General features: G+C 40.2%; 8 protein-coding genes and 1 long non-coding RNA gene across 15 annotated transcripts; 7 read left to right on the forward strand and 2 right to left on the reverse strand.

Moving 5' to 3' along the window:
• The first annotated feature begins 23,796 nt into the window (after window positions 1-23,796).
• On the forward strand, window positions 23,797-28,938 carry LOC112165993 (primase homolog protein). The gene is made up of 13 exons (XM_024302731.2): window positions 23,797-24,170; window positions 24,251-24,375; window positions 24,520-24,575; window positions 24,668-24,719; window positions 24,829-24,936; window positions 25,498-25,593; window positions 26,311-26,391; window positions 26,507-26,572; window positions 26,659-26,772; window positions 27,681-27,728; window positions 27,798-27,883; window positions 28,355-28,415; window positions 28,675-28,938. The coding sequence occupies exons 1-13, from the start codon at window positions 24,011-24,013 to the stop codon at window positions 28,765-28,767; spliced, it is 1,146 nt and encodes a 381-aa protein (XP_024158499.1). The 5' UTR covers window positions 23,797-24,010; the 3' UTR covers window positions 28,768-28,938.
• A 287-nt stretch (window positions 28,939-29,225) lies between these two features.
• Window positions 29,226-29,774, reverse strand: LOC112203184. The gene is made up of 2 exons (XM_024344184.1): window positions 29,568-29,774; window positions 29,226-29,477 (listed from the first exon to the last, which is right to left on the reverse strand). The coding sequence occupies exons 1-2, from the start codon at window positions 29,772-29,774 to the stop codon at window positions 29,226-29,228; spliced, it is 459 nt and encodes a 152-aa protein (XP_024199952.1).
• An 850-nt stretch (window positions 29,775-30,624) lies between these two features.
• LOC112201464 (disease resistance protein RPM1) lies at window positions 30,625-35,500 on the reverse strand. 5 transcript variants are annotated; one of them, XM_024342339.2, is made up of 3 exons: window positions 35,246-35,500; window positions 32,345-35,070; window positions 30,625-31,190 (listed from the first exon to the last, which is right to left on the reverse strand). In XM_024342339.2, the coding sequence occupies exons 2-3, from the start codon at window positions 35,036-35,038 to the stop codon at window positions 31,137-31,139; spliced, it is 2,748 nt and encodes a 915-aa protein (XP_024198107.1). In that variant the 5' UTR covers window positions 35,039-35,070; window positions 35,246-35,500; the 3' UTR covers window positions 30,625-31,136. The 5 variants fall into 5 exon arrangements, with proteins under 5 accessions (XP_024198107.1, XP_024198105.1, XP_024198108.1 ...); XM_024342337.2 differs by having other exon boundaries at window positions 32,254-35,070; XM_024342340.2 differs by lacking the exon at window positions 30,625-31,190 and adding an exon at window positions 31,250-32,120.
• Window positions 35,501-48,969: 13,469 nt separating this feature from the next.
• LOC112166800 (ATP-dependent Clp protease proteolytic subunit 4, chloroplastic) lies at window positions 48,970-51,263 on the forward strand. Its single transcript, XM_024303708.2, has 2 exons — window positions 48,970-49,464; window positions 50,542-51,263. The coding sequence occupies exons 1-2, from the start codon at window positions 49,058-49,060 to the stop codon at window positions 51,023-51,025; spliced, it is 891 nt and encodes a 296-aa protein (XP_024159476.1). The 5' UTR covers window positions 48,970-49,057; the 3' UTR covers window positions 51,026-51,263.
• Window positions 51,264-52,282: 1,019 nt separating this feature from the next.
• LOC112168017 (twinkle homolog protein, chloroplastic/mitochondrial) lies at window positions 52,283-64,355 on the forward strand. Of its 3 annotated transcripts, none has more exons than XM_040506859.1 (21): window positions 52,283-52,872; window positions 52,968-53,086; window positions 53,782-53,837; window positions 53,932-53,989; window positions 54,100-54,210; window positions 54,339-54,428; window positions 55,264-55,344; window positions 55,669-55,734; window positions 55,824-55,946; window positions 56,572-56,619; window positions 56,709-56,794; window positions 56,887-56,950; window positions 57,923-58,105; window positions 59,101-59,232; window positions 59,688-59,749; window positions 60,659-60,742; window positions 62,104-62,235; window positions 62,730-62,745; window positions 62,902-63,036; window positions 63,232-63,299; window positions 63,957-64,355. In XM_040506859.1, the coding sequence occupies exons 1-21, from the start codon at window positions 52,605-52,607 to the stop codon at window positions 64,003-64,005; spliced, it is 2,031 nt and encodes a 676-aa protein (XP_040362793.1). In that variant the 5' UTR covers window positions 52,283-52,604; the 3' UTR covers window positions 64,006-64,355. The 3 variants fall into 3 exon arrangements, with proteins under 3 accessions (XP_040362793.1, XP_024160898.1, XP_040362794.1); XM_024305130.2 differs by having other exon boundaries at window positions 52,286-52,872; window positions 62,730-62,826; XM_040506860.1 differs by lacking the exon at window positions 52,283-52,872 and having other exon boundaries at window positions 53,001-53,086; window positions 53,932-53,978; window positions 62,730-62,826.
• A 1,205-nt stretch (window positions 64,356-65,560) lies between these two features.
• Window positions 65,561-67,933, forward strand: LOC112168369 (patellin-4). Its single transcript, XM_024305493.2, has 4 exons — window positions 65,561-66,856; window positions 66,948-67,072; window positions 67,173-67,320; window positions 67,411-67,933. The coding sequence occupies exons 1-4, from the start codon at window positions 65,681-65,683 to the stop codon at window positions 67,663-67,665; spliced, it is 1,704 nt and encodes a 567-aa protein (XP_024161261.1). The 5' UTR covers window positions 65,561-65,680; the 3' UTR covers window positions 67,666-67,933.
• Window positions 67,934-73,693: 5,760 nt separating this feature from the next.
• On the forward strand, window positions 73,694-80,867 carry LOC112165940 (berberine bridge enzyme-like 8). The gene is made up of 2 exons (XM_040519428.1): window positions 73,694-75,162; window positions 80,476-80,867. The coding sequence occupies exons 1-2, from the start codon at window positions 73,734-73,736 to the stop codon at window positions 80,658-80,660; spliced, it is 1,614 nt and encodes a 537-aa protein (XP_040375362.1). The 5' UTR covers window positions 73,694-73,733; the 3' UTR covers window positions 80,661-80,867.
• A 3,866-nt stretch (window positions 80,868-84,733) lies between these two features.
• Window positions 84,734-85,827, forward strand: LOC121053071. Its single transcript, XR_005810643.1, has 3 exons — window positions 84,734-84,927; window positions 85,116-85,262; window positions 85,353-85,827. It is a non-coding gene; the product is annotated as an uncharacterized LOC121053071 (long non-coding RNA).
• A 48,770-nt stretch (window positions 85,828-134,597) lies between these two features.
• On the forward strand, window positions 134,598-136,793 carry LOC112165941 (berberine bridge enzyme-like 8). The gene has a single exon (XM_024302655.2). The coding sequence runs from the start codon at window positions 134,648-134,650 to the stop codon at window positions 136,328-136,330; it is 1,683 nt and encodes a 560-aa protein (XP_024158423.1). The 5' UTR covers window positions 134,598-134,647; the 3' UTR covers window positions 136,331-136,793.
• The last annotated feature ends 7,386 nt before the right edge of the window (window positions 136,794-144,179 follow it).

Here is a 144,179-nt window from a genome sequence, read left to right on the forward strand (position 1 = left end):
TTAAAGCAAAGGTCGTAGCACGTACAAATGCAATAAAGAAACTTGTTGAACAAAATTCAGAAAATATGAGAGAGAGAGAGAGAGAGAGAGAGAGCTTCATACCTAGTGAGAGTGACAGTGATGAGACGAAGAGGAATCTGATTTCATTACTACAGAATTTCCCCTTTTATAGGAAAATAGGAACATTGAGGTTGGTAATAGCTAGCTAGCTGGAAATAACAAACTGACAAAATTGATAAGGACCGACTGTCCATTCGTTACATTCTTGCTGCGTCTGCCTTTGTACCTTTTGTTTTTATGTGTGATGGTCTATTTCACCGAGCCTCTAGTGCTTCCGGGATCGTTAAGCCTTTCGTGCGTGCTGTAATTTATTAGGCATGTAATTTCGTTACTACTTTAGGACTTTTAAGTTACGGATGCCATTTATCGGGACTTCGGTTGCCGACTCTGTAATTAAGAAATTGTAAACTTGTTCCCCAAGTCTTAATCTTCTGCTAAAATACGTGATGAAAAATTACATGCAGTGCTGCATATGATTAAGACAGCAGCCAGCTTAATTGTTCATCAGTATTGTTTAATCTATTCATTAATGTAATTAACTTATTAAGCTAGCTAGGATGCTAATTATTCGTACTCGCATCTCGCTAAGCATTTTTTTTTCCCCAACAAAGCAATTTTTCGTCATTGAGTAGGGACAAGAAAACGGTTATAAATTGTTTTAGATATTTTCAATAAGGGCATTACAAGTGGCACGGCTGCCCACTTAACTAACATAAAACTCATGATGCTTGGTGGTTCAAGTGGTAAGGAGCTTGTTCCCCTTAAGCAAGGTCTCGAGTTTGAGCCTTGTGAATGGAGCAGCCAGTATTGGGAGAGCTTCCCCCCTAAATGGGGTCCGACCCGGCTCGAGAGGGATTAGTCTTTACCTACGGGTGGGGGATACCTTGGTTTAACCAAAAAAAAAAATAATCAATTGAAAATGTGTTTTTGTTTTCCGTATTTAATATTTCAATTCGAACCATCTTGACTATTCGATATACTATGATTTCAAATCGATGAATTTTATTTTGTTGGAAAAAAAAAAAATGTCACTAGATAATCACAATTACAAGCTTAAACTTCCATTTTTTTAGTTAAATTATAATAATTTGGGTTAAATTTATTTTGTGATCATTCAATTTATCTTTGATCTTTTAATTCTATCGATCACATATAATCTTATACTTTTCAGTTTTAATCAAACCAAGCCAATTATCAGTACGTCAAATGACTGTTATAGTGGCAAGCCAAGTAAGACTAGTTTTCAAATGGGTGTTCTACACCTAGTGTAATTGACGTCGTTACCCTCAACAGATTTCTAGACAGTTTTTTGTCTTTTGCAAATTAATAGCACAAAGTTAATGAAGGCCAATTTATCATGCACTTAATTAGCAATAAATTGATGAAAGGCATATTTGGATTTATATTTAGAGGAGGATGGAAACATTATTTCTGTTGGATAACTGCAAAGCCTTCTCTCTGAAATTAGAATAGGGACAAAACAAACGGGTACAGATATTTTTCAGGTGGTTACTGGGTCTAGTGATGGAGAGAGTGTACCTAGGCTGTGCAGGTCATTTAGCATTCTTGGAATGCTGGGTGATTGTATCCCTCCTTGTAGCTCCCTCTAGTTGGTTCTACATTCTTCTTTTTAGGGAAATAGACCGACGGCTGAGCTGGCCTATTATTGGACCATCAAAAGCTGGGTCCGGCACAATATTGGTTCGGGCTGAGCAGGGGCGGACCAGTGCTACGGCTTCAAAGGGTCCGGTGTATGATTAACATATGGAGTGTTTAATTCAATTGTTTGAACCACCGTTCCCTCCAACCCAATTGTACTAAACTAATTTAACTTTGGCCCACATGAGATGTAGTATACAAATAACATACAGATAAAATAGCAAACTGTTTTTAACAAATTACATGTAAATGTCATTTTGAGATTTTAATTAGTCATAAAGCCATCTAAATTTTTTTGTACATATAAGGTCATTTTAGAGCTCAAAACCATAAGTTTCTTTTTGTGCTATTCCTATTTTGCACTTAACCCCCTCTCTCTCTTCTTCGATTTGAAACAGATTGAATTCCTCTCTCTCTCTCTCTCTCTCTCTCTCTCTCTCTCTCTCTCTCTCTCTCTCTCTCTCTCTCTCTCTCTCTCTCTCTCCTTCACAAACTGACATGACGACTTTGCAATCCTCAAGATCTTGCTGGCGAAGTACCTGATCAAATAACGGCAAGTAGATTTCGAGCTTGACCCGAAGCATCGGGTTAACCTTTGGGTCTAGGATAGTGGTGTCACAATTTGAGCTCGGGAGATCCGTCGGCACATCGATCGGTGACGCTTCTCCTTCAAATTGTTCTCCGTCGGTGACCTCCAACTCTAGTTATCCTCATCTTCCTCTAGAACGTCGTCCAAAATATGCCGGCTTGTGGTCGACTTCTCCGGTGGGGTCAGACTCTAGGAGGCGAAGGCCGGCAGCCGCGACCGGAGGAGGATGTCGTCGACGCGTGTGGAGTCGTCCTCCAAATTAATCATGTAGCTGATGCCGCCGTCCTCCAATTCTGAAAGAGATTCCGACACCGGTCCCAGATTTTGCAGAATCCCCACTGCTTTTCTACTTTCCGAACCTTCAACACCGAATTTCAGCAATTACTGCTACTTTTACTGGCTTCGCTTCGTCACCGACCTTAGCCCCTAGAAAGTTGTCTTCAATGGTATGGTTTTGTTGACTTTTCAATCATTTTGAAACCTGTTTTTCTAATACAAGTTTTTTTGTTTCAATTTGAAGGGTTGGAGATTTGGAAATTGATCGTTCTATGTTTTTGTTTTGCTGAGATTTTGATTTTTGTATAGATTTGAGGCTTGAATTATGCATTGTTACTGTTTTTGGAAAAGGTAGAAACTCATTTGTTGAAATTTGTCATGCAGTTTGATAGCCTTGGTTTGATTTTAGTAATTCCTATGGATTTTACAGCTTACTCTAGTGAATGATGCTCATGGATACAAGTTATGTTGATGGATTATGATATGTGCAATACATTCAAATTGAGTTTTTCTATTGGAACCTCCAAATTTACTCACTTGACCTCCTTGCTTTTTACATCTCCTATTAAATTTTCAAATACTAAATTTACTCACTACACCTCACTCAAGTTCCTGAAATAACCTCACTCGTATAATTTGCAAACAAACTATTAATTACATATTCATTCCTTAACCAGATTACATAAATCTCTTATCTAATAAAAAAGAAACTCAAACACAAGGTATTGAGCTTTAAAAATTAATTTCTAATAAAAAAGAATTGTTTTTTTTTCTTGTAGATGTGCAAAAAAAAATGAAGAGTAATTTTTCTTAATGTTTAATTATTTTCTCTATTTTATGTACCTCATGATTAATTATTTAATAGTTTTTTTTTAGATTTTTTTTACTACTAGCTCTTTTTTTTTTTTTTGTAATTATATTGAATAGACTGGGATTTAGGTCATAAAATGATTTCTTTTGTTATCCCTCACCAATATGCGTTCAACATATATGATGATAGGAATTTTTATGTCACATGATCTTGATTATAGTTTTAATTCTTATTAAATATATATAAATGCTTTAATGAGTATGTAGTGAAATTGAAAAATGAAAATAGATAAGGAAAATAATAAATAATGCAATATAATATTATTGAATTGGAAAGTCTAGTGAAATGAAATATAATAATTTTTGGGGTATAATTATTGTCCTTAATAGTCATTTTATAAGAGGTTATATATGTCATTTAATAATTCATAATAGAGTGAGGTCAACTGAGTAGATTTGGAGGTCCCAATAGAAACACTCATTCAAATTTGAGCAGTGCAAGGCTATATTTATAGTTGTTTTGATTTTTCATTGTGGATTTTGTGTTGGTTGGTAATAGCTTTCTCAGTCGGTGATAGTAGTTTTGTTAGGTGGGATGGCGTGCCTCACCCTCGTCGGCGGCTAGGTGGGATGATGGACCACACCTTCGCCGCAGGCGGTGGTGGGATGGCTTGCCTCACCCCTCGCTGCGGGCGGAGGTGGGATGATGGACCACACCCTCACTGCAGGCGGGGGTAGGATGGCGTGATGGATTTTAAACTTGCACGATGTAGAGGTTATGCAATTGGTACTGCATCCGACCCCCACCGGGAATGGGGGCCATCCCATCCCCAGAAGATGTTAAGAAGCAGTGCGCGGAGTGGCAGAGGGCAAACCTTCCAATACGGTTTGGTTTCAAATCCTCTAATGTATCATTTTGTTTGAAAGGCTCTGTGCCTCGAATATTCTACCTTTGTTTTGTTTTTCTTTCTGGGCGTCTGCGAGCACAGACAAGAAAAACAAGGGGGCAATATAGGAATGGAATACACATCTAAGCCATGGAAATGCTGGTGACGGTCATTGCGACAGTAGTTGTCATCATCTAGGCTCACGTCGAGGTAGATGCTGAGATTATTGCGAGGACGCCTACGTCGACGACCTCGAGATTGGCACCCTCATCGAGGTCGGCACTGTCGAGGTTGACACCGAAGTCGAGGCACCCTCGTCGAGTTTGACACGGAGGTCGATGTCAGAGCTGAGGTGAGGTTATTGAGAAAAACGCCTACGCCGACGTTGAGGTTGACGCCAAGGGCCAACGACGAGACGCCAACGTCGAGGTCGACACTGAGGTTATTGTGAAAGACGTCACCGACGTCGAGGTTGACGCCGAGGTTATTGAGAAAGACATCACCGACGTCAAGGTCGAGGTCGGCGCTGAGGTGAGGTTATTAAGAAAAACGCCTACGCCGACGACGAGACGCCAATGTCGAGGTCGACACTGAGGTTATTGAGAAAGATGTCATCCATGTCGAGGTTGGCACCGACGTCGAGGTTGACCCGGACGTCGAGGTTATTGAGAAAGAAGTCACCGACGTCGAGGTTGACACTGACGTGGAAGTTAGCGCCGAGGTTATAAAGAACGACATCATCAACGTCGAGCCTGGCATCATAGTTATTGAGAAGGACGTCACTGACATTGAGGCTGGTGTCGAGGTTATTGAGGAAAAGTCAACACCATCGAGGTTGACGCTACAGATATTAGATGTCGAAGTCTTGGTCATTGTGAATGAGACGTCATAACGTCGAGGCTGATGTCGCAGAATGTTAGGTGACTAAGAAGGGAAAAGAGGAAGAGTTTCTCAGCAGGGTACCTCAGGCTCGGAGTCAGGTTTGAGCTACGCTGGGGGCACGGCTTAGGAACTAAGCAGCTCAGCGGGGGCACCGAGCGTAGGTGAGACTAGAAACTATGCTTTGGCGCTGTGGGCGAGGCACCAGAGACACCACAAGTGGACGAGTCCGCGACGCGAAGACCCTACACTAGAATGGCTGCAAGATAAAGGCAGATTTGAGTCCTGATTTGGGCATGTCGGCATCGGCGTCATCGACGTGATGAGATGCCGACTCTAAACAACAAATGAGGATCTTCTTATACGGGCATCTACATTTTCAATACGAGGAAGGCCTAGATGAAAGAGGGGTGCCCATAGAGAAATTTTGAGCTAAATTTTCTCTTGGGATGAATTCCCAAGGAGAAAATTTGGGGGCACTGTGGGGGTGGTCAATTAATTTGACCAAGCAATCAAGGCAATTAAAAGGAAGTAGTGACGACAGTAAATGCGATTATTATTATAACCGTAATGCAAAGATTAATGTGACATTCAGTGTGGCAATTATGGTCACCAATAAGTGGTGCTTATTGCAGGTATGAATATTGCCTTAATGGTGGCTTACCGCTCAAGTCACTGCAAACTTGCTGTGCAAGTTTACTTGCAGCCCACGTCGAAATGCACCTATAAATAGGCGGCTCGACATCGAGGTAATCCATCGAATTCCAATTCTCTCTACTCCACTACTAAGAAACGTACTAACTTAGGCATCGAAGGGTTTTCTGCAGGTACCCCCCCTTCCTCGAACCGACAGTCAAACTTCCAGTCAATGCTCCAAGGAAGCTTTTCGATTGTTCCCGGTCAACTCCCGCTCAAGTCCGCATTCATTGGTGAGTCAAACTCCTCTAAGGAATTTTTTTGCACCAACACCAACTGCTCCGGTTCCAAAAAAACCTTCTATGGTATTCTCCTCCAAAACTTGCTCTATTTCTTCCACCCACACATTGTCAAGCAATCCATCTGTCCCAAGAACTATAACATCTCCTGGGATAACCTCAATTGGTTTTTCTCCACAGCTGATTGGGGACCATCCTTTGTTTTTCTCCCCAGCTGAACAGGACAGTTAAAATGATGTACCTGTATTTCAGACTTATCGATGCACTTCTTGTTTCTAAACAACATGAAACCACTATCCCCAACATTCACAGCATGCAATTTTCTATCTTTGTTATTAAGCGCAACAATACAAGCTGTTGATGACCCATAACATCCTTGGTGTTTGCATAAGCTTCATTCAAGGCCTCTCTCGGATCAACATTATTATCTCTTGATCTTCTATGTAGATTATGTACAGTCGTCACCGCATTGCTCATGAGCTTCCTTGTGTAAACTCCGGAATCAATGCCATTCTTTCGAGTACCACCCACGCCATCCGCCACACAGATAATGTTATCTTATGCACAAATGAAGTGAGCACTGTCGCCCTCTATCAACAGGTCTTTTCGTTCCTTGGACAAATAAAATGACCCACAAACCATTTTCATAATGTTTCTTTCTTTTGATCGAGTAGGATCATTATTACCTAATTCGACACGATTGATGTCCTCAACCATAGGCTTCTTATTTGACAATGATGTATTCAGCTCGTCAGCTTCACAAGGTTGCTTTCCTCCTCCCATTTGTTGCATGTTATTAGTCTTAACCACTCAAGCTCCAAGTCACTTTCGACAAAACTACAGTACACTTCTTAAAGGATATCAATCTTCGTTTGAATCTGAAAGTTAATTCAACTAAAGATTACTGTGATAAGGTACATAAATAAGCGAACTGGAATCCTCTCCCTGGTTAGTAATCATTAGTTTTGTAAGCAGTACTCTTCTACTCTTCTCATGTAATTGGGAAACCATAAGACCGAAACAAATAAGATTTTCCTAATCCGATCCGCGATATATTCAGATTTGAAAACAAAGAGTTGAAAGAATCAAACCAAATTCTTTTTCTAACAGCGTCGAAACCCTGCAAACGAAACATATACTGTGATTCCTAGGTGAAAAAATCGTGTAGAGAAACTGTGGCCTCTTATATAGAATTAGGCATGTAAAATGCGCAGGGCTAGGCCAGTACATCCGTAGCATATGATGGCCCAAGTGCTGCCTGGCCTTGGGCTTATGTGGCCCCAAGTGTTAAAACTTAAATAGGTAGAGGGCAGGGTTGACCCTTTCAAAAATATGTGAAGCCCAGACCCTATCCATGGATTGATAAATTTCAGGCCAACAAAGCCTGCCAACAGCCCGCCTTGTAATTGGCCAATGATTTGTAAAATAATATTAACTTCTATTAAAAATAATTTGATTGAGTTGAAAATCGAACCCAATTTTTCAAATTTTAATCTTTTCAAATCCACCCTGTAAATAAAAACTTATTAATAATAATAATGATGATGATGATGTGTATCGATTGATTAAGAAAATAAAATCTAAAGTTAATATATGTAGTTCAATTGAAATTACGATACATTAATTTATGCAGATGGAAAACCTTCTTTGTATGATATTTTTTCGTAACTTAAATTCAATATCATTGAAGATCCCCTGAGGTCGATCGTTAACAAAAGATCTGAGGTCGATGTCGATCGCTAACAAAAAAGAGCTGGTAGCCTGGTAGATCGATATGCCATTGCCAAGCAAATAGTCCTCACCAGTACTTCAATGTTTGTGTATGGGGCCTTTATTACCAAGCATCAAGGAAACAGTTTTGTTCGTTTTGCGACAAAAGTTTTAAACTTACTATGACAAATATATATATATATATATATATATATATATATATATATATACAGGGGCGGCCCTGAGGGTGTGCAGGTAGTGCCGCTGCACAAGGCCTCCGAAAATTGGAGGCCTCCGACTTTGAGTTTCAAGTATATATAGGTACAAATGAATATAATTAATTTAGTTCCCCATTCATGCATAGAATCTTGTGTAGTCCAGTTGGTAGGCTGGCCAAGGCACGCTTGGTTTTTATATCCTGGTCATGGGTTCAAATCCCAGACTTCCATTTTTAATCTTTATTTCTCGTCCTTTTTTTTTTTTAAACCTTCACTGTCCCTGATTTTTTTCTTTTCTCTTTTTCTTTTTAATCTTCCTTTTTTCTTTTTTTTTCCTTTTTCTTTCACTCTCCATGTCCCTGATTTTCTTTTTCTTCTCTCTTTTTCTTTGTCTTTTTTTACATCTCACATTCCTTTAGGGTTTAGGATTTTCTTTTTCCTTTTGTTAGTAGATTTTTTTTTATATTATTCAATAATTTGTCATAACATTTTTTTTATTGTACCTATTCTTTTTTTTTTTTTTAAATCATTATGCAATGAACATAAGGCCTCTGTCAAATTTTCGCACTAGGTCTCTGAATTCTCAGGACCGGCCCTGTATATATATATATCAGTACTCGACTACGACTTTGGTCTTGGACATGTGATGGGATTAATACGTATCCTTCGGTTCATAATCAATGAATCATGAAGATAGGCAATCTATCATGAACTACCTGTAACCATTTATTTCTATTGTGGTCTTGGTATTACATGTACTCGATCTCCTTCTTCATTGTGAAAGTAATAGTTATGAGGAAATAACGCCGGGACGTTGTTTGTTTTTGCTACATACCATATGTAGTACATGGCACGAACAATGTGTTAAATGTAAGAATTTGTGGACTTATCAATCTCAATTAGGAATGCAATAACTTGCTACTCTACTTGCAGAAAAAGTAATCGGACAGAGTTGTGCTATTCTAGTTTAATTCCTCCTGCATTGAGGATACAAATTTATGTAATGGCCATGCTTTGTATCATTAGTAAACTCTTTTGTATTGGAATCAGGATTGATATCCCTATTGCAATTAGGACTAGTAAACCTTTATGGGAAGGTAGCTAGTTTTGTTTGCGTACTTAAGTACTTGGTCCCTGCTCTAGCTATTATCAAGCATACATTGTTCTCTGCCCATTAGAGACAACCTAAGGGATGGCTCAGAGGAGAAGCACCAAGATTCGACCATATCTACACCAAGTTTGTATTAAGTTCCACAATCTTCATTCCCTATGCATGAGTGAGTTCGTGTTCTTAATCTTGAGCATAACACATATATCCATATATACATCAATATTAATTTACATTAAAATCATATACATGCTCACAACATATACACAAAAAGGATCAAGGCTTACCTTCAGCAATCACTGACATGAATTCCATCTTATGCAGCTGCAAACACGAACACTGAATATGGCCTTCTGTTACTTACCAACTAGCTTCTCAATGGACAGAACTTATGCAATAGTCGTGGTAGTAATCAGGAACCAATTCATCTTATTTATATAGGTGACTTAACCCTCAACAAGCTTCCCATTAAAGCATTACTTATCGGATTAGGTTTCCTATTTAGATTCTTAATGTATCACAATCTTGTAGCCTTTCTTATAGACTAAGCAATGGATTACTATCTTTAATGAATTGATACACTGCTTCATTAAGTTACTAGTATTGATTTACAGTTTGTATCCATGTTAAACTAGGTTTGACATTTAGCCAATCATTAATTACTTTATGATGATATGTGTTAAGTCCATATTTGATCTAACAATCTCCCCCTTGGACTCACACATATCATACTCGATGATTTGCACAAGAGAACATCAAAACCTACTTAACTTACTGAAGTGTGCGCCAGATGACAAACTCAAATCGAAAATCCATTCCAACATGGTCAGATCACAGTCACTTATGCAGAGCAAGAAACAGTATACATTTTAACAAAAATGCAGAGTTTCAAAACCACAAACACAAGCTCCTGCAATCCACATATGTCAAAACCAGAAGTGATACAATATATGTTAATGTGTATCAACAAGTAAACATATATTAGGTCCTACTGCATGTTTCCAAAACCAGAAACTCAAGCAATTTTCCTGAACACTGATGGCTTAAAATTATTGCTTGAACCTTAACATCATGCTATACATGATTTAAGCCATCTGATAGCAAGTATGATATTCAAAACAAGATGATAATTTCCAAAACAAAACAATAAAGCTGCAGCAAAATCATAACTGGAAATACCTCAAAATTTTATTGATAATAAAAATTGTCATTACAAATAAGTTGTGATAAACAAAAAATAAAAGATCACAATTGAAAATACAAGAACTCAAAAAACCTTAGAAATTTAAATTGCTCCAACTGGACTAACTCTATTATGAACCTAAGCATCTAAATTAGCTAAAATTCCAATGCTTGCTGTATGCTTCTGGAATGCAACCACTGACAATGCCTTGGTGAAAGGATCTGCTAGCTATGAATTTGTGTCAATACTCAAAACCGCTATCTCACCATGCTTTACTCTTTCTCTAACACTGTAATACTTTAGATCAATATGCTTGGAATTATTTGACCTCTTACTGTTCTTGCTAAAGAAAACTGCAGCCTCATTGTCACAATAAATCACAAGTGTGCTAGCCACAATGTGACTCAATACTTTGGTCTGCATGAGAAAGTTCCTAATCCGAAGTCCTTCACACACAGTTTCATATACTGCAATAAATTCGGCTTGCATAGTAGAAGTTGAAACAAGAGTTTGCTTCATGGTTTTCCAAGCAATAGCACCTCATGCAAGCATGAACACATATCCACAAGTTGACTTCTTAGAGTCTGGATAATTCCCTGCAAAATCAGAATTGAAAATCCAATGAGTTTCAGATCCTCCACTTGCCTATACACTAGCATATAACCCTTGGTTCTCTACAGGTACCTCAACACTTTCTTCCCAGCTACCCAATGCTCATGGCCTGGATTGGATTGAAATCTTGACAAAATTACTACCGCAAAAGACAAGTCCGGCCTAGTGCAGACTTGTGCATACATGAGACTTCCTACAAGTCTGGCATAAGGCTTTGACTCCATATTTTCCTTTTCAACATCACTATTGGGACTTTGCTTCTTGGTTAACTTATCTCCTTTGGACATGGGAACTTCTCCAGCTGCACACTTCTCCATACCAAATCTCTTTAAAACTTTGGTAATATAATTCTGTTGAGACAAACCAAGTAGTCTATGTGACCTATCTCTTTTAATCTCAATACCTAGTACATAGGATGCTTCTCCTAAGTCTTTCATGTCAAAATTCCTTGACAGAAAAATCTTGGTATCTTTAAGCAATTTAATGTTACTGCTAGCCAAAAGTATATCATCCACATAGAGTACCAGAAAAATAAAATTGTTCCCAACTGTCTTCAAATAAACATACTCATCAACAAGATTTTCTGTAAATCCAAAAGTAGAAATCACATAATCAAATTTCTTGTACCACTGTCTAGAAGCTTGTTTAAGGCCATAAATTGATTTTATTAACTTACACACTAAGTTTTCACTTCCAGTTTGTACAAACCCTTCTGGCTGCCTCATATAAATCACTTCATCTAGTTCACCATTCAAGAAAGCTGTTTTAACATCCATCTGGTGCAGCTCCATATCAAAATGAGCCACTAAAGCCACGATTATCCTAAACGAGTCTTTTGTAGAAATTGGAGAAAAAGTCTCAGTAAAGTCAATGCCCTCCTTCTGTGTAAAACCCTTGACAACTAATCTTGCTTTATGTCTCTCTACATTGCCATTTGCATCTCTTTTGGTTTTGAAAACCCATTTACAACCTATAGGCTTCTGGTTGGGGTCAGGTTCAACTAATTCCCAAACTGCATTTTGACTCATGGAATTAATTTCTGCTTCCATTGCTTGCTGCCATTGATGAGATTCACTACTTTCAATGGCCTGATTAAATGTAGTTGGATCATTGTCCTCTGCACAGTTCATTTCAATTTCTGCTTCTTGCAGATAAACAATGTAGTCACTCTCTTCCCCCCCATAAGTTGGTTTTCTTGCTCTCTGTGATCTTCTAGGCTGAGCCACTGGAGGATTCTGAGGTTCAGTTACGTGGCCAGTTACTTGACCAGGTACAGTTACTTAGTTAGTTACATGGTTAGTGACTTGGTCAGTGACATGGTCAGTTACTCGACCAGGTACAGTTACTTGGTCAGTGACATGGTTAGTTACGTGACCAGTTACTTGATCAGGGACAGGTACTTGGTCAGTTACGTGACCAGTGACATGATCAGTTACATCTTGTTCTAAAGGCAATGCGACACTTATTCTCATCTGACACAATTTCCTCAAAATCTGAGGTTAAATCCTCAAAGTTTGTATTGTGAACTTTTTCACTTAGAAACTTTACTTGATGTGTTTCAAAAATTCTAGGTGAATGATGAGCAGAATATAATTTATAGCCTTTAGATTTATCTGGATAACCTATAAAATAGCAACTAACAGTTTTGGGGTCAAGTTTATTCAAGCTTGGATTATAAATCCTAGCTTCTGCATGACATCCCCAAACATGACAGTGATGAAGACTAGGTTTCCTGCCACACCAAAACTCAAAAGCAGTATTTTCTATGGCTTTGCTAGGTGTCCTGTTGCAAATATAATTTGCAGTTTTTAAAGCCTCACCCCACAGAAATTTAGGCAAACCAGTTGTACACATCATACATCTAACCATGTTCAAAAGAGTCCTATTCTTTCTCTCTGCAACACCATTCTGTTGTGGATTATAGGGTGTTGTGTATTGAGCTTTAATTCAATTGTCTTGCAAAAACAAGGCAAATGGACCCTTTTGTTGGCTGGATTCAGTGTACTTTCCATAGAACTCTCCCCCCTATCTGATCTCACTATTTTGATTTTCTTTTCTAGTTGATTTTCTACCACAGACTTAAAGATTTGAAAGGCTTTCAATGCTTGTGCCTTTTCTGAAAGTAAATAAATATAATTGTATCTAGAAAAGTCATCAATGAATGTGATAAAATACACATTCTCACAGATAGTTTGAGGCCTAAATGGTCCACATGTATCAGTGTGTATGAGTTCTAATAAATTTTGGCTTCTATATGCAGTCTTGTTTCTAGTATTAGTTATTTTTCCCTTAAAGCATTCAACACAGTCTGTGAGATCAGAAAAATCAAGTTCATTTAGGATGTTGTTTTTCACCAAAATTTTCAGTCTCTCTTTTGAAACATGGCCGAGTCTTCTATGCCATAAAAATGCAGACTTTTCATTTAGTTTGGTTCTTTTAACACCTGTTAAAGTGCTAGTACTATTTGTGTTATTTTCAACAAGTAAAAATTCTTGTTGAGCCATTGAACAATTTAACTGTAAATAATCATTCATAATAACACCAGAATCAATTTGAATAGAATTTTTAGAAATAAGAATTCCATTACTATCCATAACAAGTCTACAACCAGATTTTACTAAAAGAGAAACTGAAACCAAATTCCTTCTCATGGAAGGTACATAAAAAACATTGTCCAAAACTAACAGTTTTCCTAATCCTAAATCGAGATTTAAGGTTCCAATAGCCTTGACTGCCACTCTCATGCCATTGCCTACACACAGGTTCACTTCATCAGTTTTTGAGATTCTCCTCCTTATGAATCCCTACAAAGAATTAGTAATATGAATAGGTGAGCCTGAATCTATCCACCAAGATTGTGGTTCAATATTTATAAGATTAATTTCTAAAGAAAAAACTGTATTAGAAAAAATCTTACCCTTTTTGGCTAACCAATTTTTATAGCCAGTGCAGTCCTTTTTCATGTGTCCTACTCTTTTGCAAAAGTAGCACTTGAACCTAAATGGCCTGTTTTCCTTGGCCACTGCAGCTGTTGAACTCTTAGTTATGGCTTTGATAGGCTTGAGCTTATTCTGGGGCTTTTTCCTTTTAGGCTTCTCAATGAGGTTAATGGTTGTAGCAGGTTCCTTTTCTTCCTTGATCCTAGATTCTTCATCCACACAGATGGATATAAGTTCATCTAGAGTCCAGTTTCTCTTTTGAGAGTTGTAACTAGTCCTAAGATGACTAAAACTGTTAGGCAAGGAATGTAGTGCATAATGCACTATCCGCTCATCCCTAACCCCCATCAAGATCTCCCTGAGTCTGCCATTTATATTGATCATCTTCATAATATGCTCTCTAACTCCCCCTGAACCCATGTACTTCAAATCATGAAACTCCTTGGTTAGTCTAGCAGCTTCTGCTTTTTCACTTTCTTTAAACTTAGCACCTATGAGTTCCAGAAAATCTGATGCTAGCTCAGGTTCTTCTATACTTCCCATGATAGTCTTGGACATAGAGGTACGAATGAGGTTCCTAGCCATTCTATTGGATCTATGCCACTTCTTGTAAAGGTCAGTTTCTTTCTTGGTGCTCTTTTCATTCAACTTTTCAGGCTTTTCCTCAGTAAAGCAATAGTCTATATTCTCATGCATTCCCATATAGTTCTCTACATAATCTAGCCAAGCTCTATAGTTGGTTCCAGTTAGCATCAAGACACCTTTCAAGTTCATGTAAGAGTTACCTAAGGAGCAAAACAAAAATTCATGTGAGTTCTCAATTTGTAAAGAAAATAACTTTAAGTTTTCTGTGTTTTATTAAGCTTTAAGCAACCAAAACAAAAACATACAGGAAACCTAAACAATCCATACTTGCATTCATGTCAGTCCATAACAAAAACAATGTTAAGCAACACTTTTGAGCAGAAGCATAACATCCTGGAGTTCTTTATCAATATACCATGTTCAATGAAAACAAGTTATCCAAAGAAATTTATCTACATCTTTAGACAGAAGAAAAATTTCTAAGTATCCATATTTATTTTCATCAAGCATGCATATTGCTGTTTTGCATTCTAAAACTATACTTGACCACTTCTTTGGAAGATAAAACTGAAGCATAGTTTTAAAACACAAAACACAATTTTAGTTTTGTTTCTCGATCAGGTACTTGATCAGTTACCTGACCAGTTACTTGGTCAGTTACTTGACCAGTTACATGGTCAGTTACCTGATCAGTGTTTTCTTCCAACATCAATGAAGAATGCTTTGTGCATCATAATCACTTATGCCAACAGAAAACCACAAATCTCATGAGCTTTTAACTTTATATTCTACCCAGATTCATCATTGTAAGAAAATTAAGCTCTCGTATCTGTCAACTTTAATAATGTGTAAACAATTTCTGGGAGATTTTTGTTCTTCATTCAATTTTACACAATCACAGATACAAGACCATATCATCAATCAATTCATCATGCATATTCAAGCACAATCAAAATTGTTTCGATTCCAAGAAACCACAGAACAATCAAGAAATTGTAAATTTCATCCGGTCACCATCTACTCTAACCTAACGCACACCGGGAATGCAACTAGGATTCTTGAGCACAATCAAAAACTTAATTATCATGCTATGAATAGAAAACAATTTTCACAGAAAAACCTGTTTTTGCTTTTTCCCCAATTTGCTGCTAAAAATCACAGCGGAAGCGTGAATTTGATAATTAACCAGATGCAGCAATCGACTTAAGTAACTTACCTTGATCAAGTACCTGACTAGTTACTTGGTTAGTTACCTGGTCAGTTACTTGACCCGTAAAGCAAAAACCTTCTTTTTTTTTTCTTTTTTGTTTTTGTTTTGCAAAACCCTAAAACGATTTTGATATTTGTGAGCCTATGCTCTGATACCAATTGTTAAAACCATATACATGCTCACAACATATACACAAAAGGGATCAAGGCTTATCTTTAGCAATCACTGGCATGGATTCCATCTTATGCAGCTACAAACACGAACATTGAATATGGCCTTCTGTTATTTATCAACTAGCTTCTCAATGGACAGAACTTATGCAATAGTCATGGTAGTAATCAGGGACCAATTCATCTTATTTATATAGGTGACTTAACCCTCAACAAGCTTCCTATTAAAGCATTACTTATCAGATTAGGTTTCCTAGTTAGATTCTTAATGTATCACAATCTTGTAGACTAAGCAATGGATTACTATCCTTAATGAATTGATACACTGCTTCATTAAGTTACTAGTATTGATTTACAGTTTGTATCCATGTTAAACTAGGTTCGACATATAGCCAATCATCAATTACTTTATGATGATATGTGGTAAGTCCATATTTGATCTAACTATATGTCTGATATCTACTAGCTATTATAAATCAAATCCCTCTTTTGGTGTCATCTATATCTTGCAAAATAAGAAATGAAAACAAATGAGCAACTCATCCATGATCTAATCATTCGGGTGGAAAGTAGGTATTTGAACTCTGAGATCCTCAAGAGTTTACGTCAATTCATCTCATCTACGACAATCTATATAAATTATATAAACATGCCATAATTCTTTTATTTTAATACAAACACATACGTTATGTGGGCCAGTATCTATGAAAACAGATTTTACTCTAATGAATTGTAGAACTTGTCTATTTGTTCCTACCTATAGTGATCAACGTGGATTTTTTGTACCTTAATTAACAAAAATCTAGATTTTAGGAGACTATTATGTCGATAATGCCCCATCTAATGCTAATGACTTACTAACTATAGTGTTTTTGGGCATCAAATAGTGATTAGTCCTTTATCGTTGCCAAAATTTTCTCATAAAAATTACAATAAAAAGACACTATTGTTAAAGGAAAAACATATTGTGTGCCTTCGTCAAAGCGACTGACGGAGAGGGAATCAAGGAATCAGCGATTACCATCAATCAGCAAGGATTACAGATCAATCAGTATTTAATGTAATTGATATTTCCATTGTAATTCTATCCCTATATAAAGGAACTATGAAATGAAATGAGTAGACCAATTCCAATTTCAATTTTACTTTTACATGTTATCAGCACGACCGGGGTGCCCTAGGCGGTAATGCCAAAGCCTGTATGAGTCAGTGTCTCACATTTCATTATTGGTGACAGTATAGGATTCAATGATCCGAATCGTAGTGAGGTACAATCCACTAGATTGACTCATAAGCTTCTCTAAAAGGCGTTTCCTTCCACATTTATTAGAGGTAATATAAAGGTATTCAGTTCTATTCTCACAATGTGTTTTTATATGATAACTGTTGGCACGAATATCTTTGAAACTTAACAAGGTTCGATTAGCTCTTGGTGCATATAGAGCGTCTATGACATTAAATATATCTCATATTCTTTAGAGTATTTCTATTTTAGGTAGAATGATAATCTTTTCATTCAAATAATTTTTTTTTTCTGGATGTATTGCTTTACATCTTTATATTGCTATTTCGAACCATGTAAATATGTGTAGTAAATAAATTTGAATAAATTCAGTGCTTCAGAATAAAATTAGAAATTTATTAATAAGCCAACAATAATCAAATCAAGATCTTGTTCATAAATCTAATTTATCAACTCTTTCCTGTTTGACTGAAGGGTTCATGGGTGTCCTTTGCACCTTGTTTCCATGACCACTAGGGCCAGTAGCACTATCTCTGCGCCATACATTGGGAGGGCCTCCACGGCCCATACCACGGCCCCCACGTCTCTTGCCACATGGGTAGGGATCAGCACGTCCAAACCCCTATGCATTGGGGTTCTTTCCACCTTTCATTTTTCCATAATTAGCCTCGGGAAATTTCTTTGTCCCAGTGGGCCTGACATTGTTGTTCAAGAGAACCTCATTATGCCTCTCAGCCACTTACAGTAGGTTGATCAGCTTATTGAAGGTTGTGATTCTTATGTTGTCATACTCCAACCTACACTGGTTCGCTAGTATAAGTGCTGAAGTGGGAAGAGTGGAAAGAGTCTTCTGGATCATATCATCTTCTGTGAGTTTCTTTCCACAGAAATTTAGACGTGCCTTTAGGCGCAATATGTCCTTGTTGAAGTCATTGACCATTTTGTAGTCAAGCAAGCGGATTTCATTTCACTGAATGGTCAGTTCTGGGAGCAAGGTGTCATGAGTGTTCCTAAAACGTCCCTTAAGGGCATCCCATAGTTCTTTGGGTGTCTTTAACTGAAGGTACTCCCAGCGTAGGCTAGGAACAATATGTCACCTCAGAAACATTAAGGCATTTGCTTTTACCTTATAATTAGACGGTTCATCGTCTTTGGGGTCGGTAATGGTGGCAGTGTAGTATTTTGCTACAAAAGTAGTTTCTACATCGGAAACCCAACGGTAGTACTCAAGTCCTTCTGAGTCCAAAATGTCAAATTTCAGGTCGAGTTGGATCAGCCATCTACATAAACAAGAGGGAAGATATAAATTACACAGTCATACAGATATTCACGTAAATTATTTTCCAAAAATATGAATTAGATTTCAAAATGGTCACATTTTCCAAATATGAATTCGTATTTTCCAAAAATACGAATTAGATTCGTAATGGTCACATTTTTTCGATGCTACGTAAAAATGCTTTATCATGGTAATTATGTATTTATAATGCGCATGAATTTTCATTATCATGGCAAAACACAATTCTTTTTGTATAGCATTCTAAATAAGTTATAATCATAGAATAAAATAAAGAAAACATATTTGATTTCGAGAAAATAAAACAATTCTAGCGCACGCGCGTGTTGATGTAGGAGTGCGTAGCGATATTTTTGGGCTTGAGAAAAACTAGGCCGCTTGCTCTCTTTTCAGCAGTGGGCCTTGTTCTTTTTTTTCTTTTCTTTGTTTTCTGTTTTTTTTTCTCTGGGCCGGATCTTTTCTTTGGGCATTTTTTTCTCTAGGCCTCAGGGACTTTTTTTTTTTTGGGCTGGCTCTTTACTTCGGGCTGAGTCACTTTTTTTTTTTTTTCCTTCTTCGGGCCACCTCTTTTCTTTTCTAGGTCGGGTTACCCTCTTCTTTTTTTCTTGTTGGGCCGGGTCAACCCCCGTTTTTTTTTCTTCTTTTCCTTTCTTTTTTCTTTCTTTCTTTCTTCTTCTTTTCTCTGTTTCGCTGTTCCTTCTGGGCAGAGATGGTGCTATCGATTTGGAAGGGCAGCCGAGCGCTGGGATGCAGGTGCAGGGGCTGGAGGCCTGTGGGCTAGGCTGGGCTGTCGCACGTCGCTGGTGGGCAGGCTGCAATGAGCGGGTGAGCAGGGCAGAGGCTGGGCGAGGTGTGAGCTTATAGAGGCTGCGTTGGGCCAGTGGGTTGTGCCCGCAAAGGGAGGACGCGCAGGCGGGGCTGCGAGGGGATGTTGGGAGCCGGGGATCTATGTGGTTGTGTGGGCAGTAGTGCGGGCTATAGGGTTTGCCAGCAATGAGCTGCTGTGTGTGGGCACGAGGTGAGGATGTGCAAGTAGAAGGCTGGGAGGGGGCCGGTGGGGTTTGCCGGCAGAGAGAGAGAAATAATTTTTTTTTTCAAAGCTAGGGATTTTTCTTTTCTCTTGACTATTTGCTCTGAGCGTGCTGATAACGTGACATGATGATCCGTATTTAAAAGAACTCATATGGTCATCCCTTCTTTCGAGTGAAAAATAAAATGGGATGAAAATCCTTCACACTGTAAGGTGTAGGTCCTAGTACTGCTCAAATGCAGTGATTGCCTTCTGAAGTATCAGAAGCACTACCTCCCTCCCATTATGCCTCATTGATTATTTCAAAGGCACATCACTCGTTTTGCAAAGCCTGCTCTTTAGTAAAAACAGGATCGAGACCTTCCTATGTTAAAGATACAAAACAAAACATTCCATTCTTACAAAGGATACAAGGAGATATCTGTGGACCTATCCATCCAGAATGCGGACCATTCAAATACTTTATGGTTCTGATGGATGCTTCGACACGCTGGTTACATGTCGCTTTATTGTCCACAAGAAATGCTGCATTTGCAAAACTCCTAGCACAGGTTATACGTTTAAGGGCTCACCACCCTGATCACCATATCAAGTCTATAAGGCTCGATAGCGCTGGAGAGTTTACATCAAAAGCATTTGATGATTATTGCAAGTCTATCAGGATCGATGTAGAGCATCCTGTACCCCATGTGCATACACAAAATGGTCTTGCAAAAGCCACCATCAAAAGGCTACAGACGGTGGCCACCATCAAAAGGCTATAGACGGTGGCTAGGGCATTGGTTATGCACACCAACTTGCCTATATCTGCATGAGGTTATGCAATATTGTACGCAGCTTTACTTATTCATTTTAGACCCATAGCTAGCCAACCATTTTCTGTGTACCAGTTGGTAACTGGATATGAGCCTGACATTTCACACTTACGCATATTTGGTTACGCAGTATATGTGCCTATTGCGCCCCCACAACGCATCAAAATGGGTCCTCAAAGACGATTAAGTATTTATGTTAGATATAAATCCCCAACAATTATCCGCTATTTGGAACCTTTGACAGTCGATCTCTTTATCGCTACATTTGTGGATTGTCACTTTGATGAGACAGTCTTCTTGTCATTTGGGGGAGATAGGAAAAAGGATTTTCCAAGAGACTGACAGGAATTGTCGTGGTTTATCCCCACTCTGTCTCATTTTGATCCCCACACTTCACAAAGTGAAAGTGAAGTGAAAAGAATAATTGATCTTCAAAACGTAGCAGATTTGATGCCTAATGTGTTTACTGATATCGTAAAAGTGATGAGATCACATATACCGGCTGCAAATATGCCTGCAAGGTTATAAGTCCCCAACAAGGGGCACGGTGCCACAGATAGAGGCATTGCAAATACACTTAGTAGAGGTGTGGTTGAGGCCATGGCTCCTCAAAGGAAGATGGGGAGACCACTTGGTTCGATTGACACTCACCCAAGGAAGAAGAGGGCGAGTAAGGCACAAACCGATCCATTAATCATAAATGTAGAGAATCCCTCTCATGAGATTGTCTCTGATTACAGTTATGTCCATGAATCAATATTGGACGATGCTCCGATGTTTGAAATGATTCCAGAGAACAAAGAAATCTCAATGGATTATGAGAGTGCCTATGAGTTGATAGAAAGATCTTTCATACACATTGATGATGTATTTGCATACACTGTTGCTCAAGAAATCATAGAGCACGATGATATCGAACCACACTCTGTTGCAGAATGTCAACAAAGAGAAGATTGGCCTAAATAGAAAGAAGCAATCAGGGTAGAACTAGATTCTCTGGCAAAGAGACAAGTATTTGGTAAGGTAGTGCTAACCCCACCAAGTGTAAAGCCTGTAGGACATAAATGGTTTGTCAGAAAGCGTAATGAGAAGAATGAAGTCTTGAGGTACAAGGCTCGCCTTGTGGCGCAAGATTTCTCACAACGCCCTAGAATTGACTATGAGGAGACATACTCTCTCGTAATGGACGTTATAACGTTCCGCTACTTAGTTAGCTTGGTAGCTTCCGAAGGACTGGAAATGCAGTTCATGGATGTGGTTACTGCATATCTCTATGGGGATCTAGATTCAGAGATATATATGAAAGTGCCTGATGGCCTTACATTACCCAAGTCAAGTGACTCTAAACCACGGAGTGCATTTGAAATTAAATTGAAATGCTCACTTTACGTATTAAAACAATCTTGGCGGATGTGGTATACCTGTCTAAGTGACTACTTGATTAGAAAGGGATATAAGAACGATGAATTGTGCCCCTGCATATTCATAAAGAAAACAAGTTTCGGATTTGCAATTGTAACTATATATGTCGATGATATGAACATAATAGGTACTCTTGATGAAATAAGAGAAACCACGAGGTACTTGAAATCCAAATTTGAGATGAAAGATCTTAGGAAAACTTGATTCTGTCTAGGCCTTGAACTAGAACACTAAGTTTGTGGAATACTAATCCACCAGTCTGTGTATGTCCAAAAGATGCTCAGGCGGTTTAACATGGACAAAGCGCATCCTACTAGCACTCCTATGATCGGTCGAATTTTAGATGCAAGGAAAGATCCATTTCGTCTAAAGGAAGATACGAATATGTGTTGGGAGCTGAAATTCCTTATATAAGTGCAATAGACGCATTATTGTACTTCGCCCAATGTATTAGACCAGACATTGCATTCTGAGTGAACTTGTTAGCTAGATTTAGCTCAGCGCCAACGCAACGTCACTCGAATGGTATCAAGAACATTTTCCGATACCTAAAAGGAACTATTGACTTGGGATTGTTCTTTCCCTATATAGAGAGACAAGAGGGACCGTAGATGGAACTGCAATTCTTAAAGAAAATGTTGATGGCGAAAACGCCACTCACTACACTAAAATGCCAAATGATGTTTTGGTCGGTTTTGCTGATGCTGGGTACCTCCTTGACCCACATAAAGGTCGTTCCCAAACTGATTATGTATTTACCATTGGGAACACGACGATAGATTGGAGATCAACTAAGCAAACCCTTGTGACTACCTTCTCGAACCACTCAGAGATCATTGCTCTATATGAGGCGGCTCGTGAGTGTATATGGTTAAGAGCTATCATTACACATATTCGAGGGACTAGTGGTTTGAGTTCTACCACTGAATAGCCTACTTGCATTTATGAAGATAATGCAGCTTGCATCGAACAGATGAAGCTAGGATATATCAAGGGTAATAATACAAAACACATATTGCCAAAGTTTTTCTACAATCAGCAACAACAGACCCTCCTCAAGATTCAAGTGAATCAAGTAAGGTCTGAGGAGAATGTGGCAGATTTGTTTACCAAATCACTGCCTAAGGCCACATTTGAGAAACATGTGAAAAATATAGGAATGCGAAGACTTTCCAAGCTCCCTTGGTTAATGTAAAGATCAGGAGGAGGTGTAAACGTCAGAGGGAGTCTAACACACACATGTCATCCTCAAATGTAAAAGGTGCGTTGTGCTATTTTCCTTCGACCAAGGTGTATTTTTTGTCCCATAGGGTTTTATTGTTACCTGGCAATGTTTTTAGTGAGGCAACAACACATGCACCATTTCGTCTTTGACTTGGCACAAGGGGGAGTGTTAAAGGAAAAACATATTGTGTGCCTTCGTCAAAACGACTGACGGAGAGGGAATCAAGGAATCAGCGATTACTATCAATCAGTAAGGATTACAGATCAATCAGTATTTAATGTAATTGATATTTCCGTTGTAATTATATCCCTATATAAATGGACTATGAAATGAAATGAGTAGACCAATTACAATCTCAATTTTACTTTTACAACACTTATACTGATAAATAATTCATCGAGCAAAACCTCTTATAAAAGAATAAAAAAAGCAATGACTCACTTTTGTGGACGAAGTACCCATCGGCAAAATACTTATTTATCTACTTGTGAAACTTCTTTGCATAAAACGTTTGATCGCTTAAAGCCTAAAGCATCTAAAGCATATTGTGCGACTTAAGTCTCGGTAAAAGTTCTCTTTTGCTAATTTTTCTTTTCTTTCCTATTTAGATAATTACATTTAAAAAAAAAAAAACCCCCAATTAATGTATTTCTTTTCTCGCTGTATGCAAGCTATTTTTCTTTGATCGAAAATAGTCTCATAGTCTCCCTCTTTAATGGACTTCTGCGTCAAAACTCAAAAGACTTCATGGATTCAGGCACAATAGTTAACAGTAGTGATCGTTGCTACTATGTCACTAATCTTTATAGTCTAGTTTTGTAATCAAATCTAATTTCTTATGTTCACTGAATTTTTATTTTTATGTTTTGTAAAAGATAGAGCTGGCTTGACTCTGCAACTTTTGGATAAAAACCCAACTCCTACTAACCAGAAGTGTCCAAATTTTTTCTGAATAAATTCTCTTCCTTCTTATGGCAAACGAAAAAGATAAAAGATTTTAAAAAAAATCTCATCTGGTACACACATGGGGATAGAAACGCTTTGTTTCTTGCAGCTTGAAGCTGGAACCCATAAACCTCCAAAACCCATAACCAGAAACCAATTCTCTTCATTGTTTCAAGAGAAAGAAACAAACCCAGAACCCAACAATGCTCACCAATCTCTCAAGTATCTGCCTTTATCGTCCTCTCCGAACTGCACTCTTCTTCTCCACCCACAACTTGCTAAGCAGTCCCATATCATCCAATACTTCACTCCATATTTGGTCTTGCTCTTCCTCTAGTTCCACCCAAGTCCAAATTGCACCAGGTTCACTTTTGCCCCGGTCACAGCCTCATCTAATGCCTTTTTGTTCCAATATATGACCTGGGCTGTTGTTGTTTTTGAAGCTAATGTGGAGCAGAGCATTGGTGTGCCTAAAGTTGATGTCTTGAAGCAGAAATTGGAGCTTCTTGGGATTATCTGTGATAGTTCTTGTGTGCCTGGACACTATAGTAATCTACTGTGTCCCAAGGTATTGTCTTTTAAGACTCAAGTATGATTATGTTATGTATTTGGATTAGTATTCTGTAATACTGTTAGAAATAATTATGTTGGTTCCATATGGATATTCATACATAATGGCATTTAAATATTTTCCATGGTTTCGCTTCAACAGTGCAATGGTGGGCGGTCACTGGAGAGGAGCTTGTCTCTTTACATTGTCCAAAAAGGGTATAATGGCGATTCTTCTAGCCTTTTTATATCTGATACTATGTAATTCCAACAAGTGGGTTGTAATTGGTTTTGTGATTCTAATGTCGTAGGGATCTAGCAAGGTGGAGATGTTTTCGAACTGATTGTAATTGGGCTGACAAGGTAACACAATATGACTATGTACTTGTGTTTTTATATACCAACCATTTCAAGAATTTAGTAGTCATGACACAGGAGACAAGGTGCTTATACTGACTTACCAATGTTTTAGGTGTTTTTAGAAGGCAAGGCAGGACACAATGAGGTGAAGAAGAAAGAATTCCAGCCATTTAGGCAAATGACAGAGGAAGGCCTCAGGCTAGTACCAATAGGAGAAAAGGTAATTGAACTGACCTAACAATTTGTGTTGATGCGTGTTCATGCTGGCATTTGGAAGATGCATAATTCAATTTGCCTGTTCTGATTTCTTCTGTTCAGATATATATAAGAGTTATTCTGAAGGCTAGTCCTTTTCTGTCATACAATAGTGATTTTGTCGGACTTTTGTGATTAACGAATTAAGGGTTTCATTTGGATAAGACATGTCTAGAGTTTTTAGAATTTTATGCAGTTTGGTCAGCAGACATAGCACAGTATTGTCTTCATCATTGGGTTTCTATGGTTTCCTGCTGTAAACATATGCCTAAACATGGAGTACCATATGATTTTAATTACTTCAAAGACATGCAATGATTCAATGTCCTTGTGTCTAGACAATTGAAGAATTGTCTCAGTCCTAAAGTTTGAGTTGATACACTTTGTGTCCAAATAACAGTTTATAATCTTTTATTTACTTTTCCTCAACAAGTTCTCTCTGCTTCTGTATCTTGCTCAAATTCCATATTTGTATTATCTTTGACATGTTATTTTCTAAGATAAATAAACTCTTTCTTTATTTCAGGTAACGGCTTATTTCAATGAGAGGAAGATATCTGAGGAAACTCTGCGGAGAAATGCTGTAATGCAACTCTCTAATGATGTGCAACGCTCTAAGGAGGTACCCTGAACTTATCAATTGCTGGAATTACTATATCACTTTTGATGAGCGACTCTGAATAAGAAACTCTGTTAAATTATTTACCAAGATTTTTGCACATGGGAGCATCAATGAAACTATTTGTCCATGCAACCCTGGATAGTTATATATTTTTTTAGGTTGTCAGAAACTTTTCCCTGATGTCTTTCACTTCATGGTGTTCAGTCATTGATTTTTTGAATCAACTACTAGTTAGCAACTTACCATGTTCTTGCCAAGCTTGGCATTTCCTTCCAAGAGAAACCAATTCCCATAAAACCACCCTGATTCAGGGACATTGGCAAAAGATTGTTAAGTCCACTTCTCTAACCAGTATATATTCTTGGCCATCAGTTAATTAAGATTTTTTCTTCGAACAAAATAATAATCTAAAGATTCTAAATTGCACCCACTTAGAACTCTTCTCTTAATTTGTTTTGTTTGTAGCACAAATCATATAATCTATATTTGGGATACAGAGAAAAGATCTGATTTTTTTTAAATTTCTCTGAGGGAATAAGAGAATATGGTTTCGTTATCCATGGTTTTATTATTATTATCAACAGACTAACCCTATTCATTGTTGGAAGCTTTTATATTTTCCAATTCACACACTAACCATGCATCACACATATTTACTTCAGCTTTCAAGAACTTCATCATTGAGAGGTTGATCTTAAAACTGCTGAAATTTTGCAGGATGTCATTGCATTTACTTATAGACACAAAGGACTAATTGTTGGTTGCAAGTACCGGACCCTAGAAAAAAGATTTTGGACGGTAAAAGCGCCTAAATTTTCCTGGAATTTTGGATTATAGAATATATTGCTATGAACTGAGTGAAATATAAATGCCTTCTAATTGGAAATGTTCAATTTCGGTTATTGATATTCAGGAGAGGGGTTCAGAGAAGATATTATATGGAATTGATGATATAAATGATGCAGCTGAAATTATCATTGTGAGTTCAGTTTCCCCTTATTTGTGCTGGTTTTCTTCTCTCTCCCCCTCCCCACCTTACTTCTGTGATTCATATGCTGTTCATAGGTTGAAGGTGAAATAGATAAGCTTTCTATGGAGGAAGCTGGATTCTGCAATTGTGTGAGTGCTCCTGGGGGTGGAGCAGGAAAGAATTCTCCTACATTGCCATCTATGGAAAAGGTGTGGGATAACTACTCTAGAGCCTGCTGTTAGTAGGCTAGAGATTTTTTTTTTTTTCCTTTGGTTATTTCAAGTGGGGAATTTAACATGGTAGATGGAACTGCTTTCTACCTGTAACAAGTGAATGACATATCCCAAGTGAATGAACTGCTGAACAACTAGGACTTTGATAATAAACTGTGTTTCTATGTTGAATCTGTAGAAAAGAAAAAAAAAATGTGGACGATTTCTTTCCTCACCAAGCAGTTGAATAGGTTTATACATAGATAGATGCATAGACTACTTGCATGTGCATGACCTGCTATGGCATTCACGAGGTGTTCATATTTTCTTGAATTGGAATACCATATGGGACCGGATGTACTTGGTTTTCAATTTTGTGCCATCAATTTCATCAAAAGCAGTTTAGATTTCAATTGTGAAAGTCAGACTTCGGCAATAATGCAATGCAAGTATGCGACATACTAACAAAGGACTCATAATTTATTAGCTTCTGATTGTATACATATTTGCCTTATATTAAATATCTTATACAACAATCAGATTGTAATATGTGCTTGCACTGAGTCTGTTTCCACTTTTGCAATGTTTTTAGGATCTTAACATGTAATCTGAGGATTAAGTTGGCAATTGGAATGATTCTGGTGTGGCATGATTGCAATCTCTGTTTTGTAATTAAAGCTACTAATTAAGAACAGCATAGTTTACACGATAGTTTTTCAATTTAGGTTGTGTAGTGCAAGTCACTTGTAAACTTTCTTATGATCAGGGAAAGAAAGAAATTAACAGTTATCACCCTCTTTTTCCTTATACAAGCTTTGCTTTTCATAATGGGTTTTGTAACATTCTTTCAAATGTCACATGCTTATTTACATATTCCTCACTTCATGCATATTTTCCGGAATTAGGACACTACATTTCAGTACCTGTGGAATTGCAAACAGAAGTTGGATAAGGTATGTAAACTGTTATATGCCATTCAAGTAAAATTCCTATGAACTGTTGTTTTACACGCTACCTGTTAGGTTTCTCGGATTATCCTGGCAACCGACAATGATGCAACAGGCCAAGCTTTGGCCAGAGCACTAGCACGCCGCCTCGGGACAAACAGGTTAAGCAGCTTTCTGTAATGTGTTGTATTTGACAAATCCATCAATCTGAATGCACACCAATATTTTTGTATGCAACCTCTTAGAATGGTTTTTATTTTCATTTTAAATTATTGATTGGAACTCAAAACTTCCATGGGACCGAACTGAAAATGTGTGAAGTACATGTTGTTTGGTGATCAGATCAGAACAATTACTATTCGCTCTTGCTTACTGTAATAGTGCTGCGGAATGCGAGTTTCTAGACCACTCGATTAATTGTTAAAATTCATGACATCCACTGAACGCAAACAATTTTCTAAACTCGGTTTCTTGATGTTCATTTCTGCACAGCCACATCATTGTAGATGTGCTTGAAGAAATGCTTACTCTGGTATTCCTTGAAATAAATAGCAAAGGGGAATATGCTGTATTAAACATGCATGATATACATATGCATCCACTTATTTCTTTTTACTTTCCTTGGCTGTCAGATGTTGGCAAGTAAGCTGGCCAAAGAAAGATGAATTCAGCTGTTTCAAAGATGCTAATGAGGTTTGCTGCTTCCACTTTTTTCTTGTACTCTTACTACTGTTGCTTTTCATCTCAAAATATGTCATGATTTCTTTGCAGTTCGCTAAATGTGGTTTCTTGTTAAGTCCTTGTGTGTTCACAAGGAAGAAGAATTTGTTTAGTGTTACCAAGTATAATGTTTTTTTATTTGCTTTCACAATCTGGAAAAGCAATGATTTTCTAAGGATCCTTGGCATGCCTTGGGAGGACATTTTACATAATGTTTGGATTACTGCTGCAGGTTCTCAAATATATGGGACCTGATGCTTTGAGAAAGGTCATTGAAAGTGTAGAACCGTATCAGCTATGCATCTCAGAGACTGAGACAAAGTAGTATAAAGTTCAGACTTTAGATCAAGTATATGCACAGATAGAAACACTGGCTCGCAGCACACAAAGTGAACTTGAAGGCTGTAAAGTTTTTCCTAGATTTAACTTGTGATTCATTGCAACAGGGGTTCCCTTTGGTTTAATTGAATAGAAGGATAGAAAAGGTTAACAATCATTGCTTAGTTTGTATACGACGGAACATGCTACACAAAATTTACCAGATTCTGGGAAATAGGGTAAAGTTGTGGAACTCGAGAACTCTTAGCCCTGGAAATTGGAATTAAGCCTCATTTTGGATTTGCTTAGTTAGCGAATCTAGGTGAAAAACCCTACCAATCAATAATGGGATTACTTGGGTCCAAATCAGGTTGAACCTAACCTGTCACATTCTCTCATCTTTTCTATCTCAATAGTATTCTCTTAGAACTATTGGTTTTCTAAATCACCCTTTAAAGACAATATTCAAATCAAAATGTCACGCACATCATTAAACTTCAGCTTCTTTGTAGTCTCGAATCCACTACAAATCGAGTTTACGGTCACATCCCAATCCGAAGGCATGGAAGTCAACAACACTAAAGCTTTGATGTGTTCGTCGAATTTAACATCCACCGATGCTAGTTGCTCGATAATATCACCAACTATCCCAACTTGCTGGCGAACAGATATACCCTTACCCATCTTCAAAGTGAACAGCCGCCTCATCAAGTACAACTGTTGAACAACATTTGGCTTCTCATACATGTTGGACAAACTATCAATCATCCCTTTCAACGTAGTCTCCTTGATAACAAATCACCGTACATCATTTGAAAGCGATAGTCGAACAGCTCCAAGGGCCATCTTATCCATCTCGACAAATTCTTCCTTCTTCATATCTTTTGGGAGCTTGCCCTCTAAAGTCTTAGCAAGCTTCTTTATATTCAAGTAGTCCTCGATCTGTGACCTCCACAGGCTAAAGTCATTACCGTCGAACTTATCGACCCTCTTCTCAACGTCTTCTATGCTCATTGTTTCCACTTTAGAGCCTAAGCTTTGATACCACTTTGTTAGGAATTCGACCTAGAATTCCTCTTGTGGAAGCAGACAAGTGCAAAACAATATAGCTAAACGATCAAGAAAACAAAACACGAACTTGTTAACCAGGTTCAGCAAAGAACTTTGCCTACGTCCCCGGGCTGCTTGGGTTTCACTATAGAAGAAGAATACAAGAATCTCTCACAAGAAGTTCTCACCAACTCTTAAGACCTCACTTGCTCTCTCTGTTTAATGCTTCAAAGACTTGATCTACTACTACAACCTATGCCCCTATTTATAGATATCTAACCATACCCTATAAGACATTGGAAACATATTCCCAATAGACATAGAAACCATTACCAAGTAGGATTATGTAAGCAGGTAGGAAACAATCAAAACTTCTCTTTAATCAAGGATTAACAAATCCTTATCCTATGTGGAATCGGATCCACACACCCAACAGATTTGGTTCAAATTTGGTTTACTATGGTGGTCGATCTGCTGACGAGCGATCATTTACACGTGGCCGGTACTTTTTGGACATGGTGTTGAAGAGGACGCAATCCTTTTGCTATTGACTACGAGGTATTATTGGGACATTCGGGATTATCTGTTCGAAGTAGCCTTGGAAGGAGGTGTATTGTGGTTAGAGCTTGGGCCCATTGGCCTGATGGTATCTGTAACCGCGGTTTCGGTTTATGCCCCACCCCCCAAATGTTTGCCTTTCAATTGATTGAATGAACTTTCTATCTTTCCCCCAAAAAAAAAAAAAAAAAAGACAATGTATTCAAATCGAATTTGAGATTGTAGGTATTCAATATATTGTATCAAGCAAAGGAACTCGAATAAAATTTACTTTGATAAGAAGGTAGGAGTGTGAAGGATCAAATCTCAACTCTTAAGTAATCCTAATTTAATTAATTGGGAAGTCGTGACATGATAGGAAGTAGGGACAATATTGTTGATTAACTGAGATGTTAATGCTCATTGTCTGTGTTTGCGGAGCGATTTCTGTGCATGATGAAGCAGATGGACAGCCCGATGATGCAATGTTGCTCTTATTGAGGGAGATGAGGTCAAGGTTGCATAATATGCTAATGCTGGTTCATATTAATGCTAGTCCAGGAGGAGTGCAGATGTTTGCTATCACCTGAACCACTTCAGAGGGAGGATTTTGTAAAGTGTAATGCAATGTGGGATAATGGCCAGAGATCTCCTGAAGGATGAACAGGTCCAAACATCCAAACGAATCCGGTACTGCTTGACGAGGTGAATCAAATGCTAACCATCGGGATGAAGGTAGAATATGATGCTATGTTAGCTTTGGGGTCATCCTTCTTGTATGACATCTATTCAGAAATGGATTGGCAATGAGCTATCGTCTTTGGAAGAAGGTCTCAACAATCGCTGCATACCAGAGAAAAAACAATAAGGTAAATCTCTGAAAACATTGCATATATTTTTTTTTTGAAAGAAGGCAGTAGCCAATATATTGATCAAAAGCCCTTACATACCCTTCCGCTGCCATCTATAGACAGACAAGAAGATGTGTTAGTACCCACAGTGGTACATAGAACTAGGTCACTCACTCGACATTAAATACAGTGAAATAACATGAATATTCCATCAGTACTACTCCGGAAGATTCGCTAGAGGCACAAAAGTGCGTAGCTCCCTAAAACAATTAGGGACTTATTGAAAGTAATAAAATTACTATCCTAGAGTTGGGCTTAGGGCTAAAAAAACCCGGCATAAATAGAAGGCCCAATAGCCCCAAAGAGAAAAGGCCCAATCCATGGCCCAGCAATACTGGAATGATCCAAGCCCAAAAACGTCATCACGCCCTCACATCAGGAGATGACATCGCCGCACGACCTCGCTGCCACCGTGCCATGACCCGTACCACCACATCCCATGCTGCCTCAGCCTCCGCGACTCGTACCACCGTGTTGCCATGGTACCACGCCACCTCGACCTAAGCAAACCGGTCCGCACCACTACGAACAAACGACGATGCAACGCACGAGATCAAAGCCTCCTCGAGCCAAACGTCTAACGACGGTCCTGGAAACCCACGACGAAGCACCAATACCCACTGTGATTCAGAGACGACGCCAAGAGACTCCACCAAAACCAGCATACCGCAACCACAAGCGGAAACCTCTCTCCCATGAAAGCTCCTGGGCAAATAGCATCAATATCCCGTCCGACAGCAGACCACGGCACGTCGGCGAGGCCAGAGGCTTGCGAAGATGTCCGGGTGCCACCGGACAGGACTGATCTGCAAGTACACGTACGCCGCCGGCCTTAAGAGTTTTCTCACGCTAGAGAGAAAACCTAGGGTATTTTTTTTTGGGAGAGAAAACATTGCATGTATTATGTGGCTGAGTAACGCATTTAGTTTTTCATAGATTCTTGTATAATATGAGAAAAGGTTCTATGTATCAAGTATATATAAGAAACCAATTACCTTGGAGGAGAAAGACATACTAGGCCAAGTTTTCGGAGACCCACTTGGAAGATTGTTCAAAAACATGTATGATCTCAGGGATGTGTTGTACCTTAAAGTGATCAGCACTTCCTCGCTGTATGGGCTGTATAACTTCCATAGGAACATCCGCCAAGCCCAAAGATTGTAGATTAGAAAGATATTCAAGGCCCAGTGGCACTGTCTTCAAATCCTTGCAGCTATCAACCCATAAGTACTGGAGATTGGGCATCACACCTTTTTCTATAGTTATCTTTTTCAACAACGCAAAATTTACCAAGCGCAATCTCATAAGCTTTACAAAACCCCTGCCAAAACACAACTCTTTCCCAACATATGCATTAGTAAGAAAAAGTTGCGTCAGATTGGGAAGTACTTCAATGTAAGGAAGTAAATCCTCTTCAAGTCTAGACCAATGCAGACTCAAAGCTGTGAGGCTCTGCAGTGAAGAAAACCAAGGTATTACATTTTGCAGTCTGCCAATCAAAGAAAGCTGTTGAAGGTGCGGAAGAGGTGAACATTGTGCTTTCACCGGAAGAATTTCCTCTTCATTACTTGCTATTAATTGCAGACCTTGAAGCAGAGTCATCTTCTTAATTGAGGCCCAAAGGTCAATCTCATCTCTTTCTTTCACATTCGATATGGCGATGTTCTTAAGTTGAGTCATGTTGCCAACAAGTCTAACAATGTTCCCCTCTGATTCAATACACCCTAAATATTGTAATTGCTGCAACTTACAAATATTTGATGGTGCTCTTGTCCCACTTATCATATTGAATTGTCCCATAAATAACTCTAACTTATTAAGACGATACATAGTTAGATAGCGCAAGTTAAGCAACTTTGCAATTCCTTGTGGAAGTAATTCTATCTTAGTACGGTCCATCTTGAGAAATTGAAGGTTGCGGAGACGTCCTATGGACTCTGGAAGTTCCTTTATTAAAGAACCCTTCAAATTTAAGTATCTCAAGTTGAACAAGTAAACAACTGCATCCGGCAGTTTATCAATTTGGACATCCTCCAAGTCTAGAGTCCTCAACAACTTAAATTGAGAAACCAGTGCATTTGAGAAAGACAATGAGGACATGTCAGTTGCAAAGACAAGAAGAGAACGAATCTTTGACATACCTGGCCATGATTTAATTTCTCCATTACTCGTTCTGTGAATTGACAGGCGACGAGTTGAGATATCTTCAATTACTTCTCTCCCGTCATATACATGACCAAACTTTTCTTTTTCAGATGTCGACAGAGCAAGCTCTCGCATAAGATCATGCATCTTAACTTCTTTTGGCCTTCCTGTTTCATTTCTCTCAACAACTTGTAACATGTTGTGGAAGCAGAGTCCCCAAAGATAGCCATCTGCAACTTCTTCGGGCGTGACCCCTTTCACATGTTCAACGAATCCTTCAGCTATCCACAATCTGATGAGCCTTTTTCTCTTAATTACAAAATCTTCTGGGAAAAGAGAGCAATAGAGGAAGCAATGTTTCAATTGGGATGGCAAATTATCGAAACTCAGCAACAAGATGTTTTTCACAGGGTCTAGCGATGAATTATTAGCTAGATGCCAGTTCAAGCTGTTGCAGACTTGTTGCCATTGATCCAACGACTTCTTAGAAGACATAAGACCACCTAAAGCCACAATAGCCAGAGGAAGGCCTTCACACTTGTCCACAAGTTGGAAAGCTAATGACTTCAGCTCAGTTGGACAAGTTCTGTGTTGATAAGTTAAGAATGCTTTCTTGCTGAAGAGCTCCCAAGCCTCATTCTTTTGCAGGGGCTGAATATGGTGAACATAGCTTTCAACTCCAAAAGAGTTGGATGCTACTTCTTCATTACGAGTGGTGAGAACGATTCGACTTCCACGTTGTCTATCTTGAAGTGATACCTTTATTTCTCTCCAAACTCTTATCTCCCACACGTCATCTAGAACAACTAGGTACTTTTTAGACCCCAAGTAGTCCGTCAGTATCTCTATCAATTCTCTACTGCTCATGGCATTCAAATTTGCAGGGAAATCTTCCTTCCTTGATTTGTAGAGTTCTATGATCAAGCTTCGAAACAAGTCGACCATAGCATAAGTTTGGGAAACAGTAATCCACGCAGAACATTCGAAATGTCTCTTTACCCTTTCGTGGGAGAAGGTCTTGGCAATTAGAGTTGTCTTTCCGGAACCTCCCATCCCAACGACAGATATAACAGTTTGGTGTTGCTCTTCATCCATGAGCCATCCCATTAATATTTGCTTCTTGCCTTCAATCCCAACCAGTTCGTCTTCCATAATGAAAAAAGAAGAGTCCGCTTGGTTCTGCACACATTTGTGGATATCTTCAGATGCAATTGCTCCTCCTAAAAGACCAACACCGTACCTTTGATTCCTCTCTGGAATGGTTTTGATCATATCCGTAATTTTCTGCAACTTCTTTGCAGTTTTACGCCTGAACCAAAGATTACTCGGACCACAGATGGTTTTGTTTAGCCCCCTTGAAATTTGACCCCCACTTTGCTTCTCATACGTTTGATACATGAATTCATCAATGGTATCTTCAACATCATGGGCCAAGTCTCTGATTCTTGCAACCCACAATTTCTCTCCTTCAGTTTTTGCTTTGTTGGCTTCCGCATCCACTAGGAAAGCTTTCATGCTTAGAAACTCCTCCTTAATCTTTTCAACTTGATCACGAACACCTGCTATGGCTGTTCCTTCGTTCTCAAGAATTGTCACAAGTTTTCCAATTAAGAGGTCCGCAGCAGATAAGGCCATGGTAACCTTCTGTCAGTATACTTTCGATCACTCTGTAAAGAAGAGAGAGGGTTTAACAACAAATATATAGTAATGGTAGGCCGTAGGTGTAGAACACAAAACTAAGCAAGTAAATAGTAATGGTAACAAGTATTTGCAAAAACACAAAACTATTATTGAAATAAATTGGCTTGCTTTTTAAAGAATGATAGGTGTAGAACTACGTACCGGATCGATCCTGCAGATGAGATGTGAAATCTCACAGAAGAACTGCAGCGATCTGTCTCAATTCAATCAAGAACTGGATAGAATAGCTACGATTGATCTCTCTCTCTCTCTCTCAAACAACTCATGAAGAAGACTCAACTCTCTCTCTCTCTCTCTCAAACAACTCAACAAGAAGACTTAACTCTCTCTCTCTCTCTCTCAAACAACTCAAGAAGAAGACTTAAGGCACAGCTTTTGCTAAAACGTACTGCTATGATTCATATGTAATTTAGAGAAAGCATACTGAACCTGCTCCCACCTTTGTTGAAAACATACCCTTGACCAAGACTTTTGGCGCGTAACTAATTCATGACGCTGGAGGACGCCATATATTAGGTGGAGTACTTTGGAAGTTTGGCATTTCATATTACTATTTTACCGAAGACTATTCAATATTCTCTTTTGCTACCCAACCATGAGCAGTGCATACAATCAATTAAACGTTTTATGATCCCGCTATTTTTCAGGAAACAATCAAACCAAAGATTTTATTTGTGATCGTGAAGACTTTCAAGTTCAGGATCCTTCATTTTATCACACTTCATTTGATTGGGATGGATAATTGTTCTATATAATTATCAGTGACATGTTTTGCAGCAGTGGACAGATAATTCTTCTATATATATAACTATAAAAGGCATCTACAAGTGTGTTTTGACATTGTCCTTTCAAGTTTCACCAAGGTACATTCCGTCACCCATAACTCACCTTGCTCTCTAATGTCATTATTTCCCTATATATTTCTTGCCTGGTGACATCTTAGGAGATCAAAATTATAGGCTGCAACCCAAGTATGTAGCCACAGAGGCAGCAACAAGCAAGCTAGTCTGCATTGGTATCACTAGTGGTTCAATTATGCAAAAATGTGATCCGGGGGCGGCGGCAGCGGGAGTATTGGAGTGTTATACTTCTCTAAATAATTATGTATAAAAATTTGATCCAAAGAAATAAACCGAGTAAGGATGATATCATTAATAACAAGAGGTGTCAACGAGCCTAGTCAAGACGAGTATTAGGTATTAATAAATGAGAAATTTTTAGGTGCTACCGTCAAACCAGCTAGGATTGCCAGTTGGTCTGACCCAGTAATGTTTTGACACGTGGACTCAATAAATATTTAATTAACTTATAATATTTGTAGAAAGACAGTTTTAGACTCTCTCTCTCTTTGCTTTGTTCATCGTCATCTTCCAACTTCCAGATCTTTATTCCCTTTTCAAAACCAGGTACACCAGGTTGCGATCAATATCTAGTTCTCCTCAAAATCATCTTAAAACAGTCATACATTTAGCAATGGCTATTGTGACCAACAGCACCGAAATCTATTCTTTATGGGATTCGTACCAATACATCGCATGAGATCGATGATAAATTGTCAAATATAACTCCAGAAGTTGGTCCAATATAGAAATTAACAATAGGGATATACGAGTGTTGATTGGTATTTGATAAACAAACAATAATCCAATCAATAAGATTTAAATTCATTCACCTGTAGATGCAGAGTTTCTCCAAATCTAGTTTAATTATATTGTTTAAAGCCTTAACTGCAAAGTTGTGCCTCCAATTCCAATTGGTCAAAGAACCAGATTCCAATTGCTTCCACCAAATTTGCAAAAGAAACCTCAATTAATGGATAAGCAAGATGAGGATATGCATCACAATAGCCATTGACAGAAAACCTAGATCGATGATAACGAAGACCCAAAAGGGTCCTTTCACAAAAGAACTGAAAAACTGACTTTTATATGTGTTATGCAAAAGTCCACGTGTCAAAACATTACTGGGGCGTCAGACTAGCTGGTTTGACGGTAGCACCTAAAAATTTCTCAATAATTGGTTTGCTTTTGGTCAAGTTTAATTAGTGATGTTTGATCTTGGCTTAATTTGTTTCCTTGATGACCTTGAGCTTAAAATTGGCTGGATTTATTAAAATCTTATTTTAAAGTTTTCCCAACTTTGAGTTCATTATAATCTCTAGGTGCTTAACTTCAACTAAAATTCAATATGCTTGTAGTGACAAAATAGTTTTCTTTTAAAAATTTTACAAAATAATATTTTTTTAATATTTTAAAAGTAATTAAAGAAGATTTTGGTTAATAAAAAGTCAAAAAATCACTAATGGTTATTGAGTTTGACCTGTTCAACACTTAACTAACTGATATTTCAAAAATATGATTTAACTCGCTCACATTCAACATTGTCTAACACTTAACCCTCTATTGTTAAAGCTCCAGTTAGAAACAGTTAAAATTGATGGTATTTTTTCAAAATACATTTCTAACTTTTTTTTTTTGAGGCAAAAAATCACAAATAGTCACTGAGTTATGACTCATTTAACACTTAACTCACTGTATTTTCAACAATATCACTTAATTCACTCACTTTTACATCTATCTTTCACTTAACTCACTGCCGTTAATTCTACAGTTAGAAACCGTTAAAATTGAGAGTATATTTGTCAAAACGCTTAAAAATACATTTTTAACTTTAAAAAAAAATTAAATTTATTAGATTTTTTTTTCATTTTTTTAATTTCTAATAAAAAAAGGATTTTAATTTAAATATAATTTGAAAAAAATTATTTGTCATTTTTTTAAGAATTTTTTTTAAGTCAGAAATGCATTTTTTCAGTGTTAAGACAAATATACCCTCAATTTTAATGGGTTTTAACGGTAGAATTAACGGCAATGAGTTAAGTGAAAGATGAATGTAAAAGTGAGTGAGTTAAGTGATATTGTTGAAAATACAGTGAGTTGAGTGTCGAATGGGTCATAACTCAATGACCATTTGTGACATTTTCCATTTTTTTATCGAATACACTTCGGACTTAAAAAAAAAAAAACTAAAGTTATTAGATTTTTTTAAAACTTTTTTAAAATTTCTAAAAAGGTGCAGCTATTGTTACTCTACTAACTACTTTTCATCCTATATTCTATTCTCACCCTACATATATTTTAGGGAAAATCATCCGTACAGTACCTGACCTTTGCCCCATTCTAAACTTCAGTACCTCACGTTCAGAAAATATCAGAACGGTACCTGAGGTTTCGACCCCGACCGAAGATCGGTACCTAGTGCCGTTAGTTCCGTTACAAAAACTAACGGCTGGCATATTTTGATCATCAAATGACCAATTTACCCTTTAATTTTGTTTTCTTTAGTTTTTTTTTTATAAAATAAATAATAATAAAAAAAAGCAAATATTTTGGCCCACCACCAAGGCAAACCCGATCCAGACGCACCACCACCATCCCAACACCGCCCTTGACGAACAATCTCCGTCGCTGCACCAGAAAAAACAACCTTTGGAACAAAACCGGGAGGGTCCAAGCATCGACCCCAGCCCACGACAATTTTTCACATCCAGCCCATCCACCACCATCGCACCTCTCAGACCACCGCGCCGTTGCTTGCGGACCCTGACGACTGTAGAACACCAGCAGATCAGATCGCCCACCGCCACAATCCCATCCCTCGAGAGCCCGAGCAGAACGATCGCTGCGCTGTGACTCCCTCCGCCCCTTGCTGTTATGCGATCCGAAACCACATCACACCCAAACTCCATATGATCTGTGATGTATCCAGCCGAATCCATCCACAAACCAGGAATCCAGACCGAGTGCGCCCTTCAGCCACACGACGGAAAACCACCCTCGGCCACACACCTTTCTTCTGTGCAACCACCGCCGCCACCTGAAAACAATGAAAAGGAAGGCCACCCAACCCCCATCTCTGATCATCTACACACATATCCCGTCCGGCCGCACTCTACACACGCCGACCTGGCCAGAGGCCAAGGCAAGCATGGCGGCGCAGCCAGACGAGTGGACTCTCTCTCTTAGGGTTCTCTCTGGTCTCTCTCTGCTAGCTTTTGTTCTGGAACGATCTTACTTAGCCCATCATTACCTGGCTATATAATTAAATTTCAGTTTGGAGGAGAATTGCAGAAATTGGAATTTTGAGGTTGACAGGGTCCGCCCCGGATTCCACCCTGGAATCCGAAGTGGCCCTGCGGGACCCACATTTAAAGAAGGTTTACCAAAGATTTCGGCATAACCTTCCTTAAAAATGGGTAACCCAAAACCTGTAGAATTTCAATTTCACTTCTAAACAACCCTCCCAAAACTCCTGGAGCCACCCTGCTCCCAAAACCGCACAACTTCACAATTTAGAGTACCAAATTATCCAATTAACTCAAAATTTCAACCAAGTCAAAGGTTACAATAATAATACACAGAATCTCAAGGTTATCAGAGCAGTCTAGAACCAAAAGAATAACGATACACATAGTAGGTAGCAAGTAACCTACGAGGGATAGGTGACAGCGGTGGTGCTAAGCCTCAACTCCTAAAGCCGAACAGCTACACTGCGAACTGGGCATTTGAAACCGAAGGGCCCAGGGAAAAGTATATAAAAACGTTAGCGTGAGTGGACAAAAATAAATAATTGAAAGAAAAAGGGTTTTATACTTTTCCACATTTATCTCAATAAAACTCCTGATGCATGCAATAATTAAGAAAAGACCGACTAGCCCCGCTAGTCAAGAACAACAACAAAAGAACATGGGGAAAATGGGTTCACCATACGGAAATGGAGCCCCTCAGGCTCAACCTACCCTCGACTGCCACTCACACATAGATTGTGCGAGGAGGAGAACTAATAACCTCAACTTCCATTCACACATAGATTGTGTGAGGAGGAGAATATCACCTCGACTACCACCCACGTGAGGAGGAGAAAGCTACCTCACTGCCACTCACAAACACAAAGTAAGTGAGGAGGAGACCTATTCACATGACCCGCGTATGGTGAGGAAGAAGATCGTAGAGAGCCAATAAATCTGTATAGTTTCCCCACATATCTCACGAAATAAGAATCCAAGTATATAAAGACGTGACCCCGCACGCCAAGATCATCTCAAATTCAAAGTAAATAGGCATAAATAATATTATTCGTAAACCGGAACAAAATCCATTTCCAAAATCAACAACAAGGCATTCTCAATGCCAAAACCGAAGTCGATAAAAAAAAAGAGGAAATACAACTCCATCGAAATCCCATTTTGAAACTCCTTTAAAAGTCTCAAATCGAAATATAATTAGAGAATAATTCCGGAAATCACCTCGGAAATAAGATAATTTCACCATTAAGATTATAACTCAAAAGCAATTTCGGAAACGAATCAATAATCAAAGTATTAATATGAGATAATACGAAATCAATTTATAATCTCATACTCGAAATGTAAATTGATGAATAAATAGAGCATATTTTTTTTTTAAAAAATAATGCATGCATCAATTACTTAAAAACAAAAGTCCACTCACAGTGTACGGCTAATCCTGCCGTCGATCCGAACCCTCCTCGAGGGAATCCTCCTCACGTCCTGTACGATAACAATCATAAATATATATATATAATCCACAGGACGGAATTTTAATTTCACGATACTTAATTGGAAATTCAAAACATCCCCCTTCCTAACATCCGACTCCTCAACCCTCTACAATATCCATCCTTAATGCTCCAACATTAATCTGTCATTGATACAATACCTAGAGTGAATTCGAAAGGAATCCAGCGATCGAATTCACGATAATCAATAATTAATCATTTAAACTCAATTTGTAAATCCTCCAATTTCCACCAAACTTCAAGCATTACATTCTACAATCATTATAGGGTATATAGGATTAAAACAACAATTAAAACACAAGTCTACGCGCCACCACACGCTACCTACAGTGGCGGCGCGTGGGGACCACGTGCCAGCGGCGACCTTCTCTGATGACCACCAAATTCCGGCAACAACATCATCTCAACAGACCCAATCAACTTCTCAACTACAACATTGATCAATTTTACCTCTAAGTGGCCGAATCGAGCCGGTGAAGGAAAGCCCCGAAGCTCCAAGAACCCTAGAATGGAAAATTGTCAATTCGGCTTCTACAATGCAAATTGGAACGAACCACCTTAGGGAAAATAATCACCATCAAAAACAGTACCTTCGATGGGAATATGGCGGCCGGAGGTGGCCGGAATGGCCGGAAATCGGCAAAATCCCAAAACTGCAACCGGGGAGGAATTTCCTTCGATCCGAGCTTTTCCGGCCAAATCGTCCAAAGATACCTCAACAGACGTGACCGGGGGAAGAAACCGAGCTTGAGGGTGGCCGGATTACGTCCTGGGTCGGCCGGAGGAGGAAGAAACCGGAGGGGAAAGAGATCGGGCCGAGAGGGGAGAAAGAGTCGGGGAGAGAGAGAAAGGAGAGTTACCCGGTTGGGTAGGTTTCCAAAAATAGAAATCTACCAACAGTAATTTCCATATATATATAACTTACCATGAACAGTAAATTCTACATTTTTAGCCATAACTCTCACATACTAAGTCCAATTTTTACGTACTATATATGCACGCGCTCGGTTTAACGTCCCCTACAATTTTCATGAAGAACATTTTCTCAAATATTGACCCGAACAAAAAGTCGACTTTTAGGGCCACTAAACGTATTGGAACGATAGTAAAAGTGAAAATAAAAGTCGTTTACCGTCCAAATGACTAGTAAACGGGTAATTGAGATACGGGACGTTATAGAGGTGTTATGGTCACTGCGGGTTCATTGTTTTCCCTTCCTTGTACATTCTATTGTTGAGGTTCCTCTGATGAATCTAGGGATGAGAGAGAGAATTCTGGGTTTGCTGGGTTTCAGAGAGAGAAAGAGAGAGAATTCTGGGTTTGAATGGGAACGAGAGAGAGAGAGGGAGAGAGAGAGAGAGAATTTTGGGTTTGAATGGGAACGAGAGAGAGAGAGGGAGAGAGAGAGAGAGAGAGAGAGAGAGAGAGAATTTTGGGTTTGAATGGGAATGAGAGAGAGAGAGAGAGAGAGAGAGAGAGAGAGAGAGAGAGGCACAGTAGGGAGAGAGAGAAAAAAAATAGAAAAAAATGTTTTGATAGAAAAAATAAGGGATTAAGACATGAAAAGACGAAAATATCCTTCAGTTATCAGTTTCCGTAACGGAGCTAACGGCACTAGGTACCGATCTTCGGTCGGGGTCGAAACCTCAGGTACCGTTCTGATATTTTCTAAATGTGAGGTACTGAAGTTTAGAACGGGGCAAAGATCAGGTACTGTACGGACGATTTTCCCTATATTTTAAGTTTACTTAGTTCACCAATTTACAAACCTAAAATACCATTTCCAATGTATGGTTTAACTCGAATTCTTTTTCTGTTAGCATAACGTGAGAACATGAAGATGATGAAAGAAAGTGTTAGAATTTAACAATTAATGAAGATATTAAGAATGAAGTTTAAGTATGTATTATGTAGAGTGTAATAAGAAGACCAAATTGTAATTCTTAATATGATATTATCCTTTGTTGTAATTTTATTGTCACGCCCCAATTTTTAAACAGAATTAAAAATCAATATATAATCTCATAATTATACATGCGTGATGGTTCAGTCATCAATACAAAATACCTGGAAAACTTTTTCCTTTTAAACCAAGTACATACTGATGCCCTGAACCCACAACGTCAATATATACTCGCTCCGCAGAATCATATATTACATAAGTTTACGAATTAAATTGCCACAACAAAATAATAAATAAATGCTCTACAGAGCTTACTACATAGCGGAAGTCTTAACATAGTAAAGTCACAAAACTGGCTTCCTACCGTAAAGTTGCAACTATCGAAACTTAGCTTTAGCCACGATTACCCTGACCTGCAGGATTAACTCCTACACCATTGAATAGTGCACCGAGTTATCACACAACAAACCCGGTAAGCTTATGAAAGCTCGTATGAGTAACTCAAAACAAAACCCCACACAACTCATACCAAAACGAGGAAAACCTTTCAACTCGAGAAAAAGGAACACATATCATGTTTCCCAAACAATATTCTTTTCCCAAAAGACACATCACATATCACCCCGTGACAAAATCATATTAATTGAAACTCTGAAAATTAAAATATGGTAAATCAATCCAACCTGGATAATGAAAATCAACAACACAACAAATCATATCTATTGTTAACCTAACAATCAACTATGATACTTCGGTCCAACCTGGACAATAAAAGTCAACTCAGTGACCAAATCATATAAATTGAAACTCTGACAATTAAACATAATAAACAAGTCCACCCTGGACATTTAAAAGAAAGAATCCCTTAAACTCCCTTTTAAAATGCGTACTCATGAGCATTAAGTTGCTCCCTGCTACTCCCCATGAATACAATGGCAACAGACTAGAGCTTTAACTGATCGTATCCACTCACCCGGCCAAAGGCATGAAGTCCTAATCTATATGCCTGAGGTCACTCCCAGCTACCCTGGATCCTCAGGTCCCCTACCTTCAGATCAAAACATTTAAAAGCGGTCACTCAGGACCAAAATGTTACTCAACTCTCAAAGGAGATGTCACAACATGTGACTCTCAATCCTCAGACCCCCGGTCGTTAGATTAAAACATTAAGCAAGTTGCTCTAGACCCAAAATGTTAAATCAAATCAAAAGGAGAAATCACAACCTGTGACTCTCAGATCTTCAGACCCCCGGTCGTCTGATCAAACCATTTCAAATCTCGTTAAAGCAACTCACAAAAAATCTTGCCACTTTTCAAACAATAGAAATTCTCAATTCCTAAAACATTATCTTCCAAAAAGTCAAGTCTCAAAACAATAGAATGAAACCCATTAATCCATATTGCTTAAATCACCCTACAACCCATAAAGATATACATATTCCACATAAATAAATAAATAAATATATATATACACACACACACACACACACGTAGTCATTCATTCAGGAATGTTACTAATACCAACTATAGTTTGCAGTTAAATAAATAACTTCCAAAACGATAATGTAACTTTCGTTCGTAAATGAACATTGTGAGATTAATCACCTCAGAATCCTGCTACGTCTTCTATACAAAACTGAGTAGCACAACCACAAAATATTTGTCCAAGAATACTTCGTCAAGTACCTAATCACATACGGTCTCATCTCAGTACACGAACACAAAATGATTAAAGTTCGAATCCCCAAATCGAACTACAACCCGAAAGTAATGCCAATCGAGGCGGAACTTCATCCGAAACCACCCAAGTCTCCAGAATACTTCTATGATTGATCTGTCAAAGGTACAAGTCGATCGAAAGGCCGGTTCCTCACAGAACGAAAACCGAACGGTTCGAAATCACAAAAACCCTAACATGCTCATACGATCTCCAAAAATTACATATTATATATCGAAATGCTTGCATCGACGAGTAGATGATAAATAACACAAGAAACTGCTCCACATGGCAGGAACACCGTCACAGCTCCGCCACAGGCGGTGGCACTGTTGGATCATAATTCATATACATATATGTGCCCGAAAACATGGAAATTACTTGTTCTAAAGTCTAATTTAATGTTGACTAATCCAATTCCATGTTTTGTAGAAAATCTTGATAAGAGGAAAAAAATTTGAAATTTCGGTAAATTTTCCTTACACCACCACTTTTGGCGGCACAAGTGGCGCAGCACCACCACTCACGATGGTGCCATATATTTTACGGCCATATTTATGGAGAAGCAAAGAGGATGAGTACCATAACATCTATTCCATTACATCCATTCACCATCATTCTATCTCAACCAAATTCCAACCATTTTGGTTCCAATTCAACCAAATACTATCCTTATTAAAATCCACCATCATCATCACTGCAATACCTATCATGTTTTAGGCTTAATCACCATCCCTCACTCATCATTTCATACTCTAACATACACCATCACTCCCATGCTCTTTTTCCTTATTTTTGGGATCTATTACTACTCTCATACTCCACCTCTTTGCTTAATTCAAAAACCTAGCTGCTATCTTGACTTCACAACACTATTTTCACATCTCTCTCCATCTATTTAAGTACCCATTCTCTCAAGGAAGAAGGTATCACCCACACTTAGCCATTACATCCTTTTCTCTCTCTATTCCCTACATAATCCACTCCATATCCTCCACAAAACCTCCATCTCCACCACTTCATTTCCCAACTACATCCCTACTCATAACATCTTACATATACCAAGCATCATCATCATTTCAAGTCTTGAAGAAAGAGTTCAAGGAAGAACCTAGAGCACAAGAGGAGCCACTACATCATCTCCATGACAAAGTTTCCATGATCAACCACTTCATCATCCTTCACTTGTGATCATCCCTAGTCATTTCTAAACTCTATTCTTTGATAGCTTAATGTTTTCCATTTTGTTGATGCTAGTTTATGTAGATATGTGTGAGTAGTCTATTGTTGCGGCTAGGGTTGAAAGCCCTAGCCAAACTTGTAATTAATGAATTGATGTTTGAATCTTATTTGATGCAATTTCCATGATCATCTTCACATGCTAATTCAAGAAGTGAATGCTTGTATTTGAATCTAGCTAATTTGAATACTTTGCATTTGTCATTACATGAACAATGTTTAGAGAGTAGCTAGCTTTGAACATTAATAGCATGATAGCACACTAGGTGTGTATGTGAGGGTTATGAGTTAAAATCACCTAGACCTAGGATTGGTTTGCTTGTTTGATTATCTAAACTCAAACCTTTATGCATCTAGGAGCAAGAAATTATACTTATCCGGTAATATAACTTGTTATTGGGTAGTTAGTTTCACACTTATCCGGTGGGAATTGAAAAAATCAAAGGAGTTTAGGCCTTAGTAGTCTTATCCAGATGCTAAAAGGGTAATTGGATACTTGAGATTGCATTACTTATAGTTTGAACATCAATGCATGCAAGAGAGGCTATGGTGAACAACCCAAAGCTCTAACTTTCATCCATTCTATCACATCTAGTTTAACATAGCCTAGTTTACCTTTCAAGTTTTTATTGTGTGTTCATTTGAGTTGAAACCGTCTCCAAAATCAAAATAAAACCACTACACCATTTTGCATATATTCAACATGAACTTTGGTTCACTTGTGTGCCATCGTTTCTGATTTGTACATTTGCATATTTATCTAGTACCCTTTAGGTTTTCCAATCTCTTGGGTACGATATCCCTTACTTACAATCTCTACACTATAACTTGGCTCTTATACTTAAGGTGACTATTTGGCTAACAGGCACAACCCCCGTCGGCCAAAACTTAAAACCACGTCAATCCAATTGTCTAAAATGTCAAGAATACCAAGTGGAGCAACTTTAATACCTGGATTTTGAACCAACTCCGCCTAGATCGCCGCCACAAGCTAGAATTTACTGTTCACCTCGAGTTGCAACTCCACACTGAGAATCGATCGAAACCACCACCAAGGATCGATAAAGGAGGCCGCTACGAGCTCAAAAAGATTGGTTTCACCTCTAGTCGTTGCCTGAATCGAGGAAACCAGTTGGGTCGGACTGTTCTCACCTTCGCAGCCTTGCAGCGCCGCCGTGAGTGCGAGTTGTCACTAGAGGCCACCACAGAGAGGTCGGCGAAGTGGCTCTGAATGGTTCTGGGTTGGTAGCTTGGCCAGAGGACATCGGGATTGTGAGTTGCAGTTGGGTCGGGTCGGACATAAATTTCTGGATCCTAAGGTTTCGAAGAGAGAGAACGGAGAGAAAAGAAATTTCCAAAAACAGAAACTTTCCAAAAATATCAAATAATGATTTTCATTTTCGGAAACTTCTATTTATAGTAATTTCCAAAATTAGAAGGAACTTTCATTGACCATAACTTTCACATACGAACTCCAATTTTCGTGTTCCATATATCCACGAACTCATATCGACGCGCTCTACGACTTTCATAAATGAAGTTTTTAGAGAAACCCAATGTATAAAAAGTCAACCTTCTCGCCCCCTAAAATGACGCTTCCTGAATAATTATTCGTCCGAAAATAATTCCACTTCATTCCCGAACCACATACTCGTACCAACAACCACTAAATTAATTCAGGAAAATCCTCGAAAAATAATAACGAATTTCCGGAGTATTACATTTATATTAAGGTATTTTAGTCTTTCAATAAATAAGAAACTTGTAGGGTGAACAAAGTAGTTTGTAGGGTGGTAATAGCCGCACCATTTCTGAAATTACTACTAAAAGTTTTTTTAAATTGAAATTTAATTTAGACAAAAAATATTTGTCATTTTTTTCTTCAGAATAAATTGTTTTTATTTTTTAAGTTGGAAATGCATTTTTTAGTGTTTAGACAAATATATCATCAGTTTTAACAGCTTTTAACGGTAGATTTATAGACAATAAGTTAAGTGAAAGACGGATTTAAAAGTGAATGAGTTAAGTGATATTGTTGAAAACATGGTGAGTTAAGTATCGAATGGGTCATAACTCAATAATCATTTGTGATTTTTTCCCTATTATAAAATAAAAATATATCTTTAGTTATTTCAAAAGAAATTTTTTTGATCGAGATCACACCGTATCCTCAAAAACTTTTTACGACTAGAGAGTAATATTTGTTGGGAGATCATGTCAAAACGCTTTATTCCCCTGGTCACCAAGAATAGATTGAGATTTAAACTCCAATCACTGTTGGCGGGATTTGAACCCGGGTGTGAGGGTTCCACATCTTAAGGCTCTTATCAACTCAACCATCTGTGGTGGTTATTTATTTCAAAAGAACTTGAGCAAGCAAATATATGGCGAGTTAAGCCAGATTTGAACTTAGTTTGAGTTGTTGTGACTAAATTTGAACTGCTCATGAACTTTTAGAGCCAAGCATATTAGAGCTTAGGAGTAGCCTGCAATGAACCAAAACATTTTGCACCAAAGTGGGCCCAATGATGCGGCCAGTTCTTGTCCACACAAACTGGCGATTTTTATTTACTGTTAATGGTCTGCTAACTGTAATTTATGTGCTGTCATGGTAAAAGGATGAGGAGTTTATGGTATTTTGGCATCTGGGATAAGGTTTATAGCTGGGTTGGCATCTTCTTCATCAAAACCATGAAAAATTATCTAGTTTGGGCGTTTGGCAGGGCCGTACTGTTGTGCTCCTGGCTACCGCACCTCTTCGAAGTGAGCTCAAAACCAGAACTTGAGGAATTAGGAGAATCACGTCGACTATTTGATGAAACCCAATCGTCCCATCGGTTTGATCGATTTTGAGTCATTGATCTTACTCTGAAGAAGAAGAAGAATCACCCATAATGTAACGACCCACAATAATAATGAGCTCTGTTTGCAGATTTGTGTTTTCTTCAAAGGGGATCACCCTCATAGTGGTTTTCTTTGTAAGTCGCAATTTCTTCTCGATGAAGATTGAACAGGGCTTCAAAATGAGCTTCAAAATTAAACGTTTCTTTCTCTTTCTTCCTTAAAAGCCCTTATGGTAACTTGATCAATCACAATTTCATCCTCCCTATCGTATGCAAGTTGACGGGGTCAAGTTCACGGCCCACCTCACGGCGTCTCTTAGTGTATAAAAATGTTTTGGTTCATTGCAGACAACGCCTTAAAGCTCAAACATGACTTGTTTCATTAACAAGCCGAGCTCAAACTAACTAAACCGAGCCAAAACTCAATATGATTGTATCAAGTCAATTTACGGCCTCACTTCAAAGGTTACATTAAAGTTTAAACCGACCTAAAACCCTCTATGCGTCCCTTTGCAGGGTCCAACTTAGGGAAGATGTGTCAACCTTTAACTTTTAGGCCCAATTGGGTCTGTAACCTCTATACCTGCTCTCAATTCACTTCGTCGTATCAAAATCTGAGCTGCTCTCTCAGACACTACCCAATCTCTGCAACCATGGACGTTCTCTCAATCTCATCCCCTCTATTCTCCTCAACTCCCAAACTCTCCCACACCTTCGCCCCAAAACCCATCTCCTACTTCCCCACTTCTTCATCTTCACGACTCCCAACCATCAAATCCGTCTCTCTCCAAACCCCAAAACCCTCTTTCGCCTCTTCCAAGCCCCAGTCAGCTAACCCTTCGCTGCTTCTCAACTCCGCGCCTCAGACGCCGGCGACGGCCATGAGAGGCGCCGAGGGCGACGCCATGGGGCTCCTGCTCAGGGAGAGGATTGTCTTTTTGGGTAGTAGTATTGATGACTTTGTGGCTGACGCCATTATTAGCCAGCTGCTTTTGTTGGATGCTCAGGACCCCAAGAAGGATATCAAGCTCTTCATTAACTCCACTGGTGGTTCTCTCAGGTTCTACATGCTCTTTTCGCATCTGGGTTTCTTTCAATTTTGTGTCTTGTTGTTTGAATATAGATAAAAATGTTTGCTTTTTTTAGACTTAGCTGCAGTTCTGAGTGGTAAAGGACCCATCTTTAGATTACATTGAAGTCATTTGTGGGGTGGACATTGATTTTGACATCATTAGTTATTGATTGTTACTAATTGTTGTACTAGTTTCTTCACTGGGTGTGTTGAAATGTATGATAAAAGGGACTACTGAGATAATGTTGTTCATGTGTAATGAAGACTTGAAGGTGTGGTGCTAGTTGATTGTTTTATGAGAATAGAGTAAGGCGCTTATATGGGGGTGAGACTCAGAAGAACAGTTGAGTTTGATGTTGGCATAAGCAGGGTTCTAATAAGTCAGGGAAGTGCCATAATGGCATTGTGGCAATGACACACTTTACCCTCCCACGCTAGCTCTTTCTGTTCCCAGTTGCCTCTTAACGGTCGAAGTTGATTGTATAAATACACATGATTTTAGTGCAATATACCTCTATGTTTTTCAGTGTCCTTGTCATTCATCACTGGAAGAGAAGTAACCTAAGATATTTGTGATGCAAATATGTTGAAAGTAAAGATCCAATGTTTTGGATAGCTCCTTATCCTTTATTAGTTAAGTAAGACTGAAGCTTAGTCAAATAGGGCTTTTATATTGTGTAGGATTTATAATACCCTTGGGACTAGCAGTTCAGAGTAGTTTAGCAGTTGTACTCTACCTCAGGTGGAATGTAGAGAGAAAAAGTTGGTGAAGGGTGACACCTTAAGTCGGGATGGATGATGACTGCTATGATGTTGCCGTTTGCATTTACCAAGACTTTAAAAGAATGGGTTTGTTTGCACGTATGCCCAGCTGGGTGACTCACTCACTGGAAACACTGAATGCAAAATAAATTTGATTGCATTGGATGAACTCATGAACCTGTAACGAAGTGACTAAAGATGTTGCTTAATTAGTTTCATCTGAAACATTGTCTGCTGTATATGCTTCATGACCCCGCTTCATGTTCATGTTGATTTCTGACTTGCCTTTTTCTGTTATGTCAGTGCCACAATGGCTATATACGACGTCGTTCAGCTTGTGAGGGCTGATGTCTCCACAATTGCGCTTGGCATTGCAGCATCTACAGCTTCAATAATCCTTGGTGGTGGCACCAAAGGCAAGCGTTTTGCAATGCCCAATACACGGGTTATGATTCATCAACCTCTTGGAGGAGCTAGTGGCCAGGCAATAGATGTAGAAATTCAAGCTCGAGAAGTCATGCACAATAAAGACAATGTCACAAGAATTATTTCACAAGTAACCGGTCGTTCATACGAACAAGTTGAAAAAGATATTGACAGAGATCGCTATATGTCCCCCATAGAAGCAGTAGAATATGGAATAATTGACGGAGTTATTGATGGAGATAGTATTATTCCTCTGGAGCCTGTCCCAGACAAAGTAAAACCAAGAATGAGTTATGAGGAAATTAGTAAAGATCCAATGAAGTTCTTGACACCAGACGTCCCTGATGACGAGATATATTAGTTTTGGAACATTTGATTGAGAGGCACACCAAGGCACACCAGTCTCACGGCTTTCTGATTATGTGTTAATTGCATATAACTTTGTGCCTAGGCCTGATATTTGAGAACCCAAAATTTATGTAATTAAAGCATTTATGCTTTTTCATTCCAAAGTTTCAGTAGTTATTTCAGTTTTTATCATTAATAGAACTGCTACATTATAACCTTAATTTGTTTTGTTGGAAGCTGTGATGCTCAAAACTCCTGTTTTTACGCTTTTTACTCTTGAGTATGATGAGTTAAAGATGGTTTTGATTTATGTATTTGAAGATTTGAAGATTCTGGATTGGGTAGAGAGTGCTTGGGAAGTCGTGGTCTTTGAAGCAGGGATACCTTTCCAAATTGGTTTCATTGGGTTTTAGACTTTTAGAAGAACAAACTTGTGGTGCATATGAAATCTCTCAGCATCACACACCAGAAATGTCAAGCTTTTCTTTAATCAGAAAATGGGAGATTGATCATCTGCTTCATGAGTTGCTAGAAGTCCTTGCGGACACTTTTTCAGATTCGCTTTATTTACTTCCAATTCCAGAGTGATAGAATGCAGACGTTCAACTGCATTGGCATATAGCAAAGATACTAGTTGGTTTCAATACGTGGTTTGGTATCTCCATTGAAAATGTGATCCGTCTAGACTTCAATTAAGGTTTATATAAACCTTTTAGAAAATCTATAGGCTCTGTCCCATCATAATTTGCATCCGGAAAGCTTTATCCACTTCTCTTGTCAAAGACTCGAATAAGTCAAATGCTAAGAAGAAATGGCTGTTGTCTGCTAGTCTTCAGCAAATGCTTTCACTCTTATGTCTTAACTTAAGCGCCATATGGTTTACAGATTTGTGTATAGATTTGCTCATCCTTTAGCATATTTAGTATTTGCATCTTTGAGATGATTTTTTCTTTCCCACCCGCAAACCGAACATGGTCTTTCTGAAGTAGAAAATAACACCTATGAACCAAAGACATATTTTCGTTATTGCTAGTCGTTTCTTGATTTCGCAAAAGAAGATGAGGTTAAACCAAGTTACATAAGAAATTAATTGAGAAATAAGCTAAATCGGTGGTATATGACTATTTTTTAACATCACAACTTGCACCAAAAATGATTGACGGATACGATATATCTATAATTTATCACAATTTCTAAGAATATAAAAATATGAACTATCCAAATGAGGAGAGAAACTCTTTAGCCTCTTCTAGTAAAATCTTGGCATGCAGGAGTTAGAAGAAGCAACCCTAGTAGGAGGGGCTTTTGCAATTCTGCCAAAAAGAACAAAACTGAAAAGGAAATTCTCCGGGTTGGGCTCGGGTACGGGTTGTCGGTAGTAGAGAACTGGGTACCGGGTCTTGGTTAAGGTTTTAGAACAGGGGCGCGCAACCAAATAAACCAATCGACCTTAAACCCCAGCTCCTCCTCCTCCTATCCCTTCTTTCTCTTCTTTTAAGAGCCATGGAACCCAGTTCAACAAGAAGAAGAAGAAGACCCAGTTGAAACCATAAAGCTCTTTCCAAAAAACCCAGTTACTTTTCTGCAGAAGTATGCGTCTTCTTCTTCTTCATCGACCTCTTCATAAGCTTTCAGCCTTATCCTCAAGCACTGCTCTTCTCATGGGTTCCAAGCAGCTACTAAAGTCCACACCTTTCACAAACCCATCTCCTCCTTCTTCACAAACACACTCCTTTCACTCTCACAGACTCGTTTTCTCTGCATTTCCGCCTAAACCCAGGTCCAAAGCTCGGCCCTTTTGCCTCAGGACTAATGGGTATTCTTATGTCTCACATGCCAATGTCAAAACCCCAAAACTAGGTACGGCCCTTGAGAATTCTCTACATTTTGTTTTGCTTAATACAGTAGTCTGTGGTTTGGATGTTGTTTAATTTTGTTGTGTGGATTGTGTGTAGCTGATTTGGAGATAACAGATGAGCAGAGATATGAGGCTTTGACGAAAAAGTTGAAGGAGATTGGCATTGATGATGAAATATGTGAACCCGCGCAGTACGGCCACTTAATTTGTCCAATGGTATGTTATAGTTTTATCAGCTAATCTTTTGGAGTTTAGCTTGTTTCGGATACGAAAATGTAAGTTTATGTTATCTTAATTTGTCCAATGGTATGTTATAACAAGTATTGGTTTAAAAAACAGTGTTGATTTTGGGTAGACAGAACAGAAACAAACAATGTAGGATAGGTATTTCTTCAGAGTAGCGGGAAGTTATTACTTTCTTGTATGTGAAAGCTTAATCCTTCGATTACTTACCGTGTTCAAGCCTATACAATTCCAATTTTTAGGAATAGCCAGGTAAGAGAGACCCTTCAACTCAGAAATGACCCATGTCGAAAGGGAAATCCAAAACTTAACACTCATAAGTCCTCTCGACCAGCCGCAATCCACTCTTCAAAAGTTCTATTCTGCCATAGAACCATGGCATTTGAGAAGACCAAAAGGAATCTTTCTTGGCATTTCCTTTTCTCAGGGCTGGAGACACATTTACAGGTGGAACAGGCCATAAAAAATGGAAAAGAAACTAGTGGGGAGTAGATTAAGGAGATTTTTGATTTTCTTGGCAATTTTCTAGTGGAGAAACTTAGGGAATTGGAGTGGACATGATGTGCTACAGATCGCCTTGGAACAGTATATTTTTTTTGTTTTCTTTAACTGAGTAAAAGAAAGAACGAAAGTTTGAGTGTTAATCGAATTGACTTCTCTTATGCTAGTGCAAAGGTGGCGATTCAGAGGAAAAGAGCTTATCCATTTTTATTGAAAAAGATTGGTATGCTTCTCTTCTGCTAGTGTTTTACAATTTTTTCTTCCTATTTTTTAACTGATTGCAAGTCTTATTTATATTGGCACTTATGATTTCCTAGGAGTTATGCTACTTGGCAGTGCCATCGCCGAAAATGTGATTGGAAAGGTAGAACAATGGTATGATGGTTTCTGTACCCAAGTTCTGTTCAAAATAAATGTGTATTGCAATATATTGCAAATCAATTGATGCGAGAGTCACTTGGGCTACTGGCACGCTTTTCTTGCAGGCCTTTGCAGGAAGCAAGTCTTCTTATAAAAAATCAAAGAATAGCACGACAGATAAGACAAAAAGGGAAATCGCAGTGGAAAGTTTAGGACTGGAACCACTTTGTGAGGAGGTCAAGACTTATTATTTTCTGAAGTTTGACTGCTTCTTGTGTGACACTAATACCGACACTATCATCAGTAAATTATGGTTTTCTTTCTTACTGCAACCTGGATTTATATTTATCTTACCTTGTTTCAGGTTCTTGCATTTTTTTCAGAGCGAGGAATATCAAGGGAAACAGTACAGAGGAATAAAGTAATGCAAAAGCGTTGTTCCATAACAGATCAGGTGCATGATGCTAAAGGGAAAAGACAAATTTTTCCTTTTTCAGCTTTATATTTGGATGTTCATGATCTTTGCCTTGTATACTAGATGACTAGAACAACTGTATAGCTGAGTAGTACAGTAATCTGGATTATTAGACTGTAGAAGTATCACCATTTTCATGCAGCCATCAAAACTGAAGTGCACTGATGAAATGGGATCAGAAGTTTTGTTGATAAACATGAAATAATAGTACCTAATGGGGCTATCTATTATGACTTTAAGTTCCATATGTCAATAAATTTCCTAATACGTACATTCCCTAAGGAAAATGGGCACAAAATTTTCTATATGTCAAGCAGTTCACTTAAGTTTGTCATGGATTGAACTAAGGATTCATAATGGTTTGGGCTTTGCACTTCGTGTATATGACATTTCTCCTCCTCATAATTTGTACTGTATGCGTCATTATTGTGAACCAGCTACGTCCTATGGTTACAATTCTGATAAGTCACGTTGCAAAGATTGATTGATTCTAATTAATTACAAATATTCATAGTAGACTTTCATTTATTCTATCTAAAGCATATGAATTTCAAAAAAAAGAAAAAAAAAGTGCTGATGTAGTGTACTCTACGACATATAACTGCAGAAAGTTGCATTCAAGTTTAACTGTCCCTTTAATAAAAGACTGAGCTTCAATTATCTCTATAATATGAATTAAGAGACTTGGGGACCTGAGGTGAGAACATCATTATCTCAGTCCTGACTTCTGAGGCAAATATTCCATCCTTGTCTCTTAAACCTAATGTTATTAGTATTCTGTGGTACCTAACTGCTTCTGAATTTTTATATGCAGATTTCTATTGCATTTACTTATTGGAGGAACGGAAAGCTGATTAGTTGCAAGTATCGGGACATCAACAAAAAGTTCTGGCAGGTTCTTGCAATAAATGATACTTTATATATACATTGTATATTTTTCTTCTTGTATAATTTGCAGTCATTCTTCGTATGATCCTTGTAACATATTTTTCTCTTTCGCAGTAATAATATATCTTTCTAGAGCCTATATGCGCATGAACACTAACACATATAGCATAACAATACATGGGCTGATATCATTGCCCCTATGTTGGGATGATTTTGAACTTTTAGATATGTACCACATAAGATATTGTCTGGCTTATGTTTTTTTCTTTCCTCGCTTTAAGCAGAATCAAGTTTCAGTGATGTTTACATGTTCATTTTGCTTTTATCTCAGGAGAAGGATACTGAAAGGATTTTTTACGGGCTGGATGATATAAAGGATACAAATGATATCATCATTGTATGATTTCCATCGTCTTGTCAGTTTATGATGCCTTAAAGAATATTGTTGCACCACCATATATCTATTTTCTTTGTTTTATAATTTAGGTAGAAGGCGAGATGGATAAGCTTGCAATGGAAGAAGCTGGCTATCGTAATTGCGTGAGTGTGCCTGATGGTGCTCCTCCCAAGGCTTCTCCTCCCGATAAGGATGTGCCACCTGAAGAGCAGGTTTGTGTCTCTATATCCTTTTCTTACTTTGATTCATGTAACTTATTTACGAATGGATATGCAGTTTGGGTTGCTCCACATATGTTGATGTTTACCTGATTTTTATCATCCGAAGCAAGTTTAACTCTGAACCTCCTCCATGTTACATAAAAACTGGATATACTTGAAAAGATCTTGATAACTTGAATATTTTAACATGTTGTGTTGGACTGGACTGGTTTCAGTGGCTACTGTTAATCCAAATCATCCAATACACCAAATCCCAAAGTTCTGTTTCAGTCAGGTCCCTATATTCTCATGGTAGTTCCAGGGATTATATCGAGAGGTGAAAAAGGAGCTATACAGGACACTAGTGTAATTCTCAATAATTACCAATATGCATAAAGAAACACAGATTGGAAAGATAGTGATCATGCCATATATCTTTGCAAACTCGAATATGACTTTTCTCAACCAAAATTTGGCGTTATTTACTTACTATTTCTTTACTTTTATTAGTTTATATTATTATTTGTATAATTTGTTAAGGCACGGCAGAGACTAATCTACTCACTAGACAAATTTATTTATTCTTATCTTCATACTATTTGGATCTGATGCTCCTTTGTCTCTTCTGTAAAGCTAGGATACAAAGTATCAATTTCTGTGGAACTGCAAAGAGTACTTAAAGAAGGTTGGCAAATACATTTCCTGCTATTGGATTAAAACACATCAGTACAGGAGTTCATGGATTTGGCTCCTAATTTTAATTGATTTTGATAGGAATCACGCATTATACTTGCCACTGATGGAGATGGGCCTGGTCAAGCCCTAGCTGAAGAACTTGCCCGCCGCCTTGGAAGAGAGAGGTTTCTATGATTGTCTCCATCTTTTGGTTAAGTTGAAGCAATCTTCATGTGCATTTGGTAGAAATGACTTTCCCCTGTCTGTGTTACTGCAGATGCTGGCGAGTCAGCTGGCCAAAGAAAAATGATCAGGTTGAACACTTCAAAGATGCAAACGAGGTCAGAGACATAGCATATATACTGATGCAGATTTAGTTTAATATCATTTTTTGTTTAATATTATCTCATTCTAGTGGCCAATTTCTCCCCTGACAATAAAATCGTTCAATTGCACCTGAACTATTCTAATTTCTGTCGATATTCCCCTTAGCTATCATTTTCTGATGGCTTCATCCAATTTTGCCACTAAGCTGGCCTCATGTGCCTTACACCAGAAGGTACTTTTGTCCATTTCATTTCACCTAAGGTCAACCTCCAAGGGAAAGCTGAAAAAAAAGACACAAGGCCTCAAGTTTTATGAATCAAACTGTTTTTTTTTTTTATTATTCAATTTTCTCACATGTTGGGCCTAGGCAATATGTAAAATACAAAAATTCATCAAAATTGTGAAATAGATGGTGAAATTCAGAAATTGGATGACATCATCAAAATTGATGGTTAGGGGGACAGTGGCAGAATTAGAAAGTTAGGGTGCAATTGAACAAAATGTTTTTGTGAGGGGGTAAATCGATAACTGAGTGAGAATTTAGGGGAAAAATGAACATTTAAGGCTATTTTCTCTAATTTGTTGTTTGATATACAAGTATAATGATTAAGAGAAGATCATTTTAGAATAGTTTCTAACGTTCAATATGCATACATGTGCATGTTCCAACATATATGTATTCATATGAAGCTGGTGCAATTCTGGTTTCATAATAGTATATTCTTGTGAGTTGTGATATTATCTGTAATATGCATGATACAAATCCTCAACCAACATGCTGTAGAGGCAACAGATTAAGTATCCAAATCTGGCGAAACATATTATGCGAAGATTTGTATTATATGCATCTTCTTCTGGAACTGAAAATGATTTTATCATTGCCATGTCAATGTTTTTTTCTGAACATCCATCCGACATATTATTTGATATTTTACTTTGAGATCACTGTAGCAATCCTTACCATCCCTCATAATTTTCCTGTGCAGGTTCTCATGTATTTGGGACCTGCTGTATTGAAGGAAGTAATTGAGAATGCTGAATTATATCCTATACGTGGATTGTTCAGATTTCAAGATTACTTTGATGAAATTAATGCATATTACCATCGGACATATAAACATGATTGCGGTGTCAAAACTGGGTGGAGAGATCTGGATGATTTATACAATGTAAGGATACACTTATGCTTTTCTAAGTGATGTAATACTGGACGCATAATTCTTGTTTAAGTTGAGGTGATACTAAAATGTACGAGAACATGACGACATTAGAATTTATAAGTATCAGATGAACTTGCTCCAGTTGTTAAACTTTGCTTCTTTTTTTTTTCCTGGAAGACATGCTAATCTTACTTTATTGCACTTAAATCATATGATCTATTGTTTTACTAATTTAATTTGTCTTTTCTGTCGGTTAAAATGACTTAAATTTAGCTTTAAAACACAAACTTATGTTTGATTTGTATACTTATTAGAAATACAATTCTGTCTTGGTTATTCCATCTCCTTTTGAGAACGAAATTGCTTTTGACAATTTATCAATGCTTTCAATAGCTTTAAAACACAAACTTAAACAGATTCCCCACTCCTTCTCTTAATTTTTGTTTTCTTTAAAGTAGCCGGTGGGTAAAAGTACACTTTGCAGATCTGAGTTGGGATCTTTTTCGAACTTATGACTGTGCAACTGTATAACAAAAATCAGGCCCATAAATATATTATTTGTGTGCTTCACAATTTAGGCATAGTGCGCATCCAATGACCGAAGCATAGTCATTGAAAAGCAGATGAAACTATAAAATAAAAATGTGCACTGACCATATTTTAATTTGATAAATTAAGTGAATATGTCCTCTTCGATAACATACTTATAATTGTCTTATGTGATGAGGTAATCCTAAAGCAGAATCTCTCTCTCTCTCTCTCTCAATAGATGGCAAACTGATAAAGGGTACTCTTTTTATATTTCTTAGTATTATCGTTAGTTGTCAAGAATATATTTATATAGTCAGTACTACATTTATGTTCTTTTGTTATCTTATATGTTGAAAATTATGCTGGCCAGGAGTTGAGGACTAGTGTAGAAAGCGCGCACAAATACACACACCCATACATTTTAAATGTATATAATATATTTTTGTTCCTAATGTTTATGTTGTGATTTTAAGGTTGTCCCGGGTGAGTTGACTATAGTAACAGGAGTTCCTAATTCAGGCAAGAGTGAGTGGATTGATGCTCTCTTGTGCAATCTCTATGAAGGATATGGTTGGAAATTTGCACTTTGTTCCATGGAAAACAAGGTAAAGCTTATTTAAATATTTGAACTTTCTGTTTTCTCCTATATGGAACTTATTCCTTCTGATTTGGATATGTGATTTGTAGAGAAAATAATGGCTTAGACATGCTTTTAATTTGAAAGATGTTAAAACTTTTTGAATTGAGAACAGTAAGAAATTCTGGTTTTATTTTTGTCTGATGGCCTTTTCCAAGAACTCTAAATTTGTCTTCTAACCTGCATATAAAGTGTGTATCCTTCATTGTCCGATAACAAGGTAAAATTGGAACTGGTTTTGTGACCTTGTGATCCTAATTATGTCTGAGGCTTATTCTTTAGACCACCTAGGGGTGTCTTCCTGTGCGAGCTATTTTAGGTGTAATTGCATTTCTTTCTAACCATATTCTCTCAAGTCATAGTTGCAGCTTTTTTTTTTTTGGTTACTCTTTCATATCAATCTTTTTCATTAATGATTTACAGGTTAGGGAGCATGCACGAAAGCTGCTGGAGAAACACATACAGAAGCCTTTCTTTGATGGACGGTGAGTTTTTGTCAATATTCTTTGTTATTGCTCTAGATGTTTTAGGGGTGTGATTGTTGTCTATTTTACTAATGGACAATATTAACCGAGAAGGGCATGGTTAGGAGTGGAGCCAAGAACTTACTGATTTCAGTTCTTATGCTTTCAGCTTGCTATTGGTTACAAGAGGTTTATTCTATTTCAGTTTATTAGACTTGTCATATCCCATATGGCAAGCTATTTTTTATTTAGACTATGTTCTTCAACATTTTGAAAAATAAAGTTGGGAGTAAAGCTGGACTGACATTTAAAAAAAAATAGCATAAACAAAGGGTGGAAAGAAAAAAACATCTCATGAATTGTCATCTGTTTTGTCCTCAATGACAAAGGTCTGAAAAATGATTTAGAACCTCTCTTCATGCTGACAAGTTCTGATCAGTTTTTGTAGTTTTACACCAACCAAACACTTTGGTTAGGTTTGGCACGGCCAAAAACGAAACTAATCCGATATAAATGTCTGGCTTTTTTTATTCCCAAGCATCCAATTCCTTAAAAAACCGAAAGCAAGCGAAGCATTAAGAACTTCTGCATGCAGATGTGAACATATGATCTATAAAATGATGATTTTCTCTTTTGGTCAATAAATTTGACTTATATATATAGAGTATGAAGATTCTGTCCTGGTGGGTCTGCCTAGATAGTTACAAATTGATTATCTAACAGTGATTCTTTCTTGAAATTTTATTATTGTTATTCTTATTATTATTTTTTTTGTCATTTATTGCAACTCATCAATTTACATCTTCTAGTATTTTCACAGTTTTTAAGTTGCCTTTATTTGTGTAAATCGGTGCTATGGTGCTTTTCCAGTAGCTTAAGATTATTTTTCTAATGCATTGTCAATTTCAATTTTGCATTGGTTGACTATAGCTATGGTGGTCCTGCTGAACGAATGAGTGTTGAAGAATTTGAGCGCGGGAAACAATGGTTAAATGACACATTTCACCTCATAAGGTAGGCTGTGGTATCAAGTCAACTGTTTTGGACCTTGCATGATTTTATGATCAATTATTGTTCTGGAAAATGTACCTCATGAGTTGTGCCTAATTTAGCCTAGATTGTATCATTGTTCTGCTGTTTGTACTGTTGTTAGGGCTTCTGTATTGCAACGCAAGCATTAGAAGGGTCAACATAAGTTTGTTATCTCACTGTTTTTAAAACCAAGCTATTATTTTGGGGAAGATCGACTTTATCATAATCTAAATTACTTAACACTTCTTTCCTTAAACTAAAAAATTATCAGCACAGTTACTTTTAAATGGGTTTTTTTGTTAAGACAACTCGATGCAATTTATCTACCCATTTGGATCTAGTAACTTTCTACTTTCTGACCTTTTGTTTTTCTTCTCTTCCTGTGTGGAACACTAGTAATGGTTTGGCTTGGTTTCTGTTCGGTTGTACTCTGGCTTAATTTTGTGGAGTCTTCAATGGGCTGCAGCTAGCTTGAGATCATGGATTCAAAGGAGTTGTGTTAGCATAAAATCAATGACTGTCATCTCCTTTTTAAAAATTGCCAACACAATTGGACAAAGAAATTAAATTGCAAACACAGTTTCCATGCAAATGGAGTTCCAATCCTTGCTTATCGTAGCTTTTTTTGGAACAGGGCATGGGAGGTTGAACTGTGATCATACTTATCGAGAGGTTAACAATTGCACTAGATTTATCTCATAGCTTGGGCTTAGTCCTCTATCAACCATCACTTTTGGGCTTAGGAATTTGGGAGGTGCCATCCCTAGACTAGTTAGTTTTCTGTCATGTTCTTAGAATCCCTTTGGTCCACCTACAGATCCAAATTCCACAGCTGCTTTTGCATGGGGTAAGTTATCCTCGTGGTCTACAACAACAGTAACTATGAGGAACTTCAAATAAAAATAGAAATGGAAATTAGCTGACAGGGACCTGGAAAAGGTGAAAAATGAAATCACAAGTTTTTTTTTTTTGGCAACGGCTTGGTGATCTGATCTATTCTATTTGGCTTCATTCACATCTTTTGGTGCTATGGTTGAGAAACTTTGTTCAGTCTTTTAATTTCTTTTGGGAAGAATTTACTCTATTGGTTACTAGAACAAAATTTTGAGATTGCTATCTTGTTTGAATGGCTGCAATGATACAAGAACTACTGAATGAGCGTAGAATGTTTATGCATTGGGTCTTCTTTGAGAACCATGAGGTTATATCTCTGATTTACCAATCAATTATAAATTGTAGACTTGATCCAAAAAATAACCTTCTGGATTAAAAGTCTATGATTCCTTTTTTCTGAGTTCTGATCATATTGGGGCGCTTTTGATTTTACTCCTATCATGTTACAGGTGTGAGGATGATTCCCTTCCAAATATCAAATGGGTTCTTGATCTTGCACGAGCAGCAGTACTTAGGCATGGGGTGCGTGGACTTGTAATTGATCCTTACAACGAGCTTGATCATCAACGTCCACCAAACCAGTGAGTCTTTTCAATACATTGTGTGTGTTGTGTTTTCTAATATGTTGCTGTTTTATATATGTACACGTGAACAAGCCAGGAATAATGCTGAATTTCAGTTTAAAGTTTTTACTCTATTCTTCAGTCTTCCTAGTATTGGTGGAATTTTTGCTGGTATAAACCATTGGACATTCAAAGAATTGAGTTATGGACCTGTATGCATTGGTGATTAGCCAAATCTTGTATTTATATACGAATTCTTTCCAACTGTTTTGCATTGATTATAAGTACTGCTAAGCATTGGTATTTGTCTTTATTGATTAATTGGGGAAAGAAATAGGAAATTGGGAATAGCCATCATATTCACATAATTTAGGAGGTACCTCTTACCATGCTTACTATGGTGCTCATCAAGTTCCTTGTACTTTAGCTGCATGCCATAACTCTACTGTATTTTCTTTTTTGAACAATTTTTATGGTTAGCTTAACGAGATTATTACCAATACTTGTAACAGGACAGAAACAGAGTATGTAAGTCAGATGCTTACCAATGTCAAACGGTTTGCTCAGCATCATGCTTGTCATGTTTGGTTTGTAGCACATCCCAGACAGGTTGGGCTACTTTGACCATGATCATGCTCAATTTTCTTTTTCATGTTATTTCTCTAATTATGTACCTTGTAACAGTTGCACCATTGGGTAGGGGGTCCTCCTAATCTTTATGATATAAGTGGAAGTGCACATTTCATAAACAAATGTGACAATGGAATTGTAATTCATCGTAATCGGGATCCAGAGGCTGGGGCCCTTGATCAAGTACAGGTGAGTATACCTAAATTTTCCACGGGCAATTACACATACACAATTCAATTCTTCCTCTCTGTTCCCATAAAATCCCACCCCTGGCATTTAACAAACCATGGCCATCACTTGTGATCTTAATTTTATCTTCTTTTTTCCCTAATTGGTGTGATTGATGCTAAGTGTTGCTATCTATTTATAAACTGCAATTCACAGGTCTGTGTTCGTAAGGTACGGAATAAAGTCGCAGGAACCATAGGTGACGCCTATTTGTCATATGATAGGTATGGTAAAACGTTAAGATTGTGGTTTTATAGATTCATGTTTGATTCCAAGGATGAATTATACTCATGAAACATAATTGCTATATGTTATCCAGTTTTGAAATATCTATAGTAGCACACCAGTTATGCTAAGAAGCATTTTACTATACACCAGTTATACTTTCTTTATTTTTTTTGGTTGGAAGCAACCATTTTGAAAGACTCCTTAATTTTCAATCAAAAAAGAGAGACTTTGTAATACAAAGTTTCTTTCGGTATAAAAGTCTTCTAGCTAAATACTTCTGTTGAGATTGTAGATTTTGAATATTGTTTTCTGATCAAAAGGGGAAACATGGGAACTACTCCAGTCTTTTCTGTGAGGGCAAGAACCTGCTTTCTGGATCCCATTTGTGTCAATTATATGTCAAACTTGTATCATCACCTGAAAGAAAAAAAGAGGAAAAGATTAAAGAAAATAGACAAATAGCTATCCGAAAAAAGTGATTCCAACACATACTTTGATGCTACTAGATTGTTATTTTCTTGTCAAGCCATTTGTTTAGTTTTCTTCTTATGCAATTATATTGTTCTTGCTCTCCGTCAGCTTTACATGTGAAATTTAACGGTATGAGCATCCTTTGGAATTTGCGTGATGTTTTCATTGTTGTGCTTGAGCAGGGCAACTGGTCGATATGTGGATATTCCGAAACCAAACGAGGGAAAATAGCGCGTTACGTGATCAATGCTTGTACAGTGGGAATCTTCTAGCATCTGGGCTGTCTGGTGAGCTTACTTATGGCATGTGAGTTTTCATTTCATGAAGCACCATGACGGTGACAATGACCAAACAACGGCTTTGGCCATGATTAACGGTAGATGATTGAGCGGGGGGTTACCTTGAAATTTTGTATATTAGTTTCTTCCCAACTATGGGAGATGTGAGTTTTACTGATTTATTAGGTGTACTCAAACAATGTAATAGGATCAAACAAACTGTTCTATTATTGCACCAGGATCTCTCAATTTGTATTGAACTCTCAATCAATGGGGATTTGGGGATTTCACCTTTGCTGTGTAGTTGGTGGACAGAGCATAATTGGAGGTGGGTATACAAAAACGGCTAGATTGACGATCAATTAGTGGACCATAATCTCTGTCTAATTCACATGCTGCTACAGGTTAACCTAATAATCAGTTGCTTAAGGCCCAAGTCAGAGACAAAGTTGGTGCACCTCATCAGCCAATGTACTTTGCCAGGTGGCACCATATAACAAACCTGTCACCCGGGAAATCAGGAATTTAATTTATTTTTCTGAGAAAAAAGGGTATTAGATAATTGGACCTACAGACGAATATAATTTTTTCTTTCTATAAAGAACCAAAAAGAATTGGACCGTTTTTCATTGGTAGTAGCTGGTTTCATGAAGAACGGGGACGTTGTATTCCTTTTTGTCTATGAATTTAAAAGACAATAGAGCCTAAGCATATGAGATGTCTAATGATCACAAAGCAGGATTGTGAGCATGGAATATCTGTCATTTTCTTATATTAAATTTGATGCAAAGATAGTGAAATCCATAGTGAATCTTCATTTTTGTGCACTTTCTCCTTTAGTTCAATGATCACAATTTATTATTTTGTGGATTCTACACAAAGTTGACCTATGCGAATAATCAACCAAGCTTAAAAGATCTTTTAAGCATATTTGTGTTTATCAGCACATTTGAATGACATTGAGTTAACTATTCGCTAGATAAAACGAGTATCATTCTAATGATTAAACTACGAATAACCTCTCTAAAACCGACTTGCACAAATAACATTCCGAGGCTCCAAGCTGTCAAATTATCTCTCATTATACTTGCCTTGCCATTCAGTCTAGGTATTATTCTTGTTGGGAACACTAATGACAAATTTAAAGGAAAATCTAGCTGTTCAATTAAAAACAAACAAAGAGAATCAAAAATTAATATTTGCCAGTGCAACAATATCAATGTCCCCATTGGCACAACGAAGACTTGGTCAAAAAAACCAAGCAAATAATATTCTTTCCTTCACAACCAATGAAATGCTCCGCATGAAGTTAAAAGGCTTAACAGGCACTGGAGCAGAACCATACACAATCATTCTCTCCCTGGCAAAATGTGGGCCCCCCAGTTGTTTCCCTCAACGGCTCCTCCTCCCTCCTCCAGTCCTCCCCCTTCTGCGGTGGACTCCAGCTAAGTGACCGTTAGTGGGCCCCACCCCCTTTCGAAATATATAGCCGTTACCATCCTCACCCTTAAACTCACAACCTCTCCTCTCCTCTCTCTCTCACACCAAAGCAAAGCAAAGCAAGCAACTCTCTCTCTCTCTCTCTCTGCAATCCAATTTGTGTTTAGCCTTTTGGGTTGATTGAGAAAATGACTGTGGAGGAGACCCAGGTGGCGGTGGCGGTGGCGGCTGAGGTCGTGGAGGTTGAGGAGCCGGTGAAGGAGTGCGAGAAGGCTGTTGTTGAGGAATCCGAGTCCAAGCCAACCACTGTTGAGAAGAGCACTTCTTATAAGGAGGAGAGCAACTATCTCTCTGATCTCAAGGAGTTTGAGAAGAAGGCTTTGGTTGAGCTCAAATCGAAGCTCGAAGAAGCCATTTTGGGCAACAACATTTTCAAGAAAGATGAGCCCAAGAAGGTTGAGGAGAAGGTGAAGGCCGTAGCTGACGTCGAGGAGAAGAAGGAAGAGAAAACAGAGGCTGCTGTGAAAACAACAGAGGAAACAGAGGCTGCTGTGAAAGCAGAGGAAACAGAGGCTGCTGTGAAAAAAACAGAGGAAACAGAGCCTGCTGTGAAAAAAGCAGAGGAAACAGAGGCTGTTGTGAAAGCAGAGGAAACAGAGGCTGTTGTGAAAGCAGAGGAAACAGAGGCTGTTGTGAAAGCAGAGGAAACAGAGGCTGTTGTGAAAACAGAGTGTGCTGAAAAAACAGAGGAAGGAGAAAAGGCACCAGAATTGGCTGAGAAGAAAGAAGAATTAGCAGTTCCGGTATGCGAGGAAGAAGCGAAACCCGAATCCAGCGAAGTCGTCGACACAGATATCTCACTCTGGGGTGTGCCTCTGTTCCCTGCAAAAGGATCTGAGGGAACTGATGTGGTGCTCTTGAAATTCTTGAGGGCCAGGGAGTTCAAGGTGAACGAAGCCTTCGAGATGCTGAAGAAGACTCTGCAGTGGAGGAAGGAGTCGAAAATTGATTCAATTTTGGTTGAGGAGATCTGCTCTGATCTGAGCTCTGCTGCTTACTTGAACGGTGTGGATCGCGAAGGCCACCCTGTATGCTACAACATCTTCGGAGTGTTTGACAACGAAGAGCTTTACCAGAAGACGTTCGGAAATGAAGAGAAGAGAGGCCAATTCTTGAGGTGGAGGGTTCAATTGATGGAGAAGAGTATCCAGAAGCTTGAATTAAGGCCTGGTGGTGCTACTTCTCTGCTTCAGATCAATGACCTCAAGAACTCGCCTGGGCCAATCAAGAAGGAGCTTAGGGTTGCAACAAAGCAAGCTGTTGGGCTCTTGCAGGACAATTACCCTGAATTGGTTGCCAAAAATGTAAGCTTTTCGACTTTTCTAACATGTTTGCTTTACCAAATTGATATATGTTGGTTCTAAATTGATGGGTTTTGTTTAATTTTGATTGTAGATTTTCATCAATGTTCCATTCTGGTACTATGCACTCAATGCTCTGTTGTCTCCATTCTTGACTCAAAGAACCAAGAGCAAGTTTGTGGTGGCTCGCCCCGCTAAGGTCACCGAGACCCTTCTCAAGTAAGTCATTTTCCTGCATTATTAGCCATCAAGGATCTGATTTGGACTCAATTATAAGCTTGAAATTTGAGAAATGAACTAAATTTGTGTATATTTTCAGGTACATTCCAGCTGAGGAGATACCGGTTCAGTATGGTGGCTTCAAGAGGGAAAATGACACCGAGTTCTTCTCCTCCGAAGATGGTTCTGTTTCTGAGCTAACTCTCAAGGCCGGATCAACCCAAACCATAGAGATTGATGTAGCTGAGGTACTAGTAATTTTTTTATTTGTTTGATTACTAGTCCTATTAGGGTTTCAACAGATTGATTGATTGAAATGCTGTTTTTGATGTTGACAGGTTGATAATAGCACATTGGTTTGGGATGTGAGTGTTTTGGGATGGGAAGTGAATTACAAGGAGGAGTTTGTTCCTAGTGATGAAGGGTCTTACACCATTATTGTTCAGAAGAAGAAGAAGATCGGAGCTACTGAAGGGCCTATTCGCAACACTTTCCGAAGCAATGAGCCTGGAAAGGTTGTCCTGACAATCGAGAACACTTCGAGCAAGAAGAAGAGGGTGCTGTACCGGCACAAGTCCAACAAGTGCTTTTGAGAATTGAGCAGAGGGTTGACAAAGAAACATGGGACATAGTGGGGAGAGCATTATATATATACATATTAGAATTGATTCTTTTGCAGTTTGGGAACAATAAGCGAGTGTGAGAAGACAGAGAAATTGATAGTTCATTCTTTGCAGAATCTCACTATGGTCCTGTGTTTGATATGTTTTGAAGTGTATCATTTCCTTCATTTGGGATTTTCATCCTGCAGACTTTGGGAGTGAAATATATATATATTGGTTTATTCATTTGGAGACTCAAGGTTTTCTTTCTTTAGTTGAATACCAATATACCATTTGATTTGCTTAACAGGATTTGAAGATGAGCTCTGAATTAATATATCCTAAGATACTATCACAAATTCAAAACTTGAAAATTCCTCCATTGAGATGAGTTAAGCCCACTTGGGCCTCATTTGATGTTTTGGAAAGTAGGGGCAAGAATTGAGTTACAACACACTTGGGCCTCATTTTAAGTTATTAAAAGAAGACAAGAAAAAGTAATGTTGTTAGACCACCTAATGTGAATCCCTTGATTTGAGTATGAAGATTTAGAGGTCGACATTTTGTTAGACCACCTAATGTGAATCTCTTTGAGAACTTCTTATCTGATTGACTGAAAGTTTTGCTTAAGAGGAGAATTTTCAAGAAGAATGGGTTGATGACTTGGCGACCTTATCAAAGAGAGATGGTTACCAATAAAATCTTCTAAATTATATAAATTGGTGATAACCCTACCCAATTAAGTCATCATCTTGGGGAGGTAAACAAGGTGCCTGATCCAATTAAGTAAGCAGTTAACTAATAATTTGATAGAGACCTGGATTGATATATAGCTGGAAATTATGTATTCGAGTTTTTGCAGAATTTCGTTTGAGGTGAACCAAAGAAGACAATCACGTTTTTTTCTTTTTTTCTTTTTCCTTCTTTTATATTAAAAGTCTAAAACTTAACCAGAAAGCTGTATATGTAGACTGCAATAGGCTTTGGAAGAAAAAGGTAAAATGAAAATAGGCTGCAGCAGAACATACCCTTGACATTGAGAACCAATTGTATAGTTGACAATGTCCAAAGTCCAAAGTTTCTATATATAGTACGTACGTAATGTATTTGCTGCAGGCTCTTGATCGATTGCTTTCGAATCCGGGTAGCTCTATTTAAAACTGTTGTAGTACAAAAATGATTGGTTGACTATTCACTGGTTCAATCAGATGGAATTATTGGTTATTATTTTAGAATAATATGAGATTTTATTCTTATATGATGTATTGAAACTCTTGTGGATTGACTTGGCCTCGCCTGGCAGAGATTACTTTTAATTAACTATGTAATGGGAATGTCGATCGATCCCATTAGAAACCCGTGGCAGTTATAGCCTCCGTTCCTTATCTATAATATTCGTAATCTTCTTTGGTTTTCTATTTGACTATTTCTTGTGGCTGGAGTTCATATTTTTGACTGTTTTTGAAGCTCTTTATTGTTGCATTGCTTGGGGTTCACATCCAAAACCAATTGGCAATGGATGGAGTGACCCAAACCCTTATAAACCCATAGGCAATATATTCTTAACATGCCTCCGCACGTGTGGCGAATTTTCAAGCCATACACGTGGACAACTTTGGGTGACGTGGAGACTGTGTGGCCGCAAGGTATGCACACGTGGAATAACTTGGCTTTGATACCATGATAAAGTAATATGGGGTTCTCATCCAAAACCAATTGGCAATGGATGGAGTGGCCCAAACCCTTATAAACCCATAGACAAGGTCTCATTTTTTCCATGTGGGATGTATATATTCTCAACAGCTTTCGAATGCAATTAAGAAGATATTTATGCGAATGAACTGGATATTAAGGATAATGCTGGCGAGTATCTATACGTACGTACTTATCTGCCTAACCCTCTGATAACTGACGTGATCAGGTGCGTCGTTTGACTTTGACTGCCTGTTATAAGGAGACTTTCAGATATTAATATGATTTTGACTAACAATTAAGGCATATTCATGCATAAACCCTAGGAGAGCTTTTCTCTCAATCTAGTCTTCTATGGCGCCCTAGCTACTATCGTTTTTTTCCTCGTCTTCTCTCCATTCATTCAATGGCCTCCATTGATGCTGTCACAGCAAGCTTCGCTGCCTCTCTTACCCTCGTTGAAGGTGGCAGCACCACTGATCTGGGAAAGATTAGTGGTGGTCCTGTGCGTAGTTCCTCCCAATCTTTTCTGCCTGGCAAACCTCTGACCCGCATGCCGGTTGATCCTAAGGCATTCAAAGCTCACTTCCATCGCACTTGGATGGTGGATAAAGAATTTAGGGTTCAGGAAGGGGCTTGGAGATTTGTTCTTGTTCTCCTTTGAATAAGTGCATGATCGTAACAAGGTACTCCGAGGTGGGGTCTGGTGTTTTGATTGAGCCCCAGTTTGCTTTGAAGAGTATGACGGCGTCAAGCCGTTGCATGAAGTCCAGTTTAAGCATGTTAGAGTTTGGGTTAGGGTTTCTGGGATCCCTTCATTGTATGAAGAACCTGAGAACTTCACTCTCATCAGTAATCTCTTGGGTGGTTTCTTGGATTATGATAAGAAAGAATTTAAGAAGGGATTGATTCGGATTTTATTTACGCAGAATTTCATTTGAGGTGAACCAAAGAAGACAATCACGTCTTTTTGTTTTTCCTTCTTTTATATTAAAAGTCTAAAACTTAACCAAATTGCACCTGAAAGCTGTATAATATTGTAGACTGCAATAGGAATACTTTGGAAGAAAAAGGTAAAATGAAAATAGGCTGCCGCAGAACATACCCTTCACATTGAGAACCAATTGTATAGTTGACAATGTCCAAAGTCCGAACCCCTACATTTTGTTTCATTGTTTGACAACATCTATGATCTATCCATTGTTTGTCTACAATGGCAACTTCATCATACCACTGAACTTAGCTCAACCTCACCGGCCCTGGTGTATACATGCTTGATGCAACATGTGCTAATTCTAGCTCAACCTCAGATATAACCACAAAAAAATAACTCTAAGGCCCTAAATGTAATTTTCAATAATTAACACTAATTAAATATGTAGCATTTAACTGTAAATGTTACTTCCATACTTAGAAACGGAAATGGATTCTCTGATGTGCACGTTTTTGCTTGCTTCACTGTTCCCCGCCTCCCCGGCCATGTATGAAAAATCAAGGGGTTCATATTTGACCACAGAAACATGCTAGATACTTACGAGAAATGAAAGAAAATTAAGGAGTTTCCAATTATGGATTATGTAGGTAGTATACTTGTATGTACTTGCGAAGGAGGCAAATCCAGAATCCTTTGGTCTTCTCCTTCTAGAGTTCTAGACACGATATTTGGAAAATTAATTAGTGCAAAAATCACATCAAATCGGATTCAGAGATTTGATGTACGCTTATATATAGTTGGCATGGTCCATTCTGCTCAACGTCTATATGCATACTCTCATATAGACGTACCGTAGATCATTAACAATAAGCCCTTTCTTAATTTTATATGTTATTATCAACTTCTAGAAAATAGGGCACATTGCTTCAAATTCGTTTTACATGTATAATATTTGTAGCCTTGCCGATGTATCTAGCTAGCAGCTCCGGCAACACGTAATGTATTATAGCTGCAGGCTCTTGATCATTTGCTTTCGAATTCGGGTAGCTCTATTTAAAACTTAGTAGCAATACCTGTTGATATATCAAAATGATTGGTTGACCATTCACTGTTTCAATCAGATGGAATTATTGGTTATTATTTTAGAATACTATGAGATTTTATTCTGATATGATCTATTGAAACTCTTGTGGATTGACTTGGCCTCGCCTGGCAGATCGAGCTTACTTTTAATTAACTATGTAATGGGAATGTCGATTGATCCCATTAGAAAGGGGTTCTTCCGGCAGTTATAGCCTCAATTCCTCATCTATAATATTCGTAATCTTCTTTGGTTTTCTATTTTACTATTACTTCTGGCTGGTGTTCATATCTTTGACTATTTTTGAAGCTCTATGATTGCTGCATTGCTTCCCAGAGCAGCAAGTTAAGAAGATATATGTGTGAATGAACTGGATATTAAGGATAATGCTGGCGGATCTCTATACGTACGTACTTATCTGCCTAACCCTCTGATTTTGAATTGTTTGAGCAAAAGTAATGGAAATCAACGATGCTATACATAACTGACGTGATCAGCTACGTGGTTTGACTTTGACTGCCTGTTATAAGGAGACTTTCTGATATATATAAATATGATTTCGACTAACAATTAAGGCATGTGGTCTAACCCCCAATCATTGATCTTGGCATATATTGTCCTCAATTTAAGCCCGTACGCGCATTATTAGGGTTAGGGTTAGGATTAGGTTAGACCTACGCATTATTAGCCCAAAACTGGCAGTCAAAATCATGAAAGGCTTGAGGGTGCAATACTGCAATTGATAGGGTCTTAATAATGCATAATTATCTTCTTACGGAAAAGAACAAAGCATTCAGAAGATTCCCCAAATACTAGTACGTGACTAATTAGTTTGAGTTTTATGGTGAACACACATCTAATCCAAAGAGCCTTCTTAGAAAGCTTACGTCGACAATCATTTTCAGGGATCGGACTTGTAGCCATCTGTGTTTGATAATCGATTATCCACAATTCCCGAGATTGCTGTATAGTAAAACCACCCTTTCTGTAATTAGTTATATGACAAACAGATTTTGGTTTGACCTCTCCCAAGTCCCAACTTCTCTCGTTGGATTCTTGTCCTGTGATGTTCCCCTCATGCCAACTTAGTTTTCTGGCAACCTCTCCAGACGATGAATGAACACCTTTGATTACATCCTCGGAACTATGATATTTCCAGATCGAGCAGTATAAGTTTAGTTATTGACTTCTTGTTTTATGTCTTTAAGACATTGGCCCGTCTTGGCTTACAGATGTCGTTTTCGTTTTTCCCTTGTAATTGCTGCTATTTTGAGCCAAGTGCAAGTCTTGGTGTCCATCCTAACTAGCTTGAAAACCAGTTACATGTCATATATATTGACATATCCTATGAAGAGAACGTATCATACATATTGACATATCCAATGGAGAGACGAGGTGAAAGCCACAAGCACCATAGCTAAATTATAGCTGACAAGTCTGGTACCCAGTACAATAATAACCACGACAATCTTACAAAGGCAATAATATCACATTGAATTCAAATGAATGGTCCATCAGTACGTGCTATATAGGGTCCATGCCCTGACTATATATTGCAATTATTTTGCTTCACAACTGGACACCCTTCCGAATTCATAGATCGATCTATAACGTTTCGATTTGCGTATGCATGCCGGTGATTGATGATTATTCTTAGGGCACATTGTGGATGATATTTGAGGAGTCAAAGTCCGGCTATATTGTAACCAAAAAAAAAGAAGAAGTCCGGCTGTATTAACTAAGAGCAACTCCATCAGTTTCCCTATAATTTCTGTATTATAGGGAAGCAAAAGTCAAAGTTTTAACATCTTTTTCTTCTCCAACTCCAACAGATTCCCTATTTTACAACAATTTCTAAAATCTCCATATTTTTTCTTAAAATTTTAGAGTTTGCTGTAAATTTAGGAAATTTGGTTTTCTCTTTCCTCACTTTCCCTAAAATAGGGATAGTTAATAGGGAATCTGTTGGAGCAAAAGAGACTTATTTTTCCCTAAAGTAGAGAAAAATCAAAATATAGGAAATCTGTTGGAGTTGCTCTTAAACGACGCAGTGTTTATTATTTAGTTCGTTGATAATTTTTTTACTAAAATCTATCCTATTATCAGGTCTAAGAGCACAAATTAAAAACAAACAAAGATTGAAAACTATATGTATCTATTGTTGCTTTGAATTTTCTGCAAGTCAAAATTAATGGGAGGTGATTTGCATAATATTCTAATCTAATTAATTCTTTAGACTTTCGAGAATTAACTTTGTCTCGGTCAAACGCATATCCGCTATAAATTCCCACCCGTACACACATCAAAAACACAAACCAATCAGAACTTTTCCAGATACACAAAATATCTCACATGCTAGAAATGGCACCAAGGCTTTCACAGCTCTTACTCCTTCCTATTCTTCTAGTTCTCTCCATTTCTTGTACAGCCTCAGCTTCATCCTCAGCTCCTGAGAACTTTGTTTCATGTCTTTTAAGCCATTCGCTCCCTTCTCACCCAATCGGTCCAGCAATTTACACTCCCAACAATGCTTCTTACTCCTCCGTTTTGGAATCCTACATCCGAAACCTCCGTTTCAACGAATCATACACCCGAAAACCTTACCTTATTATCACCGCATTGCACGTATCCCATGTGCAACAAGCCATCCTTTGTGCTCAAAAGCACAACTTACAGATGAAAATTAGAAGCGGAGGCCACGATTACGAGGGTGTGTCGTATGTGGCTGAAGTCCCATTCTTCATCCTCGACCTGTTTAATCTTCGAACTATCAACGTAGACATCAAAACCGAGACTGCATGGGTCCAGGCAGGTGCTACTCTAGGCGAAGTTTACTACAGAATTTACGAGAAAAGCAAAGTCCATGGATTTCCCGCAGGTGTATGCCCCACAGTCGGTGTTGGAGGACACTTCAGTGGCGGTGGATATGGTAACATGATGAGAAAGTACGGCTTGTCAGTTGACAACATAGTCGATGCACAAATAGTTGATGTGCGTGGAAGACTTCTTGATCGAAAATCGATGGGAGAAGACCTCTTTTGGGCCATCACCGGAGGCGGCGGAGCCAGCTTTGGAGTGGTGATCGCCTACAAGATCAACCTTGTACGCGTCCCAGAGACCGTTACTGTTTTCAGGGTTATAAGAACCTTGGAACAGAATGCAACTGACATTGTGTATCGTTGGCAATATGTCGCAAATAAGCTTGACAATGACTTGTTCATCAGGCTTACCATGGATGTTGTCAATGTAACTGGCTCTCAAACTGGAGAAAAGACTCTAAGAGCTACATTCAACGCCTTGTTTCTTGGAGACTCCGCAAGACTACTCACCGTGATGAACAAGAGTTTCCCTGAACTGGGTTTGGAGCAATCCGATTGCCAAGAAATGAGTTGGGTTGAATCGACGCTTTTCTGGACAAGCTTTGCAAACGGGACAGCTCCGGAGGCTTTGCTCTCTAGAGTTCCTCAAGTACTTACCCACTTGAAGAGGAAGTCGGACTACGTCAAGCAGCCAATTCCGAAAGCTGGTTTGAAGTGGATTATTCAGAAAATGATCGAGTTGCAGACGCCCATGTTGACTTTCAATCCTTACGGCGGAAGAATGGCTGAGATTGCGGCATCTGCAAAACCTTTTCCACATAGAGCTGGCAATCTCTGGAAGGTTCAGTATGCAACAAACTGGGACGCTTCTGGGTCCGAGGCTGCGGAGAAATACATCGATTTGACGAGGAAGTTGTTCGAGTACATGACTCCTTTCGTTTCCAAGAACCCGAGGGAAGCCTTCTTCTGTTGGGCCATCCCTCCTTAATTGGAGGAAGAAGAACGTGGGAGGCAAAGAAAGAAAGCAAGATAAAGAAAGTGGAAGACAAAAGGAAAAAGCAAATGAAAACATGGAGGCATGTTTTCTGCGCAGGAAACAGGGAAAAGGTGAAAGCAAAAAGGTAGCAGAAAACATGCAAAAGAAGAAAGTAGAAAGCATGCACTAAGAGAGAGCTGAAGAGAGAGTGTGGGATATATAATCCCATATCGGCAGTCGAAGAAGCACAAGGAAGAGGAGAGTGCAGAAAAGAGGCCGAGAGCCCAACCTACAAACTGTGTGAGATAAACATCTTCATCCAAGTAGAGAGTGAAGAGTGTTTTACTACATGTTGAGAGTGTAGTTGTGGTTAGGTAGCAAAACAAGTGTGAAAGAGAGTTTCCTTCAAGTAGTTGTTCTTGAAGTTGTGTATCTCTTGTACCCACATTATCATAGTGGAAGTTCTTGTTGTTGCTGCTCCGTGGACGTAGGCATTTTGCTGAACCACGTTATTTCTGGTGTTCACTTTCCTTTACTCGTTTTATTTCTTTGCATATTATCCTTTTGTGGTTGGAGTTATTATTTCCATTCTATTAATTTTCCCAACAGTGGTATCAGAGCACTTGGTTTGTAAGGAGTTAGAATGGAAAGTTCAAGGAGTACCATGATCCGACTCAACCACTCTAATTGGATTACATGGAAGCCGAGAATGGAGGATATTCTCTATTGCAAAGATTTGCATGAGCCAATCGTAGGAGAGGCGGCCAAGCCGGAAGGAACTTCAGTTCCGACTTGGACTAAGATGAACCGCAAAGCCATCGGTTACATCCGCGAATGGGTGGATGACAGTGTATTCCACCATGTGTCTAATGAAACCAATGCACGTGAATTATGGCTGAAGTTGACGTCCTTGTTCGAGAAGAAGACTGCTGCCAAGAAAGCATTTCTAATCAAGGAGCTCGTAAACATGAAGTACAAAGATGGTGTTAGAGTGACCGAGCACCTCAACAACTTCCAAAGTACAATCAATCAATTGGCCACGATGGACATGAAGATTGATGACGAGTTGCAAGCCTTGTTGCTATTGGGATCATTGCCGGACAATTGGGAGACCTTTGTTGTAACTGTAAGTAATTCTGCTCCAGATGGTGTATTGTCTATGGATAATGTTAAAAATAACATGTTGAATGAAGAAACTAGAAGAAAATCTTCAAGCTCGGACAATAGCCAAGTCTTTGTGACGGAGCATAGAGGAAGGAGCAAAAGCAGAGGACCCAAAGGCCATGGAAGAAGTATGAGCAGATCCAGAACAAGATTCAATGGAAAATGCCATCATTGTGGTATTTTTGGCCACATGAAGAAGAATTGCAACAAATTGAAGAAGGATCCGAAGGAGGGTCGAGATGGCAATACTCATCAACCGAACGATGACACGAGAAACACTGCAGCTTCCGTGTCTCATGATGAATGTGAGTTCCTTTGTCTTGAAGGTGAATGCTTACATGTTGATGATTGTTCCAGTGTTGCATGGGTCGTTGATTCTGGAGCTTCTTTCCATGCTACTCCACACTTGGAGTACTTCACTACATACCAAGGCGGTGACTTTGGGAGGGTGAAGATGGGCAACGATGGTTACTCCAAGATTTCAGGAATTGGAGATATTTGTTTTGAGACCGATTTGGGCAACAAGCTTATGTTAAAAGATGTTAGATATGTTCCGGGTCTACGTCTCAATTTGATGTCAACTGGTGTGCTTGACCGACAAGGGTTTCATCATCATGGAGGTGATCAAAAGTGGAGGCTTACCAAGGGATCGTTGGTGATTGCTAGAGGGAAGATGTGTTGCACCCTCTATAAGACATATGGCAAAATATGCAAAGGAGAATTGAATGTTGCAGACGACTCTTCTCCAAGTCTATGGCACAAGCGACTAGGTCATATGAGTGAGAAGGGATTGCAAGTTTTGGCAAAGAAGTCTCTAATTCCCTTTGCCAAAGGTACCTCACTTGACTCTTGTGATTATTGTTTATTTGGTAAACAACATAAAGTTAGTTTCACAAGAACATTTACGAGGAAAGAAAATGTATTAGACCTAGTACACTCAGATGTATGTGGCCCTATGGAAGTTGAATCAGTAGGTCATAATAAATATTTTGTCACTTATATTGATGATGCTTCACGAAAGGTTTGGGTTTATTTGTTGAAAACAAAAGACCAGGTGTTTCAAACCTTTAAGGAATTTCATGCCATGGTGGAGAGGGAGACAGGGAGAACTCTCAAATGTATCCGTAGTGACAATGGCGGAGAGTACACTTCGAACGAGTTCAGAGATTATTGTTCGAAGCATGGCATCAAACACGTGAAGACAATTCCTGGCACCCCACAACATAATGGTGTCGCAGAGAGGATGAACCGCACCATTCTAGAAAAAGTGAGAAGCATGCTGAAGACGGCCAACCTGACAAAGAAGTTTTGGGGCGAAGCAATGACAACTGCATGTTACCTTATTAACCGAACACCATGTGTACCGTTGGGCTTGGAGACTCCCGAAGGAGTTTGGACCGGTAGAAGTGCTTCATATTCCCACTTGAGGGTGTTTGGGTGCAAAGCATTTGCACATGTGCCAAAGGAGCAAAGATCAAAGCTGGATGACAAGGCCATGCCGTGTATCTTTCTTGGATATGGCAATGAAGAGATGGGCTACCGATTGTGGAATCCAAAGACCAAGAAATTATTCAGAAGCAGAGATGTGGTGTTTCATGAAGGTCAAACCATTGCGGATTTTGACAAAAATGAAGTAGAACATGCAGACCAGCTCACATACGATTCATCACCACTTCAAGAAGAACCTAGTAACAAAGCTCAAGATATGGTAAATGAAGATGTTCCTGATATGGCGGAAGCAGAAGCAGCAGAACCTGAAGATAATGATCAGGGGGAGCCAAATCAGGGGGAGCAGCTAGAAAATGCCCAAGTACCAGTTCGAAGATCCAACAGAGAGCCAAAGCCAAATACCAAGTATCATTCTTCACAATATATATTGGTGACTAGTGATGGAGATGATCCATATTCCAGATACATTCTGTTGACCAATGATGGAGAGCCTGAATGCTTTGAGGAGGCAAAGACTCATGCAGACTGTGATAAGTGGATGTTGGCGATGAAGTCTGAAATGGAGTCCTTATTGAAGAATGACACCTATGAATTGGTGGAGCTTCCTAAAGGCAGAAAAGCACTCAAAAATAAATGGGTGTTCAAGTTGAAGAGAGACGAGAATGAACAGTTGACAAAGTTCAAGGCTCGCTTGGTAGTGAAAGGTTTTGGGCAGAAGGAAGGAATAGATTTTGATGAGATCTTCTCACCAGTTGTCAAGATGACTTCTATCAGAATCATTTTGGGCATGGCAGCTAGCATGGATCTTGAGGTGGAGCAGTTAGATGTGAAAACTGCATTTCTTCATGGTGATTTGGAAGAAGAAATATACATGGAGCAACCAGAAGGTTTCGAAGTCGAGAGAAAGCAGCACATGGTTTGCAAGTTGAAGAAAAGTCTATACGGGCTTAAGCAAGCGCCAAGGCAATGGTACAAGAAATTTGACTCATTCATGGTGGGTCATGGGTACAAGAGAACTGATGCAGATCCATGTGTGTATCTCCAGCGGTTTACTGGAGGTAACTTCATTATCTTGTTGCTCTATGTTGATGATATGTTAATAGTGGGCAAAGATGTTTCTATGATTCGCAAGTTGAAAGCAGATTTATCAAAGTCATTTGATATGAAAGACTTAGGGCCAGCTAAACAGATTTTGGGCATGGAGATTACTCGTGACAGGCAGGCGAAGAAATTATGGTTGTCACAGGAGAGGTATGTTGAACGAGTGCTTGAAAGGTTCAACATGAAAGAAGCTAAGTCAGTAAGCTCACCTCTAGGTAATCATTTCAAGTTAAGCAGATTATCATGTCCAACAACACAAGTGGAGAAAGACAAGATGGCAGGTATCCCTTACTCGTCAGCTGTTGGTAGTCTTATGTATGCCATGGTATGCACTCGCCCTGATATTGCACATGCAGTTGGTGTTGTTAGTAGATATCTTTCTAATCCTGGCAGAGAGCATTGGGAAGCTGTCAAGTGGATACTCAAATATTTGAGGGGCACCTCAAAGTTGTGTTTATGTTTTGGTGGATCAGAACCAATCTTGGAAGGTTTTACAGATGCAGATTTGGCAGGAGACCTTGATAATCGAAAGTCCACTTCTGCATACTTATTTACATTTTCTGGGGGAGCTGTGTCATGGCAGTCCAAGTTACAGAAGTGTGTTGCATTATCCACCACAGAATCAGAGTACTTAGCAGCAAATGAAGCTGGCAAGGAAATGATATGGCTGCAAAGGTTCGTTCAAGAGTTGGGTGTGAAGCAAGGAAATTATGTGGTACATTGTGATAGTCAGAGTGCTATTCACTTGAGCAAAAATTCAATGTATCACCCTCGCACTAAGCACATTGATCATCGGTATCATTGGATCCGAGATGCAGTGTCAAAGAAGTTTTTCCAGTTGAGGAAAATCCACACCAACAAGAACATTTCAGATATGTTGACCAAAGTTGTTCAACAGCAAAAATTTGAGTTTTGCAGAAGTGCGTCAGGATTGACGCATCCCTCCATCTAAGTCGGGAGGGGGAGATTGTTGGGCCATCCCTCCTTAATTGGAGGAAGAAGAACGTGGGAGGCAAAGAAAGAAAGCAAGATAAAGAAAGTGGAAGACAAAAGGAAAAAGCAAATGAAAACATGGAGGCATGTTTTCTGCGCAGGAAACAGGGAAAAGGTGAAAGCAAAAAGGTAGCAGAAAACATGCAAAAGAAGAAAGTAGAAAGCATGCACTAAGAGAGAGCTGAAGAGAGAGTGTGGGATATATAATCCCATATCGGCAGTCGAAGAAGCACAAGGAAGAGGAGAGTGCAGAAAAGAGGCCGAGAGCCCAACCTACAAACTGTGTGAGATAAACATCTTCATCCAAGTAGAGAGTGAAGAGTGTTTTACTACATGTTGAGAGTGTAGTTGTGGTTAGGTAGCAAAACAAGTGTGAAAGAGAGTTTCCTTCAAGTAGTTGTTCTTGAAGTTGTGTATCTCTTGTACCCACATTATCATAGTGGAAGTTCTTGTTGTTGCTGCTCCGTGGACGTAGGCATTTTGCTGAACCACGTTATTTCTGGTGTTCACTTTCCTTTACTCGTTTTATTTCTTTGCATATTATCCTTTTGTGGTTGGAGTTATTATTTCCATTCTATTAATTTTCCCAACATCTTCAACTATAAAGATCTCGACATTGGGATCAACCATAATGACAAGGGAAGCTATTTTGAGGGAAGAGTTTTTGGGGTCAAGTATTTCAAGGAAAATTTCGATAAATTGGTGCTTATTAAGACCAAGGTTGATCCTGGTAATTTCTTTAGGAACGAACAAAGTATCCCTACTCTTCCATACTAGAGAAAATAGCTAGCTAGCATGCATGGGATGGTAAAACAATATACGTTTGAGTTGTGTGGTTTGTTTAATTTGTAGTATTAACTTCCGAGCTGTTTGATTAATAGCTTCGGATTCACTATGTATATCTTCAACTATATAGAATACCTTTCAATTTGTTTATAAATAATTAATAAATAAACCTAAGCTTGGTTGACTGTTTATAATTAATTAAATTAGCCCAAGTTGGGACTGAAATATTTTTATGACTAGATAGAGTTCTTCCTATGTAGAACGCTACGTTTTTACTATATATATATTCTCTCTCTTTTCTACAAATATTTTACTTGAATTGTGTATCTATAAGCAATGAACTATAAGAGTCCTCCTGATAATCACCTCATTCTCAAGTGATGCCTTGTGTATGTTTACTTCAAACTATATATCTTTTATATATTATATAGATTTGTTATTATTATTGACTTCGTGTTCACACCATAACGTAAATAGAGAAATGGTGATTTTAATTTACTCCTTAATCTTTACAGCCTAAATCAATTGTCTCTGTGCTTCTAATCAAACTTGTTCAATAATTAGTTTTTTCATCACTTATTTTGGTAACTATAGACATCGGTGTATCATTCACATATATAGGATACAAAATCATATCATACATGACGAGAATTTCAAAATATTGCACACCATGCTTCACCAAAAAGCTAATAATTGGACAAGATGTAAAATCATACTGTCTTGATGATATGAGTCTGTGAATTCATACACCAAACTCATATCATAATGATATACCTAGTTTTTTTTTTTTTTTTTTTGAAAAAACCCCACCCCATTCCCACCCTTGATGGGGCTATAATGATATACCTAGTTAAATAATGCAAAACTAGGAGTTTTCGGCCTCATTGATGCCAACTACATATTAGGCAATTTGGCATATGCTAGGTAGTAATAATTTTAAAACTATATATTAATAACTGGCCCAAATTTGGACAAAAATATTTTCCTTGTCAGATAGATTCATTACTATATAGAGTACGTATCTCTAAAGTTTTTATTATATATTTGTTTAAGTAAATTTAGAATAAGTGTCTGACCCTAACTCTAGGTTACTTGCTCTAGTTATAATAGGGTTTATATTAGAGATATTTTAGGAGAATCTTAGTAGATATCCAATTAATGTACGATTATGTTTCCATGTACAACTCTATCTCTATACTTGTAATCTTCTATATAAAGACGTCTCTATGAAAGCACGACTTAATTCTCTCCCAATTTCAGCTTTCCTTAAACAATATTTTCATTTTTTTGTACAACTATTTTTCTTATGCATTTTTTAATGTTCTTTTAGTTCTCCTAATAATCACTTTATTCTCAAGTTCTGCTTTATCTATATTAACTTTCAATTGTTGGAGAAAATTTTAAAATATAATTTTTTATTAAAGAAATCAAAAGGTGTCATGAAGTAATATTTGTTTGCACCTTTTGAGTTTGTGAGAATGAAGTAATATGACCAAAGTCAAATGGTACAAGTGAAAAGATATCTTATCACTTGAAGGGGTACATATACTTCTATATAAATGAATAAGTCTCTACAAAATGACACAATCTCAGAGAATTCTAGAAGATCTACGCCTCCAATATTCACAATTTTCATGTTTTCTTACACATAAAACTACTAGAAACTAATAGTGCACAATCCGTTTCTAGTAACCTTGAGCCATCTTGTAAACCTTCTTTTGAGTGCTTAATTAGGTTGGTTTTAATGAGTGCAAAACGAAGATTAACAACAACATTGTGCTGGGCTTCATTGTATCCTAAAGGCATATTTGATTATCACATTTGCACACTTGATAGTGTGGCAAATAATGTCTTAAGGAAGCGTTGCTACAACGTGCCTTGGAAACTTAAACTCTCTCATAATCCATATCCACAAATTTGTTCTAACATATATAGGCTTAGTTTGGGATTGTTGTGCTGTGAGGGGAAGCACTTTTGATTTTGCTGTGAGAGGAAGCACTTCTGATTTTGCTGTGAAGGAAGGTAGTTGAGTGTTTGATAAACCATTTTCAGAAGTGCTGTGAGAACAAAAAGTAAATTTGAATGTTTGGTAAGTTGTAAACAAATAATATTGTAACTTGGTGTAATTACGAAAAGGGTCATAAATGTTAAAACATGTAAAATCAATAATTTTTTTTTTACGTAACCATTTCAGTGTATCACTTTAGACCATTGGATCTTGCACCACTCGATCTTAACCTTCAACTTTATCTTTTAACTTGGGGTATAAATAGCTTGATACATGTCGTCCAACCCAGAAGGTTCTATCACCTTCGCCCTATCTCCAACCCGTACATTTACCTTCGTGAACTACCTGACGGTAACTCCGTCGTCAGATAACCTCTCGACATCAGACCAGAGGTGTAATGCTCGCCTTGACAGCGAGAAGCGGGACTTGGACTTTCTTGAGTTAAACGGTGAACTATGACAACGGTTCGAACCCAGAAAGCTTTGAGCTTCCGGTGGTTTTCTTGAGTTTTTCGACAACCCCAGTCACAATTGATGATGAATAGGTATGAAAAATGATCTTCTCGTCGAGCTCTATAAGAATATATACTTTGAATTTTAGTTTCTGTTACAATTTGGAGGAGTTGGTGTATTGATTTCCTTTGGTCCATCTCCTATCTTAATGCAAGTCTATTAATATATGTTGTGGTTAAATTCCAGATTTTATGAAGCTGGAAGTGAATTGAACTAATGGGTCATCTTGGTTGATTAGAGCAAAGAGTTGAGGCTGCTACTTTAGTTGGTCTTGTTACAGTAGCAACACCTAGCTCTGTTCAGAAAAGAATCCAATAGTTTTAGAGGATGGGACATTTGATGTAAATTTTAGAGGATATGAAGGATAGTTCAGGCTTAAGTAAAGTTTGATTTAATCTTCCGCATGTTCAATTTGGTTTCCGCAGAAGCGGAAATGAGAAGCTGCTCATAGTGGCTTTTGATTTCCTGCTGTTGGCAGCATCACTTCTGCCCAAAAGCAGAAATTTTGGAGTTTACCAAACATCCTCCAGTCTGACCGGAAGCGCTTTTGGACTAAAAGCAGGTTCCAAAAGCAATGCCAAACTGGGCCATAAACTACATATCTTCTTCATATTGTATAGACTTTTTATTTTTTTTTATTTTTAAAATAAGTAGTACTCAATTCAAATATAGTAACTTAGGCTAGAATGACACAATGCAGATCCCCTAGTGGGGTGATTCACGTGCCATTACATTTAAAAATTTCCGCTCCTTTATTTAGGAGCATAGCATAACTAAATCTATTCAAAACAAAAAGATAATAGAGTGTGAAAGTTTCTTTTGCCAATGCGCTCAATTGTGGTGCGCCAAAAAACTATCAATACCTAGGTGTAAGGAACAAACCTTCATTCTGCAGGCAAGACTCCAAAAACTCAAAACTTTCTCCTATGATCCCCATAAGAGTATGTAGTTGAATTAGTCCTCCGGGATCCCAAATACAAAGCCTAATGGAGCCCGAGTTCATTAGCTTGGTCCACGCATTCCAAAATGCTTTGGACACCCAATCCACATCAGGAAACCCAACAGATGTGGGCACCCAATCTGATTTGGGCCTCCAATTTGTTCTGGGCCACCAAACTAATTTCAGCACCCAATCTGGGTTGGGCCTCCATTGGGACTTGGGCCACCCAACTGATCTGGGCACCCACCCAGAGGTGAGCACCCCTCTACCTTTGCCACCAACTGAGGCTGCCGTAGTCATCTTCGCCGCCCTCGCTACAACTGATATGCAGAGCATCTTGTCTCCGCCTTCACCGACTGACACATCAGACCTTCATACCAATCCGGTCTCGTCACCAAATTCCCAGTCCCGGTCGCACCGTCCTCCTCCTCTTCTGCATTCCGGATTAAAACCCTAGCTCCATGATAAACAATGGGAAATGATGCAACTATAAGTGTTATATAAAAGAAATCGTTGGGGAATTCTCATGGTATTGTCCTGGTTTTGCATATTCATATAGGAGCAATGGATAAATTACCAGGCGTGAACGCGGTATTTTGCGCGCCATTAATTTCTTTTCCAAATTTAACATATACCAAATACAGATATTTCGCATATGCACGCAAGAACACTAGTACAACCTAAAGCTTGTGTCTCAGTGATGGAACCCTTTGTTTCTTGTTAGGGAGTTGAGGTGTCGAGCCTCACAACCAGAAAAATTGCACAAGTATTTGAATATTGGTCAGCTTCGATTGTACGGTAAAAATCGAATGTCTCCAGATCGAGAATTAAAACCAAGCCAATCAGAGTTCTTCGATTCTGCCGGACCGAATTTACAATATATCAAAAATCTGATTTCCCTGCATTATTAGCCATCAAGGATCTGATTTTGACTCAATTATAAGCTTGAAATTTGAGAAATGAACTAAAATTGTCTATATTTTCAGGTACATTCCAGCTGAGGAGATACCGGTTCAGTAGGGTGGCTTCAAGAGAGAAAATGACACCGAGTTCTTTTCCTCCGACGATGGTTCTGTTTCTGAGCTAATTCTCAAGGCCGGATCAACCCAAACATAGAGATTGATGTAGCTGAGGTACTAATAATTTTTTTATTTGTTTGATTACTAGTCCTATTAGGGTTTCAACAGATTGATTGATTGAAATGCTGTTTTTGATTTTTACAGGTTGATAATAGCACATTGGTTTGGGATGTGAGTGTTTTGGGATGGGAAGTGAATTACAAGGAGAGTTTGTTCCTAGTGATGAAGGGTCATACACCATTATTGTTCAGAAGAAGAAGAAGATCGGAGCTAATGAAGGACCTATTCGCAACACTTTCCGAAGCAATGAGCCAGGAAAGGTTGTCCAGACAATCGAGAACACGTCGAGCAAGAAGAGGGTGCTGTACCGGCACAAGTCCAACAAGTGCTTTTGAGAATTGAGCGGAGGGTTGAGGAAGAAACATGGGACATAGTGGGAGAGCATTATATATATACATATTAGAATTGATTCTTTTGCAGACTGGGAACAATTAATAAGTGTGTGTGAAGCTATAGAAATTGATAGTTCATTCTTTTGCAGAATCACTATGGTCCTGTGTTTGATATGTTTTGAAGTGTATCATTTCCTTGTTTTGGGATTTTCATCCTGCAGACTTTGAGAGTGAAATATATATATTGGTCTATTCATTTGGAGACTCAAAATTTTCTTTCTTTAGTTGAATACCATTTGATTTGCTTAACAGGATTTGAAGATGAGCTCTGAATTAATCAAATCCTAAGATACTATCAACAATTCAAAACTTGAAAATTCCTCCGGTGAGATGAGTTAAGCACACTTGGGCCTCATTTGATGTTTTGGAAAGTAAGGGCAAGAATTGAGTCCATCACAACTTTCAGATAGGTTACAACACACTTGGGCCTCATTTTAAGTTCTGAAAAGATGAAAAGACAGAGGAATGTTGTTAGACCACCTAACGTGAATCCCTTGATTTGAGTATGAAGATTTAGAGGTCGACATTTTGTTTGTGATTTTATGAGTATGAAGGTATGGAGAACTTCTTATCTGATTGACTGACAGTTTTGCTTAAGAGGAGAATTTTCAAGAAGAAAAGGGTTGATGACTTGGCGACCTTACCAAAGAGAGATGCAATCGTTCAAACTGGCACTCCACCGATGGTTACCAATAAAATGTTCTAAATTATAAAAGTTGGTGATAACCCTACCTAATTAAGTCATCATCTTGGGGAGGTAAACAAAGTGCCTGATCCAATTAAGTAAGCAGTTAACTAATAATTTAATAGAGACCTGGATTGATATATAGCTGGAAATATGTATTCGAGTTTTTGCAGAATTTCATATGAGGTAGTGAACCAAAGAAGACAATCACGTTTTTTTATTTTTCCTTCTTTTATATTAAAAGTCTAAAACTTAACCAAATTGCACCTGAAAGCTGTATAATGTAGACTGCAATAGGAATGCTTTGGAAGAAAAAGGTAAAATGAAAGTAGGCTGCAGCAGAACATACCCTTCACATTGAGAACCAATTGTACAGTTGACAATGTCCAAAGTCCAAACCCCTACATTTTGTTTCATTGTTTGACAACATCTATGATCTATCCATTGTTTGTCTACAATGGCAACTTCACCATACCACTGAACCTAGCTCAACCTCACCGGCCCTGGTGTATATATGCTTGATGCAACACGTGCTAATTCTAGCTCAAGCTCAGACATAACCAAAAAAAAGAACCCTAAGGCCCTAAATGTAAATTTTTAATAATTAACACTAATTAAATATGTACCATTTACAATTAAATGTTACTTCGATACTTAGAAACGGAAATAGATTCTCTGATGTGCTCGTTTTTGCTTACTTCACTGTTCCCCGACAATGTATGAAAAATCAAGGGGTTCATATTGGATTCAAATTTGCTCACCACCAAAGTATTGGTGGTGATACCACCACTCAATACAAAACTGCCATGTGTTATAAAAAACAATTATAGTTAATCATGATGTTTTATTAAAAAATTATATTTTAAGTATTTAATTAATTTTATATGACATGGCAAGTTTTAATAGGGTGGTGATATCACCAAAAAATAAAAGTGGTGAGCAAATTTGAATCCGTTCATATTTGACCACAGAAACATGCTAGATCCTTACGGAAAGGAGTTCCAATTATGGATTATGTAGGTTGTGTTTGACACGAAAATCCTGTGTGGTACAAACTGTCTCTTTTGAATGCGCGAGCGTGCTAGCACCATGGGGTGCAGTCATCGGGGCGTCCCTTGACCTGACTTCTTCTCAAACTATATAGACGAGGAGAGCACCAACCTCGTCACAAGGTTCTTTTCTATGCCTTTTGGAAAAGGACTTCTTGCCTTACGGGTAAGGGCTTTGGTTGTGATCTCTTCGCGTCACCGAATTGATACTCAACGTTGTACGTTGTGCAGAGCAATCACTGGGAAGTTCTGAGAAAGCACTGGTTTTGCTAAAGCGTGACTTTAGCTTCGCTGGGTTGTGAGGATGCGTTACCCTTGCTTCGCTGGTAGTATCGGTGGCAGTAGCACTAACAGTCGGCTCTTGGAGAGACTAGGACAGGAAGTACGGTCGCCGGGCTTCAACGAGGTTGAAGGTTTGCTCCGGGGTGGCTTGATTGATTTGAGAGTCCCCTTGTTTGTCCTTGAAACCTGGTATATATACCTAGGGTTTCGACTGTTCCTTACCATAGAAGGATTATTGATTGAAGTTTCCTATTCAATCTCTGCTACCTGACTCCAATAAGGGCTCGTTTTCCTTATGGGTTTCGGAATGGGCGAAGCTGTAACCCAATTCCAAGTAGACTTATTTTTGGGCCACAGGTATCGGCCTGCTATGCTAAATCCACTAAAGGATCTTGCCAAAATTACTTTTGGGCTCAAACATTGCCCCCCAGGCCCCGAAATCGGGCCCACGAGAATGTAACTGATTGAAGGGGACTAAAACGACGTGTCTGATCACCGAAACGATATCATTAATGAGGGTTGCGTCTATTCGCTTGGCAAAACGTCTCTTTGTCGCATCATTTCCTCACAAAATCTCTTATTTAAATCCCGCAGCCACTCCAAACCTGTCACATCAGAAACTCTTCAGTCTCCTAAAACCCAGAAACTCTTTGTCCCAAACAATCCTCCTTACAGAAACCCAGAAATGGCTCCTCCAAAGAAAATGGTTATCGATCAGGAGGAAGAACTCAACGAGAAAGCTGCTCGCTCTTGGGGAACCGGAATTGGTGCCCGCTGTCATCTCCACACCAATGTCCAGAGACCACTACTTCTCAGGCTCCCAAACCAACATGTCAGACTGGGCCCGACACCACTAGATTCCATTCCAGACTACGCTATCGCCCTCTACGGCCTACCCATCCATCGACCCATCCCGGTCCTCCGAAGGACCCCTAGAGATTTCAGCAGTTGGGGCGCGCAAAAACATCGAACGAAAATAAGGTATTGGCCATCCTCGATCAGCGTGGCAGAGCTTTCTTGGTATCGCGAAGCCCTAGTGCGAGATCTGGCTCGCTGGAACGCAACAGGTATTACCCAAACCATCGATTTATGCTTTTGCCTTCCTCGCGGTGGTAATCTCTCGCCACTCGCTGCTTTCCTTTGCTTTTGGAATACTGCCACCAATACCTTTGATTTCCGTTTTGGCCATATGAGTATTACATTATTGGATATTCTTACCATAACTGGATTGCCCATCGATGGTGAGCCCTATCTACATGGCGAATTCGATTCTGATAACTTCTCATGAACCATGGCCCAAACTGGTCGCGGCGTTCACAACAGCTCCTATCCACGGTGGCTGGCCTATTACCATAAAGAACACAATGCGACTGGTGGCATTGCTTTTCTGGAATATTGGCTCTGCAAGTTCATCTTCTGTATCTCCGCCAATAAGCCCACTAGTCCTTGGACTTTCCTGGCCACAGCCATCTATAAAGGCCGCCGCGTGGGGTTAGGACAACCAGTGTTGGGTGCCTTCTACCAGACTCTATACCAAGCCACCATGCATCATTTCGAGACTAGCATCTCTGGCCCTTTTTGGATCCTTGATTTCTGGATTCAAACTTACTTTCCATTCTTCCGCCGCGACGATATTTCACTGCTACCACCGGCTGACGCCCTTCTTGGTCAGCGGCTTTGTCGCGAGGAGAGGTACACATCCCCACCCTATTCTGAGTGTTTCTCATATTTGTACCTCCTGCACGAAATGCCTTACTGCGACATAGTACTCAATAGGAGATTCCCCACTCCTCTTGAAAATGGGTTCCTTCCTGGGGCTCCTAATTATAGTGATCGCGCGCGTCTGGCTTTCCGCCACGTGACCTCTTGCTCAGACATTAGGCTTGCTGTCGATGAACTCAGTTATGAGCTTTACGCTCCCAACCACTTCGCTTGCCAGTTTGGTCTTATCCAACTAGTGCCATTGCCCCTCTATGAAGCTTAGAACTACAACAATTCTTGGCGCAGAACTGGCCCCACTACTGGGCCTCCGCCAGCGCAAAGCATGCTTGTACTGGTTGATCTCCCTGACTGGGCTAATAACATTGACCCCATGGATGGGACTGCTGAAGATTATGATCAATGGTGGTCAGAAGTTTCCTTCAACTGTTGGGGACAAAGGGATGACGAGCTTTTTGCGGCCATCTTTGAAGAGCTGAGATATCCTTATGATGCTGATACCGAGTTACTTGCTCGCTTCCTTGAAGATGAGGCGCGACCCCCGCTACCCGAACTGGCTCCTCGACCCGCTCGAGCCCCGCCGGTCCAGGCTGAGATTGTCATTCGGGAGCCTCCCCAAGAGGTAATTGTCTTATATATATATATATATTTTACTTTATGTCTTCTTTTCCCTTTTAACTCACACCCCGTTGCATCAGGGGAGTGCGCCACCCTCTGGCGGTCATGAAGTTAATGCTTCTTCGGCCACTGGTCAGGCCGCAAAGAAGAAAGCGATAGTGACGGAGCCTGAAGTTGAAAACTCTTCTTCTGACAATGATGACCCACAAACAGTAATGCTATCGTCTTAAAACCTCATAATTCTGACATCTTCTTCGAAGCTTACCTTGAAGCTACTTTAATCCTGACAAATTGCTACCGCTTTAGCCCGTAAAAGTAGTTGCGCTGATCCCCAGACTGATCCATGGGCAGAAGATGAACCAATCGCTGACCGACTGGTAATACTCATCTAAAATGAGCCATGACTTTTTGTTTTGTTATGTATGACTCTATAACACTCCTCCTCTGCAGGTTCGTCCTAGGTCATCAAGGCAAGTTGGGGAAGGATCCTCCGCTGCTGGCGAAGGTGTGTCTGGTTCGCACATCCAAGAGCCAAATGGTTCTAATAATCCTCCCTCTCCAATCGACGCTGCAAACAATATGCAGTTGGCTCTGGTCCCAATACAGGTTATAGATGACAGCTCGCCTGAGGTTGAAGAAAGAATGTCGCTCCCGGACACCTCCCACGAGCAAACAACTACAACCCTCCTTCTGGAACAAGCAACGCCTGACTTAGTTCCAGCGTCCGGTGAGGTCGCCCAGGAACCTGTGCCAACAGCAGCTCTTCGCGAGCCACCTGTTGAAGAGGTACCTCTCTTAACAAAAATGTTTTATCTTTAACCCATGGCTTGGTTATTCTGACAATGCCTCCTTCTTGGATCCAAATGCCATTCCAAACGAGGAAGCGGCTGTCGTAGCCGAAGAGATAGTGGCGGAGAATCCTGCTGAACCTGTCCTCGATGTAGTTGGTCAGGAGCTTGTCCCCCATGCCCCCCAAGCCGTTGCAACCAGGGAAGTAGGTGCCAGAGGCAGTACCTGTCGCGGAGCTTCTTGGGGCCCCTCCTGTCGCTGAGCAACCGCCTCCGTCCACTTTAGAACGGCTAGCTCGTGTGCTCGAAGTGACCCCCTTTGGGGTCGTAGATGATGCCAGAGAAGGCATTCGTCGCCTCTTGGGCCCTGATATTTTGATTCCTGGTGCGCCCGCGAGAGTCTTGGAGTATCTGAGGGTGCTTCTCCGCGAGGAGGCTATCACTGAAGACCAATTTCAAGAGGTTGACCAGCTGCTGTAGGACCTTCCCCATGGGCTCAATGAGAGGGCGGTCGCGACTGCGCAAGCCAGGCAGACCGAGACACATTACCAGACTCTTGCTCAACAGACGGATAATTTGCGCGATTTCTTGGGTGACCGGGCTACTCTCATAAGAGATCTGACTCTCGAGAGAAACCACCTGCGGACCCAGATCCAGGATCTTCAAGCCTGATTAACTGATGTGACGGCTAGGCTTGCCCAAGCGGAACCTCAACTGGAGCAGCCCCTTACTGCTTTCGAGACGTTGGCCTATGACCTGGCCCAAGCTTGCGCAGCAGCCCAACAGGCCGCGCAAGCTGCCGCTGATGCTAGCTTTCACCTGGATGAACTTTTCCTTCGCTTAACTCATGCAGGCCGAGGACTTTTAGGCCTTTGATATTAGGCCTATTAATTTGTATGAACAATACTACTACCCATAAATTAGTTAGCCCACTTTGTTGGCCCAAATTTCTTTTATCTCGTAGGCAATAACTCTGTTCAATTTTCATCTTTAACTGCACAAAAACAGTTTCAAAAAGATAATCTCGAAAAGGAGCAGTTACTTCCTTGGAGACTGCTCTCTCGTCCACGCGGATTCAATTCTGTTTATTTTCGAGGTGTCGACATTGAATTCCATTGATATTCCCATTGATGGCGTTGAAACGTCCTCAACTGCCCATATCCAAGGGCTGAGGCCACTGAGGCAGGCCTCTATAAATATCAATGCTTTGGAAAGATGAAACTTACACAAACATGGCTTATCCCAAAATGACCTTGCAAGCCTTTCTCCTCTTCCTTCTATTTCTCAAATCTTCTCCATACGATTTCACCCTTATCCTCTAGATCTTAGGCTTTATGGCTTAATCTCACTGCCTGGGTAGGCCTTATGGCCTAATCTCAGGCAACCTCATGTCTTTGGTCTATGAAAGCCTGGATGGAACATCCTAGGTTTTGGGTAGGTTGAAGAACACGAGGAGCTCCTAATGCGGGGCACCACATGCTGGGGAGTTCCTCTCCTCAGATTTTCCTGCGCGGAGCAAAGTGAAGAAGGGCGGAAGGCCACTTTGTTGCCAACTGTTCTTCTTCCGCAGCCTACCTCCTGGGTCTGATAAGCCGACTTCTGTTTTCCCTGGAGGTAGGTGAGGCAACTGGGTCGCACTCCAGCGCTAATTCCGTCCCCATCTCGGAGGATAACCAACTGGAAAGGTTGCGATGGATTATTTCCTTCCCTCTCCTTCCAGTACAAATAATAGCCGCTGCGACTCAGATCAGAGGAAGGTGAAGAGAGGAAGAGTAAGAGTGAATATCTCATCAACCCTTCTTGCCGCAAGATCCGGAAGCTCATAGAAGACATGAATCCTTATTAGTTGTTTTAGCCACTTTCTGGCTTTGTATATCGTTAATGAAATTTTCTCGAACACATTGTCTTGCTTTTGGCCGCAAAGCCACTTCACGAATGAAGGGATTCAAAATTTTCTTATTTGCTAAAAAACAATATGATCTAATAAGGCCTCTAGTATAGGCCCTTACATACATTCTTAACACATATTGTCAAGGATATTGAACGAAAATGTACATAAAATTTGGCAGATGAATTACTGCAAAAATAGTGGCCACTCTAAAGGCCTTTATGCATTGAGTGTTGCCCCCCTAGTGTTCGTAGGTGGAGCGAAGACAGATGAACGAGGCCAGAATGAAAAGGCCTAATTACAAGGGATGATGCGAGCCAAGGGACACTATGTTTGCCCCCCCGTCCTTGCAACGGAAGAATCTGGGGGATCTTCAAATTCCCAAACGCTGGGGTAGTATTTCTTTAAGAACCTGCCATTGATAGGGTTGCGGTGGAGGTCGCCATCCAGATATTTGAGGTGAAATGCCCCACGTTTCAGAATTCTATGAATCACAAAGGGCCCTTCCCATCGCAGGTCCATTTACCACGACCGGTCAACTTCTCACCAAATGGAAGGACTGCCTTCCAAACTAGCTCGCACTCTTTGTAACCACGGCCGCGAGTTCTCTTATCGTAGGCGGGAGCGATTCGTTGCTTCTCCATCACTAAGTTGTCCAAAGCCTCTAAGCGCTGTCCGCTAAGGTCTTCGTGCTCCTGCCACATGGCCTGGACGTAGTCATCACCAATCAAATGATGTTGCTCTTGGACGCATAGGGAGTGAACATTGATCTCCAAAGGTAAAACCGCGTCGTGACCAACATGAGTGCATAGGGTGTTGTGGCAGTAGGAGTTCGCTTTGAAGTACGATAGACCCACAATGTTTCATACAATGTCTCGTGCCGTTGGCGAGGGTTTTCAACAAGCATCTTCTTCAGTAGGGTGATGATAATCTTGTTATTGGCCTCTACTTGACCATTAGACTGAGCGTAATAAGGTGTGCTGTGGAGAAACTGGATGCCGAAGTCGTTGACGAGCTGCTCCACATCACCGCCCATAAATGCTGCCCCCCTATCCGATACTAATACCTCGGGGACGCCGAACCTGCATATGATATTTTGAAAGATGAATTGGCGAATGGTTGCTCCAAAGGCTTCCTTCAAAGGTTTAGCTTCGACCCATTTAGTGAAGAAATCTGTAGCGACGATGATGAACTTGTGATGGAGTGACGAATGGGGATGAATCATGCCAATCAAGTCCAATGCCCAGCCTCGCGCAGGCCAAGGTTTAATAATAGGCTGCATGGGAATATTGGGAATATGCTGAACTGGTCCATGAGCCTGGCAATCCTGACAGCCTTTCGTGAACGTGATACAGTCTTTCAAGATGTTGGGCCAATAATACCCATGTTGCCTGATGAGCCAACGCATCTTTGGACCTGCCTGATGGGCTCCACATACGCCTGTATGTGCTTCGTGCATCAAACGCTTCACATCGTGGCCAAACACACACCGAAAGTCTATGCCATCTTTGCAGCGTCGGCGCAGCTCATCGCCTCTGAGGAAGTAATTTAAGGCAAGAAAACGAGTCTTCTTGTCTGCAGCGGCGTCTGGTTGCTTTAGGTAAGCAATCAAGGGGATGCGCCAGTCTATATCAATAGGTTCGAGGGCTGCGATGACTGGATAGTCTGGCGGGTCAGGTCGCGCGAGCTAAGAAGGCAGCGTGCGTCTTTCAACTTTCAAAATTCGCTCGCAAACCCCATATTTCAAAGTAATGCCTGTAGCCAGTTGAGCAAGTTCGTTGGCTGCAAAGTTTCGCTTGTGAGGAATATATTCCAAATCCATGTCATTGAATTGATCCAGAAGTTCAATGGCGCGATTCAAATATGGCACAAGCAAGCAGCTCACACACCTGTACCTCTCTTGAAGTTGATTTATGACAAGCAAAGAATCACCGCGTACTTGGACATCTCTTACTCCTAGCTCCAGTAACACCTCTAGGCCAATAATGAGGGCCTCATATTCTGCTTGATTATTGGTGCACTTAAACTCCAATTGGAAAGAATAAGAAAAACGATCGCCCGCTGGGTTTTCCAGAACAATCCCTGCCCTTGCTAGTGTTTCTGTTCTTAAACCATAAAAAAATAATACCCAAGGTTGAAGGGAAATTGTTTCTTGATACCAAATAGCATATTCTGGAATGCGCGCCAAATCCGGTCGAGTTATGGTTGCGGTTGCTATCTCTAACTCTCTCACTGTGGGGACATCCAACATAGGGTGATGTGCTAGAAAGTCTGCGATGGCCTGTCCCTTCACTGGTTTCTATGGAACGTATTGTAGCGAGAATTCGGATAAAGCCAGGACCCATTTGCCAATACGACCTCACAGAATAGGTCGCGACAGCATGTACTTAACCAGGTCGGTTTGAGCGATAATGCAAGTGGTAAAGGATAACATGTAGTGTCTCAACTTGCATGCTGAGAAGTAAAACGTAAGACACAATTTCTCCATGGGAGTATACCTGGTTTCGCAATCCGTCAGTGTCCTACTGAGGTAAAAAATGGCATGCTCGACCCCTTCCTTATCATCCTGGGCGAGTAGGCTGCCAATGTACGCCTCAGCTGCTGAAACATACAGCTTTAATGGAAATCCAGCTCTAGGTGGAACGAGTACTGGCGGGCTCGTCAGATAGGCCTTAATTTTGTCAAAAGCCTCTTGGTGTTGAGGTTCCCAAACAAACTCGTTCTGTCCTTGTAGTCTCAATAGTGGGGAAAAGGGTTGGATTTTACCTGCAGAGTTAGATATGAAACGTCTCAGGAAGTTGATCTTACCCAATAATCGTTGTAACTCTTTCTTTGTGCGCGGGGAAGAGTCGTTGATGGCTGCGCTTGCCTTGTCCTCAGGGACCTCAATACCCCTTTGATGGACAATGAAGCCCAGAAAATCTCCTGCTTGAACTCCGAAAATGCACTTGGCGGGGTTCATCTTGAGCTTGTGCAGCCGCATTCGCTCGAAGACTTTCCTCAGATCTGTGATGTGATCCCCACGCTGCTTGGACTTGACGACCACGTCATCAATGTAAACCTCTAAAATCTTCCCCAGGATGTCGTGGAAAATCAGGTTCATGGCTCTCTAATACGTTGCCCCAGCATTCTTCAGTCCAAAAGGCATAACCACGTATTCAAAAACGCCCGCGAACCCTGGGCAATGGAACTTGGTTTTGTGTCTGTCTTCCTCTGCAACTAGAATCTGGTGATACGCAGCAGTTCCGTCCATGAAGGATAACAATTCATGTCCTGCTACTGCATCTACCAACATATCCGCAACCGGCATGGGGTAGACGTCTTTAGGCGTAGCGACATTAAGGTCTCTGTAGTCCACGCAGACCCTCATCTTACCATTCTTCTTACGGACTGGTACAATATTGGACATCCACTGATTGTATTTGGCCACCCGAATGATGCCCGATCTATGCATCTTTTCAACTTCTTCTTTGACCAGAACTTGGGTCTCGGAGTTCATTCTTCGCAGCTCTTGCTTCACAGGCCTCTTGTCAGGGAGTGTTGGTTGTTGATGGCAAACCAAGTCCGGTGACAGGTCGGGCATGTCTTCGTATTTCTCCGTGAAGCAATCTTTGAACTCTACTAACAAATCAATGAGCCTCTGTTTCTCGCTAGGCTCTAAATAAGCGCTGGTAGTCACTTCCATAGGTTCAGCCGCTGTTCCAAGATTTACTTTCATTGTAGGATCCCTGACCTTTGGAGGGGTGTCATCCAGCGCTGCTGGAGCCAGCTGAATCTCTTCTTCGTCTTCTTTTTCTTGGTCAGAGAGCTCATCGTTGACAATTTCCAAGGTCGCGACACGATCATAGGCCTCTTTTTCCACCAGGTATGAGGATAGTCTTTCGTACAGTGAGTGGAAGGCCTCTATCCTTCCCTCTGGAAGGTCGTAATCCATTAATCGTTTAAGGGTTTGGGCACAGCGTGGCCAGGCCTTTCCAAGCCTTCTTTTGCGAGCGTAAGTCCCCACTGTGCCAATTCAAAGGCCGTCACCCCTGTAGGGCGGCCTTTGTCATCGATGCCACTGACTTGCAATGGAGTAATTGGCTCCAAGTAGTACCTAGCATCTACATAGTTTACGGAAACTGGGAATGGGCGAGGATTCGCTTTAATCACCTCAGCTTGATCTGTTACCCTATTCCACATCACCAGCTCTTGGCGGAGAGTTGAAGGAACACAATAGCTCCGGTGAATCCAGTCACGCCCTAGGATGGAGCTATAGGCTGCGTAACAGTCTGTCACGAAGTAAGCATAGACTCCTTCTGCTGGTCCTACCTTGATACTTAGAAACAATAAGCCCAAAGTCTTTGTGACTGTTCCCGTGAAGTTCTTCAGCGTGGGGGATGTAGACTGGATCTTCTCTTTCTTGATCCCAAGTAAATGCATGGTTCTTGTGGTGATAACGTTGACAGCGGCTCCTGTGTCGACCATGACCTTGCTGACTTTAGTGCCAGCAACTTCCACTGTTATATATAAAGGTCGCATGTGCTGAACCATCGCGGGCGTTGATCTTGTGAAGCTCATAAAGAAACCTTTACCCTCAGCGTCTTCAGTTTCAAGAACCACTACCTCTACTAAAGGTGTTGTTACTGCCGATGTGATTTGCAGAGGCTGATCGGTACCTTCTTCATTCTCCACACACTCCTGGGCGGCAATTGGCAAAGCATATTTCGCGAGAAGGACGTAGACCATATTGCAGGAAGTATCAACCGCCTCAGTTTCGTCTATGTCGTCCTCCAGGTTGAGCTTCGGCTCTCCAATCGGGATGTTAGTATTGAACTGCTTCGCCAGCCGATCTACTAATGATTCTTCAGTAAGGCCCTTTACCTCACAGTGTTCTTGTTCCTGCAGCTCGGCCATCAACAATGGCGAGCTTGATCTTTGTTCCCTTACAAGTATCTCCTTTGGGGGCGCAACCACCAGACTTTGGACTTTTTTAGGTCTCCACTGTAAAGCTCCTGCAGTGCTGCCCTTGCCCCCCAATCTCTCAAAAGTTGAGGGTTTGGCTTCTGGTTCCTCTCGAAACAACCTGCGCTTGACATGTGGCTGCTTAGTTGGCGAGTTGTCTTTCCTAGCTAGCGGAGGTGTCCTTTCTGTCGTGATCCTGCAGAAAACACTAGGCTTAGAGGCTCCTGATTCTGAGCCCTCCTGTTTTTGAAAACTGCGAGGAGCCACCAATGGCTTAGCAGCTAATGCCTCCATCTCCTTCTGATATTGCTCGGGAGATTTAACCAGTTGTGATGGCTTAATCAAACCCTGATCCAGAGCTTCCAAGGCTCACTTGGCTTCTCCGAACCTGCGCTGCAATTTCCTTTTCTTGGAAGGGCTGATCTCCACTGCTTTCCCTTTCTCTCTGGTATACCATTTGCCTTCCTTGATGGTGGACGTTGAAGCAGGAGGAATGTAAGGTTTGGTCACGACATCTTTGTGCTCCCTCCAAGCCCTTCCTTCTTGTTTCTGATCGACTGCGGCCGCTTTCAATTTCTTGAACAAATTGGAATCCTTTGGGGATGGTGGTGGCTTTACCTCTTCGCTTGCCTTTGGGCTAGAAGGCTGGTAGTTTCGTGATGGTGAAGCCCATTTGATTGGCGGGAGGGAACCAAAATGAAATGTCTGCTCGACTTCTGCGAGTGACGCTTGGATGCTGCACTCTTCTTTGCATCGCGAGCAAAGGACTACTGGTGAGGCTTCGTTGATGGGCTTAGCTTTCTTCTTTACAGGGGTTTCCTCCCCTTCATCCCTCTCTTCTTTCCCCCCTTGTAGTCAAATCCAGGGTTGGTTTCCTCTGGCTCTTCTTGGGCCAGTTCACATCAACCATACTGACCCCGGTATCTGGAAAAGGGTTCAAGTCTACTAGTGCTGTTGCGGCCGCCGAAGCCTCTACCTGCAAACTGCCGTTATTGAGCCATACTTGAATTTGGTCCTTTAGCTTCACACAATCAGCTGTGTTATGGTTCCACAAGTTGTGGAATTTGCAGTACTTCTTCCCTTTCAGCTGATTCGGTCGAGGGAAAGGGCCAAAGTCTGTTTTCACCATCTTCGTGGAAATCATCTCATCCAGAATCTCATGTGCCTTATTGGCATCATATGTATAGGTCGCAAACTCAGGTTTGGAGAAAGCCACAGACTTGAGCTTAACAGGCTCCTTAGATATCTTTAACTGCTTGAGGGTTGAACTCTTCCTACCTGTCAACTCTAGCGCGGAGACGTCATTCTCCTCTTCTTCTGTTTCATCTCCACCCTAGAAAACTTCTTCCCCTTGATGGTGATAGTAAGGATCATAGGTTGGCTGTAGGTATCCAAGAGCTGCCACTGTGCGGTGTTTCCCTGGTACATATGTTCCTTTGGATGCATTTTTCCTAGCATCAGTCTCTCTGAGGAGATGCTCAAAGATGCCCACCTCTGTGATCAGTTCTCCCATTGACTGGATCATGCTGACATGTTGCTTCTTTCGTTGGAGCGGTTCCAAACTCTTGATCGCCAGCTTGACCAATTCTTTTTCAGGAAGGATCACACTCAGTTTGGCTTTTTGGATCTGAAAGCGTTGAAGATAGGCAACAGCAGACTTGGTGGGTTGTTGGGACATCTGAGTAAGAGAGGCCAAATCGACCTCAGGCTCAATAGCTCCAAAAGTTTCTCGGAAGAGCCTTTCCATTGCTGGCCAATCTGCCACTGTTCCTGGTCGGAGTTTGGAGAACCATATAAAGGCAGCTCCAGAAAGAGAAGTGCCAAAGATCCTGCACTTGAGGATGTCATCATTCTGGTATTGGCCGCATTGCACCGTGAACCTAGCCAGATGAGTTGTCGCGTTCTCATTGTCCTCCCCTGAAAAAGTAGAAAATATGATATTCTTATAACCTCTGGGAAAGGGCGCAAGCATTATATGTGGCGGGAAAGGTCCCTCATAGACCCCATCCATTTGGGCCCTAGGGTTGGCCAGCCTGATCATCTCCTCTACCTCTTCACGTCTCACATACTCTGGACCAGGAGGAGGATTCGATACAGTTTGGCGAGCACCCTGCAAGGGTATGATTTGGCTGGCAGTCGTTGTTCGTTCCTTTAGGCGAATAGTCTGGGGATTAGCAGACTGCTGAAGAGTTACTGCTGGAACGGGTGCATCCTTGACCAACGCTGTTATCCTGACGGGGTTGCCTGTCCGGTCAATGCCGTAGTAATTGTCTGGGAGTTCATAGTAAGCATTCTCTGCTCCGTCGCTATCGTACTGAGTAAACATTGCAGGATCAGCTGGAGTATCATCACTGGTATTCTGGATCTTATCCTTTGGTGAGGCTGACGAAGCAACCTTATTACCACCAATCACCAAAGTTCTTTCCTTATTTCTAGTTGGTGCGGCAGTAGCCGTTGCAGGAGGTGTGGCCGTACTACTGCTAGCCTTCTCGCGAGCGTTTGGTGGTATATACTTACCAGAACCAGAGGGCTGAACAAGTGAGCCGAGGATGGCGTTAGGATAGCCTAGAGCTTTGTTCAATACTTCTTTAGCCTGGTTCAATTCGGCTCTCTGCATGGCGACCTCTGTTGCAAGATTAGAACCATCCTTGTGAAGACCAGCCAAATCGGACGCAGTCTCCTTGGTTTGGCTCGCGATAGCTTTCATAATTTCTTTTTGATGTTGATTCTGCTCATCAGCGATACCTCTGGCATGGGCCCTGACTGCATTCTCTGATCGTGCGATTTGTTGCTTAGTATCCTCAGCACGTTGGGCAATGCGCTGGTCTAGTTCGCGTATAAGCTGATCTATTTTCGCGGTTTCCCTGTTAAAGTCAGCAGCTACCTTCGCACGATGGCTCTCGATATTCTCCATGATGATCGCGAGTTTTTCCTCGAAGGTTGCTTCCTCTGGAATAGGCTTCGGAAAGAAAGCCTCTATTTCTTCACTTTCCTCGGCATTAGAAATAACGATAGTGTTGACAGGCTCACTTGCCTGGTTAGTAATGACACTCTGACCCTCAGTAGTGGCCGGGTGATTCTCTCCCTGTCCAGTTGACATGTTGGTTGATTGGAAGTAACGAGAAAATTTTTGAGTCACTTGTTCTTCAGAAAGACCACGACAGTCCACGCGAAAGTGCGGTCTGTAACTGGAGGTCTTATGCTTTGAGCAGTTAGCGCAAACCTTTTGATAAGGGTTTTCGCTTGACTTCCCAATGGTTACGTTCGTGAAAACCTGAAGATCCCACCGGGCGTGCCAAAATGTTTGACACGAAAATCCTGTGTGGTACAAACTATCTCTTTTAAATGCGCGAGCGTGCCAGCACCATGGGGTGCAGTCGTCGGGGTGTCCCTTGACCTGACTTCTTCTCAAACGATGTGGACGAGGAGAGCACCAACCTCGTCACAAGGTTCTTTTCTAAGCCTTTCGGAAAAGGACTTCTTGCCTTACGGGTAAGGGCTTTGGTTGTGATCTCTTCGCGTCACCGAATCGATACTCAATGTTGTAGGTTGAGCAGAGCAATCACTGGGAAGTTTTGAGAAAGCAGGGTTTTGCTAAAGCGTGACTTTAGTTTCGCTGGGTTGCGAGGGCGTTACCCTTGCTTCTCTAGTAGTATAAGTGTCAGTAGCACTAATAGTCGGCTCTTGGAGAGATTAGGACTGGAAGTATGGTCGCCGAGCTTCAACGAGGTTGAAGGTTTGCTCCGGGGAGGCTTGATAATCCGAGGGATTGATTGATTTGAGAGTCCCCTTGTTTGTCCTTGAAACCTGGTATTTATACTTAGGGTTTCGACTGTTCCTTGCCATAAAAGGATTATTGATTGAAGTTTCCTATTCAATCTCCGCTACGTGACTCCAATAAGGGCTTGTTTTCCTTATGGGTTTCGAAATGGGCGAAGCTGTAACCCAATTCCAAGTAGACTTATTTTTGAGCCGCAGTTATCGGCCTGTTATGTTAAATTCACTAAAGGATCTTGCCAAAATTACTTTTGGGCTCAAACAGGTTGTATGTATTTGCGAAGGAAGCAAATCCAGAATCCTATGGTTTTGTTTGAGCCCAAAAGTATTTTTGGTAATATCCTTTAGATGATTGAGCATAGTGGGCCCATACCTGTGGCCCAAAATAAGTCTACTTGGTTTTGGATTACAGCTTCGCCCATTCCAGAGTCTATGAGGAAAACGAACCCTTATAGGATGCAAGTAGCAGAGACCAATTAGGATTATTCAATCAATAATTCTTCTATGGCAAGGAACTACCAAAACCTTAGGTAGAAATACCAGGTTTCAAGGGACAACAAGACACAACTCCTCAATCAACTAATCTCTCAAATTATCCCAAGTCTTTTCGTAGCAACCTACCTTTAACCTAGTTGAAACCAGTGAAGACAGGGTCACGCCCTAACAACCCAGCGAAGCTGAAGTCATGCTTTAGCAATCCTTGTGTTTTCTTCTACTTCCCTGGTGATTGCTTTGCTCAACCTACAACGTTGAGTATCTATTCGGTGATGCAAGAGATCACAACAAAAGTCCTTATCTGTGAGACAGAAGAAAGAACCTTGTAACGAGGTTGGTGCTATCTTCGTCCACAGCGTTTGAGAAAAAGTCAGGTCAAGGGACGTCCCGATGACTACACCGTCATTGTTGACACGCTCGCGCATCAGAAAAAGAGACTGTTTGCTAGCCAAACTAGGCGAAGCCAAACACTTTGGCACGCACAGTGGGACTTGCTTTAGAGTCTTTTAGTGTTTGCCATCATTGGGAAATGAGGCAGTAATCCTTACCAAAAGGTGTACGTGAACTACCCAAAGCACAAGAACTCCAGTTACAGGCTGCACCTTCGTGCTGACTGTCATGGTCTTTCTGAAAAGCAAGTTATTGAAAGATTTTCTCTCAACTAGCCATCATCCACGATGTTGAGTCCTGAACAAGGAGGGAATCATCAGCCCACCACTGTGGGCGAGAACACCGTCGTCCAACCTACTGAGGTTGTTGACTCTTCTGCTGTCATCAATGCAGCTGCCACTGGCGATACTGCTACTGATGACGAGTTCGCTCCTCTCCCCATCCCAGAGGATGCGAGCGTGGAAGACAAGTTGACCATCCTAAAGATTAATAGTGATAAGCATTGGGAGAAGCGGACCAAATTGCTCACAAAGACGGAGCATAACACTCGCGAGCTTACCCAACGAATTGAGCAGAATGCTCAGGAAGCTATAGAACAGATGGAATAGCACGCTCGAGAGACCAAATAGACGAAGGAGCAGATAGAATAGAGCGCTCGCCAAACCAAGAAACAATACCAGCAACTCCTGAATGTCGTCACGACCCAGAGCAAGGACACAGAATCAGGGTTTGCAGCCTCTGACCCATGTTTAGCCCTGTGGTCTTTTGCTTGCTGGGGTTCATTATTTTCAGAAAAGAGCTAGAGAGCCCAGTTTGGCCCTCCTATTGGAGATGGTCTTACTGTACCTACAAGAGGATATTATATGGCCCAAACGACCACAATTATAGTAAAAATTCTTCAAGTTTTTATACTGCAGCCTTATCTTGGAGACAGAGGAGTTCAATTTGGAGAGATTAACAAAAGTGGCCAGAGGCTTCCTAGTATCAAAGTCAATCTTCATTCTAAGAAAACGTCGATTGCCCACAGATCATGGATCCTCAACCTCTATGACTGAACCTAGAATGTTGTCTAACTTTCTCCCATTGTTAAGCGAAAGCTGATCAAGAGGGACTTCATGGGCTTATATCTAGTACACAACTCAATTAACTTCAATATCATCAATGGAATGATACCAGGGCCAATGACGAACCGAGAAGCAGTAGCCTTTGATATTCCAAGGGTTATCCTCCATTAATTTATTTGCCAATTTCTCGAATCCAACAGTCAGGCAGTACATATTCTTCTTCACTCTTATAAGAGCAAGTCCACTGGTGGTTTTTTGACTGGGCATAGTCATGAAAAACATGACTATATGACCTTGAGAAGGAATTTGGTAGTTCCACCGGTGGTTTTTTGACTGGGGTGGTTTTTGGCTTTCTTGACTACAGCCAAGAAATAAGTCACAAGGATGACTAATTTCATGACCGGTGAAACCCAGAAGCCAGCAAGGAGATGGAGGGATCGTGGCTGACGTCAGTAGCTTTTTAGAAGTGGTTGACGCGCGCTGGGAGGGAGTGGAGCTTCACGGCATCGACGCGTGGCTCTTCAATGGACAGAAACTGGAGCGCGCCAGAGATGGGCTGCATGCCACGTGGATTCTTCCCGTTGGTGGGTTTTGAATTTTGGGCCTAACGGTCAAGCAATCCCAGCCATTCATTTCAATCAAATTTGCAATCCTACGGCTTACAATTAACATTTATATATATATATATATATATTTGTAACGTTATGAACGGTAATAAAACGGTAACAAACGGTAACAAAGTAAATGTTAAAAAATTCTAAACATTTCTCTATAAATACCTAGCATTTATTTTACAACTCACACCAAAAAATTTATCTTTCATAGTAACCCAATTTTGTGCTTCCTCCTCTTCATATAGCTCTCATCTACCAAATTTATTTATATCCAATATGGCTGAAGTATGGGGAAACACAGGTCCAGTGGCCGGACAAGAGGGAGATCAAAATGAAGATGATAATATCCAAGACAAAAGGAGATGGACGGATGAGGAAGATGTTCAATTGTGCAAGTCTTGGAAAATTGTTGGGCAAGATCCGGCTGTGGGCACAAATCAGAAAAACAACGACTTATGGATGCGTGTGATGCGACACTTTGTCGCAAATTGGCCCCAGAGCCGATCAGCTTCCTCTTTGCAAGGAAGGTGGAAAATTTTGAAGGTTGAACTCTTTGAGTGGCATTGTGCATTAAGGCAAGCGAAATATTGGTATAAGAGCGGTTCGAATGCGGTTGATGAGGTATGTATTTTTTGATAAATCATTTAATTTGTTGATACATTAAATTAAACTATTACATGATAAATAATGTAGTTGATAAATAATGATGTAATTACAACGATGTTTATATTTGTACTAATTGATTTTTATTGTAAAACGGGATAGATACTTTTTTATTAAAATTATGACCTTTATATTTGTTGATAAATCTTATTGATACATTATAGTAAAATATGTCTTGATAAATAATGTAGTAATTATAATATCGTTTTAATTGTAGTAATTATTTTTCGTTATAATTAAAATATGTCTTCATTAAAATTATGACCTTTATATTTGTTGATAAATCTTATTGATACATTATAGTAAAATATGTCTTGATAAATAATGTAGTAATTATAATATCGTTTTAATTGTAGTAATTATTTTTCGTTATAATTAAAATATGTCTTCATTAAAATTATGACCTTTATATTTGTTGATAAATTTTATTGATACATTATAGTAAAATATGTCTTGATAAATAATGTAGTAATTATAATATCGTTTTAATTGTAGTAATTATTTTTCGTTATAATTAAAATATGTCTTCATTAAAATTATGACTTTTATATTTGTTGATAAATCTTATCGATACATTATAGTAAAATATGTCTTGATAAATAATGTAGTAATTATAATATCGTTTTAATTGTAGTAATTATTTTTCGTTATAATTACAATATGTCTTCATTAAAATTATGACCTTTATATTTGTTGATAAATCTTATTGATACATTATAGTAAAATATGTCTTGATAAATAATGTAGTAATTATAATATCGTTTTAATTGTAGTAATTGTTTTTATTTATTTTGTAGCGAGATGAAGCACATAAATTGTGGCATGCCGGGATGAAGAGAAAAAAAAAGCCAAAAAAACACAATTTTCAGAGTTTTGCTAGTTACGCTGTTGTGGAGGGTTTTCAACAATTTAAAGACATTCCTAGTCATACATCTGGAGGAACATCAAATGAAGGAAATCAACATACGCCTCCACAACCAATTCCTGGAAATTCTCCCATCAACTTGGACATGGATGTAGATGAGGTAATTGCAGGTGAAACCGCAAATCCCAATGTGAGGCCTCAAGGAAGGAAGGCTGCCAAAGAAGCAATACGAAAAGGAAAGAAGGCAGCGAAAGATCAAAGTCCTTTGTCAAACAGTCTCGAGAGTATAGCGAACAACCAAATAGAGGCAACCAAGGGCAAGAAAAAACTCGATGACGAATTCGCTCGAAGTCTCCAAGAGGAAGAGAAAAGAGCATGTATCCTCTTGCAAATCGAAATACGAAAAGAGCAACTCCTATTTCAAGAAAGGCAAGATCGAATTAAAGAGAGGGAAGAGCGAAATAAAGAGAGGGAAGAGTGTATTATGGAGATTGATACAAGTAAAATGACGCCAAATAAAAAGCGTTATTGGTCAAGAAAACAAAAGAAGATAGCGGAGAAAGAAGATCTTGAAGAGCAACCGCCACCTTCTTACCCCGATGCATACCCACAACCTCCTTACCCCGGTGCATACCCACAATCTCCTTACCCCGGTGCATACCCACAACCTCCTTACCCTGGTGCATACCCACAACCACCTTACCCCGATGCATTCCCACAACCTCCCTTAACCGGCGGATTCCCGCCACCTCCCTTCACCGGTGGTTTCCCACAACCCCCTTACCCCGGTGGATACTATCCGCAACCTCCTTACCCCGGGGGATATCCTACACAACCACAATTTTCACCTTTCCCTACGGGTGATTCCACCAACCTTAACCTTAATGATGAGCCTTCAAACACAAATTGGATTTCTAGAGAGGATGAGGATTATGATTTAAATAATTAGCCCACAATATGCATGTTTGTAATTGTATTGTACTTATTCCTAGTTTTTCATTTATGTAATCGACAATTTAAGGAAATAAAAGTTGTATTTGGAGATTCCCCTTATTAAAGCACACACTTTATATTAAAAATCATAGCACATAATAAACATAATACAAGCCAAATTCAAATCACATTGACATAAAAAACATATACATTGGCCAAATTAAAAGCACACCAACTTTCCAAAACATAATACAAGCCAAATTCAAAGCACACAAACATAACAAAACATAGATATTAGCCAATTATTCCAAAAAATGCTCATTTATGATCTAGATCTCCATGTTGCCTTGAACGTTCCAGAAATGCTCTATCAAATCCCCTTGAAGGTTTGAGTGACTGTTTGCACTTCTAATGGCATCGTATCGATCCATGAATCCGTTGAAGTAATAACCATCTCTACCAACAGGATCGAAGTCAACACCAGTCGGTCCTTCCCAAACCTGGGCCAACCAAGCCCGGAGGTATTCTGCCGAGTACAGATTAACGATTCCTCTTGTAAATCGTTTCAGAGCCTGAATGGAGGTAGATTTCGCCATCCGACAATACTCAGCACATTGATCTGCCCCTGCACCATAAGCAAGCATTCTTAAGGAACATGTCAGCTTCTGCTGGGGAAGTAGTCCGACTTTGCCTGCAGCATCTGATTTCTGGACCCAGTACGGGTCGGTACCACAAAGATCACTGGAGATGCGGTTGAACACATTGTGACTCATCCTGTACCTTGTCCGGAATATCTCTTCACTGAAAACTGGACGCTCCACAAAGTAATCTTCCATCATGTCTTTCCCTCTTGATTCCCTAAACCGCTCCTCATTCGGTGCACGACCCGGTTGAGAACCCCGTTGTCGTGATCCAGAGGAAGCTTCAGCTTCAGCGACTACTGCTACCACAAGAGCATTAGTTGTACACATCTCTTCAAGATCTTCATCTCGAGATTGTCGATACTTAGCCCACAATCTCTTCATTGAAAGGAGGGAAGGAGAGGAAATGTGTTGGATCTGGAGAATATGAAAACAAATGAGATTTGTGAATATCAGCTTGTGAGGAATGGTGTGCTGCCTCTTGCTCAATTTATTTACAATTTTCACATAAAAAGTGATCAGACTTTGAGAACACGTGTCCACTCCTGGTTCGACGTAATCTGATCTGAAATTTTAGATAAGATTACATCAACAATAACCGTTAGATTAAATAGTATGCAAATGATCTGGTCCGTTCAAAAAGTGTCGGTTGTGCCTTCACTCATTTCAAGGAAATTTGTCCGTTGTGCCTTCACTCATTTCAAGATAAATTGTCGGTGGCTCATAATTTGTCGGTTGTGCTTTCACTCATTTCAAGATAAAATGTCGGTGTCGGTGGCTCATAATTTGTCCACCTTAAAATATTTTTGAAAAAAGTTAATTGCATAATTATGACATTAATTATCCATAAATATTCATTATTAACAGCAAATTTTTTTTTTTTGAAATTTTTTTTTTTGAAAAATCAGATGAACAGTGAAATGAACAGTGAATTTTAACCAATAAATAACACGAATGAACATTATTTGGGTGAACAGTGGAAAGGTGAACAGTGTTGACCGGGCAAGAAAAACAACGGGTGCAAACCCATGTCCAGTGACAATGAATAGTAACTTGACCGGTCGAATTCTTGACTTCTCGACCTTGACATTTCTTGACTACGGGTGGACTTGCTCTAATGCGGATCTGGCCAAGGGATTTCCAGATTCCCATAAGTGTAGCCTTAATGCCTCCAGGTCTAGAAAATCTGCACTCTGCTCAAAGTTGACAGAAGAAACAAAGAAGAGACAAAGCTCTGGAAAATAATTACGTAATCGATCGGTAGGGGCCCTAAGTTACATGAGTAGGTAAAGAAATAAAGGATCTGGAAGCCAAGAAAGAAATCTTAACCAGGAGATTGGGAGTGGTTGGTAGGAGTTAGTAGAGACATAACTCAGGGTCGAGGGTCAGACTCTTTTGTAGGATCTTAAACTCCGAGGAGAAGATCCAAGGCATAGAGTAGACTGCTCCCAACTTGTGAGACAAGATGGGCTCAACAACTTTTGTACCTTCACTAAAACCATAGAACCATAAAGGAACCAACCTGCTTAATCATGAAAAATGGGTAGCCACAAAACATGTGCTAATTCTAGCTCAACCTCAGACATAACCAAAAAAAAGAACCCTAATGCCCTAAATGTAAATTTTTAATAATTAACACTAATAAAATATGTACCATTTACAATTAAATGTTACTTCGATACTTAGAAACGGAAATAGATTCTCTGATGTGCTCGTTTTTGCTTGCTTCACTGTTCCCCGGCCATGTATGAAAAATCAAGGGGTTCATATTTGACCACAGAAACATGCTACGTAAGGAAATCAAAGAAAATTAAGGAGTTCCAATTATGGATTATGTACGTTGTGTGTACTTGCGAAGGAAGCAAAATAGCAAATTCAGAATCGATCCTTTGGTCTTTTCCTTCTACAGTTTTAGACATGGTATGATTCCAAATGCCAAATGGGAACCAAACTAAGTTTTATTCAGTTGCATATCTTAGTCAATTATAACCAGTCTTTTTCTTCCCTCTATATATATATATATATATTAGTTTATTGGGAAAGCGTCAAAATTATATTGAAAAGTTGCTGTAGGCAAGTTGTAAGAGCTCAGTTTTAGCCACAGAAAGAAAGATTAGTAACCATATTTAGATATGCATTAATGATGTTTTGAAAATTAGTGCAAAGATTGATAGATTTCTATGAAAAAATAAAGAAATAGAAACGAAGCTGGAAAACGAATTGGAATCCAAGGCTTCAGTTGTACTGATAGATTTTTCAAGTACATGTATTTATACTATAGCTTTACAGTTGAGTTGGAAAGTTACAGTTTTATAGTTGAGTTGGAAAGATACAGTTTTACCCTTTAACACCCTCCCTCAAGCTGATGGGAGAGAAGCTACCATCAGATTGCACTAGAAAAGAGCTAAAGACTTCATCAAACTTGTAATATTGGTTTCAACCAGGATCAATGAGCAGTAGTGATTGGCATAGCTGAAGAAGCAAAATCAGCAGATTAAAGAGTTAAAGGATGGCATCAAATAAGCTTGTTTCAACCAGGAGGAATAAGTGGAAGTGATGACCATAGCTGCATAGGCTGACAATATTGCCTACACTTCATCAGATTTTTGCTCAATAGCTCCATAGTTTCCCGACCATAATCCAATTGAGGTTGTGCCTGGGCTTGCTCAGTTCTAGTAGCCACACGATTAGAGATGTTTTAAGCTACTCTTGGTGTTAATATTTAAGATTGAGTGGTGGCCCAAGTCTTTGTTAACGCTGGTCCGATGGGCGGATCGCTACTTGCAATGTTCTCAGAGCTTTCGCTACCTATCAAGTGAAATACAAAGCGGCGTCAGAGGGAGACCGCGCTGGGCAGTCTTCTCTTCGCCGATGCCTAAGTTAGTCAATGTATTTATGTTGACATAATGACAGTAGGTAAGTAGTGAATGTATCATTAATGAGGAGAGATGAGAGAACCTTTTATAGGTGGGGAAGAGGCCGAGCTTTTCCATGTTTTCGATGTGGGACTGATATGCTTCAGTTCCCAGCTTTTGGAGCTTCTGATGCTATCTTGGCGCGGCGCTTCAGTAGTGATCTGGGGGTGAGCCGGGGCTCAGGCGGTAGCCTGCTTGACTGTGTTTCCGTAGGTCACACCATTGGTTGTAGTTGCTACCGCTCGTATCATGAGCGTGACTCATTATAGCTAATTATGCTTGCAAATGCTCATGTAAGTACAAGTCCCCAAAGTCCCCAGTTAAGGAGGGCAAACTTGGTTGGGGAGTTGCCTAGCGGTTTGAAGCGTTACTTCCGCTAGACTTGCAAAAGCATAATTAGCATTAGTGCATTGTCAACCATGGACTTACTGAGCAAACACTTTGTACCCTTTTGGATGGGCCCCTGCTAGGCCCCCTAGGGAGTCCCCCACTCCCCGGCTAAGATAGACCTCCGTTTGGTCGGTATATTATTTGTTGAGGGGAGCTGCGCTGAGCAGAGGGTGTTGGGTAGCGAGCCCAATCTTTGGTACTTGATTGGCGGGGGTCAACGTGCCTGATCAGGGCAGTCATAGAGTGTTGACGTGTCCTTATGTCCCGGAGGGACGTAGACTGACTATAACGCAACGTGGTTGTCATCGTCAAGACGAGGCGTTGCCTCGGGAATCTCCATTGGCGGAAATCCCTCCGCTGATGGTAAGTGGCAAGCGGTGTCGCGGGGACCTGCTTGGTGGTAGACCAGTGAGCGGTGTTGCACTCAGCGGGCACTGGCTTGCTTGTAAGGTGTAGGGTGAGGTTCCACTAGCGGTGTGGCCCTTAGCAGAGACTGCTTGCAAGATGAATTGAGAAGTTCCGCTAGTGGAGTGGTGCTTAGCGGGGACTTCCGCTTGCAAGATGAAGGGAGAAGTTCCGCTAGCGGTGTGGCGCTTAGCGGAGACTGCTTGCAAGATGAATGGAGAAGTTCCGCTAGCGGTGTGGCGCTTAGGGGAGACTTCCACTTGCAAGATGAAGGGAGAAGTTCCGCTAGTGGTGTGGCGCTTTGCAGAGACTTCCGATTGCAAGATGAAGGGAGAAGTTCCGCTAGCGGTGTGGCACTTAGCGGAGACTTCTGAGGATTAGTGACCCTTGATGGTTACTTCGGCTAGACGCTTCATTTGACTGCGTCCGACAAGTGGCCAACATGTATTGGGATATTGTGTGGAATAACGTCCCCGCAGCACGCCCGCGTCTGCGCCATCAGTGCGAGTAATTATTGATTTTGTAACCGAGGCGACGCCTCGGTTAATCCGGAGAGTAAGTACGATTGTGGGGCACGTGTATGGCTGTATGCGATGTCGTTTTTTAGCAGACGGCCTGGATTGGTTTGATGTTGACATAAAAGAGAGGGAAACCACGGTGGTTTTAACATCTTCTTCACTTCAAACTCTGAGTCATCATGTTCAAGTTTTGTTTTTGAGAGTAGAGAAGAAGATTCTGCAATTCCGTGAAGTTATCGATCTTTGGCGGACGAAGACCTCTTGAAGTGGAGACGAGCACCCTTAAGCGCACCAGAGTTCCCATCTTTAAGGTTGGTAACCTGAATCTCATCCCTGATTTACTTGGTTTTTGTTTGTTTGTTTCTGCCAATTTCTGGTTTTTGGTATTTGGAGCGAGTTTTGTTATTCCCCAGTGTGTTTGAGGGTCTAGAATGGGTTCTGGGGATGGGTGTAATTATTTGACAGGGTTGGGGTTTATGGATTAGCAAGGCTGTCGAGTCTGTGTTTTGGATATGTATGCACTTTGTTCTTGTTAATGCTCAAAGTCCGGCGGTAGCTGATCTTTCGTTTAACGCGGGTCCGGTGGGCGGACCGCTACTCTGAGGATTTGATGGCCTCCACTAGCTGTCACACAAGAGACAGGGCGTCAGAGGGAGACCGCGTTGGGCAGTCTTCACTTCTTCGATGCCTAAGTCAGTCAATGCATATAGGCAGCATAACAATAAATGAGTAGTAATTGCGTAATTAATGAGGAGAGAGGAGAGAACCTTTTATAGGTGAGGAGAAGGTTGATCTTCTTCTTGTTTTTGATGTGGGACTGATGTGCTTCGATACCCAGCGTCTGGAGCTTCTGATGCTACCTTGTGGCGGCGCGTCAGCTGTGATTTGGGGGCGATCCCGGGCTAGGGCGGTAGCCCGCCTGGCTGTGTCTCCCCTTGGTGAGAGTCGGTACCTCTGGCGGTACAATGAGCGTCGCTCATTATAGCTAATTATGCTTGCAAACGTACATGCAGGTACAAGTCCCCCAAGTCCCCAGTCAAGGAGGGCAATCTTGGTTGGGGAGTTGAACGGCGGTGTGAAGCGTTATCTCCGCTTAGACTTGCAAAAAAGCATAATTAGCGTCAGTGCGTTGTCAACCATGGATTTACTGAGCGAACGCTTTATACCCTTTCGGGTGGGCCCCTGCTAGGCCCACCAGGGAGTCCCCCACTCCCTAGCCAAGACGGACCTCCGGATGGTCGGCAAATTGTTTGTTGAGGGGAACCTGCTCGGAGCAGAGGGTGTTGGGTAGCGAGCCCAATCTTAGTACCCAAGTGACGGGGGTCAACGTACCTGATCAGGGTCGTAGACTGTTGACAAGTCCCCGTGTCCTGTGGGGACGATCTGATCGTAACGCCGCGCGGCGGTCGTTGTCAGAGTGAGGCGTAGCCTCTGGATTCGCCGCTGGCGGATACCCCCCGCTGGTTGTAGCAGGAAACAGCGTCGCGTAGACGTGTTTGGCGGTAGTTATTGAACGGAGTTGCGCTCAGCAAAGTACGGGGTTTGCAAGACGGAGGGAGCTCTGCCGGCAGTGCTGCGTGTAGCAGAGGCTGCCTGTTGCAAGTTGATGAGTGGAAGTTCCGCTAACGGGGATTCGCTCAGCGGAGACTTCGACAGTCATAGGGTGCTAAGGGAGAACTCCCGCTGGCAGGGTTTAGCTCAGCGGACCCCAACAGTCGGAAAGTGATGGGAAGCTCCGCTAGCGGGGTTTCGCTGAGCGGACTTTGACACTTGGAAAGTGACAAGTGAGAAGTTCCGCTAGCGGGGTTTCGCTCAGCGGACTTCGATACTTGGAAAGTGACAAGTGAGAAGTTCCGCTAGCGGGGCTTTCATTAGACGCTTCGTCTGATGGCGGTTGACACGTGGCGAACCCCTAGAGGGTTAGCGTGCGGAGGCGTGTCTCCTCCGCCTAGCCGTCTCCTCGCCATTAATGCTAAGTAATGATGGATTTTGTAACTGAGGCGTCGCCTCTGTTAATCCGGAGAGTAATTGGAGTCGTGGGACACGTGTACGGTTGACATTTGTCGTTTTTCAGTGGACGGCCTAGAACTGTTTGACTTTGACATAAAAAGGGGGGAAGTTAGCATATTTGACACTTTGCTCTAAACTTTGAACTGTACTCGTCGTCTTCAAGCTCTCTGCGTCTGAGATCGGAGAAGAAGGCTGAGGCGATACTGCCGAGTTATCGTACATGGAAAAAACAGACTATCTTCGGACCCGAAGACAAGTGCTCACACTCCTACCAGAGACTCCATCGTTGAGGTTGGTATTCTGACTTATATCCCTGTTTCATTGGATGTCTGCCTTGGCGAGTTTTTGGGTTTTGGGAATTTCTGTGTGATATGTTCTTCGTTGACGTGCTGTGAGGGTGTGAGAGTGGGTTTGGGGATGGGTTGCTGTGTTTGACAGAGTTGGGGATTTTAGGGATTTTCTAGATGGTCGAATCTGGGTTTGAGTGTGTTTGTTCTTGTTTTGGTATTTTCTGGGTTGAGTGTTCTTGATGTTCTTGGTCACTGACTGATATAGGGATAGGTTAGATCTTGTGTGAGCTTACTGATTTGGGTTTTAGGGTTTTGGGATGGCCGACGTCATAGAGATTTCAAGCAGTGAGGATTCCGGATCTGAAGTGTCGTTCAGCGCGGCGGATAAAATATTTATTGACTCGTTGCATCCTTCTGCCCGTGCAGGAACCTCACTGCCAGAACCGCTAGAGGTCGAGCCGCTACAAACCATACCTTGGGACGTAGCCATGGGTCGTGATCCGCGTCCAGAAAGTTCTAGGGCCGGGGAGGCTGCCGCTGCTCAAAATTTGCGCGATGAGTGGTTAGCAAGCAATAGTGCCGCCAGCGGCTCTGCTGACGGGGAAGATGTAGCGGGGAAGGATGCCAAGTCGGCGTGGGTCCTCCAGGACGGCACCCCCATCGACGAGGCGGGAGGCAGGATGACCGTTGCTGCAGTTAACCGGCTGAAGTGGATGTTTCGGTTGCCCATAGTGGTGAAGTTACGCCTGCCAAAGGTGGAGGAGAAGGCCTCGATTCTTCCAGCGCGGTTTGCCGCCGCGCACGAGGCGATATTCCGCTAGGGAGTGACATTCCAGCTGGTGCCCAATCTTCAGATCTTGGTATGCGAGTTTGGCATTGCCTTTGGGCAGGTCTGCCCCAACATGTGGCGGTTGATGCTGGCGCTGAACTCGTTGTGGCGGTTGTCCGGTTGCGAAGGACCGACCGTGGCGGAGGTACTATACTTCTACGAACTGGTGTACGTGAAGCGCCAGGGTTGCAGAGGGCAAGTAAACCTCAGTCGTCACCAAGGAGCGCCCAAGCTGATCGAGAACCTGAGGGATTCAATGTCATACTGGCGGGGGACCTTCTATGTTGCCACGACGGGGTGGGAATACCAGGCGGGGTCTAACGAGGGGGAGCCGACGTTTAGGATTAAGTCGGAGTTTCAGCCTATCCGAGGTTGTTTGTCAGTTTCCGTCGAACATGTCTGGCGGTTTTTTTTTTTTTTAATATTTTTTTACAGCCTTGTACTCTGTATTGATAGTGACCTTTTTTGTGCAGCGGGGTTGCCGTATAACCTGACTGGCGAAGAAGAGTGCCGCGTGGCGCGTATCAGAGGTTGCTGGCGGAATCGCAACTTGCTGGATTTTCGTCTTCTTACAGGTTGGGAGTTGTTGGTCGATCAACAACTGACTCGTGCCATTGGTAAGCACTCTCCGCCATGCCGCACTTTTAAAGAGATTGTTCCATGTTGATGGTTTTGTTGTTTTTTTTTTGTAGAAACTCCGCCGAGGAACAAAGCGAGCCGTGACGCCTTTACGAAAGCCATAGACCGTGCTGAGATCGACAACTTCTTGGAGGCCATGGAGTCGGCTCCCGAGCACCGCGAACCTTGTGCCCCTTGGTTCCAGCCTCCTCCTCGGCCCGCTGATTGAGATACTCCAGAAAGGCATAGGGAAACCTCAGATACATCTTATCAGGTAGCGACATACTTACCCGATGATCTGTCATACGCACCGTATCTGGCAAGTCAACGTCCACTTGCCTGGCCATCAGCGATTCTCGCAACAACCCTTGAATAATAGTATCAAGGTCAACATCAGCATATGGGGCATCGCTCTTGCTCAGCACTTCTCTCGGCATATCCGCTGCGAAATAAACAAACAACGTCAGTAGGGAAACCACACAGCATAGGATAACACACCAAGCAAAAGGAGAACCCCTCACCTGGAAACCACCCCAACTCAAATCTCTCATATATCGGAAGCCTACACAAATGATAGAACCCCCTCGATCTCTTCGGAAACGCACCCATCACCCTCACCACACACTTCCGCTCCAACATGGTCAAATTCACCTCATGCCTCACTACGATACACAAAAACGTTATTAGTACAGACCAAAGGAAAGAAAACCCACCAAAAGGACAATCACGATGCATAGATAGGTTGGAACTGGCTCGGGGCCTGGTGCACCATATCCAGATTTTGCCACAGGCCGCCTACTAAGCACGGCCTCCCCCGCCAACGTGCATAAATGTTCGACGATAAGTCTTTGATAATGGCACGGCCGTGCACCCTGAAATTCACGCACCCACTATCGCCATCTTTAGTCGAGTAGTGCATTTTGAACATAGAATTGAACTCGCCGATACTGGGACACAAAAACTTGCTCAGCTTTCACAGCAGCAATACTTTCATTATTTGCCTCAATGGATTGGGCGATAGCTGCCCTACCGATATTTTCAAGTAAGACAGCAGATACTGTAATTCCTCGGGTAACGGGAACGTCAACCCACACCTGAGTTGATACTCGTAAAAGCCTGCCCAGCCCAACCTGGGATGACTAAATGTCTCGCCATCCCTCAACGGGCGCAACAGGACGTTGTCCGAAATAGCCCAAGTGGCTCTCATTTCGGCGATCCGCTCTTCTATCATACTCAGACCCGGCTAATCAATAGGTGTATTGCCAATGCGCAATCGCCCACGGGGCGTATGCAGGATCTCCAACACCTCGGCATCATCTACATCGGGTACATCGAGCACCACGGGTCCCTCAACCCTACCCGGAACTCCTTGAGACCAACCCTCGCTACTTCCTTAAGAACTCCCCTCGACACCAGCGCTGAGCTCCCCCACCACCTCCTAGGGAATCGGCCTCGCCAACTCCCCGGGGATCACCCGAGGCGCCCCCGCAAGAACCACCTCTACCGTGATTGCGAGAAGCACCTTCTCCCCAGCCACGAGGCGCACCAACACCACCACGGGAGGTTTCTCCCCCTCCACGCCTAGCGCGATTGCGGTTCTCACGCACCATACTCCGAGTGATATAGATAGCTGACTGGTCGTTTTCTTTTTATATCGCCTTCCTCCGGACTCCCTCACAAAATTTCAAATCTTCAAGCCCTACCCGGAGCAACCAAATGAGACTCAGCTCGACCCAAAATCCAACCCCTCCAAAACCTCGCCAAATCTAACGCAACCCAGAACCCGCCGGTAAATTGCCCTCCCGGAGTACGACCCTTCATAAGACCCATGCACACCAATACCCTCAGATAAACCCAGAAAATTCAAGAGACGGCGTACCTATTCACTCCTTTGATTTAAATACATAGAGAACGACGACTACTCTAAGTCCAGTCAAAAGCTTTCCACATAACTACGACCCCAACCTTACCCAGTTCTTCTCACAAGCTCCAACATGAACGCAGGAACAGTAACCATCTCCACATCTCTCCTCTGTCCTTATATAAGGACCTCGAGAACACCGAGACAGTTGGACGTGCAAGGACGACAACCCCAGATCTCACCACGTGTCCGACATCCCTGAGCCTTACAGAAGTTGTGCGCCGTCGCCTCGGCTACTCACCACTCTGCCATTATTACACGTTACGGATCCCAGTACACCGGTCTTCCCGCACACGAAAACAAATAAGGTCACCACACGTGTCAACGGGGTATAGCATATGCGCTAAAAGACTCATGCAACCCCTCCACAGATTCGCGATAGCGACACCATGTCGATTGACAAAGCAACCTACTCACCCCAGCCAAGACTCCTCTTAAGTGGGGACTTGGGGGACTGGGGGGTAATGGCTGTACGGAAGCCACGTAGCATAAACTCGCCTTGAGTTTCCGATACTTTTTCCAGCTACAAACTCCCCACCCAAGAGAACTCTTGACTGGGAACTTGTTGGTATGCACATACCTCCTAAGCACATGTATCGGAAGCACAAGACTCGTATTGCCAATACACCACCGAGGTAAGCTCCCAGCTGGGGGTTCTGATATCCCTCGAAACAATATCGGGATCCCGAGAGTCCCACATCGAAAGAAACGGAGCCAAGCTCCCACAAACATCCTACATTAAGGCCATCTCCAACAACCTAGAGAGGTAACTGTTTATTAGCACTCTCCATTATCATTATCTTATCCGATACTGACTTAGGTATCGGAGCGTTGAAGGCAGGCAAACCCGGTCTTCCCTCTTACCTTCGTTTGTTTTACAGATAAGCGAGACTGATAGCGATAGTAGCAGACCGATACAACCCGTGTTCAGTTGGACTAGACTGCTCTCGAGACCACTGAAACAGGAATGGTGACCCAGCACCTAGCGCCTAAGCGACCGCCTAGGCCGTTTTTTAGAACCATGAACTTAGTACATGTTCCTTCTAACTCTTGGTGCCTAGATAGTGGTTCCCCTATTCACATAGCTAATACCTTGTAGGGATTCATAAAAAGGAGAACACCAAATAAAGGCCATAGGAGTTGTTCGAAGGGAATGGAATGAATGTTGCAGTAGAGGCCATAGGAGTTGTTAGGCTTTTGTTAGGATCTGGTTTTTTGTTAGAATTGTGTAATGTTTTCTATGCACCTTCCATGAGAAGGAATTTGATTTCTTGTTCTCAACTTGTTGACAATGATTTCAGTTTTTTCGTTAATAAAATTGAGTGGAAATTATTTTATGATAATTCTGCTGTTGGCAATGCTTTTCGATTTAATGGCTTATGGCAATTGGAATGTTCATATCCAAATGAGTATTTTCTTGTTGAATCTGCTGGTGTAAAAAAAAAAACATTAATCAATGAAAAATCTTGTACTCTTTGGCATAAAAGATTAGGACATATTTCTAAAGAAAGAATGCATAAATTAATCAAAGAAAACATTTTGTCTGATTTGGATTTTTCTGATTATGATGTCTATGTTGATTGCATTAAAGGAAAGCTGCAAACTTTAAAAAGAAAGGGTCAACTAGGAGTCTGCAACCTCTAGAGCTAATTCATACTGATATATGTGGTCCATTCTAGACCCAAACCATATTGCTGACTATTTTATTACCTTCATTGACGACTATTCTAGGTTTTGTTATTTGTACCTTATTTCAAAAAGATCACAAGCACTTGAAAAATTTAAGATTTTTAAAACGGAAGTTGAAAATCAGTTGGAAAGAACAATTAAGGTAGTGAGATCTGACAGGGGAGGAGAATACTACGGAAAATATGATGAAATAGGGCAACATAAAGGACCTTTTGCATTGTTTTTAGAGGAATGTGGAATTGTAGCTCAATACACAACACCTGGGACACCTTAGTAGATTGGGGTAGCTGAGAGGAAGAATAGGACATTGTTGAATATGGTTAGAAGCATGATGTGCAGTACTGGACTTCCTAAATTCTTATGAGGTGAGGCATTGAAGACAGCAAATTATATATGCAATAGGGTGCCTAGTAAAGCGATAGATAAAACTCCATTTGAACTTTGGATTGGTAGAAAACCTAGTTTGGCACACCTACACATTTGGGGAAGCAAGGCTGAGGCTAGACCATATGATCCGTAGGAGAAAAAGCTAGATTCCAAGATTGTCAGCAGTTTCTTCATAGGTTTTCCAGAAAAATCTAAGGGTTTTAGGTTCTACTATCCCAAATATCATCTGAGGATCATTGAAACAAGGAATGCTAAATTTATCAAAGAAACTCAGTTGCAAGAAAAGGAGGATTTAAGCGATTTTCTCATAGAACAAGAAGAAGCAGTAGCACAAAGTTTATCTCAGCAACATCAAAATTCAGAAACCTTCTTCTCACCTATGTCAGTTGTTCACCCTTCTGTTAGTACACTTCCTGATGAAGAAAATCTGGAAAACCATGTTCTTGAGCTGATCATTCCCATTGAAAACCATCACAATTACAATCCATAGATGCCAGATCAACTTGTAGTGCAAGAACCTCCATCACAACCACAACCACAGCCTATTCAACCATTAAGACAATCGCAGAGAGTAAGGAGGTCAGCAATCCCTGATGATTACATAGTTTACTTTCAAGAAACAGATTTTGATTTAGGGGAAGAGAGTGATCCTGTCACCTATAACCAAGCTGTAGATAGTATTCAATCTAAACAATGGAAGAAAGCTATGTCTGAGTTGCAATCTATGAGTGACAATGCAGTTTGGGGATTATCAAAGTTGCCTCCTAATGTCAAACATATAGACTACAAGTGGGTGTTCAAAACAAAGAAAAATTCAGATGGGAGTGTAGAACGACATAAAGCTAGATTAGTGGCGAAGGGTTTTACATAGAGAGTAGGGGTAGATTACAATGAGACTTTTTTCCCCTGTTTTAACAAAGGATTCTTTTCGTATTATTATGGCTTTGGTTGCACACTATAACATGGAATTACACCAAATGGACGTAAAAACTGCTTTTTTGAATGGAGATCTGCATGAGGATATCTATATGACACAACCTAAGGGGTTTATTGCTTCTAGGAATGAAAGTTTAGCCTGCAAACTTAAGAAATCTATCTTTGGATTAAAATAAGCCTCGAGACAGTGGTATTTAAAATTTGATTATGTGATTAAGTTTAGTTTTGAAGAAAATCCTCTTGATGAATGTGTATACTTGAAGACTAGTGGGAGCAGATTTATTTATTTTATTTTGTATGTCAATGATATTCTTCTTGCCAGTAGTGACTTAAATTTGTTTAATGAAACTAAGTCTTTTCTATCTAGAAACTTTAATATGAAAGATTTACGAGATGCATCATATGTTCTGGGTATAGAGATTGCCAGGGATAGAACTCGAGGTCTTTTGGGATTATCTCAAAGAAATTATATAGAAAAGTTGTTGAAGTGGTTTAAGATGGAAAAATGTGCTCCTGGTGATGCTCTTATGACAAAAGGAGATATGTTGTATAAAGATCAATGCCCTAGAAATAGCTTAGAACAAGAGGCAATGAAGGATAAGCCTTATGCCTCATTGGTAGGTACCCTCATGTATGCGCAGGTCTGCACTAGACCTGACATAGCCTACTCAGTTGGAATACTTGGAAGATTTCAAACTAATCCTGGACATGCACATTAGGTTGCTGGAAAAAAGGTCTTGAGATATTTGCAGAAGACCAAAGATCATATGTTAGTGTATAAGAAGGTAGATGGTCAAGAACTTGCTGTGTTTGGTTTCTTTGATGTAGATTTTGTGGGAAAACAAAAGGTTCAGCAACAAAGAAAATCAACTTCTGGTTTATTTTTATGTTGGCTGGTGGCGCTATTTCATGGAAGAGTGTGAAACAGACTAGTATCACTACCTCTACCATGTATGCTGAATTTGTTGCTTTGTATGAGGCAACTATTCATGGAGTGTGGCTTAGAAATTTTATTAGAGGCATGAATGTTATAGATATCATACACAGACCCTTGCCAATATAATATGATAACAGTGCTGTACTGTTCTTTTCAAAGAACAATAAGAGATCTTCAAAATCTAAATTCGTGGATCCAAAATATCTATTGGTAAGAGAGAAAGTAAAGCCTGAAGAAATCTGTGTAGAACATGTGTCTTCTGAGGATATGTTGGCTGTTCCATTCACTAAACCATTATCTGTTGCAGTTTTTAAAGAACATGTTAAGAATATAGGTTTAGTTGAGTCTTTAGATCTTGTTTGAATCAATGGGAGCTTATAATTTGTTTTAGAAGCTCAGCTTGGATGTAATTTTCATTAAAGAACATCTTTGTTAAAGAACATCTTAATTTGTATTTTCTGATTTATATGGATGATGAATCAATTAAGTTTTATTATTGCAACTTGAATTTGGTGTTTGTATGACTGCAGTAAATTACGAAATAAATGTACATATATGCCTGTGTTTGGAAATTTGACTTTATGCAGGATAAGAAGGCTAAGAGCAGCTATTTATGATCCATACTAAGCTGTCATTTTGGTTTTGGACAGTGAGCAGAGGATCAAGATTCTCTTTGAGATTTCGCAGGCTTCAATTTGAAGCATTTATAGCTCTGAAACTTTTCAGAAGCTAAAGGAGGACCATGTATGAGGTATAAAGTATAAATCACAATGCAGACTCTTCATATGTTAATTTTCATGTTCTATTGGGGACTTGCATGATTATAGTTATGTTCTTGTGACTTTTCAGAAGCTAAAGGAGGACCATGTATGAGGTATAAAGTATAAATCACAATGCAGACGCTTCATATGTTAATTTTCATGTTCTGTTGGGGACTTGCATGATTATAGTTCTGTTCTTGTGATCATAGAGTGCTATCATTGTCAGATTTCTTTGGTAGTTTTCTATGGTTCATTTACAGCAATTACTTTTGTGAAAGTCTTGAAATTAGGTTCTGCGTTATTGTGTAATAATAAGTTATCACTAAGGAGTACTTGTAAATCTTGTTTTATTGGTTAATGAAGCTAGGATGAAAGTCCAAGTGGGAGAATGTAAAACCTAATTGGACTATCATACAATACGGAACTTCATTAATCACAATATAAGATCATCTTAGGAACTAGAATTAACGATTACACAATATGATGCAATCCGGATAACATGCAAATAAGGAAGTGTGATTATACTCTTTGCAGGTTCAGGAAACCTAATCCTATGTGGACTATAATTAGTTTACTTAGACATGGGCTAAAGTATGCTTTGTAGAGGAGTTGAATCCATGATTCACAAGGAAATCTTTATGGGAAGGTTTAGGAATCATCAACTCCTATATAAAGGAAGGTCCTTGTTCTCACAATAAATCAAGCAATATTGTCTACCCCATTATAGACTGCTAAAGCTAGCATTGGAGAAAACAGAAGACTTGTGCTTTCGGCATTGCAATGGCTTCTACATCATCAGGTTAGTAATTCTTCATCGAATTATGGTTTGTGTTTCTTAAATGTATATGATGGATGTTTGTTTGTGTTATTCTTACATATCGTAGATCATTAACAATAAGCCCTTTCTTAATTTTGTATGTTATTATCAACTTCTAGAAATTAAGGCACATTGCTTCAAACTCGTTTTACATGTAATATATTTGTAGTCTTGCAGAGGGTTGGATTCGGTACTAAACCGAGGCCTTTTCACTGAAACCATCTGCTGAATCGACCACCATCGGTATATGATTTTTCAAACCGTTTCCTATCCGACATAGTTGGTATAGGTCAGTTTTGGGTGATTTGTGGCCTGAAATTAGAGGTTATTTTGGCATCGCTGGTGACTCAAACGAGGCCTAATTGGTCACCAAGGGTGTGTGACTAACGGAGGTTGTTGCGGTGGAAGCACATCACGTCAAAGCAGCCATCGAAGATTCAAATCTCATCTAGAGTTTTCCTTGGAGATGACTAGATGAGGACAATCTGATGATGCTAATAATGGAGAAAAGTAGAAGATGAAGGAAATAGAAGAAGAGAAAGATGAAAGAACTGGAAGAAAGAAAAATAAATGGGAGAAGAAACTGATAGAGATGAAAGATGAGGATGAATAGAGAGAAGAAACTGATGGAGATGAAAGATGAATGGTTTCTGATTTCTGAATATGATGGTCGAATGGATTGATGGAACACGATGAGGTCTTTTTGTTTGTTTTCTTTTAATTCTATAGCTTAAGAAGTAATAAATATACAAATTGCAGTATACATAATGAAAGCAACTCATGCTCTAGTGGTTGAGAGTTAAGCTACTGAGTAAGAGGATAGGGGTTCGACCCCTACCTCCAACCAAATTTTATCTATTTTGTGTATTATTTGGTGTGTATACAAGTATGTGTACATGTATACGGTCGGTATGGTATACCAATAGTAAGCAAAACTTCATACCGTAGCGTAGCCGAAAACCCATTTCGGTACAGTGGGGCCTAGCCAAAAGTCGGTAGGCCGAAATACTCGGCCCATTTCAGTATGGTCCGGTTCGAAATTCGGCTGGTTTGGCCCAAATTGCCATCCCTAGTCTTGCAGATGTATCTAGCTAGCAGCTGCGACAACTCATTCTATATATATAGTACGTAATGTATTAGCTAGCACCTCCGGCAACTCATTCCATATATATATTACGTAATATTGTATTAGCTAGCAGCTCCGGCAACTCATTATATATATATATATATAGTATGTAATGTATTAGCTGCAGGCTCTTGATCGATTGCTTTCGAATTCGGGTAGCTCTTTTTAAAACTGTAGTAGTACTGCCCATCAGTATAAAAATGACTGGTTGACTATTCACTAGTTCAATCAGATGGAATTATTGGTTATTATTTTAGAATAATATGAGATTTTATTGGATTGACTTTGTACATACCTCTACTAATATGGAGAATTTGCTACATCAACAAGCATCAGTAACACCCTCTTAGTGGGCTCACAAGCCATAGTGGGACCCAACCACAATATATATCTCGTACCTTGACACTCAAGCTACCCTGTGGAAGTTGGAAGCCGCCAAGAACTTACCGGGAAGCCACCTTCCCGGCCTTGCCAAGATGCCTCCATGATAAGCTTTCTACACTTGAATAGAGGTTTCTTGTCCCACATTAGAAAACATGTAAAGGAAGGAGCCTCCCTCTCCTGTAAAAGGAAACTCCTTCCCACTTAGTCTACATCTCATTACATCTCTTGTAATCATGTTGGGCCGCAAGACCCAAACACATATAGTACAATATTGAAGTGGACGTAGTCTCCTACTAAGGCGGGAGACGAACCACTATACATCTTGTCTTCTCTCTATCTTACTCTCTTTCTCTAACGTTAACTAAGACCCACTAGTCACACATGTTAACATTGGTGCCATCTGTGGGAAGACGATACATTGGCTTCGTCACTTACCATGCGTTAAGTGAGCTTAACAGGACTCAAAGAAATTTTTTCTCTTTGAGTTATCTAATTTGTCTCTCACTAAGCACTCATTTTCTTTAATCATCACTCAAACTTGGATGATCATTAGCTCCCAGTCGAAGCTTCAACTTCGATCAAAGTTCTTAGCGGCAACTGTTGCCCAACTTTTGATCAAAATTCTTAGCGGCAACTTGTGCCAAAACTTGTCTACATATCAGTGCCAACATTATCCCATCCTTGGCGATAAACAAAAAAAAAAATTAAATAAATTTCAGCTTCACTGCCAGCAATGATAGCAGCACGCTAGCGAGGCCAGCGGCCAGGCAAGTTGACAGGACCCGCCCCGGATTTCACCTTGAAATCCGAAGTGGCCCTGCGGGGCTCACCTTAGAAGAAATTCTACCAAAAATTTGGCGGAACTTCCCCTAAAATGGGCTACCCAAAACCTGTAGAAAGCATTTACACTTCTAAATCAAATCATCCTTATACTTCTGGAGTCACCCTGCTCCCCAACTCAACATCAATCTCCAATTCACAAAACACAAACCTCAACTTGAAAAACATAAATCCCATAGGTAATCAGAGCAATTCTAATAAAAAGGTAAATAAGGACAACCTAACTCAAAGGCAAACGCGGAAGCCATGCTGTTGATTATGCCTCAACTCCGTGTACGCCTGACCTCACTAATTCGCCTGCAAACTGGGCATTTGAAACCGAAGGGCCCAGGGGAAAGTATTGAAAACACGTTAGTGTGAGTGGACAAAAATAAGCAATTTTAAACAAAAGAGATTTTATACTTTCCCACATTTAATTTATTAAAAAAAAATCTCCCGATGCATGCACTGATTTAGGAAAACGAAACAAAAGGAGTTCCGCTCAAGAAAACCGACTAGCCCCGCTAGTCCCAAACAACTGAAAGGAAGGATGGAAACTCCGATACTCAACAGAATAAGACAAGCCCCGCTGGTTAAACGGAAATCAGACTAGGCCCCGCTAGTCAAGTAATGATAGGCTATGGGAAAAAAATATCACCATACGGGTAATGGAGCCTCCCAGGCTCTACCTACCCTCGACTGCCACTCACACATAGATTGTGCGAGGAGGAGAACTAATAACCTCGACTTCCACTCACACATAGATTGTGTGAGGAGGAGAATATTACCTCGACTGCCACCCACGTGAGGAGGAGAATACGTCACCTCTACTGCCACTCACCAACACAAAGTAAGTGAGGAGGAGAATAAGCTACCTCAGCTGCCACTCACCAACACAAAGTTGGTGAGGAGGAGACCTAATCACATGACCTGCGTATGGTGAGGAGAAACCATCGAAAACCAGTAAATCCGTAAATCCATAAGGCTTCTCCAAAATCTCTCAAGATAAAATCCATGTATTCAACGACGTGACCCCGCACGCCAAAATAGTCTTGAAATCATAAACAAATGGGCGAGAATTAATAAATCATTATAATTTCTTTAGGAAATCTCATTTCCGATAATATTCCAGAAAATCTCGAAATCATCATTAAGGCATTCCCAATGCCAAAACCCAAAAGTCGATAAATATATATAAGAAGTAAAACGATAACTCAACGGCGTGTCCCACACGCCAAAATTATTCTCGAGTCAATAATAATTCAGCAAGGAAGTTCAATAAGGAACTAATATTCCATCGAAATCCCATTTCAACAATCTTTTCAAAAATCTCATTAATAAAATAAATAGGAGAGAAATAAACATTTCAATGACGTGACCCCGCACGCCATAAAATCTTCAAATAATCATATAACCAAATCCATTTCTGAAAATAACCATATGCTCGAAAAAGTAAATTGATAAATAATTAGAGCATATTCAAATAAACAAATGCATGCATCATTTGCTTAAAAACAAAAGTCCACTCACAGTACTATTCCGGTGATCACGCATATGAGTTCCTTCGTCGAGCAATCGCTCGGTACGTCACCCTGTACATAATATATTCTGTGAATAATTATTCCACAAATTAATACAATTCCTCAAATCCATTCCTTATAATAACATCTCCACTTCTCCTCGGATGCAACCCAAAAGATACTACTAATACCAATTCGTTAATTTAAAGGTTCCAAGGCAGAACCGAGAGATATCCGACGGCCGGATTCTCGTAATTCGATAATCGAAACCCTAAACTTCAAAAATTCATAATTAATTCCAAGCTTCTCCAAAATTCACCAAATTTCATATACAAGCTCTACAATATTTATAGGATTTAATGACCTAAAAACTGGAATTAAAACACAGCCCAACACGCCTCCACGCGCCGCCAACAGTGGCAGCGCGTGGGCCCCCCGCGCCTGCGGCCACTACCTCCGATGGCCACCATATTTTGACAGCAGCACCTACTCAACACACTGATCGATTTTCTCTACTACAACACAACCCAATTTTACCTTTAAACAGTCGAAACTGGCCGGTGAAATTTTTTCCAGAAAATCCCAAGAACCCTAGGATTTGAAATCTTCGATTCGACCTCCACACTGAAAATCTTCACTCGAGGATAGGGGCGAAATGATCCTTGGCAAAAACCGATCCTTCGACGCCAGTTTGGTGGCCGGAGATGGCCGGAATCGCCGGAAATCGACGAAAATCTCAAACTGCTGCAGTAAACTTCTCGGCCTTGGTTCGCCGTTTTCCGGCCAAAACTCGACGATTCATCACCGCAGGCGCGTCCAGGAGGAGGAGACGAGTCTACTGACACCAAGCTTGCACCACTAGGTGGCCGGAAAAGAAGAGAAGGCCGGAGCTGCAGATCACCGAAGGAGAGAGGAAAACGCAGGGAGGAGGAGAGAGAGAGAGAGGAAAAGAAAGTTACCGGCCCCCAACAGTAAAAGTTCAAATTTATACTTTCTACCAATGAACAGTAACTTTACTATTTCGCTTGTAACTTTCACATACGAACTCCGATTTTTACGTACCACATATGCACGCGCTCGGTTTAACGTTCTCTACAACTTTCATGAAGAACATTTTCTCAAATTTTGACCCGAACAAAAAGTCAACTTTTAGGGCCACTAAAAGTATCGAAACAAAGTAAAAAGTGAAAGTAATTGTCGTTTACCGTCCAAATGACTAGTAAACTGGTAAATTGAGGTACGGGATGTTACACAAGTGCTAGCGACAGCCAACTGCCATCTCCCGCTAGCGACCCCTACCACTAGGCAAGGCACCGCTAAGCACCTCCGCTGGCAAGTCTCCGCTGAGAAACTCCTCCGCTAGGCACCCTCTGCTGGCAAGGCTCCGCTGGCAAGTCTCCGCTGAGCAACTCCTCCGTTGGCAAGGCTCCACTGAACAACACCTCCGCTAAGGAGCCACTGCTAGCCAAAGCTCCACTAAGAGCCTCCTCCAACCGCTAGGCAGAGCTCCGCCAAGAGCATCCGCCAATCGACTCTACCAAGGTTTGACTCCGCTAAGAGCCTCAGTCATCCATAATCTGGGCACCAATACATATACTCTGGACACCCATGTAAGAAGGCTCTAGACCTAGCTGCAACTAGCTTTCAACTCTTTCAGACACTCGACTGTGTGCTGATGGCAAAGCAACACTTCCAAAATACTTGGCTAACGAGATAAGCTTTCAAATTCTTGCTCTCCGTTGTGCAAACCCAAAGCACGCAGGTATTGATATACATGCCTAATATAATTTCCTAAAGCATGTTCACAACTGCCATAGCTGCTAGCTTACCTGCTACATGTCATGTTTGCCTTCTTTCATGACCTGCTATTCTTCAAGTATTATGCCACAAACCGAGCATCATCGCTACAAACCTCTATTGCTGCATACACGATCCTCTGGTGTTTCATCTCAAATTGAAAAACTATGCAGCTAATCGTTGGGTAGAGATTGCACACCAACTGTTCGATGTTTTGCCTCAGAGAGACTGGCCCTTTTTTTGCACACATTTATGGTTCTTTAGGAGATCAGTGGAATCAGGTGTGTGTTTTCTTCAATTATTTGGGACAGCAAAAATTTGGCAGTTCCTCGCCTTTTTATTACTTGTGATGATCCAATCATCGTAGTCACATAGGAATTATAGCCTATTAATTCAATGAATAATTGCCTATTCCTTAATATGGTGTGGGTAGTCCCACTATCAACTATGCACTCAAGTTCTCCTCGATTCATTCCTACAAGTAGATGGGATGTATTATTAAATAATTCGAAAAATATATCTCATATTCTTTAGAGTATTTTGATTTAGGTAGAATGATAATCTTTTCATTCTAATATTTTTTCTTAATTTTTCTAGATGTATTGCTTTACATCTTTATAGTGCTACTTCAAACCATGTATATATGTGTAGTAAATAAAATTGAATAAATTCAATGCTTCAGAAGAAAATCCGAAAGTTATTAATAAGCCAATGATAATCAAATCAAGGTCTTGTTTAGAAATCTAATTCAACAAACCATTATTAAAATAAACTTTAAGACCAAGCAATAGTCTATTTAAAAAAAGAGGCATTATGTCTTCACAACTATCTTTGGAAAATAAATAAAGCAGATCAGTCAAAATTTAGAGCATCCATTGACTGAGCAAGTTCCTTGTTGCCATTGAAGTCTGCAATTGTAAGTCTGGGTCATGGCCTTCTTCTTCCTTATAGTGAGCCCTTTTATAAATAGTCTAATTATAAATACATACTTACCGTGATAAAGCATTTTCACATAGCATCGAAAAAAATGTGACCATTACGAATCTTGGTCTTGAAATCTAATTCATATTCTTGAAAAATAATTCACGTGAATGTCTTTATGACTGCGTAATTTATATATCTTCTCTATTGTTTATGTAAATGGCTAATCCAACTCGACCTGAATTTGACATTTTGGACTCATAAGGACTTGAGTACCATCGTTGGGTTTCTGATGTGGAAACCGCCTTTGTGGCAAAAGACTGCACTGCCACTATTACCGACCTCAAAGACGATGTACTGTCTAATAAGGTGAAAGCAAGTGCCTTAATGTTTCTGAGGCAACATATTGATCCTAGCCTACGCTGGGAGTAGCTTTAGTTGAAGACACCTAAAGAACTGTGGAATGCCCTTAAGGGACGTTTTGGGAATATTCATGACACTTTTCTCCCAGAACTAACCGTTCAGTGGAATGAAATCCGCTTGCTTGACTACAGAAGGGGTCAATGACTTCAACAATGACATGTTGCGCCTAAAGGCATGTCTCAACTTCTGTGGAAGGGAACTCACAGAAGATGATATGATCTAGAAGTCTCTTTCCACTTTTTCTACTTCAGCACTTATATTAGCGAACCAGTATAGGCTAGAGTATGACAACAAAAAAATCACAACCTTCAATAGACTGATCAATCTACTGTAAGTGGCTGAGAGGTATAATTAGGGTCTTTTGAACAACAATGTTAGGCCCGTTGGGACAAAGAAAATTACTGAGACTAATTATGGCAAAGTGAAAGGTGGAAAGAACTCTAATGCAAATGGAGTTGGACATGCTGATCCCTACCCACGTGGCAGCAATGCACCATGTGGAAAGGGACGTGAAGGTCGTGGAATGGGCCGTGGAGGCCCTCCTAATGTATGGCGCAGAGATGGTGGTGCTAGCCCTAATGGTCATGGAAACAAAGTGCAAAAGCCACCTAAGAACCCTCCAGTCAAAAAGGAAAGAGTTGGCAATGAACTATGCTATAGATGTGGAATCATTGGGCATTGGTATAAGAACTACCAAGCAAGCAACAGAGTAGCAGCCACTTACAAGAGGTATAGGGAGTCTAAAGAACAAGAGGCTCACTATATGGAAGAAGAAGGCCATGACCCAGGTGACAACATTACAATTGCAGACTTCAATGACAACAAGGAAATTGCTCAATCAATGGATGCTCTAGATTTTGACTGATCTGCTTTATTTATTTTCCAAAGACAGTTGTGAAGGCATATGCCTTTTTTTTTAATTATACTATTGCTTGGTCTTAAAGTTTATTTAAATAATGGTTTGATGAATTAGATTTCTGAACAAGACCTTGATTTGATTATTGTTGGCTTATTAATAACTTTCGGATTTTATTCTGAAGCATTGAATTTATTCGATTTTATTTACTACACACAAGGTTCTAAAAAACGCTAGGCGCTACTCGGGCGGAAGGCCGGGGACACTAGGCGGTTTTTTTTTTTTTTTTAATTTTATTTTTATTTTTATAACATATAATTATATAAATAAAAATATAAAAGGTATTATAAAACATTCAAGCTGCAATTCAATTAATCAAAACATTCAATTCCCAAAACAGAGGCCAAATATCATTATCTCAAAACAATATAGTAACTCAGTAAGCAAAGTCCAACATAGCTCCAAGCCTCCAACAATCATGAATCAGATTTCATAACCACCAAAATCCAAAACTTGAGAATGAGATACACAAGTACAAAACATTCAAACAGCTTGAAGAATCACCAAAATACAGAACAATTCAATTTTAACTTTATAAGTTTATAACATTCACAGTTTGATACTTTGAGACAATGACTCAATGCCCAGCATTCCAGCAACTTAACAAGACTCACAATGTATTGAAGAATCACCAAGCTTGCAGAATCAAGCACCGAATCCAAAACCCAGAAATCGAGCTTCAAGAATCACCGAAATCGGACCTAGAAAGCCCTGAAAAGTGTGAACCCAGAAATTGTGAGATTGAAACCCAGAAATTCGATTGAAAGTTTGAAAAATTGAAAGACAAAAACCCAGAAATCGAACCAAGAGTGATGAGGAGTTTTCTGCTTTGCTGCTTGAGGAGTGGCTTGACAGCTTAAGGAGGAGTCGAAGAAGCAAACCAAGAGTGAATGAGTGATGACTGGAATTTTAGAAAGTGAAAAGCCAGAATGAGTTCATGATTCCGAATTCGATTGAATCATTGAAAACCCAGAAATTCAACTTACCAGAAATTCGTTGTCATTGGCAACTCCGACAGTCGGAGAGAGGTTGAGCCGCTGAGAGCCCGAGAATCGTGCAGGCAGTGCAGCCGGACCGCAGAGAGAGGGAGACTGAGACTCTGAGAGAAAGAGACTGAGAGAGGGCGACTCCAGTTTTGGTTCAAAACGTGAAAACGGCGACTTAGTTTTGGTGATAGACTGATAGGGTTCTGTCTTCGATTCTTGGATTTGGGAATTGGGATAAACGCCTAGAAAAAAAAAAAGGTAAAACGCCTAATCGCTCCCGCCCAGCTTCCACCCAGAACCGCCCAGCACCGCCTAGGCCGCCTAGGCGGCCGATTTTCTCCTCAGCGCCTAGCTCACTCGACTAGGTTGAAATCGGAACGGGGTGGAGGCGCCTAGCGCCTAGGCGGCCGCCTAGCCCGATTTTTAGAACATTGACTACGCATATATACATGGTTCGAAGTAGCACTATAAAGATGTAAAGCAATACATCTAGAAAAATCAAGAAAAATTATTAGAATGAAAAGATTATCATTCTACCTAAATCGAAATACTCTAAAGAATATGAGATATATTTTTCGAATTATTTAATAATACCTCCCATCTACTTGTAGGAATGAATCGAGGAGAACTTGAGTGCTTAGTTGATAATGGGACTACCCACACCATATTAAGGAATAGACAATTATTCATTGAATTAATAGCTTATAATTTCTCTGTGACTACGATGACTGGATCATCAAAAGTAATAAAAGGGCGAGCCCCTCAAGCTTCTCCGTCGAAACCATCTAATCCCAATCTCGGTGCTCAATAACATTTCTTACCAAACCAAAGCAGCACAAGGTAACAACAAAATCTCTCATCTCATCAATCGTTCTCTCTTCTCCTTCTTCTTCTTCTTCCTCTTATTTTCTCCTCACTCATTTCTCTCTGTAATTTCAAACCCTTATCAATGGAAACGTCTCCTAGAAGAGAGAACAACCCAAACCCTCTCTCTCGCTATGGACACCCATCTTCTCATACCCAATTTCCCTCTCCTCACCTTCATCTCTACGATTCTTTCTCTCTCTACGTCTCAATTTGCTAGAAAATCCTAAGAAGTTATGATGAGAGTGCGGGAAGAGAGCACTGAAGCTTGCTCGAAGAAGAAGAGGAGAGAATATGCTGGTCAAACATGACGTAAAACCCAGAGTACAACCCGACCCGGCCCTGGAAGCCCCAGTGGAATAAGTTTCCAGTGACGGAGAAGGCGAGGTTGAAGGCGATTCAAGGAGTGAGGACGGTTGGAGTGACGGAGGCGGATGTGGTGGATCTAGATTCGGGTTTAAGCGTGAAGGGAAATGGGTCGGATGTTGGAGAAATTTTTATGCGAAGCGGGTGGTTTTACATCGGTGACGTCGGGGTTTTGCACCCGGATGGGTATCTGGAGATGGGCGCAGGGATTGTGGTGGTGATCGGTGATGGGGATGGGGATGGGGCTGGATTAGAATTAGGGTTTTGGTGGGATTAGAAGTGGGGTTGAGTTTGGTGAGTATGGATTTGGAAGGTGGAGGAGATGCAGTGGTCGCCGGGGTCAAGGTTTCTGGGTTTGGGTATATGGGGAGGGAGGGAGGGAGGGAACCGAAAAAATGAGCCAGAATGTGAGAGTACTAAATTACCCTTTGAGGGTGTAATAATGCAATTGATAGGGTCTTAAAAATGGTGTATCATTAGGGTTAGACACTTGGACTTACTTATGCATTATTAGCCCAAAACAGGCAGGTTGATGGTGTAATAATGCAATTGATCGATAGGGCCTTAATAATGCATGGATATCTTCTTATGGAAAAGAATAAAGCATTCAGAAAATTCCCCAAATACTAGCACCTGTCTAATTAGTTTGAGTTTTATGGTGAATAGATGTGTCATTTTATCCAAAGAGCCTTCTCCAAAAAGCTTACATTTCTGGGATCGGACTTGTAGCTAGCTGTGTTTGATAATCGAATATTCAAAATTCCTAGATTGCTGCATGGTAAAATCACCCCTTCTGTTGTTAGTTATATGACAAACAGACAAACCTCTCCCAACTTCTCTCGTTGGATTCTTGTCCTGTGATGTCCCCTTCATGCCAACTTAGTTTTCTAGCAACCTCTCCAGACGATGAATGAACATCTTTGATTACATCGATCTCTCTCGGAACTATGATATTTCCAGATCGAGCAGTATTAGTTTAGTTATTGACTTATTGTTTTATGTCTCTAGGCCCTTGGCCCGTCTTGGCTTAGAGATGTCGTTCTCGTTTTTTCCTTGAAATTGCTGCTCTTTTGATCCAAATGTAAGTCTTGGTGTCCATCCCAACTAGCTTGAAGACTAGCTACAGATCTACAAACATATATATTCACATATCCAAAGAAGACATGAGGTACGTGAAAGCCACTAGCGTACCGTAGCTAATTAGCTGGCTAGTCTGGTGCCCAGTACATCTAGCGATTGGTAAAAACCACAATTGGAGTCAGTACATCTAGCGTCGGACAGGAATTCGTGGGTACAAAGCCAATACCCACTGTTATCTGTGCCTAACGGACTCTATAGCGACAAATTAGTGGGTGTGGTTTCTAGTGGTAGGAACAATAACCACGTCAGTAATCTTACAAATATCACATTGAATTCATATGAATGGTCCATTAGTACGTGCTATATAGGGTCCATGCCAGACTAGATATTGCAATTATTTTGCTTCACAACCGGACCCTCTTCCGAATTCATAGATCGATCTATAAAATTTCAATTTGGGTACGCATGCCGGTGAATACGGTGATTGATGATTATTCTTAGGGCATATTGTGGATGATATTCGAGCCTACTTCGAGTCAAAGTCCCGCTGATAATTTTTTTACTGAAAATTATCCTATTATCAGGTCTAAGAGCACAAATTAAAAACAAATAAAGATTGAAAACTCTATATATCTATTGTTGCTTTGAATTTTCTGCAAGTCAATATTAATGGGAGGTGATTTGCATAATCTAATACTCTAACAAATTCTTCTAAAAAAAAAATAATAATAATTCTAAAGTCTAAAGAGAATTAACTTCGTAATAAGTAAACAAACAAGGACAAATGTGTAAATCAATATACCCCAAATTGATTTACACATCGAGAGTTAGAGTTTAGTATAAGTAATTTTGTCACCGTCAAATGCATATACCCCATAAATTATCACCCAAACACACATCAGAAACACAAACCGATAATAACTTTCCAGAGACAAAAAATATCTAACATGCAAGAAATGGCAATTCTAAGGCTTTCGCAGCTCTTACTTCTTCCTATTCTTCTAGTTCTCTCCATTTCTTGTACAGCCTCAGCTTCATCCTCAGCTCCTGAGAACTTTGTTTCCTGTCTTTTAAGCCATTCGCTCCCTTCTCACCCAATCGGTCCAGCAATTTACACTCCCAACAATGCTTCTTACTCCTCCGTTTTGGAATCCTACATCCGAAACCTCCGTTTCTACGAATCATACACCCGAAAACCTTACCTTATTATCACCGCATTGCACGTCTCCCATGTGCAACAGGCCATCCTTTGTGCTCAAAAGCACAACTTACAGATGAAAATTAGAAGCGGAGGCCACGATTTCGAGGGCGCGTCGTATGTGGCTGAAGTCCCATTCTTCATCCTCGACCTGTTTAATCTTCGGACCATCAACGTAGACATCAAAACCGAGACTGCATGGGTCCAGGCCGGTGCTACTCTCGGCGAAGTTTACTACAGAATTTACGAGAAAAGCAAAGTCCATGGATTCCCCGCCGGTGTATGCCCCACAGTCGGTGTTGGAGGACACTTCAGTGGCGGTGGATATGGTAACATGATGAGAAAGTACGGCTTGTCAGTTGACAACATCGTCGATGCACAAATAGTTGATGTGCACGGAAGACTTCTTGATCGAAAATCGATGGGAGAAGACCTCTTTTGGGCCATCACCGGAGGTGGAGGAGCCAGCTTTGGAGTGGTGATCGCCTACAAGATCAACCTTGTACGCGTCCCAGAAACCGTTACTGTTTTCAGGGTTATAAGAACCTTGGAACAGAACGCAACTGACATTGTGTACCGTTGGCAATATGTCGCAAATAAGCTGGACAATGACTTGTTCATCAGGCTTATCATGGATGTTGTTAATGTAACTGGCTCTCAAACTGGAGAAAAGACTCTAAGAGCTACATTCAACGCCTTGTTTCTTGGAGACTCCGCAAGACTACTCTCCGTGATGAACAAGAGTTTCCCTGAACTGGGTTTGGAGCAATCCGATTGCCAAAAAATGAGTTGGGTTGAATCGACGCTTTTCTGGACAGACTTTCCAAACGGGACAGCTCCGGAGGCTTTGCTTTCTAGAGTTCCTCAAGTACGTGCCCACTTCAAGCGGAAGTCGGACTACGTCAAGCAGCCAATTCCGAAAGCTGGTTTGAAGTGGATTATTCAGAAAATGATCGAGTTGCAGACGCCCCTGTTGACTTTCAACCCTTACGGCGGAAGAATGGCTGAGATTGCGGCATCTGCAAAACCTTTTCCACATAGAGCTGGGAATCTCTGGATGGTTCAGTATGCAACAAACTGGGACGCTACTGGGTCCGAGGCTGCGGAGAAATACATCGATTTGACGAGGAAGTTGTTCGAGTACATGACTCCCTTCGTTTCCAAGAGCCCGAGGGAAGCCTTCTTCAACTACAAAGATCTCGACATTGGGATCAACCATAATGACAAGGGAAGCAATTTTGAGGGAAGAGTTTTTGGGGTCAAGTATTTCAAGGAAAATTTCGATAAATTGGTGCTTATTAAGACCAAGGTTGATCCTGGTAATTTCTTTAGGAACGAACAGAGTATCCCTACTCTTCCATATATTAATATACATACATGTTCACCCTTCGACTCTCTCATTTTGCAATACCAAAATATCTCTTTTCTCTAGTTCTAGCATAGTTTCTCTTTAGTTTTGAGTTCTAGTTCATAGTTGCTTAAGTTTGTGCGAGAAATAAGTGTGTAGGCACTTTGATTTCACCAAAACCGAAGTTACGTACTACACACTCTAAATCAATCACAACACTTGCTTTCACATATTCAAGCCTTTGTTTTTGCTTGTTCTTGAGTTTTGTGGATGTGTATGGTGTTTTGGGTTGTAAAAACCGAAAATCTCATATCTTGAAGCAATTCTCTCATCATTTTACATCTAGACAGCTAGGTGGGATTTTTGACATCTTGGTTTGACTCCACCAAGAGTCAAACCCGTGGGTAGTTCTTCCTTTCCCTTCCTTCTCTCTTTAATTTGACGTTTATGGCTTATATTTGTAATAACATGTGTTATGAGTAGTTGGATTTGCCCTAGCCAAACTTATGTGCAAATAATGTAAATTTCCATGTATTTTGATGTTTATGCATGTTTTGAATCTATGGGCTTCTAAACTTTAATGCTTACTAAATTTGTTTGCTAGCTTAGTCACCTAGAAAGCATGTTATTAGATCAAGTATTGGTTACATTTTGTCAAAGCATGTTAAAGCGCTCCGTGGTTTAGAGCCACTTGATTTGGGTAATTGAAGTCCATCAAGAACTTTCATATATATCTCTGAATCTAGATCCCCATAGAGATATGTTGTAACCACATCCATAAGCTGCATGTCAATTTTTTTGGAAACTACCAAACTGACAAGGTAGCGGAACGTTATAACGCCCATTATGGGAGAGTATGTCTCCTCGTAGTCGATTCCAGGGCGTTGTGAGAAACCTTGTGCCACAAGGCGGGCTTTATATCTAATTACCTCATTTTTCTCATTACGCTTTCTAACAAAGACCCATTTATGGCTAACAGGCTTTATATCTGGGGGTGTCTGCGTTATAGGCCCAAATACTTGTCTCTTTGCTAGTGAATCTAATTCAACTTAGATCGCATCTTTCCATTTAGGCCAATCCGCTCTTCGTTGACATTCTTCAACAGAGCGAGGTGCGATATCATCATATTCTATAATTTCTTTTGCAACATGATATGCAAATGCATCATCAATTGCCATAGAATTTGTATCCATCATCTCATGTACACTACTGTAATTCATGGAGATCTCTCTATTCTCTGGAATTGGTTCTGACATTGGAGCGTCCCCCAATGATGTCTCTTGGACATAACCATAATCCGGAATATTCTCATGAGATAGATAATTCACATCGATGATTAATGGATTATTTTGTGCCAAACTCGCTTTCTTTCTTGGGTGAGAATCCATCGAACCTATGGGCCTCCCGCGCTTCCTGGCAGGAGCCATGGGCCTAACTACAACGTCACCATCACTGTGAGAGGGGACGTTGTCGCCATGCTCAGTTTCTCTTCAAATGGCGTCATGTCCTCTATTTTAGGGACATCAATCCTTGCAGGCACATTTGCAGCAGGTATGTGTGATCTCGTCACTTTAGCGATATCAAAAAACGCATCGATTCTGCTACGTTCTGAAGATCGAGAATTCTCCGCACTTCAATTTCAGACTATGCGGTTCAGGGATCAAGATGAGACAGAGTGGGGACAGACCACGACAATTCTTGTCGTTCCTGTTGAACATTTATGTTCTTTTCTCTCCCTAACGACGGGAAGACTGTCTCATCAAAGTGACAATCCACAAATCTTGCGGTAAAGAGATCGCCTGTTAAGGGTTCTAAGTAGCAGACAATGGTTGGAGAATCATATCCAACATAAACGCCTAATCGTCGTTGAGGACCCATTTTGGTGCGCTGTGGCGGCGCAATTGGCACATAAACTACACACCCAAATATGTGTAAGTGTGAGACATCAGGTTCATACCCAGTCACCATCTGGGATGCAGAAAAGGGTTGAGTGGCAGTGGGTCTCAGACGAATAAGCACAGCTTCATGCAATATTGCATAGCTCCAAGCAGAAATAGGAAGATTGGTGCTCATTACCAATGCCCTAGCCACCATTTGTAGGCATTTAATGGCGGCTTCTGCGAGACCATTTTGGGTGTGAACATGAGGAACTGGATGTTCAACTTCAATCCCAATGGACATGCAATAATCATCAAAAGTTTTTGATGTAAACTCCCCAGCATTGTCTAATCTTATAGACTTAATAGGATGATCAAGGTGGTGAGCCCTTAACTTAATAATCTGGGCTAGGAGTTCAGCAAATGTAGCATTCCTAGTGGACAATAGCATGACATGTGACCAGTGTGTCGATGCATCAACCAACACCATAAAATATCTAAATGGTCCGCATGGTGGTTGAATAGGTCCACAAATATCACCTTGGATTCTTTTCAAGAATGGTATATTTTCTTTAGTGTCCTTTGCATAAGATGGTCTCGATCCAAATTTTGCTAAATAGCAGGCTTTGCAGAATGAATGATGGATTGTAGAAACAACTAATGAGGATTTTGGTTGAGCCACGAAGTCACAATTGACTTTAGAAATAGAAATTGGAGTCAGGGGAGCAGAGGCGGGGTCAAAGCCACCCTTGGGCCGCAGGGGGATAGCGGCGCCGACATGTGGTGGCCGGACTTGAAGGGGGAAGGCGCCGTGAGGCACAGGTGCTCCTCCTTGATCCAAATTTCGAGTTTTACTTCTTTTCGTTCTTAAAAATGGATGTTCGTGTGAAGTCGTTAATATACAGATCATCATATCACGACCTGGGTGTCCCAATCGGTCATGCCAAAGCCTATATGTGTCTGAATCCTATAAATCATCTCCCATAACATGTTTGGATTCAATTATTCGAATAGTGGTTGCATACAACCCACTAGATCCACACATAAGTTTCTCTAAGACTCTTTTATGTCCGTAGTCGTTAGAGGTGATGCAAAGGAACTCTTGTCCATTCTCACAATGTGTTTCCACATGAAAACCATTGGCTCTTATATCTTTGAAACTCAATAGGGTTCTTCCTGCCCTAGGAGCATAAAGAGCTTCGGTGACATTTAAAATTGTGCCATTTGGCAACATAAATTGGGCTGGTCCTCTACCATGAATCAATTGAGATGATCTAGCCATCGTAGTCACGGAAGATCGGGATGGCGTCATCCATAGAAATAGTTGCCTATTTCGAAGGATAGTATGTGTAGTTGCACTATCCACGAGGCATTCTAGCTCTCCGGGAAACATATTGGTTAATTGAAGCTTGAAACCTTGAAAACTTGAATTCTTGAACTTTTGGAAGCTTGGATTATTTGTTGATCAATGGAGGCAGCTTTGGATGGCTCAATAGTGATGGCAGCAAGGTATTTTGGTTGCTGCCGAGGGTTGCAGGGATGTAGGACGAAAGCTGCTTCAATCCGGGGTTAGGATTACAGAAGCTGTTCAATCCTAAGCTAGGATTGCAACCGGTTTGCAATCCTGGTCGTGGCAGATGGTTGGAACGTGGGGCTGCAGGGGCAGCAAGCTTGCGGTAGCGCTGCAGGGGCAGCAGACTTGCAGCAGGGCTACAAGGGCAGCAAAGGCACAGTAGGAGGCTGGGCCGAGAGGGCTGCAAGGCGCACGGGTGCGGTAGGGCTGCAGCGATGCAAGGCCAGCTCGGGCTAGGGGCTGCTTTATGAAGGAATTAGTTTCGGTTTTGATTTTCTGTTTTGTGGTTAGGGCTCGTGCTGATAACGTGTTTAAGTAAAATAGATTTGAGAGAGAATGTAGAGAGAATTGTAATCATATTATTGAGAATAGGAGCCCTATATATAGGGATTACAAAGTACATGTTCTAATGTTACAAGGAATACTAATCCGAGTAGGATTAGGAATTCTAGAACCTTCTCTCCTATTACTGCTCCCAGTTTGATTACGCACACACAAAGCTGATTTTCCTTCAACAAATTAAAATTTGTGTTCATCTATCATAGTTTATTTTTTGTTCATAATTTTTTTTTTTTTTTTTTGCTCCCATGGGCATTTATTTTTGCTTCCGCCACTACTTGCCATCATTGTCGAGGCTTTCAACTGTGCTTGAAAGCCATTCACTCTTATCAATATTGAAAATGTATATCCTGGGATCAACCTTCTCGCGAAATTGGTTGTGAGTTCCATAATATTCATAACTACTAATCATTGAAGAGCACCACCAAGAATCTGCAGCCGGACTGGACAGTGTCTCATTAGAGTTTATCAGGATCATAACAAGCCATTGTGTGACCGGAGATGTAAAACGCAGTGAAGAAAAGGCTTCACTTTAGCAATCCCTAGCCTAAAAGTGATGGGACTGTTGGTCTAGTCTCTGAAACAATTAGTCCAGTCTTTGAAACAATTTCTCCCCAACCATAGCCAAAGTCTAGTCATTTTGGGTAGCTCCTTAAAACAACCGCTGCGAGGATGGATAAGGTAGGCATTCTTGTTTGTTCACATGGCATAAACCAAACGATGTTATTATCGCCATTCGGACTTCTGAGGGGCTATCTAAGGATTCAAATTTGCTCACCATTTTTATTTTGTACCACCCAATTAAAACTTGTCATTTCATGTAATAAAACAACATGATTAACTATAATTATGTTTTGTAACACATGACAGTTTTATATTGAGTGGTGGTATCACCATCAAAGTATTGGTGGTGAGTAAATTTGAATCCACTATCTAATATGTAGTTTATCAAACCGTCACAATTTTGGTAAAGGAATTTAAAGATTGATTTGTTCAAATCGTTAAATTACATTGTATAATAAAGAAAAATAGTTAAATCTAAAAATTTTAAATTTGATGATGTCCTCTCTAAAACGGGCATCTATAGAGGGATATGTTTTTGAGAGGACTTTCTCAAAATTGAAATTTGAGGACCCTTATATTTTAGTATGTAGTTTGAGAAGAAGCCAAGCCAACCACTGTTGAGAAGAGCTCTTCTTACAAGGTGGAGAGCAACTTTCTCTCTGATCTCAAGGAGTTTGAGAAGAAGGCTTTGGTTGAGCTGAAATCAAAGCTCAAAGAAGCGATTTTGGGTAGCAACATTTTCAAGAAAGATGAGCCAAGAAGGTTGAGGAGAAGGAGAAGAAGGAAGAGAAAACAGAGGAAACAGAATGTTGAGAAAACAGAGGAAGGAGAGAAGGCTTTGGTGGTTTGCAAATTTGGTTATTGGATTTTGATATTGATAATTTCTGCACGGAGATTTTCTGTGGATTACAGGAAGGTTGGAACTAGATTTCTTTTTTGTATGCATTCCTGTATTGCATGCATTCCTGGATTGTTATCTGTTCCCCTAAATGCATGCAATGAAAATAAAATCTGAAATACGCACTCCAAGGCCTTTGAAATTAAAGAAATGCATAAAATAAATTAACTTCAAACATTTTAATGTTAATCTTGAGTTTAATCCAAGCCTGCAGGGCTTTGATGAAAGCCAAATCTGTCAAAAGAACAACAAATATTACACATTTATACTACTGTACCTAAGAGGATTCACATTCACACAACTGAGACCAAAACAGATAAAATAGTGTAACTAAATGGATGGCTAGACTTTTCTTAATCTGAATCTCTGGGTACTATAAGCTTTGAAGATGATGTAGAGTCAAGGCCATGAGAATCTGAAATCCTGTCTATAGCATCATATATATGTTACATGGTCTGTTTGATTTTGCATTCAATCTTATTATATTTTTCTTTTTTTGATGTGCAATCTGTTCAGACTCATTCTTCTTGCAGGTTTTGCTTATTACTGGTGGAGGTCGATTTCTGTGTTAAAGGTCTGTGGTTTTATTTGCAGTCAGGCTGTCTCATTTTCCTTCTACTCTTTATTTGACAGCCATTCCTAATTTTTTATTAATATAAAAAATCCCAACTGTTTTTCTTTATCAGCTCAATTCTCAGCTCATCCATACAGTTCATAAACTTTCCGCTCTATAGAGGTTTCTAACTCCCTTCAGGTTATTTTTCGGGAAACTCTTTAGGTACGTGCTTTGTTTTTGAATTTGTCATGGGTATTGTTTCATTTTTTGAATCAGAGAGTTAGGTGTTTTGTGATGTTTACTGTAGACCTTAGGACATGAGTTAACTTAATGTCTTATCTCTTAATACTTTGGCCTTGCTATCTTAGTCTGAAGTTTTCTGAACCTTGAATTTATCATTGATGTTTCTGATGTTCTTTTGTTTGTAAAGCATTCATTATATTCACTGTGTTACAGATTTGTCAATGAACTATTGGTATAGATTGCAAATGTCAATCGGTATCTTATATTTGCTAGAAAAGAAACTGTTGTGTGAGGTGATTATATTAGCATAAGGAAGAACCCTGCTTCGTTGGAAGGTGATGATAGTTGCTAAAACAACAGGGCTTTCTTGAATTTATACTAGCCTCAGCTATGTGGGATTAAATTTAGGTTTAATTGACTTCTCCCTTCGGCATACAACTTTAAAATTTTCCTGCCTTCAGTTCTTTTATAGGTCTGCCATCTAGAACATGATCTACCCTCATGCTCTATGGTTGTTCTCTTTAATGTTGCTGCATCTCCAAGTTTAGTTGATTTCCTGTTCCAGAATCCACCCCCGTAACTATATCTAAGAAGGTCCGAATCTCATATGAGAAGCTCTATAGGGTGGCTTCTATGCGAGGTTGAGAAATTTGATTCATCAAAGGGGTTCAAAATTTCTACTTATGTTTACTGGTGGATACGTCAGGGGATACCACTCTTTCCAATTTAAATGGTCAACAACTTGGTGAGTAGTAATATATATCAATTATCATGAGAGATTAATTCCTTGGCAAGGCTAGCACTGGTACATATTTTCTTTGCATTCCAGGGTGTTTCAAGAGCACTGAAATGCAAAAGTTAGATTGGAAGAGAAAGAAATAACTCCATCTATTATGGAGTTTGTTTAAGTAAAAGAGATTCGAGAGAGAATTGATGAGAGAATTGTAATCATATTATTGAGAATAGGAGCCCTATATATAGGGATTACAAAGTACTAGTTCTAATGTTACAAGGAATACCAATCCGTGTAGGATTGGGAAATCTAGAACCTTCTCTCCTATTGCTACTCCTAGTTTGATAAGGCACACTAAATCGATATTCCTTCAACACTCCCCCTTGTGCCGTTCAAACTTGGTGGTGACGCTTCATTCGTTGCCTCGTTAAAAACCTTGACAGGTAACAAAAACCCTGTGGGACAAATATAATCCTGGTCGAAGGACAAAAAGAGCACAACACATCCTTCACTCTTCGAGATAGAACATGTAGACATCATAACTCCCCCTGATGTCAATATCTCCCCCTGATTGCTACAATCGTGGGAGTTCGGATAACTTTCTTAATCCGATGCTCTTCAAATGTTTCTCGAAGGTGGATTTAGGTAACGACTTAGTGAATAAGTCCGCTACATTATCCTCTGATCGGATTTGATTCACTTCAATCTTTAGAAGTGATTGTTGTTGCTGATTATAAAAAAACTTAGGCGATATATGCTTGGTGTTGTCGCCCTTGATGAAACCTAACTTCATTTGTTCAATACAAGCTACATTATCCTCATAAATGCATGTAGGTTCATCTGTGGTAGACTTCAAACCACAACTTCCTTGAATATGTCTAATTACAGACCTTAGCCATATACATTCACGAACGGCTTCATGTAGAGCAATAATCTCTGCATGATTCGAGGAAGTAGCAACAATGGTCTGTTTCGTAGACCTTCAAGATATCGCAGTGCTTCCTATGGTAAAGATATAACCCGTTTGGGAGTGACCTTTGTGAGGGTCAGAGAGGTACCCTGCATCAGCAAAACCCATCAAAACATTGTTGTCGTTTTGATGGAGGGGAATAGGGTGAGGCCGGCCACCATGGGCGGCGGTGGCGCTGGT

The sequence above is a fragment of the Rosa chinensis genome, chromosome 5 (genome assembly GCF_002994745.2).
Source record: "Rosa chinensis cultivar Old Blush chromosome 5, RchiOBHm-V2, whole genome shotgun sequence".
Taxonomy (NCBI): Eukaryota; Viridiplantae; Streptophyta; class Magnoliopsida; order Rosales; family Rosaceae; genus Rosa; species Rosa chinensis.

Bases quoted from the DNA above. Each gene is read 5' to 3' on its own strand.
- LOC112165993 (XM_024302731.2), top strand. From the start codon at position 24,011: ATGCTCACCAATCTCTCAAGTATCTGCCTTTATCGTCCTCTCCGAACT. The intron at 24,171-24,250 runs GTTCACTTTTGC...TTGTTTTTGAAG, and splicing joins CCAAGTCCAAATTGCACCAG to CTAATGTGGAGCAGAGCATT. The intron at 26,573-26,658 runs GTGAGTTCAGTT...TGCTGTTCATAG, and splicing joins ATGCAGCTGAAATTATCATT to GTTGAAGGTGAAATAGATAA.
- LOC112203184 (XM_024344184.1), bottom strand. From the start codon at position 29,774: ATGAGCATAGAAGACGTTGAGAAGAGGGTCGATAAGTTCGACGGTAAT. The intron at 29,478-29,567 runs GTACGGTGATTT...GTTGTTCAACAG, and splicing joins GACTATCGCTTTCAAATGAT to TTGTACTTGATGAGGCGGCT.
- LOC112201464 (XM_024342337.2), bottom strand. From the start codon at position 35,038: ATGGCCTTATCTGCTGCGGACCTCTTAATTGGAAAACTTGTGACAATT.
- LOC112166800 (XM_024303708.2), top strand. From the start codon at position 49,058: ATGGACGTTCTCTCAATCTCATCCCCTCTATTCTCCTCAACTCCCAAA. The intron at 49,465-50,541 runs GTTCTACATGCT...CTGTTATGTCAG, and splicing joins TCCACTGGTGGTTCTCTCAG to TGCCACAATGGCTATATACG.
- LOC112168017 (XM_024305130.2), top strand. From the start codon at position 52,605: ATGCGTCTTCTTCTTCTTCATCGACCTCTTCATAAGCTTTCAGCCTTA. The intron at 55,947-56,571 runs GTTTGTGTCTCT...CTGTAAAGCTAG, and splicing joins ATGTGCCACCTGAAGAGCAG to GATACAAAGTATCAATTTCT. The intron at 56,951-57,922 runs GTCAGAGACATA...TTTCCTGTGCAG, and splicing joins ACTTCAAAGATGCAAACGAG to GTTCTCATGTATTTGGGACC.
- LOC112168369 (XM_024305493.2), top strand. From the start codon at position 65,681: ATGACTGTGGAGGAGACCCAGGTGGCGGTGGCGGTGGCGGCTGAGGTC. The intron at 67,073-67,172 runs GTAAGTCATTTT...GTATATTTTCAG, and splicing joins GTCACCGAGACCCTTCTCAA to GTACATTCCAGCTGAGGAGA. The intron at 67,321-67,410 runs GTACTAGTAATT...TGATGTTGACAG, and splicing joins TAGAGATTGATGTAGCTGAG to GTTGATAATAGCACATTGGT.
- LOC112165940 (XM_040519428.1), top strand. From the start codon at position 73,734: ATGCTAGAAATGGCACCAAGGCTTTCACAGCTCTTACTCCTTCCTATT. The intron at 75,163-80,475 runs TCTTCTGTTGGG...ATTTTCCCAACA, and splicing joins CAAGAACCCGAGGGAAGCCT to TCTTCAACTATAAAGATCTC.
- LOC112165941 (XM_024302655.2), top strand. From the start codon at position 134,648: ATGCAAGAAATGGCAATTCTAAGGCTTTCGCAGCTCTTACTTCTTCCT.